This window comes from Marmota monax, unplaced genomic scaffold, assembly GCF_021218885.2.
Source record: "Marmota monax isolate L192 unplaced genomic scaffold, Marmota_monax_Labrador192_F-V1.1 WCK01_AAM20220418_F8-fsc00024, whole genome shotgun sequence".
NCBI classification, from domain to species: domain Eukaryota; kingdom Metazoa; phylum Chordata; class Mammalia; order Rodentia; family Sciuridae; genus Marmota; species Marmota monax.
In genome coordinates this window covers 23,439,238-23,571,241 of record NW_026695224.1, presented here as the reverse complement: position 1 = coordinate 23,571,241, position 132,004 = coordinate 23,439,238, and the positions used below count along the sequence as shown (strand labels likewise).

Below are 132,004 nucleotides of genomic sequence, written 5' to 3'. Positions count from 1 at the left end.
AAAAGACAGGCTATCACTACTAATCTTACTGATATTAAATAAATAATGTTGGGAAGTTTTATGCCACTAACTTTGACTTCTTAATTGAAATGGCAAATTTCTAGACAAACACCTGTCACTAGAAAAAAGAGAATATCTAAAGAATCCTTTAATTAAGAAATTGAATCTGAAAGCTAAAATCTTCTCACAAGATTAACTACATGACTTCAGTGGAAACTTCTTTCAAACAATTAGGAAATTAATAATATCAATCTTACACAAAGTCCTTCATGGAATTAGGGAATGCTGCTCGCTTGCATTAAGAGATCAATATAACCTTAACGTGAAATCCTGGTGTAGACATTACAAGAAAGGAAAGTCATCAGCCAATATTTCTTAGAAACTCAGATGGCAAAAGAAAACCCAGCAAATCAAACCCAGAAAACATAAAAATCACACTCCATCATGAGAAGCTGAGGTTTATTCCCAAAATGCACAGTTAGCGTAACATTAAAAAAAATCAGTGAATGTAATTCGCCACCATTAACAGAATAAATAGATGATCTTACTGAATAAAGACAAAGTATTCAACATCTCTCTTTTTAAAAATATCTTTTATTTATTTATTTATTGCTGAGGATCCAACCCAGTGCCTCATGCGTGTGAGGCAAGCGCTCAACCACTGAGTCACAACCCCAGCCCAACATCTCTTTTTGGTTAAAAAAAAAAAAAAATCAGTGAGCCAGGAATAGTAAGGAACTCACTTAATCTAATAAAGGATATCTATAAAAACAAAACACACAAATGATAACACAAAGACAATAACAAAACAAAACTTCAGTTAACATAATCTTTTTTTTTATATTTTTATTTTTTAGTTTTTCAGCGGACACAACATCTTTGTTTGTATGTGGTGCTGAGCATCGAACCCGGGCCACACGCATGCCAGGCGAGCGCGCTACCGCTTGAGCCACATTCCCAGCCCAACATAATCTTTAAGAGTGAGATTTTGACTGCTTTCTTGAAAGTCTGAGGGAAAACCAGGATGGAAACTCCTGACTGCTATGAAAATTCTAGTTAGTACAACGAGGTGAGAAAAGAAACAAAACATAATTATTATAAAAAAACTAGAAGAGGTAAAAGAGTTATTTCCAGAAGACATAACTGTGGCTAAGATTTTTAGAATATTAATCAAACTATTAGATTTAATTAGTGAAGGTTGGGCACACACACCTGTCACCCCAGTGACTCAGGTGGCTGAGGCAGGAGGATTGAAAATTCAAAGCCAGGCTCAGCAATTTAGTGAGACCCTGTCTCAAGATAAAAAGGATGTAGCTCAGTGGAAAGTGCCCCTGGATTAAATCCCTGGTTCCAAAACCAAAAATGCTGGGAACAATTATCCTCAGTACAAAAAAAATATAGTTCTTCTTATTAGTAGCTATATGTATCTACACAATATGTTGCATTTTTATTTTTTCCCTCAAATAAAAAGTTTATTTACTATTTATTTCTTGAAATTTTTTTCTTGTGATAAAATGTATATAATACAAAATTCGAAATTTTAACAATAAAAAGCCATTCTTTTTATTATAATTGTTAACACATATTGATTTGAACCATTCTTAAGTGTACGATTCAGCAGCGTTCATTACATTAGCAATGTTACACAACTATCACCACTGTTTCCAAAATTTTTTCATCATCTAAACAGAAACTCTGTACCTATTGAGCAATTAAAAAAAACCCCATTCCTCCCTCCCCCAGCTCCTGGCAGCTTCTACTTTCTGCCTCCATGAATTTGCCTATTTTAGACTTTAACATAAGTGGATCATATAATGTCTGTTCTTTTGTGTCTGGCTTGTTTCATGTAGCTTGTTTTCAAGGTTTATTCATGTTGTAGCATGTATCAACTTCATTTCTTTTTATAGGCGAATAATATTTTATTGCATGTATATACGACATTTTGTTTCTGCATTCTCCTGCTGTTTCCATCTTTTGGCTGTTGTGAAAGTGCTGCAGTGAATTCTGATATACGAGTCTCTGATTTCAGTTTCTTTGGGTATGCATCTGGAAGTGGAACTACTGCAATTCTATTAGATTTTTGAGTTGTTATCCACAGAGAATGCACCATTTTATATTCCCACTATCAAAATATGAGGGTTTTGGGTTGGGGCTGTGGCTCAGTGGTAGAGCTCTTGCCTTGCATGTGTGAGGCACTGGGTTCAATTCTCAGCACTGCATATAAATAAATGAATAAAATAAAGGTCCATCAACAACTAAAAAATATTTTTAAAAAATAGAGGGTTTCAGTTTCTCCACATCCTTGACAACACTTGCTACACTGTTGTTGTTTCTTACATGAGTTCCATTCTGGTAGATATGAAGTGGTTTCCCATTGTGACATTTCCCTACTGACATTTTTTAATCAGGCCGAACATTTTCATGTGATTTCTTTCCATTTATGTATCTTTTTTGGAGAAAGTCTACTCATATTATTTGCCCATATTTTAATGAGGTTGTCTTTTTTGTTGTTGTTGTAGGAGTTCTTTGAATATTCTGGATATTAAACCTTCATCAGATAGATGATTTGCCAGTATTTTCTCCTATTCTGTAGATTGCCTTTTCACTTAAAAATTTTTTTTTAGTTGTATATGGACTTAAGGGCTTTATTTGGTTTTATGTGATGCTAGGATCGAAGCCAGTGCTTCACATGTGTGAGGCAAGCGCTCTACTACTGAGCCATAACCCCAGCCCTGTCTTTTCACTTTCTTGATATTGTCTTTTGATGCACAAAAATTAATTCTGATGCACAGAAAGGATCAAAAAGGCGGGAGGTAGAATGACTATAAAAGGAAATATTTTCTTTACAGCCACCATCTATGCTAGAAGTATCTACACAGGGTTTGAAACAACACAAAGAAGGCCTTTTTAAGTGATGAAAATCCTCCAGAATAGAGACAGATTGGTGGTTCTGTGTCAATCAATACCATAGCTGAACTATCTTATGTGATTTCCTGCAAGAGCAATCAGAGAATAAGACAAAACAGTTTACAGATTTCAGGTTGGAAAGATTTTAGCAACAGGAAGATGTTCACACAGGATGGGGAAACTGATTGTGAAAAGGAAATGCTTTCTTTACTGTTCCAGCTAAGCTAGGTTGGAGGAGAGTCCGTCAGGGGTTTGAAATAACTCAAAGGTCTTTTTCTGTGTTGAAAATCCTCCAAAAATAGGCAGATTAGCAGGCCTCTCTTCCAGGCATTCTGCTCTGTTGCTGTTTTCTGGAAACACTTGGCAGGTACATGGGGACATAAAGTTGCCAGATTTCTTCAGGGTTGTAAAACAACACCACGGGAAAACCAAGCATGAAGCAAGAGCTCAACTCTTAACAGGGATATTGTTTGTGGTTTTGTTACTGGAAACTGCCGGTGACCTTAACAAGTCCTGTTATATAAACACAACTTTGGGTAAACACAGGAATTACAAATTAAGAAAGAGGTGGGGTGAGATTTTGAGGCATAAAAGGCTCAGCAGGTGCCCCACAGTACTGCACGTCCAGAGGCCAAGTCAAAGATGAGGTGAGTTTATAGCACCCGGCCCCCTTCTTTATTTTATCCTTCTTTATATGTATTAGTATAGAAGAAGCCTACAGGGGAGGTGCACAAATGTAACAAAGAAACAAGGCCAAGGGCTAAACTGTGGTGGATTAAAGGGCTTCCTGTATTGAGGCCTTTCCTTTTTTTTTTGTATCCACAAAAGGCGGTTTTGTCTTTCTCAGGAGCCAGGATCTACTCTAAGGAGGATCTCCCTGCTCCTCCTCCTTTTCCTCCTCTTCTTCCTTCTCCTTCTTTTTCTTTTGCAGTACTGAGGCTTGAACCCAGGGTTGCTCTACCACTGAGCTATATCCTCAGCCCAGATGGTTTTTCTTGAAGTTACAGTTTTCCTCTTCACAGGGATGCAGCAGCTTCTTGGCATTTTAACTATATTTACTAGCAATTTTTTTAAAAAAATTAGACCAATAGCAACACATTTGAGTGACACAATTAAGGATTTAGATTTTATCAAAATAAGACTTTTTGAAATGTTAAAATGACAAGAAACTTAATATCACCAAATAATACCTGGATGATTGACATCTGCCAGCAAGATGGTTATGTGGTTATGTGGTAAGTGTGGCCTGTGTGCTAATGTCCATGGCCACGGTCATGTCTTCAGGAAGCCAGTTCTCTTTCAGGTAACCTCCTGGCATTCTGGAGTTTGATACCATTTCTTTTTTAAGTTTTTTTTTTTTTTTTTAATGTGTGTGTGTGTGTGGTTGTGGTTGGTACTAGGAATAGAATTCAGGAGCACTTTACCACTGAGTTACATCCCCAGCCCTTTTTATTTTTTGAGACTAGGTCTTGCTAAATTGCCGAGGCTGGCCTTGAACTTATGATCCTCCTGCCTCAGTCTCCCAGTCACTGGGATTACAGATGTGCACTCGAGCTAATTATATACCATTTCTTAAAAGCAAATGATCATAAAAACAATTAATACAATCATATGTGGATTTTTAAATTGCATATTTGGGCTGGGTACAGTGATGAGGGCTTGTAGTCCTAGTTACTCAGGAGGCTGAGGCAGGGGAATTGCTTGAGCCCTGGAGTTTGAGACCAACCTGGATTGATCCCATCTCAGGAAAAAAGCAGTAATATTTAAAAAGTCTTTTATTATAGAAATTTTTAAGAAGTAGAGAGGTTAGCATAATAAGCCCCATGTTCCCTTTCTTTAAGTCCACATTGTATTGGGAGCATCTTTGTAGCCTAATTTAGGGGTACCCAGTGGAGGTTCCTCTTGGCTGGAGAGCTCATATATTATTGCCAATTTAGTGTTTCCTGAAGGTGGCCATAAATTGAGGCTCCCTTAACTCTGTGCCTTCATATCTTGGTGGTTACTCTCTGAAGTGGACGTATTATTCCTAGCAGCATAGAACTTGCTGGAATCTGGGTGTGTTCAGAAGAGCTACTAAAGCATATATGTGGGTGGAAGAGCAACTTCTTGGTCCCGGCACTTCTATATATCTATTTTCTTTCCTGGGTGCTTGAGGGAGGGGTGTGTGTGTGTACGCGCTCTGTAAAGCAGGGGATCATTTTTGCATTCCTTCCTTCATCTCTCTGCAGCACCCTGGGAGCTCTGGTTGCTCTCCTGCTCTGCGGACAGCTTTTTGCTGCAGATTTTGGCAATGATGTCACAGATTTTACAGGTAGGTCTTTGGGTTTGGGCAGCAGTTGTGCATCCCCACCTCTGCTGTGGCCCACTCTGACCCACTGGATCTGCATTCTTGGAGAAGACCCAGTGGTGCCTTCTCATCCTATTGTGTCCTAGCAATGAGGGTAGATGCCCTTTATTATCTTCCAAAGGTTGGAAGGAGGTTGATATGCACAGCAGCTTCCTCTCTGACTTTTTATAGGTCTCTGGGAGCAATAATTGAATATTAACTTCCTTTACTGGTTTCCTTTTGTTTGCAGATGACAGCTGCCCGAAGCCGCCTGAGATTGCAAATGGCCATGTGAATCACATGGTTCGCTACCAGTGTAACACCTATTACAGACTGCGCACTGAAGGAGATGGTAAGACCTGGACAAGAGTCTCTGCCCAGCAAACACCCTAGCCCTGACATCCCCATAATGGCCAAAAAGTTCATCTGCACTTCCTGGACCCAGGAGATTTAGATCCTGAGTTAGTTTTTGTCACCAGTAGGTGGTTCTGTGAGCAAACTTTTCTCAGCCCTAGATTCTCTTTTGTTAAGTGGAGTCCAAGCCATGGAGCCTACCTATCTCAGAGTAAGCTCTCCATCTATGAAAGGAGATATAGTAAAAGAACAAATGACAACGACAATGGGTAACCCTTCCCATTGTAGGCAGCACTATATTCCTGGCACTTTCTAAGTGCTTCCTATCTATTTGGAGCACTTAGTTCTCACAGCACTGCTCTGAAGAGATACTGTTATTCTTATTTATCTGATGAGGAAACTGAAGCACAGAGAAAATGAATATCTTGCTCAAGTTCAGGTGGCCTTTGAGAGGTGGAGTCAGCTCTCCAGCCCCATCTCTATTTGTCCTATATCTTGTCATGAGCACAGTCTGTCCTGCTGGGGATGCCTGGAGCTCCCAGTGCTTGACTCCTCTCCTCCCTCCTCCTCTCTTCTCCTTTTACAGTCTTCTCTTTAAATACCTTCTCACCCTGCCTGAGGTCCAGAATCGCTCTCTCTCTGGGCTCATTTCTTTCCTTTTGTTTCAGGAGTATATACCTTAAACAGCGAGAAGCAGTGGATCAACAAAGACATTGGAGAGAAACTTCCTGAATGTGAAGCAGGTGGGTGCTGGGGTTAGGTCATGGGTAGGCAGCTAGGCTGAAATGTTGCAAAGCCACATCCCTTTTCTGTGGCTTCCTCTGAGCATACAGGAGCCAAGGCGAGGGATCAGGGAGAACCATAGCCAGTGGGGTCAAGACCTCTAGAGGAGCTTACTGAGCATCTTGTTTCTTTTGGGCTTGAAGGGCATTGTCTTTACTGCCCCTGGATTAGGAGACCCTATGCATATAGACAGCCTACCTAGAGAGCCTAGTTCAAAGGTAAAACGAGAAAGAACAAGTCAGGGAAGGTTGAGCAAAAGCTTAACCCATGGAGGTACAAAACAGAAGGCTGAAGATGAGCTGGGACTCCTGATTCCTTGCTCTCCCCCTTTCTTCTGGGAACAGAGGGTCTTGTCCACTTTCTGCCATCAGGGCTGTGGAACTGCTAATCTGCCTTGGATCAACTGCAGTGTCTATAAAATTTGCATTCCTGCCAGTGCTAACACACAGCCCTCGCTAGTCAGGAAGAAGGAATTAGATAGCATCCAGCCCTTTTAAGAATTTCAGGGAATTGTGAAAATTCCTTTGTGGTGACAAAATTATTTAAATATTCAAATAGTTTATCAGCTGGGGTTTAAAAACCTTAGTTCTACTTACTTCTTTTTTGTTGGAAAAGCAGGGACTAAAACTCTACTTTGTGATGTACAGAATGAAAAAACATTATTTTAAACTGTGAACATTGGCAGTGAGATGAGCAGATGGTAATAGCAAAGCATTTGAGCATTTCTAATTTTGAAAAGGGTAGACAGTAAGAACATCAGTGCTTTTACTTGTCTTTCCTGGCCTGGGAGACTTTCACATGCCTGCTCTTGAGTTTCTTGCTCTCCTTGACAGTGTGTGGAAAGCCTAAGAATCCGGTGGATCAGGTGCAGCGCATCATTGGCGGATCTCTGGATGCCAAAGGCAGCTTTCCCTGGCAGGCTAAGATGATCTCGCGCCATGGTCTCACCACAGGGGCCACGCTGATCAATGAACAGTGGCTGTTGACCACTGCCAAAAATCTCTTCCTGAATCACACAGAGAATGCAACAGCAGAGGACATTGCTCCTACTTTAAAACTCTTTGTGGGGAGAAGGCAGATGGTGGAGATTGAGAAGGTGGTTCTCCACCCTAACTACTCCATGATAGATATTGGGCTCATCAAACTCAAACAGAAGGTGCCTGTGAATGAGAGAGTGATGCCCATTTGCCTACCTTCCAAGGATTATGCGGAAGTGGGGCGTGTGGGTTATGTGTCTGGCTGGGGGCGAAATGTCAACTTTAATTTTACGGAGCACCTCAAGTATGTCATGCTGCCCGTGGCTGACCAATTCAACTGTGTGCTGCACTATGAGGGCAGTACAGTGCCTGAAAAGAAGACCCCAAAGAGCCCTGTGGGGGTGCAGCCCATCCTGAATGAGCACACCTTCTGTGCTGGCATGTCCAAGTACCAGGAAGACACCTGTTATGGTGATGCTGGCAGCGCCTTTGTCATTCATGACCTGGAGGATGACACCTGGTATGCTGCTGGGATCCTGAGCTTTGATAAGAGCTGCACTGTGGCCGAGTACGGTGTCTACGTGAAGGTGCCTTCCATCCTGGACTGGGTTCGGAAAACCATAGCCGACGAATAATACAAGCTGGCTGAAGTCTACTCAGAGGGGTGGTCTGAAGCCCTTGCCTGACAGTGAGATTTCATCCTGAAAGAGGGAAAGGTAGATGGGACAGGACACCATCTGAAACTGATAGGCCCTAGCCCTGAACTGATGAGTCAATTAATAAAGAACTTGCTTATGATTAATTTTGGTGCTGTTTCTAGTCTGGGCCTTTTTTATTCTTTCATTTATGATACTGGGGAGACAAGTGGCATAGAGTTTACCGGAAGTATGTCAGAAAACACTCCAAGCTGCCTGGAAATTCCCAACATGATACAAATTGGTTCATTTTGGGGAACTGTGCATTGATTGAATGCCTACTGAATGCCCGATCTCAGAGAGATAACTCTTATCCTTGTTTTACAGATGAGGAAATACAGACTCACTTTGCTTAAGTTTCCACAGCTATTAAAAATGGAAGCTAAACCAGAACCTAGGTCTATTTAAATACAAACTGTGAGTTCTCTTTAACTGTATCCTGTTGCCTCTTTGAAGTGGATTAGGAGAAAGGGCACAGGAGTTATGGTTTAGATAATCGTCCCTCCAAAGCCTAGGACTTGTAAGGCATGGTCTCCAGCCTGTGGCACTACTGGGAGGTCGTGGAGCCTTTGAGAGGACTTATGGGAAGAAGTTAGGTCAATGGAGGTGTGCCTTTAAAGGGGACTATGGGACTCTGGTCTTCTGCTCTTCCTCTTTGCTTTCTGGATGTCATGAGGTGAGCTGTTTTTTGCTCTATCACGTGCTCCCCTTCACGATGTGCTGCCTCACCACAGGTCCCAAGCAACAGGGCCAACTCTGAAACTCTGACCCAGAACAAAACTTTCCTTTTCTAAAGCTGATTATCTCAGGTATTTTGTCACAGTGAGGGAAACTGATACAAGCTAAAGTGGGATGAAAAGAACGTGTTCTGACCCAGACAATACTTTTACTGTTGTGTTTCAACTTTCCAGGGCTCCAGAAAACAAAACAAGGAGATATAAAGGAGGATCTCTGATTTGCTGGGTCTAAATCACAGCTCGGGCATAAACCTGCTAAATGCTTTAAGCTCTCTGGCCATTATCAGATCCCTGGTCTCTTCCACAGGGACTTAACAGAGGATCTCCAAAGTCTCTACCAGCTGCAATGCTCTGGGACTCTGTAAAAAGTTAGGAGTCTCTTCCACAGTAGGAGGAGATGTTTGTCAACCTGAAACCCATCCTCTACCAGGAGTCAAATGCAAGCTGTGTGATCTTCCATTTCACAAAGATAAGGGGCTTGCTCCTAAGGGTCTCACAGGTGAAAGGTGAACAGGAGGCTTTTTTCTCTGAATCCTTTCTTGCTCTAAGCCTTTAGTACACTGACCCTTCACCAATTCACCTTCTAATCATCTTAACATATAGCCTCTCCTTCTCATGGTATGAAAGGTCACTGATGTCACTATTCGTTCACCAGGATCTGGCCTTCACTGTAAAGTTCTCTTTACATGCATCTCCCAGATCCATTAGTATATTTCGACAGGTGGACTAGTGGACTAATGAAAATGTGGAAGAAATAAGACAGAAACTGAAAATGACACAGTTAAATGCTTACAAAACGCTTCTCAGAATGCAGTCACTTATACCCTTTTCTTTCTTTTTTTATATTTATTTTTTAGTTGTAATTGGACATAATACCTTTATTTGTTTATTTTTATGTGGTACTGAGAATCAAACCCAGGGCCTCACATGTTCTAGGCAAGCACTTTACCACTGAGCCACAAGCCCAGCCCCTCTTTTTTTTTTTAACCTTTATTTATTTTTATGTGGTGCTGAGGATCAAACTCAGGGCCTCATATGCGCTAGGCAAGTACTCTACCGCTGAGCCACAACCCCCGCCCCTCATTTATACCTTTTTCTTTCCATAGTATCTTCAGCACTAAGTTTTCTGGGAGAAGAAACCATCCCAGTTCCCTAAAGAATTATCTGGTTGTATTAAATGGCTTCTGATCACTCCTCAGAGGAAAATAATGATGAGAAAGACAAGAAAATCACTTATGTTCTCTGCCTTCCTAACAGCACCTCCTGCTGTCTGGGCCTCGTTCTTGGTTCCAGAACAGAGTCTGAGCTCTCTCTGCTGCCTCCATCCTTGGTCCTTTTCCCTTGGGTCCCTCCCCTTTCTGCATAAGGTCTCTTACTCTCCCTCTTAAGACTCAGACATTGCCTCCTCTCAGAACTTATATTTATGCAGCAGCTAGTATCAGATGGGGCACCCAGAATGTACTCAAAAAGTACTTGTAGAATAGAAAGAATTAAGATAGGATAAAAAAATAAAAATCAGGACTTCAGAGAAGATTCCCTGAAGTGCTCAATGAGATGATATAATTTTAGCATGCAAGTTCTGAGTTTTGGGTGGTTATTTAAATACTTATCATGTACCAAATATTGTGTGATTGGGGCTGTGAAGAACAGAAAACTCGAACAACAGTGATTTAGGTAAAGAATTATTTTTTTTTCTTTCATAGAAGTCTGGAGAGAGGCACATATAGAATTCACTCGGGTACTCAATAATGTCACCGTGGATCAGACCCTTTCATTGTTCTTTTCAGCATATTATTTTCTCATATTGATGCTGGTTGCCTTCTGAGCCTAAGAATGGCTGCTATAGTTCCATGCATCATGATTTAAACTAAGTGGAAGTGGTAGGACAGAAGACAGGTGGTGGTGAAAGGATTTTCTTTTGCTTTATTCCTGGAGCAACTCTCTCCTTTTATCAGCAAAGGACACATAAACCCCCAGCAGTCTTTCTTCTGTGCCACATTAGCTTGAATGTCTCATGGAAAGAAAGTCTCATGGCCATCCCTCCTGTGAGACAATCTTGGACAGAAGCACCTAGCAAAGGGGTCAGTAGGTAGTGAGTACTGCCCTGAACAGAAATGGGCTTCTGCTGGTAAAGAAGGCAGTGGCTGCCAGGCAGATAACATGTTGCCTGATCCACTTTCTGTAGCTCAGTGTCCATTATCTCATTCTAGAAAGTCAGTATTCAGAGCTGCCATGAGGCTTAAGAGAAGCAGTACTTGCCCAAGGCTGTGCCAGGGGGACTCTGAAGAGCAAGGCTTCTTTGTAAAGTCATTAGGGTTGGCAACTCCTATAAAGGTGATATTTTTTTCTAGAACTTCTAACATTTTTTCAATCTTGAACCCTTGAATGCAATTTTCTGTCTCAGGAAGAGGTAGCAACTCAGACTTCTGGGAAAGCTTTGCTCTAAGGGTAGTTAAGTCTTTGTTTAGCTCAAACTGGGTACTGGATGATGTTCAAGTTCTTGCTTCTTGAGCAATAACACAAAATCTAGTTTATATTATCAAGAACAACCAAGACAGTTTTTCACCACTACCTGTCTTCTTGCTTTTTGAAATGAGGTCTCATTGTTGCCCAGGTTGGCCTTGAATTCCTGGGCTCAAGCAGTACTGCCTCAGCGCCTAAGCAGCTGGGACTACAGGTGTGCACCACTGTGCCTGGCTCAGGACGGCATTTTTGAAAGTCTCAGTTCAAAAGATTCCCCCCCCCCCCAAAAAAAAAAAAAAGCCTACTATTAGTAGACAATTACTATTCCAAGAGAGATTGGAGTAGAAAGGCCTGGAGCTGGGGGAGTAGGAGGGATATGAGTAGAGGAATGGGCAGGGGTTTGCATGTGTATACAGGATAGAGAAGAAGTACTTTTTCTCTTACAGGACTGATTTTCCATTTACTTGTGCATCAGATAACATGGATAAGTCAACTGTACTTGCAATGTCTAGAAGGATTCTGTATCATCTTGAGGGACAAAGAAGAGCAGTCTACAGGACAGTGAGAAAAACTACCCTGTGGAAAATGAACACTGTTCCCTTGATTGCTTAGAGGCCTGCAGAGAGAAAATGCTCAGCCCTTCAGACCGGGGAGTGCCGCCAGGTGGTCTTCTGCTCAGGGGCCAGACATCATACACACAAGTCACACCTCTTCTCTTCTGGGATACTGAACACATTTCTGAGGGAGTTCAGAAAACAGCACAGCTGGATTCAGGCACTGTTTCAATGCATGCCATTCTCTTCATTTCCAACAGTGGTTAATGTGCTAAATGTCTTGATAGAGAAGGTCATATTTGGGAATATTCTTGGGATCAATAGGACTTTGGACAATAAGCTTTCCTCTCATGGCTCCCCGATAGATTACTTCAATCAAATCTATGAAGTCTTGTTTGGTTTTGAAACTTCCCACAAACTTAGTGTGATCTGGAGACCTACATGGCACAGGAGAGAAATAACTGCTTTCATTACTTCCTTCTTATCAGAGAGACTTTAGACACACAGCCCAATACATGAATTTTCCCACTTGGTATATGATGCATGACTAACACCAGTGCTGTGGACCACACTGTGGTATGTGAAAGATTCTGCTTAATATATTTCAATCATTTTATAAGTCATCATCAAGTAGAATTCACTAGCATTAGAGTGGGCATGGTTAGTGTTTCTGTGCAAAGCACATTAATTAGTCATGGTCTCCTAAGTTCCACCAGTTATATTTTTGAGTTGTAGGTATTAACAGATTATTTAAAAAAGTTTTTTAAACATTAGGTATATTTTATTTATTTATTTTTAGTTTTATTGACTTTATTTTTTAAATACACGATAGCAGATGTATTGCAATTCTTATTACACATATAGAGTATAATTTTTCATATCTTTGTATATAGAGTATGTTCATGCCAACTCATGCCTTTATACATGAACTTTGTGGTTTTTTGCATTACAATTCTTTTTTTTTAATTTTAATTTTTTTTTATTGTTGGTTGTTCAAAACATTACATAGTTCTTTTTTTAAAATTCTTTTTTAATATTTATTTTTTAGTTTTCAGCGGACACAACATCTTTGTTTGTATGTGGTGCTGAGGATCGAACCCAGGCCGCACGCATGCCAGGTGAGCGCGCTACCGCTTGAGCCACATCCCCAGTCCCTACATAGTTCTTGATATATCATATTTCACACTTTGATTCAAGTGGGTTATGAACTCCCATTTTTACCCCGTATACAGATTGCAGAATCACATCGGTTACACATCCATTGATTTACATATTGCCATACTAGTGTCTGTTGTGTTCTGCTGCCTTTACATTAGGTATATTTTAAACATAGGTATATTTAAAACATTAGGTATATTTATTTTTTAAACATTTTAAACATTAGGTATATTTATTGTATAACTTTTTAGAGAGAAATAAAATCACCAGTGAGGACAGAAAACACCTTTTGGTGTTATATCCTTCCAAACTTATGTGTATGTGTGTATATGTCTATGTATAAGTGTATTTAATTGTTCATGATAATGAGAATCATATTCAAACTATTTAGTAACACATTTTTTCAACTAATATATATATATATATCTTTCAAAGTCATTAACTATATACCTACAACATCATATTAAATGTTTAAACACTTTTAAGATGTTTTGACACATGGTGTCATAAATTGTCCTTTAAAAAGTTTATTTAAAACTAATACTTACATCAAGTAAGTATTACTTTCCTGTGTTCCAGGAAAATAAATAGCTTTAAAACACTTTCAAACAGTATATAACTCACTTTCTAACATATAATACAAACCAAGTATACGTTTCAACCAGAGTAAGAAATGTTTAGAATGATGAATATAGTCAGTAACATTCAGTATTGGGATGCTAACTAGATGGAAAGGAAGATATTAAAAAACTAATGTTACATTTTTTTGAGGTGGAGGGTACTAGGGATTGAACTCAGGGGCACTTGGCCACTGAGCCACATTCCCAACCCTATTTTATATTTTATTTAGAGAAAGGGTCTCACTGAGTTGCTTCGTGCCTCACTTTTGCTGAGGCTGGCTTTGAGCTCACAATCCTCCTGCCTCAGCCTCCTGAGCCACTGGGATTATAGGTGTGTGCCACCGTGCCTGGCTCATTTACATGTTTTGACAGGCCTGGTTGAAGAATGACTTCAAATTCTCTGAGTAACAGAAGATACTTGGCAAGAGAGAAGTTTGCTGGCAGAAAGGCTTCTTTTATAAATATCATCTACCAATCCCAAAAATTTTAGAACAACTATATATTGTGTTTCAAATAAAATTCCTGGGAAACTTTTTATATTCTATACTTAGTTAATTTAACTATTTTGTATTTATCAACTTGAGGATGATTAGTGCTTCGTAAACTATTCTTTCATATTTAAGTTGGAAATTAAAAAATTTGCTAATCATTTATGAAATACTCTCATTTTGTACCTAATTTTCATATAAAAATTAAAGGATACATCAACTGAGGAAATAGTACTAACACAAGACTCAGAAAGCAAACATCACATGCAAATAGGTAAGTTGGAAATGGCTTAGATAAAGGACACTTTCAAGATTGCAATGACTTCAAAGTCAACTTACCCATAGTCCACCTTCATATGCTGCCCGTTGAAGAAAAATACAGTAGATGGAATATAACTGATGTCAAAATACTGTGTATAAACTGGAGTGTGGTCCACATCTACCAGGTATATAGCAGCCATTTTACTTAAGTCAGAAGAAGTTTTAGAGAGCTAAATGACAAGAGAGAGGGAGGTTATAATATGAGAAGTAGCCAATATTTCTTCTGAGAAACTTTTTACTACAACATATTGTTTAAAAAAATTCCTGGGCCAAGACTCTAGTCTATTTGGGTTTTACATTAGATAGAGTATAACTATTGTTCACAGGTTGAATCACTGTTGACAGGTTATGAGAGCTCCCTGGGAAAAATAAATTTATTTTTTAAACTTTTTTTTTTTTGTCCATGTTGGATTGCTCCTCTAAAAGTAATCCATACTCATTTTAAGTGGGTTGTTGTATAGAGCTCAGTGGCAAAGCACTTGTCTAGCCTGCACAGGGACCTGGGTTCTATCTCCAGTACCACAAAACAAACAAAAACCACATATTATACTCACTTAAAACAGAACAACTCAGAAACATGTAATATAGATACTGAAATTCCCCCAAGTCTCTTTCTTCCCAATATTCTAGAAACAATTATTATAATAGCAAATGTTTATACAACACTTCCTGCATGCTAACAGTCCTAAATGCTTTCATTTGCTGACTAATTTAATCCTTACACATTCCTTTGAGGTATGGATTGTTTGAGTCCCTATTTTATAGAGGAAGAAAGAGAAGCACAAGAAGTAAAATAACTTGTCCCAGTTCATACAGTTCCTAAGCAGCAGGGCTGGGATTTGAATTTTGGCAGCTTGGCTTCAGAAACTATATTTTTTCCCCCCAGCGCAGGATTGAACCCAGGGCCTCACACATGCTAAACAAAGTGCTCTGAGGACATACCGCAGCTCAGAATCTACCCTCTTGACTTCTGTACTATTTTTTCCTCCACACAGGTAAGGGTATAATTTTCTGGTCATTTGTCTTCCAGGTTAACACATCACACATCTGTTTTTAACCAAATGAGGATGCTTACACTTAATTTCCATGGTGGATGGCAGCAACTGAAGGGGGAAGAGGTCTTAGTACTTGGTTAAAACTCTCTATAATAGACAGAGACAAGAATACACTCACTCTGTCCCATAATTTTTCCCCTTACTAATCAGAATGTGAAGATGTGCTGTGAGACCAGAAACAATCATCAGGGACATTCTAGAGGCAGCACATAAGAAAAGGGATTGGCAGCTAGAGAAAACTGAATTTAAATCCCAGCTCTTCAATTAAGTGCATCTGTGCCAGTGGGAAACTCCTTGACTTCTCTGGTGTTTGTTTCTGCCACTGGGAAATGGGGCCACTGCTCTAGCATCAAAAAAAGATAACAGGGGCTGGGGTTGTGGCTCAGTGGTAGAGTGCCCACCTAGCACATGTGAGGCACAGGTTAAATACTAAGTATCATATAAAAATAATAGCAGATGGAGTTTAAAAAAAAGGTAATGTTCATAGACTCCTGGTAATGTTTTCTGCTCTTTCACTGCCTTATCTGTGAAAATGAGTTTTGAAATCTGCTAGTGGGGAAGGACACTGGAGCAGATTCAGCACAATAACAAATTTGGAGGTTCAGCTCAGAGCAAACACAGGATCAGCTCTTAGTGAAACTGTGTTAATGAACCAAGAGCTACATTTGAGCCTTGCCTACTTCCATTCATTTTTCAGACATGGAGGCATTTATTTGGGCTGGGGCTGTAGCTCAGTGGAAAAGCATTTGCCTAGCATGTGTGAGGCACTAGGTTCAATCCTTACCACAGCATAAAAATAAACAAACAAAATAAAGGCATTCTGTCCATATACAACTACAAAAAAAATAAAAAAATAAAAAACCCCATTTGTTTAAAAAATTCACTTACAATGTCATCTAGTTGCAGACAGACAGGATCCTCATCTCTCCCAAACCTGAGAACCAACACTTTCTCTGCAGTACTTTTTATGGCTTGGTCTACTTCTTTTTTGCTAGTCAGTTTGGGCAACAGGAAGCTCATCTTGAAATAATCCAAATGTTAATCCCCACCATCAATCCTGAAATGAAGTTGCAATGTTTAAAGGCAGTTTAAATTAAGTGCATGAGTTCTAATTTAAAAAAAATAAATTTTTAGAGTAGGTAATATAATTACATGGTTAAAAAAGAAACATTATAGAAAGGTACACATGTCCCTATCCCCATGGCCCTTCTTGGGCCTGGTTCCCACTGCCACACATGTCCCACATACCAGGAAACTGTTTTCATTAATTTCTAATGTATCTTCCACAGTTTTGTCATATATTCACAAAAAAATACCAATACGTGTTTCTTTCTTTAATTTTTTTTTTTTTTAGTTGTAGATGGACACAATGCCTTTATTTTATTTATTTATGTGTGGTGCTGAGGATTGAACCCAGGGCCTCACACATTCTAGGCAAGTGCTCTACCACTGAACTACAACCCCAGCCCAGGTGTTTCTTTTTTTAAAATATTATTTTTAGTTGTTAAAGGACCTTTATTTTATTTATTTATTTTTTAAATATTTATTTTTTAGTTGTAGTTGGACACAATACCTTTATTTTACTTATGTATTTTTATGTGGTGCTGAGGATTGAACCCAGGGTCCCTCCCGCAAGTGTGAGGCGAGCGCTCAACCGCTGAGCCACAACCCTAGCCCGGACCTTTATATTTTTAATTTACATTTATTTATTACATTTATTTTATTTATTTATATTACACTATTTTATTTATACCAAATTTCTAGTCTAGTGTTACTTTTAAAATCTGGGAGTGGTGGTGCATGCCTGTAATCCCAGAGGCTCAGGAGGCTGAGGCTGGAGAATTGCAAGTTCAAAGCCAGCCTAAGCAATTCAATGAGAAATTTCATATTTGAGAAGCTCATTGATCAAGGAGCATATTATTGCATCTACAGAAGACTTCACTGAGACACCTGACACTTTCAATTCAGTTTCAGAGTTGGCTAATGCTACAAAAAGGTAGTATTTCTTTTTCTATGTATATTTTTGGTCACATATCAACTTTTAGATATGAACTTAATAAAAATTCATACAGGAAATGAAAGTGTTCCAGCAATAGGTACACTTTAAATAGGGAAGCTGATTTCCAGGGGGGACTTTGTCATATTTGGCAGAAAAAATTCCTGATGAAAGAGAAATTCAAAGAGAATATAGATCTGTTCTATCACTGGAATTCAGAAAAAGAGTAAATCCTCAAGGTTACTAATAAAGAGGAGGAAATAAGGGAAGGGCAATGTCAACAGAGAGGCTAGGGATGGGCTTGGACAAATGCTGGAGACAGTATTGAGACCCACCTGAGAAGATGTCCATAGAAAAGGAAAATCAGAATAGAGAATTCACAAAATAAGAGGTACAGATGGGTAGTGAACACGTTTGGAAGGTTAAGCTTTATAAGCAAGCAGATAAAAGCAACCCCTCCCCCCCCCAAAAAAAAAACCGATTAAATTGACAAAGATTAAACAATATAGTAAAACACAATAAGGGCGACAGTGTGAATGCAGGGGCAGGCATTAGATAAAGCCAAAATTATTTCCATTTTACAGATATAGAAAAAGCAGAGGGACAAAACCTTTCTGGAAAGAAAACTGACAAACTCTTTGACAATTCAATGTTTGAGAACTATTTCTTAGTAAATCATCAGACAAATGCACAAAGGTTTATGTACATAGGCTATTCAACGCACTTAGGGCAAAAAGCTGAAAACAACGTAAATGGACATTGGTGAAATAAATGACAGCACAGTCCTGCAGCCATCGAAGAAAAGTTACAAAAAGTATATAAAGATTGATCCCACATTTTCTACGAAACTTAGCTTGTATATAATTCATATTTACAAAGAAAGGTGGAATATTTTAAAACATCATCAATTCAATGGACGTACCTGCATCTGAACAGACGGGTGATTTTTATTTACATGGGGCCTACGTCTCTACTTTCGAAAATACCCCATGTAAGTTTTTTTGAAGATGCTTGTGTTTGGGCTGCTCTTAACCCACAGCTGTGAGGGACGAGGATACTTGACATGTCCCAGTCACCTCCGCTCCAGGGCCGTCAGCAACCTGGATCCTTTCTCTGAGTACCCAGGCCCGGGACGGCGCACTTCTTCCGCCCCAAGCAGGCCCACAACCTCAAGCCAAAGTAACCCCGAGTTGTTGCCTAGCAACGCTCGTTAGCCCACTGCGTGAGAACTAAACGGAAATGGAAAACGCACAGGCGCTGGGAAAGAACTCGTAGTAGAGGATCCCACTCAACAGACCAATAAAAACAGAAGAGATTATTGCAGATACCGCCTACTCCCCCTGACCGGAAGTTTGTTGTCATTTCCGCCCTTAGCAAATATGGCCGTTCTACTCCCCCAGCCAACCCCGTCTCCCGCACACAGACTAGAGGCGGGTTTTCACCTCTCGAACTAAGCGTGATTGGAATCGCAATGTCTCGGAAATGTCTCTGATCAGAGCTGATCCCCAGAAGACACTCTAGCTTTGATAGCTGGTTCTCGTTCTGTCCCACACTTGGCCTAGGAGCCGACGTTTCCTGGACTGTTCTCGATGGTATCTTTGGATGATAGAGGGGGCCGCGCAAGGTATTATGGGAGGATAATGGCGGCTTTCAAGGAGTGGAATTTGTCTCTTTGAGGCCTTCTGACCGAGGGGTGGCAGCGCCAGAACCCCCAAATCCGGAACAGAAGGGTCCCAAGAGTCGCTCTTGGTGAGGTGAGTGTCCCTTCTTCCTTCCTGACCTGGCCTTCGCCAATCACAGCGGCTCCAGGAGACAGATACCGGCCTCCGGTTCAGGTTTCCCCACTTTGGAAAGTTCCTTCCTCCTTGTCACCTAACTTGCTTTACTAACCTCGACGATATTGTGCCCATCCTGTTTCCTGCGGCCTTTCTCCTTGCTCTGGTTAGATGCTGAGATCCAGAGGTGCTGTCCAGGGTCGCCCTGCGCCCTTACTTAGGACTTGGCCCTAGCCCACTCCTAGGCAGTCAGTGCGCCTGAGCGGGGCTCCTCCGTCTTTCTGTTCTACCTCACAGTGGTATCTCAACCCGGAGATTTAGTGGAAGACCTCCTATATTAGAATGTAAGCTCCAAGGGTGCCAGGGATTTTTATTTTTGTCTGTCCCTTTTGCTGAGAACAGGGATGGCTCAAGGAGGCATTCAGTGAATAATTATTGATCGAGTAAGTCCAGGTTTCTTCACTGACTTTCTGGTACCCTCTCGCCTCTTTGCTATTAATCTTTCTGCAGAGTCTGGCCTCTTAACTCTTTGTTCTTCTCAGCAGCCAGTTAAGTCCTCTCTCTGAGACTCCCTTGTGCTCTGTTGCTGCTAGCTTTTCATGCTGTTTCTAGAAACGTTTGACTTCCTGTTCTCCTTTAAGTTTAAATGTACTTATTCATTTATTCATCACATGTTTATATTGCTACACTGAGCCATTAGCAGTCAACAAAACAGACCAGGTTCCCTTGTTTGCATAGAATGGCCTTTAGGGGCATAATTCCTAGTTCAGATAACTGTTGATGACAGCATGTGTACCCCAGTCTTCCTGCCTGGATTTCCTTACATGCATACAAATGCTTGTGAGGAAACCAGCATGCAGGTTTCTCTTTTCTGTTGTTCCTGATGACGTTTTCAAAATGCAACTCTTGTTCTTGCGTCCACATTATGTTTGTAATACTCCTCTGTAGAGCTGTGCATGTTGATTAGAATCTGGCAGAAAATTTTGGATTCTGGAGGTATCTTACCCCTTGACAGTTCTTTGCTTCACTTACTTGTTTGAATGAGGGCATTTATCCAAGTGCCCAGCATAGATGTACATTTATAAGTGGATAGTGTGTAGTGAGAGACAAAGAGGAAAATGTTACAAGTTAAGCTCCAGGGAATCTGCCTAATTCAGTGTTTCCCATAAGTATTTTTGGTAAACATGGATTGTTATTAAACTGATTTTGACTTCTGTAAGGTAATTGTGTTTTTACAAAATACTACTGGTCCAGAAAAAGTCACTAAAGTGGGCAGAACATGAATGGTAACCTTCTGTCTTCACGTCTTTACTCTGCTGTACCTTTAATTGAAAGGGAGGGAGAGGTAGAAGAACTCATGTAAAAAAGTGGTAAGGAACCCAATTAATATATAGGAGTATAGCAAATAAAATATGAAATAGTGTAACCATTATGTCTATAAATCTGGCTACAGAATACTTTTTTTGATTCTTGTAATAATTCTGTGGATTAGATAAAGCCAAAATTATTTCCATTTTACAGATATAGAAATTATGGCTAATCCAAAGATGAAGTTGCTTACCATCATAGAAGTAGAAAATGCCAAAAGTCTGGTTTCTAATTGAGTTTCTGACTTCAAATCTAGTTTCCCCTGCACTCAGTTTATAGATGGTATCATGTTCCAGTAAGCAACCCTTAGTGAGGTCTTTTCTTGCCTGTATGATATCCTTTTGGATATTGATGTTTTTGTATCCACATTATGTTTGTAATACTCCTCTGTAGAGCTGTGCATGTTGATTAGAATCTGGCAGAAATTTTTGGGTTAATTGTAATTATTATTTTGTAATATTGTAATATTTGGTGAGTGTGTATGTATATCTGTATCTTTGGTGTGGGGGTGAGAATAGGAGGGTCTTTTCAGAATGTCATTGATTTGATGGAAAGGTCTTGACAAGAGGTAGCAAAAGAAGTTCTGGTCTTGGTAGTGGGTAGGTAGGCTTAACCACCTAAGTATACCTGTAACTATAGTTATTCTGGGCTATAGCGTAGCTGAGCTTTATTTCTTATGTTCTATACCAAATGATTCTCCTCCCTCCCAGAGAAATCCCAGAGCCTGCGATGGAGGACACCAATGAGGATGCCTCAATCCATCGGTTAGAAGGCACTGATCTGGACTCTCAGGTTGGTGGTCTTATTTGCAAGACCAAAAGTGCAGCCAGTGAGCAGCATGTCTTCAAAGCCCCTGCTCCCCGCCCTTCATTGCTGGGACTGGACTTGTTGGCTTCCCTGAAACGGAGGGAGCGAGAAGAGAAAGATGATGGGGAGGACAAGAAGAAGTCCAGAATCTCTTCTTACAAGGACTGGGAGGAGAGCAAGGATGACCAGAAGGATGCTGAAGAGGACGGTGATGAGCAGGCTGGCCGAAGTAGCCGGAAAGACAGGTAAAGGCCTTTGGGTAGGTTGGCCCAAAGGGGATAAAAGTGGAGGCCAGAAAACAATAGCCCATGATTAGTTTCCAGTTTTCCTATTGGACATTCAGAGCTTGTAATTTTTTTTTTGTGATTTTGTAATACTGATGCTATGTAGAATTAGCATTTTCTTTACATTTGTGGTAAGAATTCAAAGGCAGCTAAGGGGGAGATGATAGAGGTTAGAAGTGCCTTGGGTTGATGCCGTAAATAAGCCTGCAGCATCAAGGAGTAGAAAAGGACAGGTCACTTGTTTGGCATAGCCAGAGGTTTGGGGTAGGGTCTTCTCCTGTGGAGGGCTCTTTACCAGCTGCACTCCCTGTTTCAGACACTATCGGTCTGCTCATGTAGAGACTCCATCCCATCCTGGGGGTGTGAGTGAAGAGTTTTGGGAACGTAGTCGGCAAAGAGAGCGGGAGAGGCGGGAACATGGTGTCTATGCCTCATCCAAAGAAGAAAAGGATCGGAAGAAAGAGAAATCACGGGATCGAGGAGACCATGACCGCAAAAGGGACAGAGGTAAACTATGCAGCACGGTTCCTGTGCCTGTTAGCATGTGAATAGACACATGCCAGGCTTTTTCCTGTTGCACAAACTTGAATTGTGCCCATTAACTGGATATCCCTGTGTACATGATGTCAGCCTATGGGTTTTACCCTGCTGGGATTGGGGATAGCAGGCAGTTTAAGAACAGCTGTCAGTTGTAACACCTGGTTTGCTTGAGCATGTGGTCCTTGTTTTATTATGAAAACTCATGATAAAGGAAACAGTGGATAATTCATATAAGAAACCAGAGTATACAAGAGTGTCGGAGATACAGAAAGGACAGTGATATGGAATGAAGCTTGACATAAAAGCCAGTGCTGGTCCTGCTCAGTATTTTATGGCTTACAAGCTTTTAACTTTATAAAACTATTCACTATAGACTTGAAACTATTTTTTTTTTTTTTTGAAATCTTGCAGGAAAATAACTCTTATTTTGAGTTTGAAATTTTCTAGCCAGTAACTATATTTTTCCCTTTGAAAGAATGGGAATGTGTGAGTTCAGGAACCCATGGACCGCATTAGAGCAGTACAGGTTGCACCTGTGAGTGAGTGAGGCGGCCTGTCCTTTCTCTAGGGTGCAGCTGGGTATGTGTGAGGACAGGACACAGCTGCACTCTGTGTGGTGCTGAGCTCTGTGTGTGACTCTTCATAGATGAGCGGGATAGAAGTAGGCACAGCAGCAGATCGGAGCGAGATGGAGGCTTAGAGCGCAGCAGCAGAAGAAATGAACCGGAGAGCCCACGGCATCGACCTAAAGGTAGACTTAGCTCTTTTCTGTGGTAGTTGTGATGGTTTGTGATGGTTCAGGTGACTACAAGGCTGACTGACTTTCTTTCTAGGGGGTTGCTGAGGCAGTGAGACAGTGGGAATACTGAGCCTCTGGGAATACTGGGCCCTGAGCCAAGTGGGTGCATCCGTGCCCTTCTCTGTTAGGTTGCATGTTTCCTTTAGTTGATAGGCTGGATGGCCAGTTTTCCAAATGTCAGGAAAGGATAGAGAAATAGGGGCTTATGAAGGATTTATAAAAAAGAATTATTTGCATTTAAGATGGATATGTTTGCTGAGAGAAATTAAATATTCCTTAAAAAATTGTTATAAACAGAATGAAAACTGGACCACTAAATTCAGATATCTTGTCAGGAATGGTGTCATGTCCTTGTAATCCCAGTGGCTCAGGAGACTGAGGCAGGAGGATTGCAAGATTAAAGCTAGTCTCAGGAACTTAGCAAGGCCTTAATCAACTTGTTAAGACCCTGTCTCTAATTTAAAAGAAATAGAAAGGGCTGAGGATGCTGCTGCTCAGTGGTTAAGTGCTCCTGGGTTCAATCCCTGGTACCAAAAAAAAAAAAAAAAAAAAGAAAAGAAAATTCAGATATCTTTAAAAAACTCTCAGAACCATCTTATCCATTGCAAGTAGATGCAAAGGTTTATAAACAGTAAAATAAATAAATTGGGGGAGTTAACTTTTGGTTAGTTGTTTTGGAGCTGCATCTCTGGTGAAATTGGATGCTTCTGGTGATGTGTCTCTTGTGGCCTCAGACGCAGCCACTCCTTCAAGATCTACCTGGGAGGAGGAGGACAGTAGCTATGGCTCCTCAAGGCGCTCTCAGTGGGAGTCACCCTCTCCGACACCTTCATATCGGGATTCTGAGCGGAGCCATCGACCGTCCACTCGAGATCGAGACAGGTGATGCCTGGGTAGAGCTGCTCTGGGTCTTGGGGAGGCAGTAAAGGGACCTGGGCAGGGAGAGCTGGTGGCTGAGGACACAGCTCAACTCTGTGCCTGCTGGTCTTGCTGTCCCAGGTCTGTGAGGAGCAAGTACTCAGATGACACACCTCTGCCAACTCCCTCCTACAAATACAACGAGTGGGCTGATGACAGACGACACCTGGGTTCCACCCCTCGTCTGTCCAGGGGCCGAGGTAAGGCCTGGGGGACAGGAGGCAGAAGAGCACTTTGGCTTATCTTGGGGAGGCTGAGAAGAGGCTTTTGTTCTTGGAGGTTTGTGGCTTTTGGGGGCCTCTGGGATAAGCCAGGTTGGTGTGAACTGACCTACCATCTGCTGATTTTTAGGAAGACGTGAGGATGGTGAAGAAGGGATTTCATTTGACACAGAAGAGGAGCGGCAGCAGTGGGAGGATGACCAGAGGGTAAAGGCCACAGACATCTTTGAAGGATTCAGAGTGGGCTATGACTGACTGTAGGGGCATGGGTGAAAGGGGGTATCAGAGCCCAAGGGCCCTGAGGGAGTCTCCAGCAGTACTGGGCTTTGAGGAGGATAGTTGGTGCTGTGCAGTGGACTCTCCTTGGAAAAACCCAGGCTGCAGCAAGGCCTCTCCTAATGCAGCAGGTCATACATAACTCGTTATGTGGTGGTGCCACCATGTGGTGAATCTAAGAAGTGCCGTCGTGATGGGTGGCCAAGTCAAGTCAGCCCTGTGTTGTCCTCCACTAGGTAGACTTTCCTGCATCTCTCAGAAGGGTTGTTCCAGTGCCCACTTAACTTCCTACTAAATATCTGTTCTCCTCTACCTGTGTCTCATGCATAAACTTGATCTTCCCCTTGTTCTTGTTGCTTTGTCTTCCTGCAGCAAGCTGACCGGGACTGGTACATGATGGATGAGGGGTATGATGAGTTCCACAACCCCCTGGCCTACTCCTCCGAGGACTATGTGAGGCGGCGGGAGCAGCATCTGCATAAACAGAAGCAGAAGCGAATTTCTGCCCAGCGCAGGCAGATCAATGAGGTGAGGCCACTGGCAGTGGTTGGTGCAGATTCAGAGCTGGAGTCTGGATGTGGGAGAAGTAGCAGGTCTTACCAGGTGAAGAAAGCCTAGCTAGTCTTCTGTTGCTGAGAGGACAGGATCAGATATGCCTCTGGCCAGAGAGAAAGGGTGGATAGGGAAACTTGGGTCACTTAGGAATAGCTAGTTCATACTTCTGTCATCTGCAGTGCTGTGGGTGAGAACTGGTACTGTGGCACCTGCCTCTGTGGTCTGTGTTCTTTGTGTCTCAGAGTGGGGCTGTGGATGGTCACTGTTCGTATGTCTGGCTAGAGGTTCTGACTTAGATCAAAAGTGTTGCTTCTTGGAACAAAGTATTGCTGGTGATTTAAGGTCAATGACTCTTTTAATGAACTGCAGGGTAGAGAGATCTGTGATGCCTCTGTGGCCACCATGGCCCGCCCATCTGTTGAGGCAGGATATGGGAACTTGCTTGGAGACTTTTTAGGATGGCTTCTGGTTGCAGTCTGAGTGGGGCTCCTACTGTGTCCTCACAGGATAATGAGCGCTGGGAGACTAACCGCATGCTGACCAGTGGGGTGGTCCATCGGTTGGAGGTGGACGAGGACTTTGAAGAGGACAACGCAGCCAAAGTACACCTGATGGTTCACAACCTGGTGCCTCCCTTTCTGGATGGACGCATTGTCTTCACCAAGCAGGTGAGGCTCCTGTGGCCAGAAGCAGGAACATTCAGAAAGATTAGAGGAATAGAAGGAAGAAAGAAATAAAAGTGGGGAAACAGCCCTGTGTCATGATAGGGTAACCCCTCTGCCCTATTACTCCCGAGAACTGTTAGGACACAGGCCCTCTGGTTGGCCTTAGAGACTAGTGGGTGATTTCTCTTTTCTTCCACCTCCTGCAGCCAGAGCCCGTGATTCCAGTTAAGGATGCTACTTCTGACCTGGCCATCATTGCTCGGAAAGGCAGCCAAACAGTGCGGAAACACAGGGAGCAAAAGGAGCGCAAAAAGGTTGGCCTCTCGCCACCCTGGCTGGGAAGTCTGTGCATGTTTTTCTTTTCCTATTTAAAACACTCATTAGACTATTCAAGTGTGCTTCCTTGTAGAAATGGGGCACATGGAGCAAGACTCAGCTCTTGGAGAAGGGCATTGCTTTCCTCCACTGTCCTTAGTCAAGGCAGCCTCTGGCCTGGGGTTTGGGGATCTGGAGGCTTGAGTCTTGGAATGCGTTGCCTGGTACCCCCAGTGCCTTGTGGGATTTGCCACCTGCTAGATGAAACCTGATGTCAGCTGGGACTGAGTTTCCACTGCCACAGTTGCATCACAGGATGGAGTGGACTTTATTTTTCTTCTTCAGGCTCAGCACAAACACTGGGAACTGGCTGGGACCAAACTGGGAGACATAATGGGTGTCAAAAAAGAAGAAGAGCCAGATAAAGCTCTGACAGAAGATGGGAAGGTGGACTACAGGTGGGGAGTCTTCGCCAGCGGCAGACTTGCTCTGAAAACCAAGGATAGTCATGGCAGAACTGATAGACTTCATGACTTATGAACTGAAAAATGACAGGCTGTTACTCTGAATCTTGTTTTCCGTGATCTCTTCATCCTGATCTTTCTTCTATTATCTTTAGCTTTTCGTAGGTGTTAGGCTTACTACCACTACCACAGGGGCTTCCTCTTGGCCTGGCAGTGGTCTGAGTACTATGAGGCCCTGGAAGGTTAGGGAATTTGTTGAGGTCACTCAGCTAGTAAATAGTGGCATCAGGGTTGGTCCCAGACAGTCTGTCTTTGGAGCCCATGCATTTGGCCTTGCTACTGACCAGTAGCTTCTACGTAAAGCACTCAATGTCTGACATGTAGATACATCCAAGACTCAGAAGGACTGTGGCATCTTCCCAAGTCAGCACTCCCTGAGCTTTGGTGTATTTCAGGTGTTCGTGGGGAGAAGATGGGTTTTGTTTTTTCAGTCAAATTTTAATTCCATATGAGAAACAACTATTTTAATAGAGATTCCAAAATAGAAAGTGTTATCAGGTAGTGACTTATCTGTTTATAGATGTATTAAGTATATATTGCATACTCTTTGTTGGGATTACTGCCTTGAGTAGCTGAAAGACACAAATGTCCCTCATGATTCATTCTTTGAATTCTCTTACATCTTTGGTTGGGGGTGTGTACTGGGGATTGAACTCAAGGGCACTCAACCACTGAGCCACATCCCTAGCTCTATTTTGTATTTTATTTAGAGACCAGGTCTTACTGAGTTGCTTAGAGCCTCGCTATAGCTGAGGCTGAATTTGGACTCATAATCCTCCTGCCTCAGCTTCCCTACCCACTAGGATTACAGTTGTGTGCCACTACACCCAGCTGTTACATCCTTCTGAACTGTCATCTGAATTAATAATTCTCTGTACCCCTGTGTGAAATATCTTCAATGAGAAGTTGGCATTATTGGTTAGCTCTTGTTAGTTTCTGGGTAGTTTAATCTCTTAGATATCATTTGTTGGGTGAAATTAGAAAGAGGAAGCAGTTAATTGGTCTGAGGGACAAAGTATCTCTTGGAAGAAGTGACTGGAAGATGGTGTGGGCTCAGGGAGTGGAGTATTGATTTGGGAATATGCCACAGTGCTTCTAGTCTCGGGATGTATCCACATATCAGACATTGAGTGCTTTTGGTAGAAGCTACTGGTCAGTAGTAAGTGAGTTTTTCTCAGATGTTTTGAAAATGAGTCCTTATGGGCCATGCTGCCCTGTCATGAAGGGGGAAGATTGACCTACACTGTGTGCTGTGGCCATAACTCCTAGAAGACCCCAGATGGCTAAAATAGGTGGCTGTTTTGGCCCTTTAAGTATTGTGCAGAAATTGCCCAACGTGTTCTCTACAAGTTAGTGAGTGTGATTGACTTTAGCTCCTCTCCCGGTCACTTTCTATTTAGGGCACAGCATTTGCCCACTTGATAATCTGTACCTCCTTAGATCCTTGGTTAGCTCTGTTTGACCCTGTCGTGTTGAGAGTGTATCATAGATTCTCACTGCAGTTCCAGTCCTTAGTTCTGAAGAGAAATAATCTCAGACGACCTGGCTGCTTTCGTGTGTCAGATTTATTGCTTCTTGTTAAAGTCATTCGTATTCCTTGAGCAAGAAGAAGGGCAGGAGGTACCGTGGGGGACATTGTGCATGGTGCTTAGGCTGCTCTGTGTTCCCAGGACAGAGCAGAAGTTTGCAGACCACATGAAGAAAAAAAGTGAAGCCAGCAGTGAGTTTGCAAAGAAGAAGTCAATCCTGGAGCAGAGGCAGTATCTGCCAATCTTTGCTGTGCAGCAAGAGCTACTCACTATTATCAGGTAATGCCACCAGATCCAAGGATCCCAGTGTCAAGTCAGTGGCCCCTCTGTCTCCTGTGTTTGCTCAGGAGCTTTTTTGTTTTTGTGCATCGTCTGGTGGGAAGGGAACTCATTTGTTTTCCCAGGACTACGCTGCATAAAGTAACATGATGGCATTGTTCTTTTTTAGTGCACCTGTTTAAACCTCACTGTGTTCCAGGTATCTCAGGTGGTAGTTCTGTAGGAGGCTCTTTTCCCAAGGAAATCATCTTTCTGAGCAGGCATGCTCTCTGCTTAGCTAGCCATGGTGAAGACAGGTGGCAGAGGCTTCTTGGAGTTAGCCTTTAACTGAGGAAGCTGTTGAACCTTTTGAACTACTTTTCCTTGCAGGGACAACAGCATCGTGATTGTGGTTGGGGAGACAGGGAGCGGCAAGACCACTCAGCTGACCCAGTACTTGCATGAAGATGGTTACACAGACTATGGGATGATTGGGTGTACCCAGCCCCGGCGAGTGGCTGCCATGTCAGTGGCCAAAAGAGTCAGTGAAGAGATGGGGGGAAACCTTGGTGAGGAGGTGAGTGGACATGAGTCCTGAGCCAGAGGGTGTGATCTGCTAAGACCTGGACTCAAAGATGGGGTGTGCTCACGGAGCAGGTGGCTCCAGTTCTGAGTGAGCCATCTGTTTGACCTCCAGGTGGGTTACGCCATCCGCTTTGAAGATTGCACTTCAGAAAACACCCTGATCAAGTACATGACTGATGGAATCCTGCTCCGAGAGTCCCTCCGGGAAGCTGACCTGGATCACTATAGTGCCATCATCATGGATGAGGCCCATGAACGCTCCCTCAACACGGATGTGCTCTTTGGGCTGCTCCGGGAGGTAAGGACGTGGGTTCCAGTCCCTTTGTACTCGGGGCTTTGACCAGTGCACTGCCAGTAGCCAGTGATTGAGGTGCTTCAGGTGGGTTGGGACTATTCTGGGGACACTGAGAGGGTCTCTGGCAGGCCAGGGTTTTCCCTGAGGCTCTGTGTTGTCAAGTTCAAGTCTGGTCTTGTAATTTACTCTCTTCTCACTCAGCTGAGTGACTTGTGGTTTTCGTGGCTGTGGCCTGTTGCTCAAATCTCTAGGATTGTTAAATCTAATAAGCCAGTTTGCAAGCTTTGGCTTCTGCTTTATTCATGGGTAGTGCTGATGGGATTGGAGGGCAGAGCCAAGGGACCCAAACTCAATTTGCTGCGTGACTTTTTCTCTCAGGTTGTGGCTCGTCGCTCAGACCTCAAGCTCATCGTTACATCAGCCACTATGGATGCAGAGAAATTTGCTTCCTTTTTTGGGAATGTTCCCATCTTCCACATCCCTGGTCGAACCTTCCCTGTGGATATCCTCTTCAGCAAGGTACCGAGGGTCTGTTTTTTGAATTGACCTTCCATGCCATGTGCCTCTTTGGCACATGGAAGCCAGCTGGAGTGGATAGAATACTGAGTTGGAGGAGATTTGTGGGGTGTCACGGAGCAAAATGGGGCAGCCTGTAGCTCTAGGCTTAGAGGACTGTGCTCTGGGGGAGGATTTATTTCCTTGCTTCTTTGAAACTGAAACATGGGCCCAGGGAGGCACCAGGACTTCTTGTAGGGGCCTTGCAATCAGACCCCCAGGTGTGGCAGTCCTGAAAGTCCACTTATCAGCCCAGACCAGTGAGTGGCTGTGGGGCTCCCAGAGGGAGGCCTGGTCCTTGCTGCCCTCTGACTGTTCCTGGCTGCTGTTGCAGACCCCGCAGGAGGATTATGTGGAGGCTGCAGTGAAGCAGTCCTTGCAGGTGCACCTCTCAGGGGCCCCTGGGGACATCCTTATCTTCATGCCTGGCCAAGAAGATATTGAGGTGCGTGCCTTGGTCACCGCTGTGGTGAATGGGGGTGTCCTCCATATGAGAGTTTGGGGCTTCAGAGTCTTATGACTCCTCCTGGCACGTTTAGGTGACCTCAGACCAGATTGTGGAGCACCTGGAAGAACTGGAAAATGCACCTGCTTTGGCTGTACTGCCCATCTACTCCCAGCTGCCCTCTGACCTTCAGGCCAAAATCTTCCAGAAGGTATGACAACAACAATTTTTTTGGGTCCCCATCTTTGGGTATCTCCTCCTCCAACAGAGAGCAAAGGGGAGGAGATGTTCCTTCACTAGAAGGGGTGGGAGGGAGGTGGGCTGGGTCCTGCCTTGGGTAGTCTTTCTACCCTTGTATGTCCTGCTCGGCCCTAGGCTCCAGATGGCGTCCGGAAGTGTATTGTTGCCACCAACATTGCTGAGACATCTCTGACTGTTGATGGAATCATGTTCGTTATTGATTCTGGTTATTGCAAATTAAAGGTAAGGAGAGATGTAGGAAGTAGGGCCCCGGGTCTTCACCTGAAGCTGACTGAGCTTAGGGGGTGGGAGGTCAGGCCCTAGTCCTCCTGGAAGGTGACACCCAAGTAACTAGTGGTGCAAGGCCAATATTTAGTGAATGCTGGTTTTGTTGTGAGTTTGATTCATTTAATCTTTGTGATTATTTGAAGAGGTAGATCATTTAAATAATTTTGTAGAGATTATACAGCTGGTGTGTCTGGGGAAAATTCCTTCAGGTGTTTATGAGAACATTTCTGAAGGCTTCTGGCTCTAAAAGGATGGCTAATGGTATTGCTGAGACGCTTCCTCTGTGATGTGCAGCAGCCGGGATTTGGCTTTTCTGTATTTTAGAGCCACTCTTTCCCCGCCAACTTTATCCTTAATTAGCTTCTTTCTACCCCCTCCTAGGTCTTTAACCCCAGGATTGGCATGGATGCTTTGCAGATCTACCCCATCAGCCAGGCCAACGCCAACCAGAGGTCAGGGCGAGCTGGCAGGACGGGCCCAGGTCAGTGTTTCAGGTAGGAGCCCTGTGCTAGCCTGCTATCTGGGGCAGCGCTGGGATTGCTGAGAGTCTGCACCAGAGTGGGGGGGATGCTGGTCTCAGAGCTGATCCCCAAGACTAGGGCTCCTGTGGGCTGCCACATGGTGGTATTGCTGAGTGGAAGAAGAAACCTTTCCAGGGAGTGGTGAGGTGTGAGGCAGACTTAGAAGGAATGTCCACGCAGTGGAAGACCCGTACAGCAGGCTCTCCCATCAAAGATGGAGCTGAGCAAAGGATGTCATTTGTTGTTTTGTACTTTTTCAATTATTCTTTGTTGTGATTTTTTTAAAATAATGTATTCATTATAGAGATTCAGTGTATATAAAGATACTGAGAAAATAAAACCTTGCCATAGTTCTAGTCTCAGGCACTTTAGTTCGAGAAATGAAACAGGTATATAGAGGCAGAAAAGTTGAGTTGGCATGGTGGGTTTCTGAGTAGGTAGAAATGAATGAGTTAAAGGAGTGGAGGTGGGGAGAAGACATGGGTGTTTCCCTGTCTGTAGGATTTCCTGGCTATTATGGGGTACTCTTAGAAAAAGCTAGAATAGTGTTGATCTTCCACCATGGAGTCCTGTGGGCAGCCAGTGTAGTAAGAGGCCTTGTGGGCCAATGTGGTGCAGGTGCAGCAAAACCAGAGTCTTCTCCCTGCCAGGCTGTACACACAGAGTGCCTATAAGAATGAACTCCTGACCACCACGGTGCCTGAGATCCAGAGGACCAACTTGGCCAACGTGGTGCTGCTGCTCAAGTCCCTTGGGGTGCAGGACCTGCTGCAGTTCCACTTCATGGACCCACCCCCAGAAGACAACATGCTCAACTCCATGTATCAGCTCTGGATCCTTGGGGCCCTGGACAACACAGGTGTCGTGGCCCTGGGAGCCGGCAGGGCCTCAGGGGTGCTGGTGTGTGGCTTCTCTCTCTGTACTCCACTGTCCCATTGAATGTCTGGATTTGCTTCTCTCTCCTAGGTGGTCTTACATCCACAGGGCGGCTGATGGTGGAGTTCCCTTTGGACCCAGCCCTGTCCAAGATGCTCATTGTGTCCTGTGACATGGGCTGCAGCTCTGAGATCCTGCTCATTGTGTCCATGCTCTCAGTCCCAGCCATCTTCTACAGGCCCAAGGTGAGGAGTTGGTGGCTGGCTCTTCTCCCTTCTAGGAAGGCTTGGGGAGTATTTGAGAGGGGAAGAGCTCTCTGTATTTTGGAAGTGGAACATAAGGCTGGGAATTAGAGTTTTTGAAGCATGATTTTGCTGTCTTCTGTTAGGTGGTGTGGGGGAACAAGGTTGGGTTGGATCAGTGGTCCCCTCGGGGTGCTTTGGAAATTTGCAAGAGCATCCTTTGTCTTCTAGTATGGTTGTTTCTGAGCTTTTACATTTTGACATTTTATTATAAATTATTTTTATTCTATATCATTAGGCAATATATTGCTGTGTTTGAAGTTACGTGTGGGTAGGTGATAGTGTGAGAATCCTCGGATATGCTTGGTGGGCCTGATCCTCCTTGCCTAGGGTTAAGCTTCTTTTTCCCTCCCTAGGGCCGAGAGGAGGAGAGTGATCAAATCCGGGAGAAGTTTGCGGTCCCTGAGAGTGATCATTTGACCTACCTGAATGTTTACCTGCAGTGGAAAAACAATAATTACTCCACCATCTGGTGTAATGACCATTTCATCCATGCCAAGGCCATGCGGAAGGTGGGGCCACAGACGAGCAGGACTTCTGGATTGTGGGGTGGGAGAAGAGGGGAAGGAGGACTCCGTTCTGGTTTGCTTGTGTTCTGCTCTAGGTCCGGGAGGTGCGGGCCCAACTCAAGGACATCATGGTGCAGCAGCGGATGAGCCTGGCCTCATGTGGCACTGACTGGGACATCGTCAGGAAGTGTATCTGTGCTGCCTATTTCCACCAGGCAGCCAAGCTCAAGGTGAGCCTTGGGAGCCCTGTGGAGCTCTGGCCTCCTCCTCCTGTGGTACCTGAGGGCAGGTGCCAAGCCTGGGTCAAGATGATTTTAAGGGATGGAGTAGCTTCCCCAAGTAGGCAGTGTGTCTCTGATGTGCCTGCCTGTTGTGTCTTCCCTAGGGAATCGGGGAGTATGTGAATATCCGCACAGGGATGCCGTGTCATTTGCACCCCACCAGCTCCCTCTTTGGAATGGGCTACACCCCGGACTACATAGTGTACCATGAGTTGGTCATGACCACCAAGGTGAGTCTTTCCTGAGGTGCTTGTGTAATGTGGGCCCACCTTCCTGGCCACACTTTCATGACCTTCCCCTGCCTTCTACGATGAGCTTTTGCTCCGGCAGACTTGGGACCACACACATTGCTTTGCAGGGCTTTTGAGGCTGGTTTTCAACTGGGGGGCCTGGGGAAGCTTTATAGAAGTAACCTCTAGAACGCAGTGACCTCAACCCTGCCAGCAAGATGGTTTCCTACTTGCTGTTTGGGATTAATGACCCCTGTTGATGTCATTAGAAGGGCTTTCTGCAGTGCTGAACCTTTTCTCTGGTATATTTGGGAGTGTTTTTTCAAGCAAGGGAGAACTTGGATAGGAGAAGGGATGACAATCAGTATCTGGGGCTCTCCCCTGCCTTTTCCAGCCTAGATGGGCTGGGGACAGGGCCCTTCTCAAGTGACTCCTAATTGTGGAACCTGTGGGAGGGACTGGCCCACCCATGACCTCTGCCTCACTGCCCCTCTGCCCACAGGAGTACATGCAGTGTGTGACTGCTGTGGATGGAGAGTGGCTGGCGGAGCTGGGCCCCATGTTCTACAGCGTGAAGCAGGCAGGCAAGTCGCGGCAGGTGAGCATCCTACGTTTCCCATGGAGATGCTGTTTGCCCATGATTGAAGACTCTGTCATCTGATCCCTTCTTCCTTCAAATATAAAAGCTGGGATCAAGCCTTCCTGATGTGTCTTATTTCCCCATCATTCAGGTGGCTGGGTCACTGAGCTTTTTTTTTTTTTTTTTTTTAATTTTTTGAAATTTCCAAATATTCAGCAAAGTGGAGAAAACACTACCACTGTATCTAGCTTGAAAGGAGTCATTTTTTTTTTCTTTAATGGACACAATACCTTTATTTGACTTATTTATTTTGTATGTGGTGCTTAGGATCGAACCCAGTGCCTCTACCACTGAGCCATAACCCCAGCCCTTGAAAGGACTTATTTTTTTATTCTAATTTGTTATATATGACAGCAGAATGCATTTCAATTCATATTACACATATAGAGTACAATTTTTCATGTATCTGGTTGTATACAACATAGAGTCACACCGTTCATGTATTCATACATGTACCATCTCATTCCACCATCTTTCCTACCCCCATGTCCCCTTCTTTTCCCCTCCTTCCCCTTTGCCCTATCTAGAGTTTGTCTATTCCTCCCATGCTCTGCGCACCCCCTTCCCATGAATCAGCATCCTTATATGAGAGAAAACATTCAGAATTCGTTTTTTTGGGATTGGCTTACTTCCCTTAGCATTATATTCTCCAACTCCATCAGTTTACCTGCAGATGCCATGATTTTATTCTCTTTTAATGCTGAGTAATATTCCGTTGTGTTTATATACCACAGTTTCTTTATCCAATCATCTATTGAAGGGCATCTATATTGGTTCTACAGTTTAGCTATTGTGAATTGTGCTGCAGTAAACATTGATGTGGCTGTGTCCCTGTAGTATGCTGTTTTTAAGTCCTTTGGGTATAGATCAAGGAGTGGGACAGCTGGGTCAAATGGTGGTTCCATTCCCAGTTTTCCAAGGAATCTCCATACTTCTTTCCATATTGGCTGCACCGATTTTCAGTCCCACCAGCAATGTATGAGTGTGGAAGGGACTTACTTTTAAAATATAGCCTCTGTGTCATTATCACTTCTAACAGAATTAGTCCTTTATGTCGTCTAAGTTTCTAGTATTTATTCAGATTTCACCATTTATCTCAGAGAACTTCTCATGACTGATTTGCTTGAAATAGGATCCAAACTTTTCAACTGATTGTTCTATTCCAGAAAGGCCCCACCCTAACTTTGAAAAAAATTTTTAGATTTTATTTATTTTGGTCCTAGGGATTGAACTCAGGGGCGCTTAACTGCTGAGCTACTTCCCGAGCCCTTGTTATTTTGAGATGGAGTCTCACTGAGTTGCTTAGGTTCTTGCTTAGTTGCTGAGGTTGGTCTTGGACTTGTGATCCTCCTGCCTCAGACTCTTAAGCCATTGGGACTAGAGGTGTGCGCCACCACACGTGGCTGACTTTTTGATTTTTAATTTTTTTAAATGAAACTTATTTACTGGAGCAACTGGGTTGTTTATCGTAGACTATTCCATGTTATGTATTTGGCCTGTTGCCCCCTTGTAGTGGTGTTTAACTTGTGCCTCTATTTTGTGTACTTTCTGTAACCTAGTCATTAATCCAGACAGCTAGATAGCGTCCTGGTTCAGCTGTGTCAGGCAGGGATGCATGTGTATGTTGCTGTGAAATTCCTTTCAGATGCTCTTAGGAGGCACATGAAATCTGGTGGCCCCACTTTTGGTGATGCTAAGGTTGAGGAGTAGCCTGGTCTCTGTTCTAAATTCTCAGCTGCTATCCATCTCCTCAAGGATTTGATGTCCATTGATGACCGTCATTTATGTTCGTTATTTAGGGTTGCAAAATGTTGTTGGCTTTTATTTTCCCAATCAGCGTAGTTCTCTCCATATCTGACCAAGCACATCTTCCATCTGTCCTTTCCAGCCAGTTGACTTCCTTATTTTCCCATTCTCTCTGGCATAGGTGTGAACTTGATTTTAAAAATTTAAGTACTTAACTGATGTGACTGGATTGCTGAGGCATGACTGGCTTAGGACTGACCTGTCTAATGTCTATTGTGAATCAATGAAAAAACAGGCCTTAGCTACAGAAGAAGTGGCTGGTGTGGGGCGGGCAGCCCCACAGCCTCTGACCCTGACAGCTGGTCTTGTGTAACAAGCACCTGGGTTCAGACAGGGCCTCCTCACCTGATGTCCTCAGTGGGATCAGCCAGTGCCTCTACCCCTTCTCCAGGAGAATCGCCGTCGGGCCAAAGAGGAAGCCTCTGCCATGGAAGAAGAAATGGCGCTGGCCGAGGAGCAGCTGCGAGCCCGGCGGCAGGAGCAGGAGAAGCGTAGCCCCCTGGGCAGTGTCAGGTGAGCTTCTGCCTTGGGACCTGGCTGGGAGGCTGCCAGGGACTAGGCCCTGGTCATGATTTAAGAGAAGTTGACTATATAAAGGCAAATTGATGACAGAAGCTGCTTCCGTCCTGGTTGGTCACATGTGGAGATACAGGAGGAATTCCTAACTCCTTTAAAGGCATGGTCATTCATTTGCAGTCCTTGGTCATTGCCACGTTATATGCAGGGCTTGGGGTGGTGTGGAGTAGCACGGGAGGTCTAATGACTTTACTGACATAGTCATAGCCAAGTCACTCATGTACCAGGCACCCAGAGGAGAAGAGAGTCTTGGGTTTGTGCCTCTGTGCAGCACCTGGTGTTCGGTCAGGTTTTCACAAGGTAGGAGCACAGTCCTCCACAGGGCTGCCTTTACTTCAAACACCAGCTGCAAGCTTCGAGGTCACCCTTACTTTTGATAAACTTGCTACAAATTTGGGGATCTCCTTGAACTTTGCTGGAATGACTCAAAACGCAGGAAAGTGGTATACAGTTTTTTTTTTTTTTTTTTTTATTGGTTGTTCAAAACATTATAAAGCTCTTGACATATCATATTTCATACATTAGATTCAAGTTGGTTATGAACTCCCAATTTTACCCCAAATACAGATTGCAGAATCACATCGGTTACACATCCACATTTTTACATAATGCCCTATTAGTAACTGTTGTATTCTGCTACCTTTCCTATCCTCTACCATCCCCCCTCCCTCCCCTCCCATCTTCTCTCTCTACCCCATCCACTGTAATTCATATCTCTCCTTGTTTATTTTCCCATTCCCCTCACAACCTCTTATATGTAATTTTGTGTAACAATGAGGGTCTCCCTCCATTACCATGCAATTTCCCTTTTCTCTCCCTTTCCATCCCACCTCATGTATCTGTTTAATGTTAATCTTTTCTTCCTGCTCTTCCTCCCTGCTCTGTTCTTAGTTGCTCTCATTATATCAAAGAAGACATTTGGTATTTGTTTTTTAGGGATTGGCTAGCTTCACTAAGCATAATCTGCTCTAGTGCCATCCATTTCCCTGCAAATTCTATGATTTTGTCATTTTTTAGTGCTGCGTAATACTCCATGGTGTATAAATGCCACATTTTTTTTTATCCATTCATCTATTGAAGGGCATCTGGGTTGGTTCCACAGTCTAGCAATTGTGAATTGTGCTGCTATGAACATCGATGTAGCAGTATCCCTGTAGTACGCTCTTTTAAGGTCTCCAGGGAAAAGTCCAAGAAGGGCAATAGCTGGGTCAAATGGTGGTTCCATTCCCAGCTTTCCCAGGAATCTCCATACTGCTTTCCAGATTGGCCGCACCAGTTTGCAGTCCCACCAGCAATGTACAAGAGTACCCTTTCCCCACATCCTCGCCAGCACTTGTTGTTGTTTGACTTCATAATGGCTGCCAATCTTACTGGAGTGAGATGGTATCTTAGGGTGGTTTTGATTTGCATTTCTCTGACTGCTAGAGATGGTGAGCATTTTTTCATGTACTTGTTGATTGATTGTATTACAGAGCAATAGTAACAAAAACAGCATGGTACTGGTACCAAAACAGGAGGGTGGACCAATGGTACAGAATAGAGGACACAGAGACTAATCCACAAAGCTACAACTATCTTATATTTGATAAAGGAGCTAAAAGCATGCAATGGAGGGAGGATAGCATCTTCAACAAATGGTACTGGGAAAACTGGAAATCCATATGCAACAAAATGAAACTGAATCCCCTCCTCTCGCCATGCACAAAAGTTAACTCAAAGTGGATCAAGGAGCTAGATATCAAATCAGAGACTCTGCGTCTGATAGAAGAAAAAGTTGGCTCCGATCTACATATTGTAGGGTCGGGCTCCAAATTCCTTAATAGGACACCCATAGCACAAAAGTTGATAACAAAAATCAACAAATGGGACTTACTTAAACTGAAAAGTTTTCTCTCAGCAAGAGAAACAATAAAAGAGGTAAATAGGGAGCCTACATCATGGGAACAAATTTTTACTCCTCACACTTCAGATAGAGCCCTAATATCCAGAGTATACAAAGAACTCAAAAAATTAAACAATAAGAAAACAAATAACCCAATCAACAAATAGGCCAAAGACCTGAACAGACACTTCTCAGAGGAGGTATACAGTTTTATTATAGCAAAAAGAGTATAAATTAGAACAAGCCACAGTGAGAGATGCATAAAGAAGGTGTGAGAGGGTTCCAAAAGTGACAATTTTTGCCCTCAAGGGCTCAGTTACCTTCCTGGCACATCAGTGACAGTACACACAGGGTATTGCCAACCAGGGAGGCTCTTCTGAGCTTGTGTTCAGAGTTTCATGACTTTGGCCTGGATGATTGAATCCTTGCCCATGTGGCTGAACTCAGTCTCTGGCCTCCTTCCCCTCCTCAGCGATTAGGCTGATATCACATGACTCAGTCCTGATTCTGAGGCTCAAAGTCCCAATTATAATCACATAGTTGGTCTTTCTGGCCAGGCCAGCCCATCTTACTCCACCATCAGAGTGGTCTGCAGGGCCCACTATGAACAGCAGAAGCATTTTAGTCCTTTGGTAATTCCTCCTAGAAAGAGGCCATGGAGGCGAGTCCACTCTTTATTACACAGCTCTAGTGGTGGTCTGCTGGAGTGGATGGGAGCTATCACTGCAGCTCAGCCTGGGGGTGTGGTAGGAGTTATTTAAAATGGATATCATAATGAAGTGCTTGCTTTATTTTATTATACTCCTGATCAAAAATGGAGAGGCAAGGGAGTGAGTGTGTGCTGGGGATAAGATGCTTTAGCTCCAGAGCTGCTTCACACATAAGTTAGAAGCAGCAAGGGCTTAGGCTGTGTGTCCTGCTGGGGACCCTGCTGGGGTAAGGAGTAATGCCTCTCCTGTACCCTCTTTCTGTGTCTCCAGGTCCACGAAGATCTACACTCCAGGTCGGAAAGAGCAGGGGGAGCCTATGACACCTCGCCGCACACCAGCCCGCTTTGGGCTGTGAGCTAAGGCTGTCTGAGAAGACGGTGGCAGCAGGTGTTGGGTTCCGAGCCCTCTGGTGGGAGTGCCCCCAGGCTGTGGACAAAGCCTTCTCATCTGTGGACTTCATCTGTGTACATCAAGGCCCTGGGGCAGTTCCTGCTGGGCCAGGTTCTGCCACAGAGGAAGGAGGAGCTCCTGGGTGCAGGAGCCTGGCAGGATCTGGGCTGCAGAGCAGCTGAAGTGCTGCCAGAGCAGAGGGAGGTGGCTGGACCCATCTGTCCACAAAACCTGTCCCTGGGTGCCTGGTACATGAGTGACTCGGCTGTGACTATGTCTTTTTTAATCCTTGTGTAAAGCAGTAAGATAGACCCAGAGGCAATTGTAATTTGGTTATCATTCAGGATTTGAAAATACATTTATTATTTGTAAAATGTGATTGCGTTTTTTTTCCTTCCTTTTTCTCTTACTGCCTTAAATTCTACAATAGGAAAGGGAAAGCCTTGCTGACTCTGCTTGCCTGGCTCTTCCTAGAACCCTACCTCCACCATTACGTTCACTCTGCAGGCAGGGCAACTTAGAGGAGGGGTTGGCAGGCTGGACACAGCTTAGAGACTTAGGAATGGCCTGGGTCCTCAAAGCCAAACTCAGAGGATGCCTGGATGTTCCTAAGGCTGGTGGGCAATGGTGAGGCTGGCCTTGGTGGCCAGGACTGGAGGGAGGTAAGCAGGAACCTGCTGCTGCCCAGCCATGGATAGGCTGGCTGCTTTAAAGAGGCCTGTGCTATTGCTCAGAATGGTAGAGGTTTCTACCAAAGTAGTATAAAATGTCACTTATTGATTTTCATGTAAAAGTTGATCCTTATGATGGAATTGCTAGTCTTTTGTTGAACAGACTCTTAAATCTGTCGAGGTGGGTTTTTCAGTATTTGGCCCTTTGCACCAACCTCGGTCTTTGTGATTCCTTGGCCTTGGGCTTCTGCTAGATCTTTGGTTGGCAGGAGTGCTGGGGCTGAGTTGCTGATGTGGTTGAGGCTCAGAAGCACCTCTGCAGGCCAGTGCTCAGGGCGAGCCCCTTGGTGCCTGGCTACTGTGCTGTAGGTTCCAATCTCCCACTCCTTTCAAGATTTGAATTTCCTCAAGTTAAAATATAAGTCAATTTTGTGTACGAGTTTGGAAGCCCAGCTTTGCCAGCCAGCATAGGTACCACCCCTACTTTGTTCTCCATATCTCCAGTTGCCTTTATTGGTAATGACTTTTCAGGGCTCCGTGGTGAAGAGAGGCTTATAGCTGCTTGTCTGGGAAGGCTTCTGATCTCGGCCCTAGATTGAAGGGCTGGGAGAAGTGTGTCTGTTTATTCTGCAGGGAGAAGTTGGCTGGGATGAAATCTTTAAATATGGATTAAGGCTCAGGATGCAATGAAATAGGGAAAAGATTGGGGTTCCAGTTGGTAGTTTTATCACTAACAAGCTGTGACCTTTTTTTTTTTTTTTTGGTACCAGAGATTAAACCCAGGATGCTTAAGCTCTGGGCCACATCCCAGCCCCTCCCCTCCTTTATTTATTTATTTATTTTTTAAAATTTTGAGACAGGGTCTCACCAAGTTGCTTAGAGCCTTGCTAAGTTGCTGAGGCTGCTGTGAATTTGTGATCCTCCTGCCTCAGCCTCCTGAATCACTGGGATTACAGGCATGTGCCACTGTGCCCAGCCACTCAGCTTCTTATCTAAAGTCCCTTAAGAAAAATTAGGCCAGAGAGGTTATGAAAACTATATGTCCTATCCAACCTAGTTTAAAAGTAAGGAATCCCTGGCAAAGGACATTTGGTGTCCCCAGATGAGTGGGGGAGGTATCTGCTCCCCCAGCAGCTCTGTTTTAGTGTTGGAACTGCCCAAGACTCTGTCTGGACCTACATCTCTAAGGTTTTCTTATAATTTTAGGCCCTTTTCATTTCACCCATCCTTTCAGCTATACCCCTGGTTCTCACTGGCTTCCTCAGATGATAACGATGCTTTCTCTAGAGGACAGAGCATTTCTATGACAATGTCTGTTCTCTGAAGTGGGCTCCTGAATCTAGCTTCAGGCCTCAGACTTCCTGGAGTGAGGGAACCAAGAACCGTGGTCTGGACAGTTTTTACAAGAGACCCCGGCCCCGGGCTCAGTCATGTGCCAGACAAAGTCATCTACTAGACAAAGTAGATGGGTACTGTGGACACTAGAGGTGTCAGTCATTAAAAGTCTGAGGCTGAGATGAGGGCTCCTGGGACCCCAGAGCTGACTTGACAGGTCTTTTCTGCAGCAGATTCCCAACATGGTCCTCAGTTGGGCTGCATGGAAAAGGTTCAAAAGGCACGTTAATTTGTGGCAGATGGCAGTTCAGGCAGCTTCCCCTTCTCAGGGAGGAAGGTGGAACTTTAGTCAGGAAGGAGGTGGGCTGGGGGCTGATGTTTGCTCTGGGTTCCTTTAGCTAAGGAGACCCATACTCCCGTGGGGAGAGGAGATCTGCTTCTAGCAGGATTCTGTTGTCACTGGTTTTCAAAAATGGAGTGCTGTCTTCACCCTGGAGGCCTGCGGTGCTTATTTTATTTATAATCTCTTGGCTAAGTCCTAGCTTTGTCAGCATGTCTTTGCCACGACACACGACTAAATTGGTCAGGGTCACTCCCGGTGAATTGGGCTGGCCAACAAATCACACAGATACAGAAATACCTTTTTCTTGGGGTTCCCTGACAGCTCCTCTGCCTCAGCTCCCACAAGAGGCCAGCAAGAGAGAGAGAGAAAAAAAAATAAAGAGAGCATGTCCCCAAACCCTATTTTTTGGGGGGGAAGACACTCGAGAAAGTTCCACCCAAATGAGGCAAGGGATTGGGTTTCAGGGGTGCATAGCCTAGTCCCATTGAGTGACGCCCACTCCCAGAGCTGTAATTCCTGGCTGATGGAAGGTGAGGTCCACCTGCTTTCATGCTGCAGCACAGCCAGTTCCAACCTTAATTGCTCAAGGCTAAGGGTGTGAGCTCAGCTTCTATTCATGGTGGCCCTCGACATGTCTTTATTTTTTCCTTTCTAATTTTTATTGTAAAGTATACAAATCAAAATCTGCCATCTTTTTTTGTAAGTTTTTTTTTTTTTTTAAGAGAGAATTTCAATAGTTATTTTTCAGTTTTCGGCGGACACAACATCTTTGTTTGTATGTGGTGCTGAGGATCGAACCCGGGCTGCTACCACTTGAGCCACATCCCCAGCCCCAAAATTTGTCATCTTAACCTTTTTTTTTGTAGTGCTGGGGATTGAACCCAGGGCCTTGTGCATGTGAGGCAAGCACTCCACCAACTGAGCTGTACCCCAGCCCATCTTAACCATTTTTAAGTGTACAATTCGGTGACCTTAAATATATTCACAATGGTTTATAGCCATAGCCACTCATCCATCTTCAGAAGTTTTTTTTTTTTTTTTTTTCTTTTCCCTCTCTCTCTCCAAGTGTAAAAGAGTAGGATTTATTCAAGTGAGAAGAAAAGAAACTGAGTTCTTGCAGGGCGAGAGGGGACTCAATAGGGGTTGCCCAGGTCTTCTCATCTTGTAAAACTGAAACTCTGTACTCATTAAATGTTAACTCCTCGTTTTCTTCTCCCCGGCCCCTGGAAACCACAATTCTTTGTGTCTCTGACTGTGACTACTCTAAGTACCTCACAGAAGTGGACTCATACAGTATTTTTCCTTTCGTGACTTTCACTTACAAAATGTCCTCAAGGTCTGTCCATGTTACAGCATATGCCAGAATTTCCTTCCTTCTTAAGGTTGAATAACATCTACTACATGTATCTACCACATTTTGCTTCTCCATTCATCTGTCCACAGATGCCTGGGTTGCTTCCATGTTTTAGTGATTGTGGATAATGCTGCTGTGAACATGTTATTAGGTCATATGGTAATCTATTCTCAGTTTTTTTGGTGTGTGTGTGTGTGCGGTGTTGGGAATTAAACAAGGGCCTTATGCATGTACTACCACTGAGCCACATCCCAGTCCATCTTTTTTTAAAAATTTTATTTTATTTTAATCTTTTGTTGTTGTTGTTTACTTATTTATTTTTCTATGTGGTGATGGGGTTGAACCCAGGGCCACATACATGCTAGGCAAGTGCTTTACCACTGAGCTATCTCCCCAGCCTGAATTAATTTCTTTTTAATATTAGAAGTTCAAATTCCTTTTTGGGAACTCATTTCTTTGCTTTATTTCTTAAAGTGTTATAGGTAGGCAACACTCAGCTCCCCGGCCTTCCTTCTGTCTATAGAGAAACTGCATTTCTCTGAACCCATCCCCTCTACCCACTCAGGTCTTCTGCCCAGCTGGGCTTTCACAGCCTGATGGCTGGGTGACATATCAATATTCTTCTACCTCTGTGCTCCCCAAAACACACAGCGTGCTTTGTTTGGTATAGTTAACCCTCAAGAAGTGAGTCAACTTTGGGAATAAATGCAATATTTATAGAATGTAAAGATTGGAATTTTGGTCAATGTATCTGAAGCCTCGTGGAAAATTATAGAGATAAAATGCCTTTTTAGTAGACTAAATTTGGGATTTTAGTGACATTGAGCTTTTGTTTGAATAACTGGGCCATGCCTAGGACCAGGAAGCAATTTCATCAATACCATATTTTTCAGTCTTAGTTTTCTCTAGAAAATAAACCCTTATTCTAATCCAATTGGAGGGAAATAATCAAAAGAGCATAAACAGAGAACAACCAGAGCGGCTCATCCCTTACCTCACACGGCACTTCCAAGAACTTGCCCTTCCCACTGGCAGGAGCATCCATGAAACAAATCACTATTAGCAGTGGATTTTCTTGGCCTTTATTTGGCCAGGGAAGTGTGGGGTGCTAAGGAACCTAACTTGCAGGCTGCTACCCACTTCCTGGTCCGGGGGCCACATGTGGCTAAGATGACGCCTGGCGGTCAGCCAGAAGGCGGTGCTGTGGATTGTGATGAAAAATGGGACCACCTCTAGGATAGGCCCAGGACTCTTCTCGTGGACAGTTCATGCTTTCCCTTACAGCCCATGGAATGGGCGCACGTGAGCCCTTCCTGCCCCACCGCCCTTTGTTCTGGTTGGCTTCTGTACTCTATATTAGCTGTGTGTACTTCCTCAATAAACGAGATCCTGCCTTGACTGGTCTCCCTGAGGCTTCTGATTGTCCTGGGTGTGGGCGGTCAGTCGGCCCTTTCCTTTCTTGGCTCTTCCTGGCCGGGGCATGCTCTCCCTCTCTCTCTTGCAGGTCGGGTTGGAACGAGGACTAAAAACCCCGACAGGGAAGGAGTCAAGAATATTGAAAATCATCACCAACCAGTGGGTTTCTTTCTTCACTTTCCCTGACCCTCAGAAATGCAAGCTCTTTCATTTCTTTCTCTTACTTTATCCTAGTAGCTATTTGTCTGCGTTACCTCTAGACTAGAAATATACATTCTAGACACGTACTCAGTTTAACAAAATCCACAATAAAATACTTTAGCTGTCCTTGGAGTTTGTGATAATGGAATTTTACTTGTATTGAGGTGGCTAGGGAGAAAAATAAAATTGTTAAATGGAGGAATGTAATATGGTGGCTTCCAGGGAGGAAGCAGATGGCTTGCTCTTTCTCCCTGACTTGGAAAATTCATCACTTCTTTCTCTTTACTTTCTTTTGGGTCTCAGGATTACTTTCCTTTTTGGAAAAAAAGTCTTTTTTTTCTATATAAAATTCTAGACAGAGGGGCTGGGATTGTGGCTCAGAGGTAGAGTGCTTGCCTAGCATGTGTGAGGCACTGGGTTTGATCCTCAGCACCACATAAATATAAAAATAAAGACATTGTGTCCACCTGTAACTAAAAAATAAATATTTAAAGAAAGTAAAATTCCAGACAGAGAGAGAAAGAAAAAACAAGAGCTAATTCAGCTCTTGTTGACTTAAATATTAGTCCAGGCAATCTGAAAGCTTGCTTTGGGAATGGTAGCTCCCTTACATAAGTGAAAGAGACCAGTCTCCTTTAGGATCCAGAGAAAACAGGACGAGCATGTTGCCAAGACGCCAAGCACTCACCCAGGCTGCTGTGCACATGTCTTTATTTCAGAATTTGGTCCTGGAGGTGGAAGTATGGTTCCTAGGCTTACTCCACTGCAGGAAAGTGGACAAAACTCAACAAAATGTTAGCATCTTGCAAAATAAGCCAGGGCCTTAACATATTTCTGTAAGAGCTAATCCAGGCCAAAAGAGAGGGTTGGGAACTCACTATCTTCTGCAAACGTGCGTGGAAATGATGCTCAGGGCAAGGTGCTGATTTTAGCAATATGAGGAACCTGAGGAACAGGGAGGAAAAGGACAGTTTGATTTGAGAAGAAACCAATGAGGTGATTCCTCAAGGACTGACTGGCCTCAGGGTCCGGCAGCTCTGTTGGCGGTGCCTTCTTCCCTCTGGGGCCACATGGAGTTTTTGAGACGGTAGGGCTGAGTAGGGAACTGGGGCGCTCTGGGGGATTTCCATTTGCATGACTGGAGGAAGGCACCTATTCTCCCTTCCCCCACACTCCCCCAAAGGAACCGAGTCAGGAGAGGGGAGGGGTCTAGTATGTGATGTACTTGGATATCATCAAAATTCTTAGGTCAGAATGAGTCTTAATTTGCCTCTTCCATCATCAGAAGTGGAGACCGTTATCACCGGTTCAGGTTAACTAAGCAAATGAACCGAGGTCTTGAGGAACCTGTCTTCTTCTCCCTATGTGAATTCCCATCTGATGATCTTTGAAAAAATAACATCACACTGTTGTTGTTTTGGCACATGGGACTAAGAAAGAAGACCTAACACAGTAGCAAGAGACAAATGGCAGACGTACCTGGGCAGTGAGGCATCCCAATGATCTTGGTGATGTCCACTTTTGGGCCCATTAGGCCACACATTTTCCCTCTCTGTGTGGGCTCCAGTTTGCTGGGGCCTAGGGCTTTGGTGCACATCTTTGAGTTCCCGGCCAATATCTTCTCCTCTATCTCATTCTTCAGCTTCTTGTTTTCCTGATGCAGATGGACCATCACATTGTGCAGGTGGCTGTGAAAAGGAGAGGGAGGGGCACGTGGGTATTTGGTCTGCGTGACTTGCTTGGTTCCTTGCTGGAAAGAACCGATAAGGGTGTCACAGGAAGGAAGGCACTAAGGCACAGGGTCTCTCAGAGCTGGGTTCTAAGTACACACTCTGGAAATGGAGGCCTGTGTGTGTCCCTTGGAAGAAATCCAGGTCTGGGGTTGGGGAGGACCACCCTGAACTAGGACTCCTGACTCCCTTTCTTAGCTGTGGATCCTTTGCCGTTTCTGTTCAACGGGGAAAATCAACTCTGACCTGCCTATTGGGTTCATGGAAAGATCCAGTTGGACAAATGGTAGAAATCTGAAGAGCCAGAAGGCTCTGCTGAACAATTATGATCACATGTCCTTGGGTTCTCATGACTGTGCCTGGGCAACACTCACACAGTACAATGCCAAAGCCCCAGTTTTCTCAGCCTCCCTTTGCTTAAGAACAGGGAGCACAGGGACTTGCGGTCCTGTTGAGAATTTAGACAAATTCCTTACTTCCATTTCACAGTGGAGGAAGTGGAGGCTGTGAGGTAGGTGAAGGGAAAATAATTTAGCCTATTTCTCATGGATCAAAAAATGGCAGCTATTATCAATAGTTGCATTTCTCTGAATTAATGTTGAGGACAGTGGATCACAATGGGTTCTGAAACAGGACTTCTGGAGTTGGAATTCTGGTTCTGCCACTTGCTGGCAGAGGCAAGTGACTGAGCCTTTCAGTTCCTCTCTTTGCTCATCTGTAAATGGTGCAATTCCTACAGATAGTCCCTGACTTGTGATGGTTTGACTTACAATTTTCTTTTCTTCATAAAGGTGTCAAAACCGTACACATTCAAGTAGAAATCCTACTTAGAACTGGGCGTTTGGATCTTTTTCTGGGCTGGTGATATGCAATACAATGCTTCCTTCAGATGCTGGCCAAAGCCGCACATTACAGCTCCCAGGCAGCCACATGATCATGAGGGGAGGCAAATGAAGCTCTGCCGGGTACTGCGCTGTCGTGTCTGGTAGGTTGGGGGCACTGGATGCATTTTTGACTTATTAATATTTTAACTTCAAATGGGTTTATTCAGACATAACTCCATCTCAAGCTAGGAGCAGCTGCATGATGAATTCATGGGGTTGTAGGAAAATGAACACATGCAGCACTTAGAACAGTGCATTGAACGTGCAGAACAAGAAATATTAGTTGAGCTAGTAAAATTATTATTATTATTTTTTTTCAAATAGGATCAGGCAAATTCTTGACTCCTTCGTGAAATAAGACTTTGGCAACTTGACACTATCTAAGAAAAGCCTGAAGTTATTGGCTAGTTTTCAGATTCGGACAACTTTTGTAAAATCCCCTCAGGAATGTTTTTGTCCAGTAAAGAATGTCCTGGTCCTTTCTAGAGGAAACTGAATAGTGAATCCTCAGCCTCTTCTCTGGGCCTGTGTTCCACCCTCTTGCTCTCCACAAGTCTTAAGCCACCTCTTTCTGTTGCTCCCCACTCCCTGAGGCTGGATGACAAATGCCACTGCCTTTGTCCCCTGGCTCACTCCCACTCTCCCTGGTGCCCTATAGCCAGGCCAGCATCCCTGATGCCTTCAACATTCCATACAGCCAGTCCAAGTCCTGGCCTTTTGGGTCCTTGAATTATGTGGTCTTGTCCTTCAGCTCAACTCCCGCCCCTCGCCTAAAATCAAAGCCAAGGACAGAGCTTTGTGACTTGGAGCCATGAATGGGTTCCAGGAATGCTGCAGCCCAGTGCCCTCCAATCTTGGGGTAGGGTTTGGGGCAGCTGCTGCTCAGTCAACTTTGGGCAAAGCAGGCTCATCCCGGGCCCTCCCAGCATGCCTGGCAAAAGCTCAGGGAGCAATGTCTAGGGCTTGTCCTCGCCTGTCACTTTACCACTGCCCAAATCTCAGTTTTAGACGTTCACCCCTTTACCTCTCAGCTTGACTTCTTATACTCACTCTCAGCAGACCTACTTTGACCTGAAGGTGAAGCAAGACCACAGGGGAGAGTGGAGCCCCAGGTACAAGGGACCTACGTCCCCAGTGGCCAGGAGGAAGAGAGGATCCCCCAACTGGGGCCGTGCACCTCAGACCATCCCATGAAGATCTGTCTGTCTGGACTCCTCCAGGGGGATCTCTTTACATCAGCTCGGCCCCACCCTCACTAGTGCAGCCGCCTTTCAATTCCCATTCCCTTCTCAGCGTTCTCGCCTTGGAGAATCACAGAGGCCAGAGAGGAAGGAGCACGTAGATTATGAAACCTCTGGTGAGAGGATGAAGACCCGTGAGGCCCAGTGATGTGCCCAGTGTCACAGAGATGCAGGTTCCGGACTCAAGGGGCCTTCCAAAGTACCAGCCTTTCCTTATCCACATAAAATGATAAGGCCAGCCCTTCTCATAAGGTCCAGGGAGCAGCCAGGGTGGTGTGGGTGGCTTACTCCTTTTCACCAGTCAGCTTGGCGATGTATTTGACCTGCTCACGGAGCTTGTTTCCTAGTTTCTCGTTGGCGATCCTGTAATAAAATCCACAATGGGAAAGAGTGGCTGGTTCCCCAGCCTCCTGTGAGCAAGGGCACAGGCTGGCTGGGTGGGGCACTGGGTTCTCTCAGCAAGGCTTCTACTGGATCCCAGAGCCCCATGCATCAACCTGTCCCCAGAGCTAGAGTCTTCCTAGCACCTGGCAACTAAGAGGACTCTCTGTACTTAAGTGCTGTGCAGAGTCACTATGATCCCCAGGGGCGGTCAAAGGAGTGAGTTTAAGGGATCCAGGTGAAGCCAGATACCAAATGGGTAGAGAAAACTTGAGCATCAATCTTGACTCTGCCCTATCCCTAAATCAACAGGACTTTCCTAACTTTCTCTAAGAGCTGGGCCCCCTCCATCTTATTCCCAACCCTTGGGTGTGAGCTGAGACTCCATCAGTTTCCAGTGACAGTGGGGGGGTGTGTGTGACTAATTATTGGCACGTTAGGTGCTTCCTCAGCTCAGCCTCGGCCCTGGGACCTGCCTCACTTTTCTCTTTCTTACTTACTTCTGCTCTTTTGCCCACTGTTCCATGTTGCACATAATCTGGTCGTTCTCTCGGTGGAGCCTACATGGGTCTTTGGGCACAGACCGCTGGGACAGGCAGCAGGGCTTCCATACAAGAAGAAAATGAGACAGTAAGAGATGGGATCGGGACCCAAACACTTCCTTTTCCCCGAGCCAGGTCCCTTCTCTCTTCCTGGGAGAAGAAAAATCAACTCTGCTGTCTAACCAGAGACCAGAGTTGCCACACCAGGACATTCACCTCCAGCTGCATTCTGCACAGAGGTGACACCTCGGAGGAGGCACCATTTAGGGTGCTCATTTACAGCAGAGACCGAACATCTGTACACTTACAGTAATGGTTTTCAGGCCAAAGGCATTGAAGTGACCTGTTCTAAAAAAGCAGTATATTTTAACAGATAGGGAAAAACATCTGGAGGAAGAGATGGCTTCTTTCTAATTTTAACAAAGGCTTTGTAGCCACCTCAGAATGTCTTGAGGTCTCCTGCTGTGACCTTCACTGCTCAGGGAGTTGGGCACGGGGCATGTTTAGTTAGCCAATTCTACGGGTTGGGCCACGAGGCTGTCTAGGATGTACTCTGGAAGGGGACTTCCCAGGAGGTCGTCTGAGTCAGGGGATGACCTTTCTGATGTTCCTGAGTCGGGAATGGGGTCTTTGTTTTGGTCCATACCTTCCTAGCAATGGAGCCACCAACATAGGTGGTGGCCCTGGAGGACCCAGCCCTTGCTTCGGGCTGAATGGAGGTAAGTGGGGTTTTTTCTTTTCTCCCAGCACCCCCACCTCACCGAGGGCTGCCTTGTTGGGGTGGACTGAGAGGAAGTGGCAGAAGCCTGGAGTGCCCACCTCCTTATCATCTGCGAGGAGGTTCTCCTTCAGCGTGGTCATCTCCTCCTGGAACTCCCTGAGCTGCATCTCTTTAGCTGCCAGCATCTTGAGGTCGTTCTGGTGCTGTTTCTGCCACTGCAGCACCTGGTTGCTCATCTCCTCTAGCTTCTTGTCGAAGGCATGCACCTACTCAGGAATGCAAAGTGAGGAGGGGGACCCCAGAGGACCCAAAGACGGGCAGAGGGTGCCTTTCCAGCCTTGAAAGACTTGTTGGGGTATTTTATTTCCAGCGGCCAGCAGAGGGCACCCCTGCTCTGATCTTTGCCGCCTCTGCCTAGAGTTCCAGGAGCCAAGAAAATAAATAGAGGGAACCCATTAGCCAAAGGGCATGCTTAGCGCTAAAGAATTCTGGATGCCAACTGTGACCTTGTGGACTCCTAACGGGAGGCGGCTTGAGCGCCAGGCTTCTCCTCACCTCTAGCTCGCTCTGCTGGTGGAAGCCCTGCAGTTTTTTTAATTCCACATTGAGCTTTTTCATCCTGTCCTCATAAGCGACGATTTCATCCTCCAGGTGAGCTTTCTTGTCTTGGGCCTGTAACAAGCTTCGCTGCAGGTTCTTTGTCTCGGAGGTCACTTGATTGAGCTTCCGGTAAAGACAAAGGGATGAGAGTGGCCATCAGGACCCTCTGGCCCTCTCTGCTGAGTCCTGAATGGAAAAGGGTTCCAGTCCCTCCCTGTCCTCTGCCCAGGGTGGTGCAGATGGGTCCCTTACCTAGTGTTCCAGAGAGGGGTGGGAAGTGACTCTGGTTGGTGTTCTGAAGCCCTCTCCTCAGCCCTCCATCCCACCCCCCATTTCTTTATTTTTTTTTTGGGGGGGGTACCAGGGATTGAACTCAGGGGCCCTTGACCACTGAGCCACATCCCCAGCCCTATTTTGTATTTTATTTAGAGACAGGGTCTCACTGAGTTGCTTAGCGCCTCGCTAAATTGCTGAGGCTGCCTTTGCCTCATTTCTCCTCTTCCCAGTCTTTTGGCTGGATCTGTAGGCAAGCTTAGCACAGGGATGAGCACCCATTTCCCTGACAATCCTGGCTTTGGGAAAACCTTGCCCCAAGTCATCCCTGAGGAGAAAGACTTGTTAGACTTGGCCTCCATCTTTTCCTCTCCCCTCAAAATAAAAGACACACTGAGAGGAAGCAATCCTTCTCTGGACAGAGAGCCTGACCCAGGCCAGGGTTTGCGATGCCCTGAGGAGAGCCAGTTGTGCAGGAAACTGGGGATGGGAAGGTGTGGCCTCACCTTCTCCAGGGCTTGCGTCAGGTCATCCTGGCAGGTGGTTGACTTCCGGCATAAGTTATCGTAGATTTCTTTAGCCACCATGGTCTGCATGCAGTGCTTCTCCTTCTGCAACGCCTTGTCCAGCTGGGCTTGCAGATTCGCTATGGCATCCTTGTGCTGGGCCATCTGTAGGGAGTGAGAGCATCACGGTCAGGTTCCAGCTCCTAGAGGCGCCCTCTCTGACCATAGGAAAGGGACAGGGGCTGGGCTCTTCTCTCTGCAGTAACCTGCAGAACAGTCTGTGTTAAGGTTCAAAGGCAGAGGTGTCTCTCCAGGCTCTTCTGCACCCCTCCCCCCACATTTCCTCCTTTGAGTTAGTATGCCCTCCAAATACAAGAAGTGCCGGAAGTACCAGGGTGTGACATGCCAAATATGCAAAAAGTCCCTTTCCCAGATTCTGCAGCCTTTGATAAACACCTAGAATCCAATTCTAGGTTAGTCTTTTTTTTTTTTTTAATGATATTGGGGATTGAACCCAGGGGTACTTTTAACCAATACTTTTTTATATTTTAGAGATAGGGTCTTGCTGAATTAGTGCTCAGGGCCTCACTAAGTTGCTGAGGCTGGCTTTGAATTTGCAATCATCCTGCCTCAGCCTCTTGAGCTGCTGGAATGAAGTTTTTCAGATGGAATTTTGAGTATCATCAACTCTAGGAATCAGCGAGATGAAGAACATTATATTGGACTTCTAATTCTATGTTTTACATGTCCTGGTGGTGAAACTGTTCCTAAAGATAAAATAATTTGGTTTTCTAGAAACTGAAGCACATTTTTTTTTTCTGGAGTTTTCAAAAAAAATGTGGAGTCAGCTGGGTCTCCCCAGTAACCTAGAGAAGTCATTAGGGAAAGACAGTTCAGAGTGTTTGATAAGTGGTGGCTGAACTGAGAAATGTCACAATGAAGGTGAGATAGCAGAAAGAAGGGTGGTCAAAAAAATCATAGTGATGCTAGAAGCCACAATGGAAGCTTTGGTAACATGAGTGATTTAGCTTAGAAAAAGATGCTAAAAACTGACATGTAAATTATAGAATCAAGGAGTTCTAATGAAAGTTCTAATACAAGACCTACATTCTCTCCTGCCAAAGGCAGGCTATATATAGGTATAAATGGCTTTAGAGGTGCATTACTTTAAGTCATCCCCAAATCTTTGTTTTCTTAGTTATTCCATCAGCAAGTCTGGTCGGTCTTGCCACTAAGTTCCTCACGGACACCACTCTAGCCTGGACAGGAATAGCTCCCTAACTCTGGCCTCCTTTGTTCCATACCAACTCCTTTCCAATCCATGATTGTGTGCCTGACTTCTGTTCTTTGGTATTCTAGTACACCTGTATCCTAAGATGGTCACAAATACACAGAAACATACTCTTTCTTGCTTCATCTCCAGTAACTGTTCAATGTTTGAAGTTTGTACACACACACACACACACGCATATTTTTTGGGACATAAGACCTTCATTTATTTATTTTTATATGGTACTGAGAGTTAAACCCAGTGCCTCACACGTTCTAAGCAAGCACTATACCACTGAGCCACAACCCCAGGCCTAGAGTTATATTTTGAAAACTGAAATCAGATTGAATCATCTATCTTATCCCTTTGAGGAAATATTATCAGATTAAGACCTATATGAGGGGCTGGGGATGTGGCTCAAGTGGTAGCGTGCTTGCCTGGCACGCGTAGGGCGCTGGGTTCAATCCTCAGCACCACATAAAAATAAAATAAAGATGCTGTGTCCACCGAAAACTAAAAAATAAATATTAAAAACTCTCTCTCTCTCACTCTCTCTCTTAAAAAAGAAAAAAGACCTATATGAACATAAAACCCCAAATTTCTTAACAAAAGCTATAATATCTGCCCCTGTCTAATTTTCTCATCTGATCATATACCAGTATTTCCCTTGATCAATACACTTCAGTAATACTGGCCTTATTTCACCAAGAGTGTCCCAAGTGCCAAGTGTGTATTAAAGTGATACATGACACACATTCAGGATTTATACTAGAAATGCAAGGAGGGGACCAAATTAGGATCAGTTAATTAATTCACCAGACTTGAAAAGAAAGATATGATCATCTTTTTGGCTTTAAAAAAAGGACTTAAGAAAATTCTACATCTACTGCTAAAAACTTTTAGTAACTAAAGAATCAAAGAAACTTGATAAAGGATAGCAATAAGAAACCTACAAGGGTATTATACTAAAACAAGTGCATTCCTTTAAAGTTAAGAAAGAAAAAGATGCCTGCTAACAGGGTTGCTGTTGACCATCATACGGAAGGTTCTGTCCAGTGCAAGAAAAATCAATATACATATTAAAAGAAATATTTATAAAACTGTTGTTTGCAAATGACATCATTATCTACTTAGAAAAATTCATGAGAATCAAGTGAAAAACTATTACAAATTATAAGTGAGCTTAATAAGATGTCCAAATTCAGAATCAATGTATAAAAGTGAAAGGAAAAAAAAGCATATTTGGGCAAGAACTCAATTGTATTTTGCAAAATGGATCCATTTGTAGAAAAAGCTGGTGATGGTTGTTTTTGGCTTTCTTCTGAGATAAAAATGAATAATTGCCACTTCTGTCTACACTTGGTCCATGTCAAATTTATTTCTTATTTGTGTAGGTCTTTTGAAGAGATTACTACTGTCTCTAACTCTAATTTTTGGATTAATAATTTGGCCTGCAATTTTCATTCAGAAACTAGCATGCTTCCTTCTGTTGTACTCTAGGCTGGGCTTGGACTCCGTATTATGTACTTCTGGAAAAAGCTATGCTGTAACTATACCTTAAAAAAGGGATTTAACTTCTCTTCCTAAGTTATCTAATCAGAAATGCCTATGCATCTGCTGATTTCTGGCAAAGCTGGGTCTCCAACAAAGAAATCATCGTTTTAGAACTGCTTATGGCATTAAGTATAAATAGGTCATTCCAGTTTTTGATAAAATGAAATCCCCAAATTTTATTGTGTCACATAGAAAATTAGTGACAGTACTATAATTGAAGTAGATCCTAAGACAAGAATTTGAAAGCAGACAATTTATTTGAGAGGCAATACCACCAGTAGAGAAGTGGGTAGGCGATAAAGGAAAAAAAAAAAAGAAACTAAAAACTAAAAAAAAGGAAACTATACTATACAGTCTCTATTAGTTAACAGGTTTTTTTTTTTTAAAGAGAGAGAGTGTGTGTGTGGGGGAGAGAGAGAGAGAGAGAGAGAGAGAGAGAGAGAGAGAGAGAGAGAGAGAGAGAGAGAATTTTTTTAATATTTATTTTTTAGTTCTCGGTGGAAACATCTTTGGTTTTTTTTGTATGTGGTGCTGAGGATCGAACCTGGGCCGCACGCATGCCAGGTGAGTGCGCTACCGCTTGAGCCACATCCCCAGCCCAGTTAACAGGTTTTTGTTGTGCCAATTTTAGGGGAAATGTTGAGGCTGGGAAACTACTATATGTATAGCCACGTGACAGGATGAATCATCTATAGATTTCCAGAGGATAGTTTTCCTATATTAAAGTGACTTCACTTCTGGTCACATCAAAGTGGTTCAGTTTTATTTAGATGATGTGTAGGTAGACTATTTGGATACAAATCCAAAGACATGTTTTGTAATTCAGAGAAATAAATGTTGATTGTGTAAACTGTCCTACCAAGAAAAGGTGAATGAACTTTCCTATTAACAGTAATAAATTATATAATATAGTGGAAAAATACACTACGTCAAATACATTACAAGGATTCTATGATATATTGCCTTGTTTTCAGATGGGGAATTTTAATATCAATATATGGAATATTGATTAAAGGAAGTGCATTTTAGAAAGCAAAACGAATCCTATTTCTAATGGCTATTTCAATTGCTTCAATGAGTCTACCGTATGTCGGGTATGCCTTTAGAAAAGTTGAACATGCTTACAAATCACAAAAGAAAAATCTTCCTGTTCAAGGAATTCTGAAATGAGTGCTTTGGCTTCCAAATTTTTTGGCAAATGTGACAACGGGCCCATATAGTCAGTGTCCCTTTATGTTCAGAGATGTAGGTGGCTTGTGGTTATAGTGTAGCTCAGATGTACAACTTTTCCATAATTACAGAAAGGCAGAAACTTCTATTGTACAGTGCAATTCTTAGGATAGTCATACTATTTTAAGTTTTTAAACAGATTATGAAGGAGTAAGATCTGCTTGGTCCTTCATTTGTAACCCAAATGACTTATCTCCCAAGATACTGCATATTTTTTTCTTGCCCAGAATGATGGAATGAACTCAGTTGGGAAAGTAGTGCTGGTCGATGATGAAGAAGGTGGGTGTTGGAGCTGGGTGGCCCAGGTTCAAACTCAGGCTCATCCCACCACTCCCTGCTTGATGCCTTTGGGCCTCAGGCTTTTTTTCATTTGGAAATGGGGGATCACAGTAATGTATACCTTGCTGAGATGGAAGGTATATGAAGCGCTTATGCAGACATTAAATTAATGATGACTAAACTCAAAGCACAGTGCCTAGCATGTCAGATGCCACTTATTTTTACTCATGCAATGAAAAATCTGCAGTGGAATGTCTCTGCTTGCACCCCGTTTTTGTGCTTTGTGCTTTGCCACAATTTTGGAAGTGTTCCCTAGCAAATTGCCCTAAATGACTAACTCACCCAACTCTGGTCTAAATTGTGGTATTGGAAGACTTGATGCTGCAACCCAGCAAGTTTGGGGGCTCCACTTAGTAAGAAATAAAACCTTCCACAGAGGAAGAAACATGTCTTGGCTTCAGAAACCAGGTCCTGAAGCGTTAACCCACTTCAATCCTCAGGTGCCAGAGGTGCACAGTTGGCTGAGCCTGTTTGTGGCCTTGCTGTGGCAATGGAGAGAGGGGTACAGATTTCAAGGCAAGGGCCACGGGGCCCAAGTTCCTCACCCCTTTGGGGTTCCCATCTACTTGCCTCTAAGTTGAGCTCTTCGATGAGTTGCTGGGAGGCGTTGTACTTGCTGAGAGAAACTTCCAGCTGCGTAGCACATTGCTTCAGCTCTTCTTGGAGATTTCCTTTCTCCTCCTCCTGTTTCCTCAAATTTTCTCTCAACTGGTCACCCATTAAAGAGCAAAGCCCCAGAAAGATGTGTGAACCACTCTCAAAGCTCCCTCCTCCTTCCCTTCCCAAGGTTCCCTTCTCTGCCCTGTGCCTTTCCCACTCTCTCCTGAGCTCTGAGCACCCATGGCCTCTGCATCCATCCTGACCCAGCTCCACCCACATCCATCCTGGGATTCGGGACCCAACCCTATCTACATTCTCCTTCTCACCATCTTTTCCTTCTTTTTGTCTTCCTGTCGCAGAGCCTCAATTTCATCCTCCAAAAACTTCTCGTTTTCTTTGCTCTTTTTCAACTGCTCCCGTTTGTCCTTCAGTGTCTGTGTTAGCTCTGGTATCTCCTCTTCTAGCTTGTTTTTGGCACCTAATAGGTCCCTGTTCTGAGAACATAAAGACTGGGCTGGAAGACAGCCTTGCACTGTATCATATTTGGGAAAAGATACGCAGACAGTTGCACCCCGGACGGTCCCTTAGTTTGATAGCATATATAACAAAAAAGTCTGCTTCGGTGCTCGGCAACATTTCTTCTTTGTTTAATTAGATAGACCAATTAATTTTATTTATAGATCCAATTCCCACTGTGCCAGCCTTCTATCCCACTTACTCTCTAAATCTTTTCACATAAAAACCTCTTTGAATAAAGTTTTAAACAATCATAGAAAAGCATAAAAAGAATAATCCAGAGATCGAAGACTTTAAATTGGCTGACAAGGATAGCCTTTGGATCCTAGTAAGAACAACACTGTTCCTTGATTATTTTTGAGCCTAACCCTTGAAAACACTTATAACTGGTGATGGGAACTGGTGACTGAGAGCATTCTAACATAAATTCTGGATAATTAGTTTGCATGGGTTGATGGCAACATCTTCTTAAATAAGGACCAGTATGTTCAATCTTCAGCAGGGCAGACCTTGGTGTCGGCTGCCTGCTTGCTGCCTACCTGGTACTGAACAAGTGTGACCTGGTCCTGCATGTCATTTAATTTCTGGTCCTGCTCTTCTGCTGTCTTCTGCAACTGCTTCTTTTCCTTGTCTGAGTTTTCCAGCTTCCCCAGGGTATCAGAGAGGTTTGAGGTCAGTTCATCTATCTGTTTCCTAAAGCAAAGGGACAACAGGTGGATGGACTTCAGTGCCTGTGTTGTTGGACTATGGAGCTGGCCCCATGGGGAGTCTCTGATGTCCCAGCCCTGGTGGCCGCCCACAGGGACTGGCTCACAGGGACAGGGTTCTCTGGAGGTGAGCAGAAGGTACCTGTTGCTTGCCAGCTCCTCTCCAGCTGCTACGGATTCCGCCTGCAGCCTCTGAACCTCTCTCTGTAGATCCTGGATGGTGTCTGCTTTCTGCTGGTCTAGATAAATGCAGTCCTGCAGCTTCCTCTGGGTATCCTCCAGAGTGTTCCCCGCCTGCAAGGCCTCTTCCTTGTACTGGGCTGCTTGCTGAGCTGCAGAAACCAGGAGACAAGCTGAGGGCATGTCCACGGGAGGAGGAGTGTGTGTCAAGAGCAGACTCTCAAATAAGACTGGCTGGGAAGTCTGTTCTTTCATTTTGTGACCTACTTCAATTCCCAATCTGTCCTCACTTCTTTCCGTTTCATTATTGGTCCTAAAGAGCTCTGTTCAATTATCTGACTTCAACCACTCTCTAGCCGGGGCTCTTCGGGACGAAAATGAAATAAATTGGTCAGAAATGGCTCAGTATGTCCTGTGTGACTCATCTTATCCTAAGGGACAAATCCCAACCTGCATGGAGTTTAGTCTGGCGAGGGAGGCATAGCCAGCCCACCTGTCATAGAGAACAGTGAAATATTATTTATTTTTGGTGCTGGGCATTGAACCCAGGTCCCTGTGCACACTAAGCATGGGCTCTGCCCTTGAGTTACACCTCCAGCTACAGATCACAGGAAGGTAAGCTCACATTGGGAACTCAGGAAGAGGGATCCATGTGGGTTAGGATATTTATAGATGGACTTGTGGAGGGACAGAGTTGATTGGGCCTTAGAGAAAGGAGAGTGGCGCTCCAGGTGTGGGACTCTTAGAGTGAATGCACTGGATTGGGGGAGAATAGCAAGGACAGTTTGATTGGAAAAGAAAAATGGAGGAATGGGGCAATGGAGTTGAGTAACAGGGTGGATTACAGGGGGCTTGGGAGGACCATGAAAGCCTGAGAGAAATGTTTAAACTTGATTCATTGAGAAGGGACTTAACACAAGGGAAAGATGGGAATGCAATATTCCTTTGTCACACACCCTCACTCCACGGGGCAGGCACCCAAGTAGGTTCTCACTGCAGATCCTTTATGCTAAATATATTCTCTCGTCTGAACATTGTTCTCTCATCCCCTCTTCCAAGTTTCCTACCCTGGGATCCTGGAAGAAGGATGGCCTTACTTCCAAAATAAAGGCATGCCTTGGAAGAAGGAGGGAGGAGGATTTAAAAAGCATTGGAAAGAGCTGGGGATGTAGCTCAGTGGTAGAGTGATTGCCTAGTATGTGCGAGGCCCTGGGTTCCATCCCAGCGCTGGACCAAAAAAAGTGTTGGAGAGATAGGTTGTTTCGGAAATGCCTAGTGAGAGGAGGAGGTGGGTTGGCTCAGGGGAAGTTGTTCTCCAAAGACAAGAGTCACCACTGCTGCAAAGCCAGGATAGGGGTTCTAAGTTTTGGAGGCATCAGCAGGGAAACATGGCTCTGGAGGAAGAGGGGAGCTCACAAAGCATAAAGAAGGAGAGGAGGAAGGTGGAGCACAGGTAGAGTCTTAAGGAATGGACGACTGTAGTTAGAGCAGGGGAAAAAAAGAGAAAAAGTGGTGAGATTTGTGGAAGAACAAGAGAAAACCCCCTGAGAAACGCGGGTTCGGGTGCAGGCAGCTAACAGCCTCTGGAAATACAGAGTTAAAGGAAGTTAGGGAAGCAAGCAAGCTTTGGATCTTCTGTTGAATTAAAACGAATTCACATGACATGTGATTTACCATTTTAAATGTACGATTCAGTGGGTTTTAGCATACTCACAACTCTGCGTAACCATCACCAATATTTAATTCCAGAACATTTCATCACCTCCAAAGAAACCCTGTACCTAAGGCAAGAAGTTATTGGTGACCTGAGAAAGCAGTCTCCTCAGAGGGTCACTGACCCCAGTGCAAGCTGTGCAGAAGGCAGCGCGTTTGGAGGCAAAAGGGTGAGAGGGTGTTGAAAACCAGGGTGGTTGAGTGAAATGTGGGGTGAGGGGCCGGGGTCTTCTTCTGAGAGGGCTGAGAGAATGGTGGAAGTGTGAGTTCAGCAGCTGCTTTTCCAAGCTGTGGTGGCTTCCAAGAGGAGGTAAGCTTGGGGTTGAGTGAGGAATTCAAGGGGACCCTGAGACACCGGGGGCTGCTGTAGCCCCTCGGGGTGGAGGCGTGCTGGGGCGGTGCCTGTTGGGACCTCACCTGCCAGCCTGTGCTGCTGTTTGGTGTCCTCAAGAGTGTCGCTCAGCTTCTGGATCTCGCCTTGCAGGGCCGCGTACTCCATCCTGGCCTTCTCCTTGAAGGTAATTTCGAGTTCCCTCATCAGGCAATGCTGCTCCTCCATCTCCACCTCCTTCTTCAGGAGGCTGTTCTGCACCTGCGCCAGCTTCTTCTCCAGCTCGTTCAGCATTTCATCCTTTTCTTGGAGTAACTGAGGAGAGCAAAGTGGGGGTGCTGAGAAAGGCCAGGAGCCGCCGCAGGTGAAGTCAGCCGGAGATGGTCCTGAGCCCTTATCTGAGCCATGTTCTCGCTAGCCTAGATGCTGCAAGGTCCTCCCCACTGTGCTCCCAGCCACCACCACTGGTCCCCTTCAGGCTACTCTCAACGCAGATAAATATTCTGCTTCTGCTCAGAACCCTCCACTGCCTTCCATCTTACTTAGAGAATGGTGAGATGGGATGCGCATGATCTGGTCCTGCCTTGGCTACGTGTCTGGCCTCACCTCCTGCCATCTTATCCCTCGCTGCTTCAGGGACCTCTTGGAGTGCTCCCAGCAGATCCACCGTGGGGCCTTTGGATTTTGCTATGCTTTCTGCCTGGAAGATTCTTCCTCAAGACCTAGCCTGGGTAGTTCCCTCTTTTCATGCAAATCTCTGTCCAAATGTCACTATCAGAGAGGTACTTCCATTACCACCCTGGGTAAAACAGTTTCAGGAATTATCAGTCCCTAACTTCCATATATCAGCATGACACATTAATTTCATTATTTATCGTCTGTCTCCCCACACTGGAATGGGAGCTCCAGGGTGGCGGGGACACTGCATGCTTTGCTATATTCTCAGTGCCTACAACAGTGCTTGGCATATTGTAGTGCTCAAGAATATTTTTGAATGGATAAATGGATGACTCAGAGCTCTTCATCCAGGCTCTTGGTTTAGTGTGGCCATCTCTCCAGACACCTCCATTTTGACTAGTGGATTTCCTCCATGCCTGGAAATACAGAGTTTTAATGACTGGCCAGTCAATCAGCTGGATTATTTTTAAGAGCTTGGATAAAAGTTCAGAGTTGGAATAGTGCTGGCTATAAAAGCTTGCACCGGCTCCCCAACCTTTCTGTTTCTAGTTCCATTTCCAGGCTCTTCCAGGAACTTGATTTATGTTGGCAGTTACTGATCTTCGAGGGCAGAGCTCCATTAACATTTTCAAACTACCCCATCTGTGTATTCTTAGGATATTTTTAATTTTCAAAGGTGAAATTCACAGTAAGGCTACACATTATTTTATAGCATTTTCTTCTGCTATCAAGTGCTAAGGTAAGGGAGCCATGCAAGAAGGGAGTCTCACACTCTCTTGCGGCCTTGCAGTGCTGGGGAAGAACATTTTTCTTATAGCTCTTATAGAGTTGGTGTCTCTGTTATGACCCCTGCATGGCCATGACCTTTTCTTATGTGCATAAGAAATACCAAGGAAGCACTGGAACTGTGCCTGGGCCCAGGAGCCCTCAGTCTGTCTCTGCTGAAGGTTCTGAAGCAATCGCAGCAGGTGGAGACCCCAGAATGGGCAGATCCAAGGCCTGGCCTCACACCTGCCCCCGAGGGCTCCAGGGAAATGGGCCTCACCTTCTCTTTCACGATTGCCAGCTTCTGGGTCTCAGTGAACTGCAGCTGCAACTCCTGCAGCCGGTGCTGCAGGAGGGCAGACTCTTTGTCCTTCCTCTCCATGTGGGTGGACGTCTCCTCCCGCAGCCCATGCAGGTCCAGCTCCAGCTTCATCATGTCTACACGGGGCAGGATGGGGTGGCTTGCTCAGAGGAACCTCCACCTCCTTCCGGCTCCTGCTGCCCACCAGCCCTGGCTTTACCCTTCATGATGTTTTTCTTCTGTTCTGACACGGCCTCCAGTTCCGTGCTCAGGTCCTTCACGAGGCTCTGGTACTCCTCCACGTGCAGGCACTGGCTGTCTTTCTGTTCCTGCAAGTGCTTCAGTATCTGGCAGTAAAAAGAGCAGGGCAGGATGAGGACATGGGGGAAGAGTGCTTTCTAAAATGCCAGATGCCCAGAGCAACCAGGAGAGGCAGGAGGCTGGGGAGCAGGGTGGGAATGACTGCGGGTGGTATGTGTTTCTTTTGGGATGTTGAAAATGTTCTGAAATTAGAGAGTGGTGGTGATGGTCGCCCAACCTTGTAGATATACCCGCCCCCCAAAAAGGATGAATTTTATGGTTTGTCAATTATAACTCAATTTAAAAAGTTTTTGAAAAAGAATGATTTTAAAAAAGAAGATGGCAGACTTCTCATGCCCACACAGAATGTGCACAAAAGACTAGTGTGAGTCCCCTGCAGTGCCTGCACTGGGTCACTCCTACTCCTTCCTCCCTGCAACAAGCAGTCATTGATGGAGCATCTACTATGCACCGGGCACTGTCCTTGGTGCTGAGGACAGTGGCGTGAAGAACACAGATGCAAGTTCTTGCCTTCTGGTGGGGTGAGGCAAAGAAAAATGAAATATTGATAAGCACCACGGGAGACAGAGGAGGGCAAAGTGGGCGTGGAGGTGTGGGGGTGGGGCAGGGCATGTGTGTTGCAATTTTAGGAGATGGATTGGCTTCATGGAGAAGGTGGCCTCTGCGCAGGGACTTGCTGGAGGAGGGGGAGCGAGCCATGCTGTATTTAGGGGAAGGCCTTGCAGGCCAGTGGCAAGTTCTTGGAGGGAGGACACAGGGAAGCTTAGTGGGGTTAGAATGGGGCAAGGGATGGGGAGGATAGAGGAGAAGGGGAGGGAGTTCTGGGTGGTCACATGGTGCAGGGCTTGGAGTTCCTCTGCAAGAACTTTGGCTTCTCTGCTGGAGGTCGGGGAGAGCCTTCTTTCTAACCCAGAAGGGGCAGGAATATGTGGCTGAGGATCAGCAGCTGCTCTTCTGGGCATCAGAGGATGCTGGGGAGGGTTGTCTGTGTGGTTTCAGAGTTGACAGAAAGGAGAGCTACAGCATGGAGACAGAAGAGGCAGCAGGAGAACTACAAGGCCATCACCAAGTGACCCAGCGCAGGCACTGCAGGGACTCGAAGGCTCACACTACTCTGTGCCAACTGAGGGAAGAAAGAGAGCCACTGGAAGGATCCCATGTAGATCGTTTCATTCCTAATAGCACATCCAGGTAGTGTGAAGGCGTGGACAGGAAACGCAAAAAGGTGGGGGAAGGTATTTTACAGGGAAGTTTGAATCATTTCAAAAGATGGGATGTCATGAGGTCTTGCCGTAGGTCAGGATGTGAACAGCATGGAACTGATCTTTAAAATGAATATTGTCAGATATTTGTAGTTCCAAGGAAGAACTACAAAGTTGAATGCCCTCCCATCCCTTCATTCATCCAACTTTCTGGGATTAGGAAGTCCTGGGAAGGGAAAGAGCCTCTGCTTCTCCCACCAGGGGATCCCTTGGAGCACTTTACTCTCTCTGTCCCCTCTGCCCCATGGCAGCATCCTGCCTTGACCTAAGCAGGCATATCATTGCCTGCCACACAGCATGGTCGTGAGTAGCTGGCTTTGTCATCTACATTAAGTTCAGGCATGACCTCACCTAGGGACCTGACCAAGTTTTGACTATGAGTTCATTGGATCTTGCAATTTGTTTGCATGGTATAAATGCTTATCCATTATTAGAACCAACCGTTGGCACTGCTTTGAAGTTTACAGAATCTTCAAGAAAAGGTAATGAATTTGCATTAATAATCTTTTCTAAATTTGTAACTTTTGAACTCTGGCCAGACACTAAAAGCCTGGATGGTCCTTCTTCATCTGCCAAGCCAACAGGAGCGCTGTCTTTTTTAGAAGCTCTGTTTAGAAATAGGTAGAGAGATAGGTGCAATTCCAAAATCTAATGATGCCACAATCTTGGGGACTTGGCATAGTCCCAGTATCCTTGTGGCAGAATCCATAAATATAAAATAAAATATAAGTTATAATATAAACATAAAAAATAATCAGAAAAACCTGTTTATCCTTCTCCCACCAGGCACAAATCAACCAAAGTGCCCCACCTTTTTGATGTCCTCACAGTCTTCTGCGGTGCATGGAGGATGTCTGTGGGTAGCTGTGTAAGAAGCAAAGTCTGCTTGTAATTTTATCAAAGCCTCTTCACGCTCCAGAACCTGCAAACGAGAACAAGTCAGGGTGAATGATCGATGCCACTTCTTTTTTTTTTTAAAAAAAATTAATTTGTTTTAATTAGTTATACGTGACAGTAAAATTCATTTATGTACTTCTATATATCATATATAGATGGGATGTAATTTCTCATTTTTCTGAGTGTACATGTTGCAGAATCATATTGGTCATGCAGTCATATATATATATATATTACTGTATATATATGCATACAGTAATAATGTCTGTTTCATTCTATTATCTTTCCTATCCCCACATCCCCTCCCCTCCCCTCCCCTCCCCTCCTATCACTTCCCTCTATCTAATCTAAGGTAATGTTATTCTTCCTTAGTGACTCCCACCTTATTGTGAATTAGCATTCGCATATTAGAGAAAACATTTGGCTTTTGGTTTATGGGATTGGCTTATTTCACTTAGCATGATATTCTCCAAGTTCAACTATTTACTGGCAAATGCCATAATTTCACTCTTCTTTAAAGCTGAGTAACATTCCATTGAGTATATATGCCACATTTTGTTTATTCATTCATCTATTGAGGGACACCTAGGTTGGTTCCATAGTTTAGCTATTGTGAATTGAGCTGCTATAAACATTGATGTGGCTGCATTACTGTAGTATGCTGATTTTAAGTCCTTTGGGTATAAACAAGGAGTGGGATAGCTGAGTCAAATGGTGGCTCCATTCCCAGTTTTCAGAGGAATCTCCATACTGCTTTCCATAGTGTTTGCACCAATTTGCAGTCCTACCAGCAATGTATGAGTGTGCCTGTTTCACCACACCCTCACCAACATTTATTGTTGCCCATATTCTCGATGATTGCCATTCTGACAGGAGTGAGATGAAATCTTAGAATAGTTTTTATTTGCATTTCTCTAGTTGCTAGAGATGTTGAACACTTTTTATAGACTTATAGACCAATGGTATAGAATAGAGGACACAGAGACAAACTCACATCAATATGGTTATCTCATACTAGACAAGAGTACCAAAAACATTCACTGGAGAAAAGATAGCCTCTTCAACAAATGGTGCTGGAAAAACTGGAAATCCATATGTAGCAAAATGAAATTAAACCTCTATCTCTAACCCTGTACAAAAATCAACTCAAAGCGGATCAAAGACTTAGGCACTAGAACAGAGACCCTATGCCTAATAGAAGAAAAAGTAGGCCCAAATCTTCACTACGTCTTTTTTTAAAAAAATATTTAATTTTTACCTGGACACAATACCTTTATTTCACTTATTTATTTATTTTTTTATGTGGTGCTGAGGATCGAACCCAGGGTCTTGCATGTGCGAGGCGAGTGCTCTCCCGCTGAGCCCCAGCCCCAGCCCTCACCACGTTTTTTATCGTTGCTGTTTTTGCAGGGTGTTCCTTTCTGCAGCCTAAGTGTGTTGCATTGCTCTGTGATTTATGTGCACGTCCTGTGGGGTGGGCAGGGAGAAGAAATTATGCTCTCAATCTCTTATCAAGGTTATCTAGGCACAGAGAGCAATTTGCATCAAGTGCTTGGGCAGCCACATTCTGGAACTCCATCCTGAACTTCTTGTGGGGTCCACTTTATGAGACAGAAGACAAATCTTGGAGGCCACAGTGGAGACTTGTGTCTAGTTGATCAGAGGACAAGGTAGGTTCAGAGTTTGAGAATTAAGGAAGGAGGTTCCTTATGGGGTGGATGAAGGTCTATGTACTTTCTTTTAAAATTTTTTTTTAGTTATAGATGGACACAATATTTTTTATGTTTATTTATCTTTATGTGGTGCTGAGGATCGAACCCAGTGCCACACATGCACCAGGCAAGTGTTCTACCACTGAGCTACAACCCCAGCCCTGTTTTTTCTTTTTGAAAATAAAAAAAAAAACATGAAATTTTTGTCTCATTGCCGTGATTTTTTGAAGTCGTTGAAAAGAATTCAAACAAAACCCAAACCTTGAAAAAATGTAAAAATCTCCGCATTATTTTCTCTACCCTCTCTCAGTTCCACAAAGGGAGTATACTTTGCATTACGATAAGAGATTTAAAGAAACAGGATTCTGTAACTTATTCTCAACCATGTATCACAAAGATCTGCTTCATCCTTTTTACCACCTGCATAATAAGCATAACTCTTTCAGCATTTTTTCTTTTTTTTTTTTTTTTTGGTTCTGGGGATTGAATTTAGGGGCGCTTGACCACTGAGACACATTCCCAGCCCTATTTTGTATTTTATTTAGAGACAGGGTCTTGCTGAGTTCCTTAGTGCCTCATGTTTGCTTGGGCTGGCTTTGAACTCGCTATCTTCCTGCCTCAGCCTCCCAAGCCGCTGGGATTATAGGCATGTGCCATGTGCCTGGCATCTTTGAGCATTTCTCTTAATCTCGTCAACCATTTACCTACTGATGGGTACTTAGGTTGTTGTGTGAGAAATTTTGAGTCTCTTTAGAATCTCCAACTTAATACAAAAATAGCTCCCTAATAGCATGCCACAGAGAATATGAACAAAGGGTGTGGGCAAGTATATGTGACATTGTTGAAAAATATTTACTTTTTAGTTGTATTTGAACCAATACCTTTATTTAATTTATTTATATGTGGTGCTGAGGATCAAACCCAGGGCCTCCCTCATGCTAGGTAAGTGCTCTACCACTGAGCCACAACCCCAGCCCTTATCTGTGACGTTTGAGGATTCCGAATGAAAGAGATTAATTTAGGTGGCTCTTTCCCTCCTCTCTTTCCTCATGGTTTCAATATGGGTCTCTCAGAAAAATGTTCTAGAACGAGGAGCTTACCAAAGCATTGCTGCAGGCCAGTTTATTTCGAAGCTCCTGGATTAGATCATCCTGCTCACAGACCTTCTGCCAGACTTCAGACAGTCGCTTCATGGTCTCCTGGTGCTCTTGAATCATGCAGGGAGAAGGGTATAGACGCACCTTTGAGTGGTCACCCTTGTTCTCAGGCTCCTGGGATATTTGAAAACGATGAGTTAGTTTTGTTTGTAATTTGTGAGTTAACTTCCGAATTCCATGAGCATGGAAAGGCATGTGTTCATATATGGGAAGCATGGTTTCCCCAACAAAAGAAAAAAACAGTCACTAGTGCAGACACAGGGCCAAAAGTCCATCTAGTTAGAGGAAAATGTTAGCCCTCCGGGACTCAGGTCCTGTCCTTGGTGACTGTCTGTGTCACCACCAGGCTTCTGGGTGCCCTTCCAAGGATACTCTATGATATTTGTGCATACATAGGTGTGCATTTATGTAACCCCACTTGTTTCCTTACACAGAAGAGTTTTCTACATACTGTTCCAAACTTTGTGTTTTTCACATCAGTGTTTGTAGATCTATCTAATAATACTTTTAAAATCAATTCTAAATCAAACAAGTAACCATGTCTATGTTATCTTTCTGAAACACTCTACCGTGAAGACTAAATTTCTTTGACCATTACATCTTTCTCCTATCTCTCTTGACTTTCCAGAGATGACAAACTGTGCGTATCCATCCAGAATTTATTTATATATTTACCTACTATAAAAGAATCTATAGAATATGGATCATATTGGCTTTGTAAAGCACAAAGTGGATTTTTTAACTTTACAAGATTTCTTAGGGATTTATCCAAGTTGGCCCTAGTGCTTCTCTAATGTCTTTTAAAAAAAATGCTTTTTTTAAAAATATTTTTTTTTAGTTGTAGATGGACACAACGTCTTTAGTTAATTAATTAATTAAATTAATTTATTTATATGGTGCTGAGGATTGAACCCAGTGCCTCACCCATGCAAGGCAAACGCTTAACCACTGAGCCCAAACCCCAGGCCCTAAATTTTGTTTTTTAAAAAAAAAATTATTTATTTTTTTAGTTGTAGTTGGACACAACATCTTTATTTTATTTATTTATTTATTTTTAAGGGTCGAACCCAGGGCCTTCCTTGTACATGCTAGGTGAGCACTCTACTGCTGAGCCACAACTCCAGCCCCTTAAATTGCTTTTCTATGTATTTATCCAGTATCTTAACTGATGGCAATACAGGTTATTTCTAATATGAAACTGAAGTGATTACATTTGTCCATAAATCTTTGAGTACTTATTTTGGTAAATGTGTAGATTAAATCCATAGATGTAGGAGCTGCTAGTTCATATTTAAAACTTAGATGTTGAACGATTGTCCTTCAAAAGAAACTGTAATAGTAGATACCCGTTAATTTGTTCTCTTTCCAAGAGCTGTATTTTTTTGTTTTAAAAATATCTATCCTAGATCATCTGAAATCATGCATGAAGGTCACTACCTTCCCAGTTTTCTGCACTGATAATGGGGTGAACTAATGCACATAGGAAAAAAAAAAGAGCAAAGAGTTCTAGTTTGCATGGTAGGTTCGTTTCCCATTAAACCTGCCTCTACCTGAGCCTTTCAGGCCAAGTTAGAAATAGTTCATGTTCATTGAGCGTGAAAGCTGCACATGAGCAAGCTGCAGAAAGGCCAGTCAGAAATCTAAAATTAACCACAAATGACATTTGTGTAAATAATTTAGCGTCTAAGAGGGCAAAGGCATCAAAAACATAACAGGAAAGTTAAAGAACAGGAAGAAGATATCCATAGGTTTTAATATCTTTTTAATACTTTGGGAAGGAAAATGGAAATTGATTTTAAAAGTAATAGAAGAAAAATTCTCTGAATCAAAGAAAAGTGTAGATCTTCAGATTAAAAGAGAGTTAAGTATTTTGAGGGGCTTAATGAAAGATAAAACATCCTTCACCTAAAAACCTCTCGAGTTCAAAGAGATAAAACAGATGACCTACAGACAACAGAATGACATCCCCAAACTGATCTTCAGTACTGGGTGGTGGGAGACCATGCAGCACTGTCTTCAAAGACTTAGGGGAAGGTGCTTTTGAAAGTTTATCTATCCAGCCAAACTAGCATTCAAGAATGATGTCAAAACAAACCTCATCCAGACATGAAAGTATGGAGAAAAATTTCCACTCACAACTGTTTCTGAAAGAATTAAGAAGAAATTATTACAGCAAAAGGAAAAGTATACTGAAGGATAGTACACTGCTGGGCACAATAATGTGTAAAGTTTGGGTTTATTTGTGATCTTAAAGGAGTAGACATTTTGTATGTTATAGGAACAGGTGAAAATATAGGCGAAAAGCTTTTCAACTCATATTAGGATAGCAAAATTCAGACATCAGTATGAGACGAGAGCACAAAAATATAAGCCATAAAATAATCCTATTTCTGAAAATAAATGCAGAGAATAAAAATTTGACACTTTTTTTTTGAACTGGCTATTGATCTCAGGGGTACTTAACCACTGAGCCACATCCAGACACCACAGCAAGACACATCCAGTCTTGCTGAGTTGCTTAGGGCCTAGCTAAGTTGCTGAGGTCGGCTTTGAACTCATGATCCTCCTGCATCAGCTTCCCAAGCTGCTGGGATTACAGGTGTGCACCACCATGCCCAAACTTAAATAGTTAATTGTAAGTAAAGCAGTTTATTAAAATAACACATCATGAGTAGAATTTATTTCAGGGACGTAAATTATTTTGTATGTTTTGAAAATCTATTAATCTGATTTCCTTCATTACAGGATAGATGTTCATAAAACATCTGGTAAAATTCAACATTCATTTCTGATAAACATTCTTATAAGCCAGATATAGTCATACTTTTAATCTGAAAAAGGACATTAAACAAGAAGCCACAACAGGCATTATGCTTAACAGTGAAATACTAGGAACATTTCCTTTAAAGTAAGGAGCAAGGGCTGAGGCTGTGGCTCAGTGGTAAAGTGCTTGCCTAGGACGTGCGAGGCGCTGGTTTCGATCCTCAGCACCACCTAAAAATAAGTAAATAAATAAAAAAGTTAGGCATTGTGTCCAACTACAACTAAAAAAATTTAATAAAGTAAGGAGCAAAACAAAGATACTGTGTTCTACATTGTTCTGGAAGTTCTAGTTGGTGCAGTGAGATAGAAAATAAGTTGTATACACTTAGAAAGTAAAATCAACTTGGGAAAAATCCAAGATGTTCAACTAAAAACCCCATAAGAGAACTCAGTAGGGTGGCAGGCTGAGAGAGGTTTCCTACTCCTCAGTAGTAATTCTTAAGATTAAATATATAAAAGTTCTTACTCATAAAACTAATGGCAACTATAACATATCTAGGAATAAACTTAGCAAGAAGTATGTGAGATCTATAAAGAAAAGTATAAATCTTAGTGAAAGGGTAATCCGAAAATCAGAATAAAAGAACAAATATGTCACATTCCGAGGGCATGCTAATTTCCCCTAAATTAATATATAATGTGAAAATCAGTCAATGAAAGTCTAAATTTCATCCTGAAGAGATGTACAAAAAATGGCTAAGAAAAATTTGAAATATAGAATAATGAATGAGGACTGGCTCTAAAAGGAGCTATAAAACATGTTATTGGTTAAAGTCACTAAAAAAACTCTGACACCTGTAAGAATCGGAAAGTAAGAGCAAAAGAAGGGTACCCAGAAAGAGCTCTGTGTATGGAAGAATCAGTATTATGAATTGGTACCCAAACCAGTGGGGAAAAGTTGGGATGTTCAGCTAATGGTGTGGGGGCCATTAGAGATCCACTTAGATAAATAAAAATCAGAGACATCTAATTATATATAATGATACATATATATGATATATATATTCCAGATGGACTAAGGATAAAAAAACATAAAAATGCAAAACTTATAAAAAGTGCTAAAAGAAAATATGAGATAGACTTTCATAATCTTGGGAGTAGAGAAGAAAACCTAGGATCTATAAAGAAGGACTGACAGATTCAACTCTACAAAAATTATAAAACTTCTGTATGGTGAAAAGTTCTACTCATAAAGTCAAATGAAAAGTTACAGATCACGGAAAAAAATATTTGCAGCATCCGTGATAAAGCATTATTACCTGTAATATATTAAGAAGTCCCTATAAATCAACACAAAAAAGACTAACAATCCAGTAAAATATGGGTTAGGGATGAAAACAAATAATTTGTAAAGCAAAACTCCCTATGACCCATATGAACAGTGGTCAATTCACCCTCACATGTGGAGGTGACTGATGTGTCTCCCAGATTCCCTTTGGCAGTGAAGAACTTGCTGGCCCAGCAGCTGCCAAGGGCTGCTGCCAGGAATCAGCCCTTTCTGGGGATTGCCTGGGCTGAGGAAAACCGCTTGCCCAAGGTCACACCTCTCCCAGGGGCAGCCCACATCCAATAATTGATCAACATGGAGGTACAAAGGCCAGGTCCCGTTTGCTGAGCTTAAGACTGCTCTGGGGTTGCATCCAGTCCCACCCCACCATGGAGTCGGCTGAGCCTTTGTTGAGACAACACAGCCCGACTTCTCTGGCCATCTCTCGTCCTTCCCCCTTCCTCTAATGGGGGTTAATAACACCAGCTGTCCCTAAATGTCCTGCATGCTCATCTGTCTTGGAGTCTCCTTCCTGGGGAACCCAACCGGTGACTATTAGAACTAATGAAATGAAAATTATATAATAAATACTAAGAAAACTCCCCCCTCCACTGCCCCACTCCTCAGTTTAGCACAACTTCAAAAGACTAAAAACAGTGTGAGAAGGGGTGGAGGGGGAAAAACTCTATTAGTTATTGTTGACAAAAGCGTAAACTTGTGACATTTTTTTGTATATAATTTAGAAGTATTTTTAAACATTAAAAATAAGCATATCCCGTGACCTAGCAACCATGCTTTGGAAATTACCCTGCAGAAATAAGGATGTTTATTACAATTTGTTTGTAACAGAAAATAAAAAAAGTCAATAGATGGTACATCTAGAGGATACAAGTAGTAATGAATATTGTTAAGATATGCATTTTAAAAGCTAGTTATGCAATCACATTTATAATGCCCATTTATGTAAAAAGAGAGCCCTGGCCACTTATATATGTAACTACATCACGGAAGCCCTGGGGTTCCCAGCGCAGTGACAGAAGGGCAAGGCAGGCTGAGGGTTTGGATTTCTGGTGAAGGACCATTGAAGGGAACCATGTGGGGGCCGTTCTGCTTGCTGGGCTGAGGAGCCTGGTGTGCGTCCTACCTGACTGATGAGCCCGCTGAGCTCGCCTTCCAGCATCTTCACTTGGCACTCCAGCAACTCGATGTTGCTCAGAGAAGTCTGGTATTTATCCCTGTAGAGATTCAGGCTCCTTTCTAGGGAGATGATCTTGTCCCCGGCCAGGGCAAGCTGCTCCTGTGCCAAATGGAGCTTCTCCCCTGCGTTCTCATGATTTCCCATTTCCTCCTCATAGAGAATCACCTGTTGGTGGAGGAACAAAACCACACAGAACCCGTGAAGCATCTAACCAGTAAAGGGCATGGTTGTCAGACCCTAGGCAAAGCATTCCCAAGTCTAAACTGGAAACCCGGATGAAGGGAATAGGTGCACTGCAGATCTAAAAGCCATGTGTGACATCAGGATGGGAATGATTAGAAATAGAAAAGGCGGTCCTATTTAGAACCAGGGACCATGCCTATTGCCCCCTCTGGCTGGCATGTGGTAAGAACACAATAAATACTTGTTGATGAGCAGGAATGGATTTGTACTGCTCCATTTTTTTTTTAAAGAGCTTGAAATGCCAGTGTTTTTTTTTTTCCCCCTAGGAATTCTCTAGAGATCTAATTTGGAAAATGTAGAGTCCCTCATGTACACTGGACCACAACAGTAAAGTTCCCAAGAGATGATGGGGAAGCACAAACCAAAGATCCCCTGAGATTTTCATGATCCTGATTTAGATTCCTTTTCTTCCAAATCAATCAATTAATCATCCATCTGACAGATATTTATTGAATGCTCATAAGCTCTACTTAGGTGCAGAGGGGATATATGCAAATGAGAGAGTTAAAAACTCTCATAACCTTGGGGGGATAGAATTTAAAATTAGCAAACAACTGTATATAATTGAATGTGCTAAATTGTATGGTTGGAACTTCATGTCTTCAAGGAGTGAAGAGAAGAAGAATCATCATGGAAGACTTCATATTGGTTCCAATAGTCCAATGCTGATAGAACACATTCCATAAATATAAGCTTATTAAACTCATGGCCTTCCTGGACTTATTTAACTTGCCTCTCTATGTGCCTCCTGGAACTACCTCCTGAACTAACTATATACATGTATTTATATCCTGTCTTAGGGTTCAACTATTGGCCGAACCCAACCCTAGGCAGCAGTCTGATGCTTCTGTGTAACAAAGCACTGGGGGAACTTGGCAGAACACCTCAAATAAATTTTCAAATACTAAGCCAGGCGCGGTGGTGCATGCCTGTATAATCCCCATGGCTCCGGAGGCTGAGACAGGAGAATTGTGAGTTCAAAGCTAGCCTCAGCAATGGCGAGGCACTTTAGCAACTCAGTGAGACCTTGTTTCTAAATAACATACAAAATAGGGCTGGGGATGTGGCTCAGTGGTCGAGTGACCCACAGTTCAATCCTGGGTACCAAAAAAAAATTTTTTTCCCCAATACTTTCTCAGTGTGGGGTCTGCGGCAGTGTCCATTACTTGCCAAATCCCATATCTATCCTCTTCCTCCTCCTCTTTAGTAGCAGAACCTTGACTTCATTGGTGCAGCAATACCCCTCTAAAAGCTCCACTTTTCCCAGGCTTCCCAAGAACTAGCTATAGCCATGTGACTAATTCTGGCCAATGATACATGAATGGAAGTGTTGTGCAGGGTTTCTGGAAAGTGTCCTTAAAAAGGAGTGTGCCTTTCTTTCCATCCTCCCGTTCCTCTCGATTATGTGGAACAGGGATGTGATGGTTGGAACTCCACCAACCCCTGCAGGTGACCTAGACAACGGAAGCTATGAGCAGATGTGATGGCAAAACCTGGACTCTTTTGTGGAACCAGCCAATTTTAACACAGTTCCACTTTAGCTTTATGAAACCATGGTTTATGCTCACAGTCTTTGTCCCAAATTGCATGTTGTAGAATAACTCTCCTTTGTCCTTCCCTTCTCAATTCTTTTCAGCAAATTCTCACAGTAATCCCTTTAAAAAAATTCTGTATCTCCAAGGTCCCTCACAAACCCCTGGAGATGGCCCTTAAGCAACAGCACCATCTGAAACACTCACTGGGATTTTCTTTAGATCTGGAGGAAGAAAATGCCAAGGGGAAACCCCCGGATATAAATTTGCCTGTCCATTACACAGAACCACGATTCTATTGCTGTTAGTGCTACTGGCTTTAGTTTTGCTGCATCAAGTCTTTTGAATTGAGTCTTGGGATTCTACAGGGATGCTATTCTTTGGTTGGAAAGGTATTGCCCTGGAACATGAATATAAATGAATGTCCAGAATATACTTAAGCTAAATTTATAGGATCTAAAACGCCAGTCCCCCCAAAATGATCTGCACTCTCAATGATGGAATCAGACCCAGCGTCTGGTTATCTTATCAACTGTGTAGGCACCAGGAATTTATAATCATCAGAACCTGATTTTTTCTAAAAATAGTTGATGTAATGGGTCTCATATCTTTATTTTTCTCTAATAGCCCTTGGCGACCTAGACTCCTTTTGCATTTAAATTGTGATGGTCATGGAATGAAGAAGATGGGCTCACCCACGAATAGATGCGCTATACATGCTTGCTTCCCACAGACCCACATGTCTTAGCCCTGGAGCTCTCATGTACTTATGCCATCCTGTTTAGTTTCCTTCTGCTCAGCTTCAGAAAGATCAAGAATTAAAGAGGGAAAGTTTGTAAAACCTGCCTGAGATGTTGCAAAGTTCCCCCCTGTAAGCCCCGTGTTTGCTTTCTAGCAGGGGTGGCCTGATTTCTGCATCTCCATAGTTAAGCTCACTGTACCTCATCTTCTTTCAGCTTGCAGTGATGGTGCAGTATAACCAGGTCAGATGTCTGCTTCTCCAAGATGGACTGGTACTGCAGGAGGGAGGAGTAGGAAGTCTGTAATTCATCGGTGCGAAACTCTAGTTCTCGCTGAAGGGCCAGCAATTTTTTCTTCAGTTGCTGGAGTTGTCTCAGATGACACTCTTTCGCTGACCCAAACTCCATCAGGGAGTCCTCGAATGCTAACACCTGGGCTTGCTGCTTCTTCTGCCGTACAGAGAGAAAAGGCTTTAGCTTGTCACTAAGAATGCAGTTTTTCATCTGTTTAATTGTTCACATACACCTATCTACCCTCTTTCATCTTTTCATCCACAAAGAACTTACTAAACATTTCATTCTGTTCACAGGGAGATATGGCATTTCATATTCCCACTCTGTAAGAAGGATTCAAAAGAAAGAATAAAAAGATGGTTCTTACCTGTCAGAAAGCTTCTTGTGAGGTCAAGAAAAAACACAAATATGTAAAGGATCTAGAGAGAGATATGTAATAACATGCTAATGTTTTGACCTCACATATAAAGTCAAGGTAATTGATTTGGAAGGAAATGGATTTTTGGGTCATGGTTCTTGGACCAAATTTGGAATACCTGGGTAAAGGAATACTGAAAGGAGTCAAGGGTAAGTTCTTAGGGGTTCTGGAATATTAGAGAATGGGGGGTAGAGAGAGGGAGATACTGTCCACATGTAGGCACTGCCTCTGTCTCTACCTCCTGAAGGCAGGTGTGACCTTGGAGAAACTGAGTGTGCATATGTGTGGGATGATTTCCATCTGCCAATCCACAACCTACCTGAAATGCTATTAGACTCACCCTGTTACCATCACATAACGTCATTTTATGACAAGTTAATCATAATAGTCCCTCATTGTTAAGAAATACAGTTCAATGACTTGTAATCAATTTATAGAACTATGCAGCTATCATTACAATTCTAGTTTTAGAACATTTCCATCATCCCTAAAATTCTCTCCTGCCCATTTGTGGTCACTACTGTCTCTACCCCCACCTCTAGGCAGCCACTGATCTGCTTTCTGCATCTATGGATTTGCCTTTTCTAGGTGTTTCATACATGGAATTGTATAATACCTCATGTTTTGTATCTGGTTTCTTTCACTTGATATAAGTTTTTGAGGCTCATCCAGTTTTCAGCAAGAATCAGTATTTAGTTCCTTTTCATGGTGGATAAAAATATCCACCCATTGGTGGGTATCTGAATTGTTTCAGTTTTAGCTATTGCGAATAATGCCACTATGAACATAAACATACTAGCCTCTGTGGGATACAATGTTTTTATTTAATTAATTTTTAAAATTTAATTAAGCATATTGTGGTACATTTACTATATCAAGTACTGTACTAAGTAATGGAGATAAAGCAGTCTTTGAAATAGACAAGATACCTGCCTTCATGGAGTTTGTATATAATAGGAAGAGAAACAAGATAAACCAGTAAATTATGGAGTGTATTAGGAGGAAAAAGTGCCATAGAGAAGAGTAAAGCAGGGAGAAAGATGAGGACTGTCAGGAGGGAGGAGTTTGTACCATTTTTATGGAGGACTACATTGAGAAGGTGATATTTGAGCCAAAACTTGAAAGAGGCAGGAGATGGAGCCTGGTAGAAATCTGTTGCAGGAATACTCCAGAGAGAGAGAGAGAGAGAGAATAGCAAGTACAAAGACAAGAAAGTGGGAATGTGCCTGGTGGCATTTGAGGATCCCCAGGGGAGTGCTAGCCACTCTGTTCTACTTGGAGTAGAGAAAGTAAAGGGGACAAGGGGGACCAGATGAAGGGAGAAAGACAAAGGAGGTGAGGTCCTTCAGGGTCTTATGGACCATTAAAAAGACTCCAAAGACTCATATAGATGAAAGGCCACTGCAGGATAGTGAGCAGGGAGTGACCTGATCTCCCTCAGATTTTACAAAGGACACACTGGTTGTTCTATTGAAAATCAACTGAAGATGAACTCCATTTTCTCTGGCAAAGACAGAAGCAGGGATACTGGATATGAGGCTACTGAAGGCAAGACAAGATGGCGGTGCAGACCAATGTGGTTGTAGTAGGGGTTGGGAGAAATGACTAGATTCTAGATATTTTGAAAGTAGAGTTTGCAGAATTCACTGCTGAGGTAGATGTCAGAGGGTAGGTAATGCTGGGCATCCACAACAGGATGACTTCAAGATTTTGGACTGAGATAACTGGAGAGATGGAGTTTTAGTGGGAGTAAGCTGAGAATTGAGAGAGAAAAATCTTCTTTAGTGAGAGTGTGTGGTGGCAGCACAGATAAGGTAGAGAAGGCTCAGCCCAGCTCAGAACTAGAAAGACAATGGTTGGTTGTGTCAGTTCAATCTGAATTACTCTTTTCCACTTCCCCTGGAAGTTTATCTCATCTAAATGACTCAGAATTGATAGACAAAAATGGACCACTGTAGTCATCAGGCAAAAGAAATTCTAGGCAGAGACAAGCTGAACTCCTGGCCTGAAAACCTAGTGTATATGGCTAGAAGGAAGTTCATGAGAACGTTTTCCTAAGCTGAACAAAGTTGGATTTTGTATTTACTCGGTGTAGCTATAATTGTTAACATGTATGTTAGATATTATTAAGTGCTTTCCTTCTTTACAAGATAAGAATGCTGCTATTCTTATGGTATTGACACCAAAACAGACTGGTAGACCAATGGTACAGAATAGAGGACATAGAGACTAACCCACAAAATTACAATTATCTTATATTAGACAAAGGTGCCAAAAACATGCATTGGAGAAAAGATAGCCTCTTCAACAAATGGTGCTGGGAAAACTGGAAATCCATATGCAACAAAATGCACTTAAATCCCTATCTCTCACCATGCACAAAACTCAACTCAAAGTGGATCAAGGACCTAGGAATTAAACCAGAAATTCTGTGTCTAATAGAAGAAAAGGTAGGCCCTAATCGTCATCATGTGGGATTAGGCCCCAATTTCCTTAATAAGACTCCTATAGTGCAAGAATTAAAACCAAGAATCAATAAATGGTATGGATTCAAACTAAAAAGTTTCTTCTTAGAAAAAGAAACAATCTGTGAGGTGAATAGAGAGACTACATCCTGAGAACAAATTTTTACCCCTCACACATCAGATAGAGCACTAATCTCTAGGGTATATAAAGAACTCAAAAAGCTAAGCACCAAAAAAACCCCCCAAAAACCAAGTAATCCAATCAATAAGTGGGCCAAGGACCTGAACAGACATTTCTCAGAAGATGATATACAATCAATCAACAAATAAATGAAAAAATGTTCATCATCTCTAGCAATTAGAGAAATGCAAATCAAAACTACTCTAAGATATAATCTCACTCCAGTCAGAATGGCAGCTATTATGAAGACAAACAACAATAAGTGTTGGCGAGGATATGGGGAAAAAGGTACACTCATACATTGCTGGTGGGACTGCAAATTGGTGCAGCCAATATGGAAAGCAGTATGGAGATTCCTTGGAAATCTGGGAATGGAATCACAATTATATCCCTCTTCTCAGTCTACACCCAAAGGACTTAAAATGAGCATACCACAGGCACATTAATGTTTACAGCAGCACAATTCATAATAGCTAAATTGTGGAACCAACCTAGATGCCCTTCAGTAGATGAATGGGTAAAATAATGTAGCATATATACATAATGAAATATTGCTCAGCAATAAAAGAGAATACAATCATGGCATTTGCAGGTAAATGGATGGCATTGGAGAAGATAATACTAAGTGAAGTTAGCCAATCCCCCCAAAACAAATGCTGAATGTTTTCTCTGATATAAGGTGACTGACTCATAGTAGGGTAGGGAGGGGGAGCATGGGAGGAATAGATAAATTCTAGATAGGGCAGAGGGGTGGGAGGGGAAGGGAGAGTGCAGGGGGTTAGCAATGATGGTGGAATGTGATGGACATTATTATCCAAAGGTACATGCATGAAGACATGAATTGGGTGTCAACATACTTTATATACAACCAGAGATATGAAAAATTGTGCTGTATATGTGTAATAAGAATTATAATGCTGCTGTCATTTATTTATTTATTTATTTTTACAGAGAGAGAGAATTTTAATTTTTTTTTTTTTTTTTAGTTTTTTGGCGGACACAACATCTTTGTTTGTATGTGGTGCTGAGGATCGAACCCGGGCCGCATACATGCCAGGCGAGCACGCTAACGCTTGAGCCACATCCCCAGCCCATGTCATTTATTTTTTAAAAAAATCAATAAAAAAAGAAAAAGGAAAAAAAGAAAAGAAAGAAAATGCTGCTATTCTAACAACTCATTTCTGGTTGAGGTTTAGAGAGAAAGGACTTGGAAGTAGTAAGAGAAAGAGAGAGAGAGTGTGTGTGTGTGTGTGTGTGTGTGTGTAGGGAGGTCCTCAAGAGCCCAAATCTCCCTGTCTACACACAAGTAGCTATAGAACAACTGCCAGGGGCATGAGGAGCTACTTGGAAAAACACATGATCACAAGTAAGCACTCATTGTGGACGTAACTAAGCAAAGACGTAAACACCCTGGGATGGGGTTCATTCAGATCAGCTTGTCTTATTGAAGAAAATACTCAATAAAATCCTTATCATTGTTGGGAGCCTATAATCCCAGCAGCTCAGGAGGCTGAGGCAGGAGGATCACAAGCTGGAGCCCAGCCTGAGCAATTTAGTGAGACCCTGTTTCAAAATAAAAATTAAAAAGAGTTAGGGATGTAGCTCAGTGATGAAGTGCTTACTACTACTACTACTACTACTAGTACTATGGATTAATTTTTTGTGGGGGTTTTGGGGATTAAACCCAGGAGCATTTTACCACTGAGCTAGATTCCCAACCCTTTTTGTGTTTTATTTTGGGACAGAGTCTCATTTGCTTAGGGCCTCGTTAAGTTGCTGAGGCTGGCTTTGAACTTGAGATCCCCCTTCCTCAGCCTCCTGAACTGCTGGGATTACAGGCATGTGCTACCACACCTGGCAAAAATCCTTATTATTTTTGCCCAAATCTTCTTCTCTTGGCTTCACTTAACGTGAACTGGTCTCTGAGGGTTAAGAAACTGGATTCCTGGTGCTTCTAGTGCTCATGTGTAACCTCTGATCTGGAATTCCCTTGCCCCATGGGATGTACATGACCTAGATGAAACTCAACTGTGGTCTCCTCATGTACACATGAGAATACATTCTTTCTTTGCCTCTCCTTCTTTCCATGTGCCCACTTTCTCTTCATTGCCCAACAGAATGAGAGAAACACTATTTGTTTAAAAGAAGTCAAACTTTCTTCAGGGTTTCTGTTCCTAGTATCTGGTATGTCATCCATACTTAGATGTACTCAGAATTGCTTTAAAGGTTCCTGTGGGTAAAGAGTGTCTTTCCTGAATGGGGTGTAGAGAGCTCCCCAGTCTGGCAGTGATGCTGACGAACCACTAATAATTTCTCTTCCTAAAGGTTATGTGGAGCCTTCTGGATTTAATTTTGGTCTGGGGTAACATGATGGACCAGCCAGATGATGGGAGATCTCTCAACATTTCCAGTAGCAGAACTAATTATAAAGTTCCTCAAATTGCTTATATCTACAGAGAAATTGGAGTTTTGCTGGATGGAAATGTAAATATTCATGTACTCCACAAAACTATGGGTTTGGAGGAATGAAATTTGCAAGACTTGGAAAAAAATGCCTAAACTGACTTAAGACTTGCACTTTCCACTTATTTATCCTTACATATTCAAACGTTTATTTTTATTAATTCTAAGTGAACAGAAAATGATATGCTATGAATCCATGCCACATGCTATGAAATTGACATTTCACTCATATCTGTGCTAAATAACAGAACAGTTGCATAAAGGTACCGAAACCTTTCCTTTCTTTTGAAAAGTTTTTTTTTTTGTTTGTTTTTTACACTCTTCTTTGGCTTCTAAACTGAGATCTGGAGAAAAGGAACAAGTTTGAAATGATTTTATGGAAGTAAGATTAATTCTTAAGGTGACCGTCCAGAGGTAGATGATTCTGGGGGCCATCTGGTCTATCAGGTCTTTCAGCTAGATTTCTACCTGGCATCAGCTGTTTGAAAAGATGGAGCATGCAGGCCACTCAAGGAACTTGTTCCCATGTTTAATCAACCTTTCAGCCCTACTTGTGGTCAAAGAGATTATAGCTATTGCTCCTTCCTTGCCTATGTGGCCACTTGATCACAGAAGGAAATTAATTGGCCTGGCATGATTTGCCTTTTGAAAAGTCACGTTGGTTTCCACCCAATACTTTGTGCTTTTCAAGTTGATGCTAATTGATTGATGTTAAGTTCTATATTTTCCCTGATATTGAAGTTAAGCTGACAGGTCTATAATTACCAGGATTGTCCTTTTTCCCTTTTTTAAAAAGATGAGCACTTCATTTACCCTTTTTCAGTCTACAGGGACTTTCTTTATCCTCTTGAGTTCTCAAAAATAATCACTAGCAGCTATGTAATAACACCTGCCAATTCCTTAAGTACTCTTAGAAGAATGTCATCAGGCCCTGCTGATTTGCCTAAAGCCGGCTTTTCAAAATACTTTTTAACCCTTTTATTCCCTACTCTAGTTTGCGTTCTTTTCTGTCACAAGTTGTCATTGTTCTGATGACTGGGTCTCAGAACTGAATTTAAGAGCTGAATTCTCCTTATCCTTTTCCAGTCATTGTTATAAACTTATTTTCCTATCTTTGAGGCGTTAGGTGAGATATTTTCTTTGAATGTAGGTTAGTCTTAAATCACTGAAGAAGGTGGATCTCTTAGGTTTTTCTCTGAATTGCATTCCTTGTATTTTTTCGTGTGTTGGTAGCATATAGAACTGCATGCTTAACTGACCTGCATTTCTTTTGCATGCATCTGTGGCTTTGACATTCTTCTCACCAGTGATCTCCGAGATTCACTTTAAAAACATACACTATTTCAGAATGATTTTCAAGTTATGGACAAATCTCAAAAGTAGCAAAGAGAGTTCCTATAGAGTCTACATCCAGCTTCTCCTAATGTTAAGTTATTCTCACATAATGTGGTACATTTGTCCAAACTAAGAAATTAATGTTGTTACATGATTATGAATGAAACTAGAGAAATTTTGTCTGTTTTTTTCACTAATGTAATTTTTTTTTCTGTTCTAGGATCATTCAATCTAGGACCCCATATTACATTTAGCAGATTCACTTAAAAATTCTTTGTGTTTCATTATCAATGATTCAAAATGATATTGTGTAGACAAACTATGGAACCAGTCTAGGTGTCCTTCAATGAATGAATGGAAAAGGGAAAATGTGGTATGTATACACAGTGGAGTTTTATTTAGTCATAAAGAAGAATGGAATTATGTCATTTGCAGAAAAATGGATGGAAATTTGAGAACATTATGTTAAGTGAAATAAGCCAAACTCAGAAAGTCAAGTTTCCTCTTATATGTGGAAACTGGAGAGGAAAAAGGAAAAGAAAAAGTGTTGGGGGTGGAGATCCCATGAAAATTGAAGGGAGAGATCAGTAGAGGAGAGGAAAGGACCAGGGAATGGAGGAGGAAAGAGAGAAATAATGGGGAATGTGATTGGTCAAATTATATTATATTTTGTGTGCCAAATTATATTTTGTCACATACAAATATGTGGCAACAAATCCCATCATTATGTTCAACCGTCGTGCACCAAGAAAAATTATGGAAAAATTATCCAAAATGATACTGTGTGATAATGTCCATTAGGACTCTACTGATCTTTACATGTCCAACTAATTACTTTCATCTACAGGAATAGAATTTGCATTATGCAGTTTTTATCCTAAAAATAATGCCTTCCACATACCTCACAGCTTAGCCTGACAATCTGAGTTCAATTGAATATCAGGATACACTCCCCACATTTTTGCCAGGGAATGGGGCCTGGGAAAATTATTCAACAGGACCCTTCTATTCCTGATTTGATCTTTATTTTATTATGATTCCTCTCTTGTTCTTTTCTCCTTTTGTTTTGAGGCTTTCTTTTGGCTTCTGGACAGGGCCAGGACTGGAGTGAGGGAGGCAAGGTGCAGGTTTTTAAGGAGGCGCTCAGTCTCAGGGTCAAGCAAGAACAGGTTGCACCGAAGAGTCATTGCCCATAAATTCTGCACCAGGGGCACCTCGCTTGCTCTGTTCCGGGGTTTTAGAGCATAATGAATTATTCTTTATATATAAGGTCAGATCATTTTGTTTCCTTTCATCCACCTTCTCTCTTCCATTTCTTTTGTTACATGTAACATCCGATGTAATTTGCTTTTCTCCCATAACTGTGGTCCTGAACCATGACCTCCTGCTTCTCCCCACCCCCCCTTTCAGATATTAGCAAAATTCCAGAAAGTCTTAGGTTTCACTCTTAGATGCAGATGACCTTGAAAATAGCCAGAGTGAAAAGTCCCGAGGCAGGAGTGGTATTTTCATTGTTAGGGTGTGTGTGTGTTTATTTCTCTCACTGCTTGCTTGACAAGTACTCTTGAATGACTAGTGGATGAACTTTCTATTGTTCTAGGCCTGGGTAGTCAAGGGAACAGGGGTAGGTAGCAGCTGCCAAATTCCTTCTGTGGCTGCTGTTCATCATGCCTTCCTCCACACAGAGATGGTTCTCTTTCATATTATATTTCCTTGTGGAAAGAAGATTTTTTAAAGGGATTTTCTGAGTAGATGAGTATAGGTCTACATGTAATTGTGTATTTGTATGCATAGTCTGCAATTTAAATTTTGCACTAAGTGCTAGGAAAAAAAAAGAGCTTGTTTTAAAGCTTGTTTCAAGCTGTTAGACCTTCTTCTGGGCAATTAGAATAATAAAATGCAATTTAATACTTTTCTCCTTTCAAGTTGCCAGGTATATTTATAAGCCACATGGCTTTCCCTGACTGGGGGAATAAGTAAATCCATGAAAGCCCAGGACAGTGAAAACATCCTAGAACGTTAATATTTAGAAAGAAGTAAATTATGATCATCTTCTTCCTGAGATCCATTTAGGGAAACTAAAGATTTTTCTATATTCATGACTGAGAAAAGGATGCAGTGCTTGGTAGGATTGCTTTGCTGGTAGCATTTTTTGGGCATTGCAGAGAACAATTTTTGGTTTTCATAGCGAGGTGATAAGTCCTGGGGGAACTCTAACAGACATCACGACAGAGACCAGATCCTTGACGACAAGGAACACCGTGGTTGCTTACACAGCACCTGGGGTTCAGCAAAGACCTGTGCAACCAGTACTTGCTTTATGTTTGTGTAGAATTCAAGTCACTAAATGGAAATAAAGACCGCAAGTAAGAAATTCTTGGAAATCAGTTTTTAGAAAACGTATCCCAGCGGGCTCCCCAGTTTGTGTGGATAAGCTTAGAGTGTGGTTTAAAGACCTTAGGTTTAGAGTTTCCAAAGAGAAAGAACCTCAGGCTGAAATAAAAACCACTTCAGCTGGTGGATTCCCTAGATCAGTATTAGTTCAAAATCACTCCAGAAAGATGGTATGCCGGGGGGCCTAACTATTCACACGCAGGCAGGATAAGTGGTACTGAGTGTTTCAGCTTGGGGTACCTCTGAAAGAAAGCAGACTCTGAAACAAGGAACTGAGTAACTGTCAACTAGTAGTTTATGTAGGAGAAGACTGTAGGAAACGCTGGTAGAGGAGCCAGGGAGGGTATGTCATCAAGCCAGTTACCGCTGTGGGCAAACGGGGCTGGGTCCCATTGAGGAATTCTGGGAGAGAGCTAGGAGCATGTCTTGAGTTAACTCTGACACAGGTGAAGGGAGCTAGGTTATTTAATCAACCGTCTCCCGATTTGCCATTACTTGGGTTCTGCTCCTAGGGGCATTCCTCTTCAACGCTTCAGCTTGTCCTGTGACTGGGTTCTGGCCTCCGGAAGGACATCTCAAAGGCAGTGAAGAGGCAAGCACGTCTGTAACAAGCACCCATGGCACTGATGAAGAGTGACACCCCGGAGTGGGTGCAATGGCTTTTACTTTCATGGTTGATTAGAAGTGTGTCTAAGATCCATCAGGAGATATACTCTCCTTAGATCACTGTGATCTGGCATTTTCAGGGAAATGGGCTACCAAGTCAGGTGTGAAAGGCCAGAAAAGGGAAAGACAGCACATCTGAGAGGCAGATGATCTTGGAAACAGCTACAGTGAAAAATCCCGAGGGCAGGAGTAGCCTTTTCTGTGTGTGAGTCATGGTCCCTCATGGCTTGCTCAGTAAGTAGCCTTAAATGACCCAGGAAAGAACTTTCTACTGTTCTTGCTCAAGGGAGCAGTGGCAGGTAGCTGCTGCCCAATTCCTTACGTGGCTGCTGTTCATCATGGCCTCCTCCACGCAGAGCTGGTTCTCTTGCAAGGTCTTCCTGTGTCTCTTGCAGACATCGTGAAGGTTCTTGATGTCGAGTTGCAGGCTCAGGAGCTTGCTGCTAAGGTTGCTCACTTCTCTGTCTCTCTCCCCCGCCTAGGCCACAGGAAAAACAAAAGCATCCATTATAAACCATCAAGAAAATGCTTACTTTCAGTCACTTATCAGGTTGACAGAGACTTTAAATTTACTGGAAATTTGTCCATCAAGCCTTTACTATTATTACTCATCCCGTGTAACATTTACACAGCATCCATTTGCGAGGTGTCTGAGTGCCCTGCATTATTCAGGCAATTACTTATTTATATTAATTAATCTTCACCACACTGCTGTGGCTGCATCAGACAATTCCCCTGTTTTTCAAGAGGAAGTCAGCACCTAGAATAATTCCAGGCATCCAGTGAACTGTCTATAAATATTAATGGCTCTGCCACCGATGAAATGAACATATTGAGATGTCAAGTGAGCTAGTCAAGACTTGAGTGACTCAGTGATGGAGTTGATGTGATATTCTGAAGTCCCACAGAAGGATAATGGATAAACTTTCTCTTTATCCATTATTCCAAATCTCCCTCACCTATAAACCTCGTGCTTTTCTTTACAGGGGTTCCCCAATGGGAACAAGAGTGAAATCCTTGGGCTGATTGGGTAAGATCCCTGTCTTTGTGTAAAGGATTAGCTAATTGTTGCTGGGTCAGAATGGAAAATAGTGAAGGAGGTCAAAATAGAGGCTGTGGAGTGCAGCAACTTAGGTAACGTAGGGTGGGGATGCAGAGCAGTGACAGATGGGTGGGCCCTCTGTCATATCATGATGTCCCTTTCCACTCTGTCACGGGTGGCAGCAGTATGAAAAGGAATTTGGAAGAAGCCCTTCATGAACCTATGTACACTCATCCCTGCCTTCTCTCTTAAAAAAACTCCCATGAGACTATTGAAGTCGATTTGCCTGGAGGATCCCATCACTTTGCCTATAGTATCACTGCTGGCTTATCGTCATTAATAAGGGCAGGTGTTGCCATCTCCGACTTTTAGATTTTGGAACTGAGACTGGCGCAAAGTATGGGAAGTGCTCATCTCTTAGGTTAGACTCCCCAGAAGCAGCTTCTTACATGCAGATTTGTAGCGTCTATTAAAGAAAAGCTCCAAGAGGAGGATGCAGGATGGGGAAGGGGAAGAAGCCACCCAAGGGGACAGTTTCAGACAATGACCTTGTGAATCATTTTAGCCTGAGCTCAGGGAACTCTGGAGTGTAAGTTGTGTCTCAGAGTCTGCCCTGAGTTGTGACAATGAATGCTGGGCTGTCGAGCTCAGCATCAGCCAGTTGATGGCTGAGGGTTGCCCCAGGGGAGGTAAGTTCCCAAGGCCTTCCAGCTCTTGATCCTATAAGGCAAAGTGACTTTAATCGTCTCAGGGCCATTCTTCTAAGAGAGAAGGCAGGGATGGTGTACATAAATGGGTGCGGAGATCTGAGCCACAATGTCTCAGGTACCCCATACCTGGTTAGCAGTAGAGCCAGGAAAGTGCATACTTCCCATCCTATCCAGTGCTCTGTGGCCATATCTTACACACCGGTCTGGCTTCTGAAATATATGAACTACATAACACGCATTCCCAGGGGAACTGGAGCCCTGATATGGACGTCGTAAATCAAGTCCTACTGGACAGGTCAGTTTAAGAGACCTCTGTACAAGGCCAAAGGGGGCCAGAGTACAACGTGAGACTCGGACACTGCAATGTCACAGTGTTCGGAATTCAGAAGGTTTCCCAGAAGCGCTGCTGTCTCAGCTGATTTATTTCTTCATTTCCATTTAGTACCTGGATTTTTTTTTTTTACCACTTTACAGTTTAATTAGGTTAACGGCATGGCTCTGTCATTAAAAGGATTTCATTATCTCAAAACTCTCCCTCCTCCTCTCTTGCTCCTGTCCCTTGTTCCTCACTTTCAGAAAAATAACAGTGGATGACAACTGCCCCAAGCATGTAATTACCATTAAGACAATTACCAGGGACTCTCTTTTTTTTTTTTTTTTTTTTTTTTTTTTTTTTTTAAATATTTATTTATTTATTTTTCGGTGGACATAACATCTTTGTTTGTATGTGGTGCTGAGGATCGAACCCGGGCTGCACGCATGCCAGGCGAGCGTGCTACCACTTGAGCCACATCCCCAGCCCCACCAGGGACTCTCTTAAGAGAATATGTGTAGAGTGGTTAAAAGAAATAGTGTGCAGACTCTGTTTTCTAACTTGAAAACAAAATCCTTGACCCAATAACAAGTAGCAGTTTGATTCAAGTGTTTGGGAATAGGTTATGGAGCCTCACTTGGGAGGGAGTGGGGACCTACAGATTTCCTCTGCACTTGCCACTGAGCCATTTTTCTTTGACATCAATGAGTAGATTAGGTGATGACATGATGCTCGCCCCTCTGGAGAACTTAATCCCCTGTGCTCTCACCTCAGTGCTGAATGTATGTGTCTTAAGGAGAGGAGCATGTCACCAGGTTGCTCCACATGGAGCCTAGTACACTGAGGTCTCACTAGCAAAATACCAAATAATATACAACTTGAACCTCTAAGTCAACAATTGGATATTCTCTCTCGGGTTAATAAAAATGTCCTGTCTCTCTAGTTTTGGATGTCCTCTGAGTAAAAGGCCTGCTAGCCGTATTCTTTTATGCCATGAGGACTTCAGAATTGGATCTTTAATGGAGATGATCTCATCTAATTTGGATATTTAGCACCGGCTCAGAGTCTCTGAGGATATTTCTTCATTCATAAAACAAGAGGTTTGGAATAAATCATCTTTCTTTGAAGATTCCCTAAGACAGTTGAATAACAAATGACTCTTGCTGAATGTCACATGAAATCTGCATTTGAAATCGAAATCTAACCATTCATTCCTAAAAACCAAACCATCAAGGAGTTCTGAAGCCCCAGAACAGGAGTAGAAATACTTGAGGAGCAGTAGACTATGTCCATGAACCATGTTCCCTTTGTAACTACAGGTAGTTGTTAGAAGAAGCTGTGCTGACCTCGGAACTCCGGAAGGAATGTTTTCCTGGAGTCCCAGGAAATTTAATTTCCTGCTAATATCTTGCACAGATTTTAGCTGTGAACTATTTATAATCCTATCTACTTCATGAAGGCTAAATTCCAGGAGGATGCCTTTTGAGTATCAATATGCAGTAGGAATGGATTTAATCTGACATTTCATCAATCATAGCTCTGCAACCAGCACTGGGGCTGGAGACGAACTGAGAGTCATAACACTGACCCCTCAGGCAACCATCTGATCCTATCCTGGATCTGAAGTCATTAGTGATGGCTGAAATCACACGTCCTTGCTGCCAGGTGGGTTTTCATTCAGACAAGCCATATATTTAGATGCCCAGTTCTGCTTATATAATGGTGGAACCTGGTCACTCTGTTTAGAAGCATGTGACACCAACAGAGCTAACAGCCCACAGGCAAAATGATGAATACTGATACCGAAGTTGCTACCATATGCATGATAATTAAAACAGGTTATTTACGGAGATACATTTTTGTATTGATTAATTGTTTTTTTTTTTTTGCCAAATAGCATGCCTTCTCAAACATATTTCAAAAAAGTAAATATGTATTTAGTCTTCAAAGGATAGTTTCATATTTCTTCTTGTGGGGAAATTGGGGTTAAATTAAAGCTTGGAACTCAGTATCAATTTTAGAGCTCAAAAGCACTATGTAGATTCAAAATGGCAGCATTCCCAGGGGTTTGGCACTTGAACAAGAAAGCTTGGTGCAACATGGGTGGCAGTTTTTAGGGTAATTTTAAAGTCAACCAACAACACTATCAACGCTATCATTTTTGAGAAATTATTTGAGATAAGGGCAAAACTTCAATAAACAATGGAAAGCTATTTTTTTTTTTAAAACGATCACTAATACCACAACTATTCAACAGATTCCAATTCATAGTGATGGCCATGCTTTACTGAACAGGAAAGCTTGAAAACTAATTGTGCTTCAGGAATCTTGTACCTGTCGTGATAGAGTTTACAGTTATCTACAGCAATTTCCATCACTAATTTTGATATCACTTGATTTCCAAGTTACATTCACATTGATAGAAACATTGCAGATTTCACGTTACATATGATGGAGATTAATGGATACTTACGCAAGGTTTTGCCTGTGAACAAGAATTTTGGAACAAATTAATTAAAATGAAGGAATGGACTTCTAGAAAATCCATACCAGATAGCAGTTTCCTGCAAAACGGGCAGCAAATTCCTTATGGCTCCTAATCCAGCAGGCAAGGGGCAGAAATGCCTGTTTCAGAAATTGCTCACCTCTTGGTAGGAGGGTTGTTAAAAAGCATAGGTCATCTGGGATACCGCTCTATTAACTAAAACAGCCCCCTTCCATCCTTTCTGGAAAAAGTCAGGAAATACATGTACAGTTTGATCAAAATGTTAGACAAATCAGAGGACTCCGTTTCCATCTCATTCCAGATAAAAAAGCACGTTGGCAACCGTAAGAAACATTTATTAAGTGCTGTTTTCCTGTCGTATCTCATGACCCTGCTAGCAAGCCTGTGTCACTGATATTTTCTGGGTGAAGCCAAGAAAGCTCAGAGAAAGTCCCATTCAACGTCTTGCTGCTATGAGATGCGGACCCAGATCCAATCTAGCTCAGGTCTGAGCTCTTGAACTCTACGCTCCACTGTCTACTTCTATCTGTGATATTTTGTGATGCTTATCCCTGGAATTTGAGCCATGAGACTTGGAAAGAAAGGAAGTCCCCCCTAAGTCAGTTTCAACTCCATGTGTGCGGCCGAGTTAGGAGCCTTACCTGATCTTTCAGCTCCTTGGCAGTGCTCAATTCTCCATTAAGCTTTAGCATTTTCTGAGCTTTGTTTTAAACCTGGAAAAGTCCAAGTGTTTAAGATGGAAAAAGTATAAATGAGTCTAACCCTTTAACAGTTTTCTCTGCTGGATCTATGTCCTCAGCAGGGGGTTTGGAAAAATTTTCCTAACCGGTTAGCAGTACTTAACTTTCCTATCCATCTGTTTGTATTTTTAAAAGTGTGTTAAAACCTTCACCAGGGAGACAGGACCACTTTTTAAAAAAATATCTTTCCCAGAATTATCACTACTCGGTGGACTAAACAGTTTCCGAATTCACCCTTCTTGAGAAGCAGAAACATTGTATGTAACTTGTTTTCTAGATTTCTAAGTATTCTAAGGCTCGGATATAGTTGACATCAAACACACAGGATGTGCGTGACCCAACTTCATTCTCGCAAGAATTCTGGAGTCAAGTACTTTGACTCTCCTTAATTTACAGACGTGGAAGCTAAGGCCCAGAAAGGCTAAGTGATTTACTCAAGGTCACACAGTCTCTCCTACTACTCCGCAAAGATCTCCCATTTATTTTATAATTGTTAATCTGAAATGTTTGATGATGGGAGGCTTTTGAAGCACCGACTTGTCATAATGCTGGTGCTTATAAAGTCAGGAAACTTTGTAAAGTATTGAGAATTATCTAGATAAAAAGTCTCCAATGAAACCAAAGATTTTTGCACATGTATGTGTAAGTACAAGGTGATGCATTTGAGGTCATAATACACTAAACTTATTAAAATAATCGATTCACTATTTTAAACTCTAGAACTACAGGAAATTTCCACCCGGCACTTACCTGCAGAATAGTTCCAAGAATGAGAAGCTATCAAAATACTCATTCTTTATAATGAACCACATCCCCCCCTCCTAATATAAGCCAAGAGAAAGAAAGAATGCTGGCGATCCATGGAATTTAGAATGTATTATGGAGTTGTATTCTGATTTTCTGCATTGTGGACCCTCCTAAGCCTTCAGCACAGAGATGCATTATGGGAATAATGATGTAGATCAGGCTTACCTGATAGGGATAGGCTAGGTGATGTCGCAGTAACAAACAACCCCCAAATCCCAGTGGCTTAAAGCCATGAAGGTTGATTTTTCCCTCATGACACGTCCTTTATGAGTCATCTAGGGCTCTGCTCCACATTCTCCCTCTCTGCTCCTCATTGTCCTCAGCTGGTGGAACTTCTATTATCTAATATGTTGCCTGTTGCCATGGCAACAGTGAATTACATACTGGTTCTTAAAGTGGAGGTGAAACACTTTCCTTCTGCTCACATTTCACTGGCCAAAAGAAATCACAAGGCCGTGCCTAACTTCCTTTGTCCTTCAAGAAAATATTGATGAATGTCAAACTAATTTCACACTAGGCAAGTGAAAAGACTGAAAATAGTGTGGCATAAGGGGATAATCAACAGGGCTCTAGCAAAGCATGGACACCTCTGGTACCCAATAGGAAGAGTGTCCTTTAGGAAGGCCCTCATGTCTCTGAGCCTTTTTTTTTCCCCTGCCTCTGGAAACTGATCTTTAAGGTCTTTCCTAGCTCTAAAGCTTTATCAATTCAGTGTTCTAACATGATGGACATCTTTCTTCTGTAGGAACTTTAAACTCAGCCTGAGTATTATAGGAAAATTGTGATGAAACAAATGTATCCTTGAGGAGATAATTCTCTACAGGCCGACTCACTGGATAGTCAGCGGATGATTCCTAAGTCAAATCTATCCAAACACACACACACACACACACATACACACACGCATGCACACACACACTCACAGAGGATTTTCTAGATTGTAATGGCTTCATCCACTATACACAGCTACCAATGCAAGAGTCAAGAGCATTTCAAAGGAAAAGTGGAAGACACAGGTTCTTGTTGAGAGCCACAGCCAAAGGGGCCCCAGCAAACTTCCAGCTGCCAGCAAACTTCCAGCTGCTGGCTGATGATTGGCTCACAGCGGCCCCAGCAACATCTAGCTGATTGGCTCCTCGGCCCCAGCAACATCTAGCTGATTGGCTCCTCTGCGGTGATGATCATTGGGCTGTTTCCCTGCCCTTTCAGACCACGGAGCTGCTCATTGGGGGACTTTTTTGGCTCCGCCCACGTGACCCAGCCAATCGGCCTCAAGAGCAGGAGGATTGTGGGAGGTGGAGAGAAGCTTGTGTGAGAGAGAGAGGCTTGTGGAAAGCCGGTGGTGGCAGTTGAGGCTCTGAGGGTTTTTCCTGAGAGGCTGTTTTGTTTGGCGTGTGTGGTTCTAAAAATAAAGTTAGTTACTTTTGACAAGTGGCTCCTGATTGTGCCCAGCCAGACTGCGGCATTTGGTGGCTCGCACGGGGAGCGACTGAGGGTAAGTGAAACTGCTCGCCCCTGAGGGCAGGGCGAGAGGATGGGTAGCCATTTTAAGATTCCTCTTTTATTTTGCTTCACTTTTGTTTTAAGTTGCCTGTCCCTGGAGATAAGTGAGACGGAAGAAAAACCGCTCACATCTGAGGAAAAACTATTTACGTCTGAGGAACAGATAGGGAGAAAGGACGGATGCCCATGTCAGGAGGATAGAAAGGCTATAATGACTTTTTGTTGTTCCCTTTTTATTTCATTCTGTCTCGGTTTTGTTTGGCGTCATCTTGTTGGGTTGTATTATAGTAGAAATATGGGATCAGAAATTAGTAAAAAACAAACTGAAAGAGTGTTAAGTAAATTGTTAGAGGAAGGAGGCATCCCAGTAAAATCAAGAGCAGTCAGGGCATACGTTGATACAATACAGAAAAGTAGCCCATGGCTTTTTAAGGAGGAGTTGTTAAATATATCACAATGGAACCATCATGGTGAAGATTTAAAAAGAATAGAAAAGAAAAGCCCAGGGACTCTGCCAGTTGGCACATTGCCATTGTGGACGTTTATATCTTGTTTGCTTAGTCCAAAGCCTTCAGTTCAGACAATGGTAGAGGAAGAAGAAGACATAATGATTCAAGTAAAAGAGAAGGTCTCTGAAGTTAGTCAGACAGAGGAAAAGATTCAAGTAAAAGAGAAGGCCTCTCAAGCTAGTCAGACAGAGAAAGAAAGTGTAAAACAGAAAAAGCCATCAGGGGGAAAGTTACAACAGGAGACTGCTACTAACACCTTTCTATCACCAGAGGGTGTAAGTGTCCAACCAACAGCACCACCTCTACAGGAGACTGCTACTAACACCTTTCTATCACCAGAGGACGTAAGTGTCCAACTAACAGCACCACCTCTACAGGAGACTGCTACTAACACCTTTCTATCACCAGAGGACGTAAGTGTCCAACTAACAAGGCCACCTCCATATGCTGGGAGGTCCCCAACTCCCGCAGTTGATAGTTGGGATCCTGAGACAAGATCTCAAATATTAACATGCCCTGTATTTGAGGCAGGAGGGCAGCGATTTTACCAAGTTTTAAATTTCAAAACAGTGAAGCAGCTAAAAGAGGCTGTAACAACCTATGGTCCTCAAGCACCCTTCACTGTAAGCATGGTCAAATCCATTAACAACTTGAACATGATGCCAGCAGATTGGGCTAATATGTGTAAAGCTGTGCTAAATGGAGGACAATACCTGTTATGGAAGGTTGCCAATGAGGAATTTTGCAAGGAGATGGCTAGGCGAAATGCAGCAGCTGGTTATCCTCAGAGAAATCTAGATATGTTGTTAGGAAAGGGACCTTATGAGGATCAGCAGCAACAAATTGCATATGATCCTGGTGTATATGCACAAATTGCTGTAGATGCAATTAAGGCATGGAAGACTTTACAAGGACATGGAGGTTTACAAGGTCAGTTATCTAAGGTAATACAAGGAGCTAATGAACCTTATGCTGAATTTGTAGATAGGCTTATTAAAACAGCTACCAGAGTTTTTGGGAATACAGAACAAGCAATGCCATTACTAAAACACCTGGCTTATGAGCAAGCGAATCGTTGGTGCAGAGATATCATTAGACCATGGAAACATGAAGATTTAAACACATATATTAAATTATGTAGAGACATTAATGAACAAGAGCAAGTCGTGGCAGCTGCAGTAAAACAGGCTTTAGATGCCAGAGACATTAATGAACAAGGGCAAATTGTGGCAGCTGCAGTAAAACAGGCTTTAGATGCCAGGCCAAGAACATGCTACAATTGTGAACAAACAGGACATTTTAAAAGGAATTGCCCCATTGGAGGAGGGTTTAACAAAACTAGGTATCAACGGAGTAGAATACCAGGTATTTGCCCACGATGCTGTAGAGGGAGACATTGGGCTAATGAATGCATTTCTCAAACCACCATAGAGGGCACTCCATTATCAAAAAATGAACAAGGACCAGGTGTTTATCCACGATATCGTGGAGAAAGGCATCGGGCTCCATTGCCAAAAAATGGACAGGGGGGCCCAATGCTCCGGGGCCCCAAACCACAAATATACGGAGCACTGGAGGAACCCAGCAACCCCATCAGGGTAGTGCCCAGGACACATTGTCCATCAGATCCCTCATCAGACAAACCAGAGGGAGCGCAGGGTTGGACATCTGCACCTCCGCCAGAGCAGTACTAACTCCAGAGATGGGAGTTCAAATCATTCCCACAGGGGTGAAAGGACCTCTTCCCAAAGGAACAGTAGGCTTATTATTGGGACGCAGCTCTTCTACTCTAAAAGGACTTATGATAAGTCCTGGGGTAATTGATCCCAATTATGAAGGTGAAATAAAAATTATAGCCAGTTCTCCAAAGGGTATATCAGTAATTTCACCAGGAGATAGAATAGCACAGTTACTAATAATACCCAGCCTACATGATAAATTTTCCAGTTGTACTGTAGAAAGAGGTTCCAAGGGATTAGGCTCCACAGGTGTAGATTGGGCTAAGCTTTCTTTGAATTTAGATTCTCGCCCCATGCTAAAACTAAATATTCAAGGACATGAATTTAATGGGCTACTGGATACAGGTGCAGACCTTAGCATCATCTCTCGTCAAGAATGGCCAAAACATTGGCCATTACAACAAGCCACTCAAACGCTTCGAGGCCTAGGAGTGGCGACTAATCCCCATAGAAGTGCAATGGTATTAGATTGGAAGGATCCTGAAGGATGTGAAGGAACTATACAGCCATATGTATTGGATCATCTTCCTATAAATTTATGGGGACGAGATGTCCTAGATCAATTAGGTTTGACATTAACAAATAACATCAACCAAAATGCACCCACTATTATGACTAGACAAGGTTTTAGGAAAGGAAAAAGATTAGAAAAACAAGAACAAGGTATAGCAGCACCAATACAAATAGATCAAGGAACAGACAGACATGGGTTGGATTTTCAGAAAGGGCCACTGAGACAATAAAAATTACTTGGAAATCAGAAAGACCAGTATGGGTTCCTCAGTGGCCCCTGACTAAAGAAAAGATACAAGCAGCCCATGACCTGGTCAAACAACAATTAGCAGAAGGACATATACAACCTTCTGTATCTCCCCATAATACTCCCATTTTTGTCATCAAAAAGAAATCTGGTAAATGGAGATTATTGCAAGATTTAAGAGCCATTAATAATGAGATGGTTATTATGGGACCTGCTCAGTCAGGGATTCCTCAGTTGTCTGCTTTGCCAAAAACCTGGTATGTTTTAGTTATAGATATTAAAGATTGTTTTTTTTCAATTCCAATTCATCCTGAGGATAGTCCACGTTTTGCATTTACTATCCCTGCACTGAATCATGAAGGTCCTGATCAGAGATATGAATGGAAAGTACTCCCTCAAGGGATGGCTAACAGCCCAACTATGTGTCAAATTTATGTTAACAAAGTAATCCAGCCACTTAGAAATCAAAATCCTGAACTACAAATATTTCACTATATGGATGATGTATTATTAGCACACAAAGATAAAAACACATTGCTAGAATGTTATGCCACACTTACAAACTTATTAAAAAATTATAATCTAGAGATAGCAATAGATAAAGTACAATTAAATTTTCCAATTAATTATTTAGGAGTTCTATTATCCTCAACCATGGTCCGTCCACCAAAAATTCAAATACGAGTAGATCAACTCAAATCACTTAATGACTTTCAAAAGTTATTAGGAGACATAAATTGGATAAGGCCTTATTTAGGTATACCAACAGGAGAGTTGGGACCTTTATTTGATATCCTAAAAGGTCCATCAGATCCAAATTCACCCCGAATGTTAACGCCTGAAGCAAGAAAGGCATTAAAAATCATTGAAACATATATGGAAATATGCATTTGGATAGAATTGATATAAGTTTGCCTTTATTATTTATTGTACTACCAACAAAAAATATTCCTACAGGAGTATTTTGGCAAGAAGGTCCATTATTATGGATACATTTATCTTATTCTCCTAACACTATTCTTACTAGGTATCTTGAGGCTGTAGGACAATTAATACTCAAAGGAATAAAAGCAGCGAAGGGAGTGTTTGGAATTTCTCCCAATAAAATTATTACTCCATATACTATGCATCAAATTGATGAGTTAGCTAATGAGTTAAATACTTGGGCAATAATCATGTGCAAATCTAATGTTTCATTTGATAACCACTTACCATCTAATCCTTTATTGTCTTTTTGGTCATTGCATCCTGTAATTTTTCCAAAAATGACAAGAAAAACACCTATCATGAATGCTCCAAATATATTCACTGATGGGTCAAATAATGGTACAGCAGCAGTAGTTACCCCTGATCAAACTTTTACATTTTTAGTACCCAAACAATCAGCTCAAAAGGTAGAGCTTAATGCAGTTTTACAAGCTTTTGTGATGTTTAAAGATTCTGTATTTAATTTATTTTCTGATAGTCAGTATGTAGTTAATGCTATAGTATCTCTTGAAGATGCTGGTAGGATTTCCCCTTCTTCTACTGTTTTCTCTTTGCTTTCCACTATACAAAGTCTAATCTGGGACAGAAAAGATCCATTCTTTATAGGACATATCAGGGCACATACAGGATTGCCTGGAGCCCTTAGTTTGGGCAATGATTTAGCAGATAAAACTACACATGACATACATATTTTCTCTACACTAGAAGAAGCTATAAATTTTCATAAAAAGTTCCATGTCAATGCTAATACTTTACAAAAGCGTTTTAAAATAACTAAGGAACAAGCTAGACAAATAATAAAACAATGTCAAAATTGTGTGACCTTTTTACCACAAGTTAATCTTGGAGTCAATCCTAGAGGATTGATACCTAACCATATTTGGCAGATGGACGTCACACACTTGCCAGAATTTGGAAAATTAAAATATTTGCATGTTACAGTTGATACTTCTTCTGGATTTTTGATGGGCTCCCTTCATGCCGGAGAAAAAACTAAAGATGTTATAGCTCATTGCTTACAAAATTTTGCCACTGTGGGTGTTCCAAAACAGTTAAAAACAGATAATGCCCCTGGTTATACTTCTACCTCTTTTAAACAATTTTGCTCAACATTTGGCATTACTCATATAACAGGAATCCCATACAATCCACAGGGACAAGGCATAGTTGAAAGAGCTCATCAAACTATTAAAATGTACTTATTAAAGCAAAAAGAAGGAATTGGGAAGGGGTATATATTCCCCAAAGATAAACTTAAAATAACCCTTTTTACTCTAAACTTTTAAAATTTGGATTCATCAGGACTTAGTGCTGCGGAAAGGCATATGTGTCCAAAAAATGTACATAAGCCCAAGGTACTTTGGAAGGATATTCTAACAGGACAATGGAAAGGTCCTGACCCAGTAATTGTCTGGAGTCGGGGGTCTGTTTGTGTGTTTCCACAGGGAGAACAGCAGCCGATTTGGATTCCAGAGAGATTAACCAAGGTCCTGACCCAGTGATTGTCTGGAGTCGGGGGTCTGTTTATGTGTTTCCACAGGGAGAACAGCAGCCGATTTGGATTCCAGAAAGATTAACTAAAGCGATTTCTACAGACCAAAAAGAAGATGATTTGGCTCAAATCCATAACAACTGATATCCAAAACTCCAGTTTGGCTATTCTTACATCTGCAACAGAACCAGGATGCTTTTTTCAATATCTATTTTATTATTGCCCTTTGCCATATCATGAAGTTCTATTTTGTTTTTTGAGCTCATACAGACCTAGGTTAATGTTTTGCTGATCAGTTCTATTTTTTGACTATAGAGTTTTTAAACATTGCAATGGAGATTTCACCTGTAAAAAGTTATAAGGCCTTTACTATAATGTTATGTGTTGTATGTATTATATTATGTGTGCACACTTGTGTTTTGTGTTATATGTTTGAATGTACGTATGTCCATATATCATATATGATGAGCGCTCATGATAAAACGGATCCAAATATTTTTTTTTTCACGTGATTTATATGGTTTAATTTAAATTGGGTAAACAACTGTTGAAGATTGTTTTAATATGTAAACAAAAAAGAAGGTTAACAGATCTGTTTGTTTACTTTCACCTTTCCTTTTCATTATATTTAATAATTCTCTTAAAGACAATGTAAATTGTTAAGAAAATTGTTTTCTTTTAGTGCCTTCTGTAGTGTTACATAATTTTTTCTTTAGCCATTATTGCCAGAATTCCTATCTTCATCCCAGTGCCGGTGAAGACAATGTAAATTGTTAAGAAAATTGTTTTCTTTTAGTGCCTTCTGGAATGTTACATAATTTTTTCTTTAGCCATTATTGCCAGAATTCCTATCTTCATCCCAGTGCTGGTGAAGTCAAAGATAAAACCAATCTACAGCTTCTACAATAGCCATCACTGAACTGCTTGCAGAACTTGCCTGGACACATTGTGAGCTCACCTGTATGCATTGTGAACTATCTGTTGGTGCAGCAACTTGTGGTAGTGTTGGGGTATTTTTGCTGATGATGTCACCGGTGGTACAATTTTTCAAAGGAGCCCTCAATTGGCTTAATGTCATGGCATTTTGCATTTTGCATCCTCCTCTACTAGTGATGGTCTAAAATTTGGGGGCCAACAGAGGTGAGGCAAAGAACCTCACCCCCCCACAGGTGCAAAGGCCTATCCACAAGTATGGCTGTATGCTGGACCGGTAGTCAGTGACGGGTATTATCCAATTGCAGTGGTACCAACCTAAGACAGGAGGCTGACGCCTAGAGGTCAGTTCATCCGATGACGGGTAAGGACCATATGTTGAATTGGACTGCCTAACAGGCACGGTCCCTAAGCCACATGCTTGTTGTTTAAACAGAGAGGGGGAGATGTTGAGAGCCACAGCCAAAGGGGCCCCAGAAAACTTCCAGCTGCCAGCAAACTTCCAGCTGCTGGCTGATGATTGGCTCACAGCGGCCCCAGCAACATCTAGCTGATTGGCTCCTCGGCCCCAGCAACATCTAGCTGATTGGCTCCTCTGCGGTGATGCTCATTGGGCTGTTTCCCTGCCCTTTCAGACCACGGAGCTGCTCATTGGGGGACTTTTTTGGCTCCGCCCACGTGACCCAGCCAATCGGCCTCAAGAGCAGGAGGATTGTGGGAGGTGGAGAGAAGCTTGTGTGGGAGAGAGAGGCTTGTGGAAAGCCGGTGGTGGCAGTTGAGGCTCTGAGGGTTTTTCCTGAGAGGCTGTTTTGTTTGGCGTGTGTGGTTCTAAAAATAAAGTTAGTTACTTTTGACAAGTGGCTCCTGATTGTGCCCAGCCAGACTGCGGCAGGTTCTGATGTTTGAATGAAAATATTCTAGATTTTACTAAAGTAAAATAAGTCAGAGGAAAAACAGCTGAATTTTGTTCCAGGAGGGAATATTCCCTTCCCCACCCGCCCCCCTCCTACATGAGCCTTGGTCCGTGGCCCTCTCTCAATCTAGGAAGACATTCCTCCAAGACCTTGGTGTGCTTGAGTATTACACGCACTGTCTCAGGATCTCTGTCTCAGGACCTCTCACACTCGTCTTACCAAAATTCTAGGCTTTGCCTTGGAAAGGAGACAGGTTGCGAGAATCTTGCTCACTCTTTTGGTGTTGATCAAAGTGCCTCTGCCCCTGGATTGCTAAAGCTATGTGGGATCTATCATTTTCCTCCACTTTTACTGAGTCTTATAGATCTTACCAGGGTCTAAATCTCTTGCTTATATTTCAATTCCCCATCCCTTCTTTTTCCCAGCTCGGAGGATCATTGTATAGTTTTGGGGAGAGGAAGGATAAAGGCGCAATTGAGCCAGGTCAGTGAAACACAAGCTGAGCAGGTCAGGATGGGCAAGCACAGAGGGTTTCACAAAGGCCACAATCCTGGATGGCCGACATTGCCTCTCTCCCCAAGGAACAGTAACTGCCTGGGTGTACAGTGGACTGCTGGTCTTCAAACAACATGGTCTATTCCTTTTCCTTTTTGATTTGGATAGAAGAATATCAAGCATCTGTTTTTCGTCATTTAAAACATGTTTCAGGGTTTTCAGGGAAAGAGATGCTGTTTATTTAAAGTTGAAACTATCCCCAGAGGTTAATCAAAACTAACTTAGATTTACCTATGGCAGTTTTCAGAGTTTTCTTCAATGTTCTACTTCCTCCCAATAAAAAGTGTGATAATCCCAGAGCTTATTTATTTATTTATTCTACTTGTACATGAGAGAAGAATGCATTTCAATTCATTGTGTACAAATGGAGTGCAACGTTTCAATTCTCTGTACAGGGTGTAGAGACGCACCATTCATGCAATCATACATGTACCTAGTGTAATGACATCCATCTCATTCCACCACCTTTCCTACCCTTATAACCCTTCCCACCCTCCCCTTTGCCCTTTCCAAATTTCCTCCATTCTTCCCATCACTGCTTCCCACCCCATATATCAGCATCCACTAATCAGAGAAAACATTCAGCCTTTAGTTTATTGGGATTGGCTTACTTCATTTAGCGTAATATTCTCCAAATACATCCATTTACTTGCAAATGCCATAACTTTATTCTCTTTTAAAGCTGAGTAATCTTCTATTGTGTATATTATATACCACAGTTTCTTTATCCATTCATCTATTCATGGGCATCTAGGTTGGTTCCACAGTTTAGCTATTGTGAATTGAGCTGCTATAGACACTGATGTGGCTGTGTCACTGTAGTAGGCTGGTTTTAACTTCTTTGGGTATAAACTGAGGAGTGGGATAACTGGGTCAAGTGGTGGTTCCATTCCAAGTTTTCTGAGGAATCTCCATACTGCTTTCCAAAGTGGTTGCACCGATTTGCAGTCCCACCAGCAATGTATGAGTGTGCCTTTCCCCCCATGTCCTCACCAACACTTATTATTGCTTGTATTTTTGATAACTGCCATTCTGACTGGGGTGAGATGAAATCTTAGAGTAGTTTTGATTTGCATTTCTCTGATTTACTGAAGATGTTGGACGCTTTTTCACACACTAGTCAATCACCTGTATATCTTCTCCAGAGCTCTTAATTATTCACATGATGAAAGATCGCCAACATTTCCTTTATTTTTAAAGATATGTGAGCACCATGGATGGATCAAGATGCTCCTGGTATGATACCTTTTCTTTTCTACTTGGGACGTATGGATGGAGCTATGGCATGTGGAGCCTGGCAGGAAGAAAATCCACCTATGTGGATCACAACCAATCTCTGAAAGAGAAATTCCCTGTTCTTGTGGGGAGTGCCTGATGGGGGAGGTGGTAGGAGGGTCTGGGGTCCTGCATAGTAACAGAGGATAGGAACTTGATACTCAGGTCACCAACTGGGTCATAGTCCAAACCCAGGACTGAGGTGCTTCTGGAAAGAAAGAAGGGCTGGTTGAGTCTCCCCAGAAAAAGACTTTGGGATGACAGAAGAAATGAGGGGCCTGGAGGAGCACAAAAGAGGTTCCAGGGTTGGTCAGACTCTCCGTCCTAAGTGAAAATGTTTTCCTGGGCTCTCTCGCTTGGTACCTTTCACAGAAGCTGCTAATGGCCTGTTTTAATATCCATTCTCTTACCTTCCTTAGTAACAGACCCCTAAACACATTGGAGGGTCCATGTACTCATCTAGACTACACCACCAGCCCCTTTTGCAGCTAGGTACGGTGATATGTTTAAGTTTTGGTCAGGGAGATATAAGGAATTTTGTGATGCACAGATTTTTGTTCCTTTCCCCCTTCCTAAGCCTGCAGTGCTCATTTTATGCCTGGTGCTTCAGAAGCCATTTGGAACACAAGTTGATGCTCAAAGACATGGAAGGAGCCCAGGCCCCTAATAATGTAGAACTACTGTGTTCACCTGGAGCAGTTTCTATCTCGTTAAGTCACTGTTATTTCAGTTTCATGCAGATGAATTACATGCAAATGAACAAAGTACCCTCAAAGAGACCTCTTTACCATTCACTCCCCATTCCTAGCACCTCCACTAGCTGCAAAATGCACAATAGACTGTACATTTTGGAAATCTGATTTTGGCATGGACCAATGCTTTGTTTTTACTATGGATGTAGGTGATTTGCTTTTCTCTCCAGAAGTGGTCTATTCAGGTGAAATAACAGGAATATACAGAATTTTGGAAATAATTTTAGATTTCCAGAAAAGTTGCCAAGATAGTACAGAGAGTTATTACATATCCCTTTCCTTGTTTCCCCAAATGTTAGCGTCTTTCATAAAAAGGACAAGGAACAGAAGAAGTTAACTTGGATCCAAAACTATTAAAAAAAAAACTACAGACTTTGTTAGAATGCCACCAGTTTTACTATTGATGTCTTTTTCTTTTTTTTCCTGATCTAGGATCCAACTCAGAATCCCACAATGCACTCAGTCGGGGTCGGTCTCCATCTCTTTAGACTCCTCTAATCTGTGATGGTTCTTCATGTTTTCCTTGTCTTCCATGACCTGGACAGTTTTGAAGAATACCAGCCAGTTATCTTAAAAGTACGACTTTGAATTTGCACGAGCCCTCTGTGTTCTTATGCTATCCATTTGGGGCAGGTGTATCATCTGCCCCCTTAGTGAATCATAGTAGGGGATACCTGATGTCAATATATCATTGTCATTGGTGACATTAACCTTGGGTCATGGGTTATTTGGTTTCCACTGGGTTAATCTACTACAAAGTTACTATTTTCCTCATTATAATTAATAAATACTTTGGGGGAAGATACTTTAAGAATATATAAATATCCTGTTATTCCTTGAATTTTAGCAAGGTGGATTTTGCCTGCAAAAATTATGACTATGACATTCCAATGATGATTTCCTAGTTCTCTTATTCTTTCTACATTTGTTCACGGAATTCTTCTGGAAGGAAGAGTTGCTTCCTTTCCTCATTTAATTATTTGTTCATATCAGCAAGACCTCATGGATATCCATTTTAATGTTTGGGCTACATTGTAACAAGACTCTTTCTGTGGTTGCCCAGTTGTCCTAACTTTGGCTTTTGGGAGCTCTGTCATGTTGGTTCCTGGGTCCTTTCTACAAGCCCCCACCCTTTTGGGGGCATTTCTGCACAATGTCCTCCAGACTCATCTTACATTGTCCTGTCCCAGCCATTTCTTCATGGAGCCAGGGAATCAGGTTTTGATTCAAATCTTGTGACAGTGGACAGGTTAACTTTTGGAGTCTCAGTATCCTCACTTAGAAACAATTGCAATAAAAATACTTACTTGACAGGGTTATAATGAGAATTAAATAAATAACACATGCATAACATGGGTCATATTTTAACATTTTTAGTGGGCTTTTTAATTCTTTGCCTTCTTGCGGGTGGATTTTGCTTCTTGAGCTGCTCTCAGCTGCCTTCTGTCTACTGTGCAACAAAACTCTGGTCTTGAGAAAGAATTTTCCAGTTTTCAAAAATCTTCTCTCCTCCTCTTTGACTCCTTCTCCTTGGCTTCAAAGAGTTCAATAAAAAGCCAAGAGCTTTTGGAGGCGGTATTACAAACTGGCATTCTCCTTGGTGCCTGCTCTCCAGCAGCACAAGGGTTAAATACTTTGTGATAACTTCAGCACTGAACTGCCAAGTCTCCTGCGTTCAGCTCAGCAATCAAACTGCATAACCTAATAGAGCCCCTGGTGCTACGGGAAACACAAGACACTGATTTATATTTTAATATCAGTAATTTCCACAAGAGCAACATTTCTGAGTGTCATTTTACAATTTCTGTCAAATGCCAGCTCAGTTTTTCTTAATTCTGTTTATTGTGTCTGAATTTGCAGCCTCATCGGCAATGCAGATTCTTGGCTCCCAGGAGGGAACATTTCCATCTCTCTCTGCAATGGGATGGATGGGGCAGAAATGGGCCTATAAAAGAATTGGAAATGTAAATGAAGTACTGTTTATTAAGAACAGTTATCGAGTACTTTTAGTTAAAAGAAAAAAAGAAAAGAATGATCCTGAACAAACTTTGAAAAAAAAAAAGAGAGAGAGAGACAAACAAAAGGAGTATTTAGGATCTGAACTGAAATTTTCCCTCGCAGAAGGAAGAACTGTGTACACTGCAAAAAATTGAGAAGAGGGACTGGTTTGGGGGGCTATGCGGCCACGTTTGCTGTAAGATTGCTGCTGTGGCCATTAACACTGCAGTGGGTTGTAAAGTGCTTTGGGATCTTTCAGGATCAAAGGTGCACAGCTACATAAATGCCAGATGTTGCCATTAAGAAGGAGCCTGGTTCTCTCCTGTATTCTTTGAACATCTAATAAAAGAACAAAGCTGGTGTTGCTGGCACCAAACCACCTCTCGCGTGCTTAAGGGCTTGGAGTGCTTCCCCAGGCTTCGGGCTGCAGATGCAGACCCTCCTAGGCCTGGGGACTTCCTCTAGTTCCCTATCAACCTGCAGCTCCAGTTTCTGCATTGGTCCTTTCCCAGAGGGCTCCTGAGCAACTTCCTGTAAAAGCTCAACATGATGCTCTTCTTCACGGCCTAAAACTTAGCTCTGGTTAGAGACCATCTCTTCCTTGGTTGTTACAGAAAGCCAGGCCCTGGCCACATTCAGGGCCCTTCCCAAATGGGAGTGTTGTTATTCTCCATGATCATTTTTTTCTCCAAAGCCACTGCTCCTGTAGGTCATCTGGAACCCAAAGCCACTTGTTTTGCCTCTGGTTGGTGTGAAGACCTCCTGCATCTCACCGGTGTCCTTCAGTTTCATACACTCTAAATCCAACATCATGTCTCATTGCCCAACCTCGGGCAGAAGCCGTGTTGAGTTTCTCAGTGGAGCTATCGACCACATTGACTGCAGCCGCGGCAACGTGTTTCTCCCCATCCAAAAGGGTAAAAATAACAGGAACAAGTTGTCGGAAATGAAATTTCAATTCATCCACGCCCTTTCTACACTTCTGCTGCGACTCCCAAGCAGGGATCGATAGTGTTTAGACAGCCAAGGAGATTTTTTCCCCTCTTAAAGCACCAGATCAATAGTGAAAAAAAAAAAAATCCTCCTTCCCTCTGTATGTGTTGTAGTAAATGTGAACAAATCAGAGGCCTTCGGCTAAACGGATTGACTGAAGACGGCAGCCGTCCGGAGCTTTGTAACTAAGAGCGCATCAACTGCACAGGTGGTGACCAGGGAGGACGTCCTGGTGCTCCCACGGTTCCGGTAACAAGGAGACTTCAAAGGGAATTTCTGTCCCTAAAATGAATGGAAGAAACAAAAAAAAAAATTCCTGTGCATTGCAGCATCCGGGCGTGACTTTTTAAAAGAAGAATTATAAAATGCTCGACAAGGATTGCTGACCATCACGGAAGTGTTTTATTGGAAGACAGCTCTGACTGTGGGAACTCTTCTCTTCCTGCCCACTCTGTGGATTGCTTTTTTATGTGTGTACATATGTAAAATTCTTAACCATCTCATTTTCTAATTGTTTCACAAGTTTTCCTCCCAGAATACTGTCCACCTTCCAAATATCTCCTCTTAGGAAGATTCGGAATCCTGCATCTTTGGATTACCCGTTATTTGTCTGACTTACATGTTTTCCTCCTTTGCCACCCTGGATGTTCTGTGAAGCCTATTTTTGCTCCTCTCCTTAATCCTATTATTCATGTGAGAGAGGAATTAGGTCAAAACTCAATTCTGATTTTCTTCAAATGATTTGCCCATGAACAGCCTTCTTCTTCCACTATGAAAAAATTCTTATATTTTATTGTGCCTTTTTTTTTCCCTACTGGAGATATATAAAAAAATACAGTGTGCAGATAGTCACATGGATTAGACCGATTTCCAAATTTGAGCTTTTTGTTATGAGAACTGGAGAACTATTAGATGATAGCCCCGACTATGGAATGAGAAACTCAAGACCTTTAAAGTGGGCTGCTATAAAGCAGATCCTCAATGTTATTTAGAAAAACTAATCTGGGGATTCAAAAGACTGTTGCGTAGCTGGTCCTCCTTTATGGGGTTAAAAAATTCTCCAAGTTGCAAAACCCAAAGGTGAAGTGGCAGGAACATATGAATGCCAACCTTCACCATAAAAGACCTGTTATTCTTACCAATGATTGTCCTGCTAACTTCTAAAATGAATTGCGATTATATTTGAAACAAAGCACTAGCTAAATCTGGTGTAGAAGTATATTAAAAAGCTAGCATATTAACATGTGTTAGCTTTATTAATACATGGTATTCAGCATACTACAGGGACACAGCCACATCAATGTTTATAGCAGCTGAATTCACAATAGCTAAACTGTGGAACCAACCTAGGCCCTTCAATAGATGAATGGGTAGAGAAACTGTGATATATATATATATATATATATATATATATATATATATATCACAGTGGAATATTACTCAGCATTCAAAGAGAATAAAATTATGGCATTTTCAAGTGAATGGATGGAATGGAAGAACATCATGCTAAGTGAAGTAAGCCAATCCCTAAAAATCAAAGGCCAAATGTTTTTTTCTCTGATAAGTGGATGCTGATCCATAATCGAGGGGCATGTGATGAATGGAGGAACTTTGGAAAGGGTAAAGGGGGGGGAAGGGAAGGGAGGTGGACATGGGGGTAGGAAAGATGGTGGAATAAGATGGACATTGTTATCCTAGGTACATGTGTGATTGCACAAATGGTGGGACTCTACTTTGTGTACAACCAGAGAAGTGAAAAATTGTGCTCCATTTGTGTACTATGAATTGAAGTGTATTCTGCTGTTATGTATAACTAATTAGAACACATGAATTAATTAATTTACAAAAAGAGAGAAAAAATATATGGTCTCTAATATAGGTTTACTTAAATACAGGTGTGTAATTATAGACAACAGAAGTGATTCTCACAGATTGCACTGTGGACGGAAGCTTGTCTTGGAGCAGCTTCCTGCCATATATGAGCCCTTAGTTCAAACTAGACCTGTCCTCACCTCATGGTCACTGGCATATCTCCAGCATAGGAGAAAGGGAGATGCCTTTCAGGCTCTTCCCAAGTCAAGAGATTAGGTGATAGCAGGAAATGTCCCTCTCAATGGCTATTTCCAACCATGGAAAAAGAGAAACTGAGACTAAAACTATTAATTTATTCAGAAACTCATAAATACTGAGAACCCAGTGTACACTAGCCAGGGCAGAAGTGTACAATGACAGATATAACTAGGAGAATATTGGCACCATGTATAAAATAGCCCACTTTCCTCCTGTAGGCAGCCTTGGGCCAAGGGCTGCTTGGTGACTGGTAGCCCCTCCCTCGCTGATGGTTCTTATTATCATTTTTAAAGCTTAAACAGTTGAATATTTAATGCACTCATGAGTCCCAAATGTGAAAAGGCATTGGCTGGGTTTGCAATTGCTCCTCTCATCCACGGTTTCCTCCTCTGCCCTTGGCTCGGTACCCCTGAGGTGGATGTTATGCTGTAGCCCCCTGCTGTCTTGTCCTCTGGTCTCTGTTGTTTTGGCCAATCAGAGCACCAGCAGGTGGTGGTAGTGGGGGGAGAACTGCACGCTGTTTGCCTGTGTGCCCTCAGCTCCTGCCCTGGCAGTCCCCAGCAGTGACTGAGACTGCCTCTCTCAGGGTCCTCTCTGTGCAGTTTCTCCATTAGGCATTTTAAGTCTGTTCTCCTCTGGCCCCTGAGGCCTGGAAGTCATCAAGGCTGCCCCTGGGCACTATGTGACACCCTGTAGCTTCCCTCTAGCATGCGCACACCTTTGTGAGATATTCCACAAATCACTCAGCTTGAGCATGCCATCTACTTCCCATCCAGATCCTGATTAATAAGGTAAATGGTGGAGAGTCTCATTAGCAACTGTATTCACTTCCTAGGGATGCTGCAACAAAACAGGTGGCTAAAAACAACAGAAATGTATTGTCTCAGAGCTCTATGGTCTCAGAGGTTGTGATCAAGGTGTCAGCAGGAGTGGTTCCTTTGGGCTGTGACAGAGTCTGATCCAGTGGTGTAGTGTGTTGTCCCCCTCCCACCCCCACTTGTGGTGGTTTGCTAAAACTGTTGGGCCTTACTTGGCGCCTCCGCCCATCACTCCTGTCTTTGCCTTCATATTTACATGGCGTTCTCCCTCTGTGCATGCCTGTCTCCAAATTATGCCTGGTATAAGGACATCAGTCAGAGAATGGGGGCCCATCCTACTCCAGTATGATCGCATCTTAATTAATTATGGTTGCAACGGCCCGCTTCCAGATAAGGTCATTCTCAGGTACTGAGGTTAAGACTTTGATAGGTGAATTTTCAGGGAGACACAATTCAATTAATAATAGCAGTGAAACAGGCTCATAGGAGGAATATCTTCTTTTATGCATTAAGAATCTTTCCTGATCTCTACTTGCTATTTGCTCGTATCTCCCCTCTTCTACCCTCCTGTTTTACTCAGCCTTTTCACTGTTGTGACTAAAAGACCCGACCAGAACAATTGTAGAGGAGGAACAATTTATTTGGGGCTCACGGTTTCAGTGGTCTCCGTCCATAGACAGCAAATTCATTCCTCAGGGCTCCAGGGGAGGCCGAACTCAGAGGAGTGTGCAGAGGGAAGCAGCTCACATGGTCAGGAAGCAGAGAGAGAGACTCTACTCTCTAGATACAAAATATATACCCATAGCCAAGATCCCAATGACCCACTTCCTCCAGCCACACCTTACCTGCTTCTAGTTATCACTGAATTAATCTTATCAGGGATCAATTCACTGATTAGGGTAAGGCTATCGTGTAATCATTTCTCTTTCAAACCTTGCAGCGTCTCACATGTGAGCTCTTGGGGGACACCTTACATCCAAACCATAACACCTCCACTCCGCTCGCCACTTGTGTTCACGAATGGCTTATTTACATTTGCTGTTTTTTGATAGTTTCTCTCCCAACTTCTTCCCACTTTACCTGGAAACCTGTACCCCAGAGACATCAACTCTGATAGGTCAAGATCAAACTTATGTTGTCAGATCCAATGGGCTTTTTTTTTTTTTTTTTTGTATTTAACAAATTTGACACCAGTGGCTACTTCTAGAATTATTTTCTAAAAACACTTCCTCCTCCTAGAAACACTGTCCTTGGTTCCTGGGACCCTCTCCCTGTTTTCCTCTTATTAGGAGTTCCTGATCTGTAGATACCTCTGCCTTCTAGGAGGCTATATTAGATTGTTCCACAGATTTCTGCAATTCAACTTCTAAAACTAAATCCATAATCCTCTTCTCTAAGCTTGTTTCTCCTCCTGTGTCACTTATTTATTTAATAAACACATAACATTTAATTTGTATCAGATATATTCTGAACACATCAGTATTAACTATAATATGTGTGACACATCTATGACACAGCTACTCTGGTTATATTCATCATTGATAAGAAACTCACACACGGGGAGGTTAAGTAACTTGTCCAGGACTTTATAGTAGTATGTGATAAAAGAGGGATTGAAACCAGGCAGCCCAACTCGGGAGTGGTACCCATAACCACCACTGCATGCTGCCTCACTGAAAGGCACCCACACCCATACCATTTGTTCAAGCCCATAAATCTGAGCGCCATCTTGATTTCTCTCTCCAACCCCCAGTACCTTTATTCCATCACTCACCAAGTCCTATCAATTGTATCTCCTAAATAAATCTTTTATTAACTTGCCTCATCCTCAGTGCCATATTTATTCTTCTAGCAACCAGAGAAATGATCAAATCATTCCCTTGATCACAACTTTTCAGTAATAAAGTTCTGATGAAGGTAGGTAAGATGGCGCAGGAGGCCTTCCTTTATCTACATGCTCTTTTCTGGCCTTCCTCCTTGACCTTCTTCACCCTCCCCACCCTTCTCTACTGAATAGAGTTTGGTGTTTAAGACACACCCCAGTCTTTGGTGGTGCTGCTTCAGCTGCTGAGAGTCACCCCTGCCCCATCTCCCCGGTCTCTAGGCTAATTCCAGCTGCTCCCTCAAGGACTCAGAGGAAATATAATTTCCTCTACAAAGTCACCTCTGGCTCCCCAGGCCTGGGTTCTTCTTCCAAGCACTTGGTCCCATCCTGCTCCCTGAACCGCCATCTCACGGCAGCCATTGCGCTATATTAGAACTGTGGGCATCCTTGTCTGTGTTTCTCTCTAGACTACAGACTCCACAGATCAAGGGCTTCTATTTTTCTTGTTTACCATTTTATCTCAAATGAATAGATAAGTGTCTGGCATGTAGTAGATAGGCACCCACTCATATTGGTCGAAAGAATGAAGAACCATTGAACCAATTCATAGAAGAAATCGACTTAGAAACTGGAAAGCTCATAGTCTATATGGCCAGCATGCTTTTTCTTCAAAGCTAGATCAACATGAGAAATCAACTGGAGCTATAAGGGTAGGAGAGGCAGGGTTAGGAAGAGCCTCAGATACTGGGATTTGGAGTGTGGAATTTTTCTAGAGGTAATAGGGAGCCCTGGAAGGTTTCTGAACTTGGGAAGATCACAAATTTGAGGCCAGCTTTAGCAATTTAGTGAGGCCCTAAGCAATTTAGTGAGACCCTGGTTCAAAATTAAAAATAAAAAAGGTCTGGGGATGTAGCTCAATGGTAAAGTGACCCTGGTTTCAACCCCCAGTACCAAAAAAAAAAAAAAATGCCGCAGTCTGGCTGGGCACAAATCACGAGCCACTGAAGCAGGAACAAACTTTATTTCTGAACTCCACCAGCACACTCCACACGCTCCCCGGGAACTCTCCCGAACGCCACGCGGCTCCTCCAGGAACTACCCACCGGAAATCCCTCCTCTGGCACTTCCCCAACCAATGGGAACTCTCCGGGAATCCCCGCGAGAACTCCAAAGTAGCAGGCTGAGGCGGACAGCAGGGGTCTAATATACACAGCCTAACATAACCATTATCATCTCAATGGCTTGCTGGCGTCACCTCTCAACCACTCCGTTCTGGCAAAAATGCCATGCGTCGTTCGGACTCAGCTATGGCTCTCAGCAAAAAAAGAAAGAAAGAAAATGTTGCTTCAGTCAGTTGGGTGAGGTGGCACTTGCTTGTAATCCCAGTGACTCTGCAGGCTGAGGCAGGAGGATTGCAAATTCGAGGCCACCCTGGACAATTTAGCAACTTAATGAAACCCTGTCTCAAAAATTAAAAAAATTAAAAGAGCTGGGGATGTGACTTAGTGGTAAAGTGCACCTGGGTTCAATCCCCAGCACCAATAAATAAATAAATAAACAAAAAAGAAACAAGTAAATAAGTAAATAGCCAATTGATCAACGTAACAGGTAATAAATCAATTTCTTTAATTGGTCACTATAATAGTACACTATTATATCCAAATAGATAAACACATCCAGTGGAAGTTCATTAGGCACTGAATAAAAGCAAGCAAACAAGGAAACAAACAAAGGAACTTAATTTTTGAAGAAATATTTCCTAAATGAAGAATGGAGGGGAGTGAGATTTAAAATCATCTTTGGGACAATACTGTCCTTCTAAATGGCTCCTTTTCTTTAATCACTGAGTGGGTTTCCATATGAGGTCTGCTACATTGGGGTCCAAGAACCGTCTGTTTTCACTTGGTTGGGTTGAAGTAGTCGGAAGTACTAGTCCAGCAGTCAGGACTTGCAAACCTTTTTGGTCTGAGCAATTGCTATTGTACTAGGATTCACCCTGTGCCCTATAGGATTTCTTTTGCCAAAAGTCCCCTGTAACCTTGAAGGTCAAGATGAGATGAAGGTAGGGCTGATTTTGGAGTAGAGAACTCTTATGGACCTCTTGATGTCTGGAAGTCTTTCTCCTTGTGGCCGTTCCTCAGCAATCAGGTTGTGGAAGGGAAGGAGAGTGAGGTGGTTACATATGGGGGCCGCTATTGTTATGTTGGAAAATACTTTTTGATGAACAGTCATTTCCTTCCACTGCCGGAGGGTGTTGATAATGAGCAAATTACCTTTTACTCCCTCTGGTGTGGATGTGAAATTGGCTGTTAATAGAGTTGCTAATGCTACCGGGTTAGCATGTGATTGTTCTATTTTAAGCCAATTTAAGTTATATTTGGGGAGTAGCCAATCAGACACCTTGCTGAGAATATGGGTCCGACTGCAGCATCTACCACCGAGAAACCTGCCTAACCCACAGATGCGGCTGGGAGCAGAAAGTGCTGAGCATGCTGTCATTAACTCGAAATGTTTTAATACAATGTCTTTTTTTCCTTCTTAGGTACAAGATTGGTCTCATTAGGCAAATACCAATGTTTTCATCATAGGATGGGACCCATTTCAAACCCCAATAACAGAGAATCCACCATCAGCCAATGATGTAGTCTGTTTAATCTAACAATGGGTTAATATTGGTCGTTTCATTACTGCTCGTTAGGCAGTGAGAGCTTACCAGAGAAAATGAAGTGTTCAGAGATTAGTTGAAAGGAGCAAAAGAGGTGAGAGATTTTAGCGAGGTCTCTGCTCAATTGGACTAATTAAAGGTACAGATGCATTAATGGGTTATGGGAACGTCTTTGGTTTCTGAAGATGCTTGCTGAGGAGGGGGACCATATATTCTGATCATATATGGCATCATGAGTCCCCCAAGGACCGAAAACATACTTTCCTCTGTGCCATGCTCCCTAGCCATACCCTCCTTTAAAGCACCCACAGCCACCTGGCACCTGATAAATTGAGTGTGTTGCTTGGGAAAGTTTTTTTTTGATTCAATAGGATATTCTTGAACAAAGCACTGTTGATTTGTGGTTTTTATGTTTTATTGGCTTTTCATGTTTTAAATATAAAGCTTATTAACACACAGGGAAAAGGAAACAGGTAGGAAGGATGGAAAATAAAACTCCATAGATGTGATACAGAGGTATGCCATTCTGGTTTGGATTAATTGGGGTTGGCACTGTTAGGGCTCCTGTCACCCGATCAGTTTACTGGGAATGGAAAGTGCTGGTGACTAACAGTACCCCCACCTCATCCCCTGCCAAAATACCTCCTGAGGAAATTCTAGACCCATGATCTCTAATTTGTCATGGAAAACCCAGCCCTTGTGATCTCCCACTCACTCAACAAACATTTGCTGAGAGCTGCCTTCTGCCAGGCTGGAATACAGTGGGGACTGGAATGGGGTCCCTGAGCCACGGAGTTGAAAGTGTGCCAGGGAGACACTCATGAAAAAAGTATGATGCATGGTGATAAATGGGCTAGTAAGAGGTGATTAGAAACTTGGGCACTTTTAGAGTTGACTTTTTTTTTTTTCTTAAACATATGAAGTATTTATAATAAGCTAGGTACCACTTCATGGGCTTTACAAATATTGACTCATTAATTCTGAAAATCTCCAGAAACCGATACTATTATCATCTTCATTTGGTGGTTGAAGAAACTAAGGCACAGAAAGGTTCAGTAACTTGCCCAAGGCCACACAGTTCATCAATGCAGAGTCAGGGTTTGAACTCACACCATCTGTCTCTAGAGTCTATGTCCTCAGTCACTGTTCCCTTTTAGCCAGGCCCTGAAAGATGAGTGGAATTCCAGGAAGATGGAGAGAAGGAAAATGAGTGAGATGAAGACCACAGGGACAGCATCCCAGGCACAGGGCTGAGCTCATCCGAGGGCCCTGACAAGTGGCTAAGGGTAGCCGATGAGGAGAACAGAGCAGGGGGACCAAAGCGGGTGGCTTTGGAGTGTGAGTGCCAATCCTGGAGGGATGGCAGAGGAAGGGGAGCTGGCAAAGAGGGTGGACACCCTTGGGACACCAGAAGAGGGGCCTCTGCAAGGGGGAGAAAGGAGGCAGGACCAGTGTCAGCTGCTGCTGAAGAGGAGCCCGAGGGTCAGAGGCCACTCCTGACCCTCGTGGACGCAGGGTGATGGGCCCCAGGACTGAAGAGCTGCTGGAGGAGGGAGTGGCGTGGTTGTGTTCCTAGAAGCCGCCCAGTAAAGGCTGAGGAGAGAGGGGAAGGAAGGGGAATCCAAGGAGGCGGGGAGCCTAGCCAGGGTCCCCAGGTGGAACTGGGGAGTGAGGTGCTGAGAGGTGGCGTGGGGGGGAAGCCCTCCGGGGGGTGGGTAATGGAACTTCCCCCTGCAGACCCCTGCCCTTAGCATCTCTGGAGCACAATAATAACAATGCAGTTATTCTTTCTTTCCGGCAGCAGAGCCTCCCTTTCAAAGGTTTCCACGCAGATTCAACACAGGGCCTTCCTGAGACACCCTAGGCTTTGAGGTCTTTGAGGGCGCTTTAGTGCACCCCCAACAGATTACCAGGCAAGCGCGGGTTCTGAGCCTGTTGGTTGAATAAATGGGTCTTATTTACATTTTTATTGTGAATATTATAAAACAAGAATATGGCACGGATTTTAAAGCACTTGGAAACACAGTCAAAAAAAAAGAATTAAATTTTATAGCCTCGCAAGTCATTTTAGGAAATGTTGCAAATACACATATCCATCCCGCCCGAGGCTATGAGTAATAGGACCATTACAGGATTTCTCACTGGGTCATCAGAAAAGTTTCTGCCCTCACAGTCTGCTACTTTACAGATTCTGTATTTTATTAAAGGTAGGGAAAAAAAACCCCACACAAATGGTTTCTGAGGCATAGGAGATTGTTAAAGGTGTTAAGAAAACGTAAAACAATTTTACTAGTGTCTTGACTGCTAATTTGGATAAATGTTTATCCTCCAAATGTTCCAGAATTATCTTTCTTCTTCCTGAAAGGTCAGGCACATGCCACTAAAAATACATTTAATACATTGGAGAATATTTTTTCAAGTGATTTATTGGGGTAATGTATGGACTATTTATTTAAATATATCTCTTATTTCCAGTAATGCTACAACCTCATTAGAAGCGACTTGGCTCATTGCTTAAGCAAAATGATTTAGCTATTTAGGATCTCTCCTTTAAAAATAGACTATTTTCCTCTAATAGTTTACCAGAATTGGGGATCTATTTTTAGAAGAGGAGCCGAGAATGGCAAGGTCACATCTATGAGCCTTAGGGAGATTCTCTAGAAGTTGTGTCTGTTGTATGTTCTGATTCATTTCTCTCCCTCCTGATTCTCCAGAGGGGAGGAATTCTCCACTTGAGGTGTGAGGACACAGCCACTTCTCTGGGGGCCTGTGGAACCCTCTAGAGAGGCTCTGTACTGTTTTCTCAGTGGTAGGCACCCAGCCAGTAAGGTATCAGGCCTGGTTTTAGCAGCAAAAAACCGCTTACGCTCTTTGGGGACATGGGAGCACTCTTTGATGTGCTAGGAAGTGAAATTTGCTAAGTACTCAGTGTACAATTCATAATCCCCTCTAAGAAGCTGATACATGCTGATGCTTATGACATATGCAAGTTATGGAGCAGAACAATAACATGAAGTTGTGATCTTCTAAGAACTAAAACATTGCTGGTACTGTGGCACCCAAGTGTCAAACCACCCTATTTCTCTGACCCGTGCTCTCCCCTCAGATGTTAACCACCATTCTGAATTTCATATTTATTATTTATCCAATGAACAAATCCTTTTATTGCATATACATGTCTACCCTCCAGGGGAGGAGACACACACACACACATACACATACACACTTTCATTGACAAGTTTAAGGCCAGTAGAGAAAATACACACCTTTTCTCACTGTAGGATATTTAAAATGTTCCTGTATTGAAAGATTAAAAAATGTATTAAATCCAGTTGATGTGCATATGAGGAAGCTAGAGTTTCACCTATTTGTTTGCGGAGTGTTAATGGCTTTCTTTCTTGAAAGTAATTTAGCAATATGGAACAAAATTCTCCAAAAAAGTACAATTGGCTCAGCAATTCCCTGTACAGGATTTTATTCTAAGGGAAGACTAGGAAAGTAAACAAAGATGTTTGTTTAAGGGTGTTACCTGCAGAGTTATTGAAAATAGCAAGAAGGAAAAAGGAGAAATAATTGAAATGTCTAAAAGTTGTTGGTGAAATAACTCTGCAGCGATTTAAAATGAAAGGATGTGCATGTCATAGTCAGTAGGAAAGAACCGGTTATATAATATGCAGATGAACCACACTATTTTAGGACCATCTGATTTGTATAAAAATAACCTCTACATTTATATTCATGGGAAAAGTTATGGATGCAAATACACCAAATTTTATAAGCAGCGGATGGATTTTAGATGACTGTGATTATCATTGCCTGTGTGCATATTTTTGTTTTTCTACAAGAATAGTGTGTAACTTATTCTAATAAAGAATAACTTGTTGGACTGGGGATGTGGCTCAAGCGGTAGCACGCTCGCCTGGCATGCGTGGGGCGCTGGGTTCAATCCTCAGCACCACATAAAAATGAAATAAAGATGTTGTGTACACCAAAAACTAACTAAAATAAATAAATAAATTAATTAAAAATTCTCTCTCTCTCTAAAAAAAAGAATAACTTGTCTATTAAAGAGGAAGCTTGGAGACTTCTGAGACTGCCGACACCCCACTATCCTTCTGTGGGTCATCCTCGGAAAATACAATGTTATGGATTGATACCTACTCTGAAGACTTTTCCTCTCTTGCTGTGTTCTCTGGGGATGTACATTGATTTTATATCAGCCTAAAATCCAGAAATATAATAATGCAACACCAATCACATTCTACTGAACACCAAATCAAACATCCATATCATCTGCCTCAGCCCCAGTCCCTCTGCAGGCAGCCTGTGTACCATGGCCAACTAACTGCCCACTTGTGTGCTTTCCTCCAGTTTTTCTTTTTTTAAATATTTTTTAGTTGTCAATGGACCTTTATTTTATTTATTTTATGTGGTGCTGAGAATTGAACCCAGTGCTTCACACATGCTAGGCAGGTGCTCTACCACAGAGCCACAACCCCAGCCCCCACCTCCAGGTGTTTTAATATTTCTAATTCCATTTGTTATTACAACATCCCAGTGAGGGCATGGATGGGAAGGAGAGTGCATAGTGGCAGGTATAATAATTACCAAATCTACTTTTTTGTTTTTTGGCTCCGGGGATTGAACTCTGGGGTACTCAACCACTGAGCCACATCCCCATCCCTATTTTGTATTTTATTTAGAGTCAGGATCTCACTGAGTTGTTTAGCGCCTTGCTTTTTGCAGAGGCTGTTTTTGAACTTGCGATCCTCCTGCCTCAGCCTCCTGAGCCCCTGGGATTACAGGTGTGTGCCACTGTGCCCGGCTACTTTTTTTATTAGGTAGAATGCTAGTCCAATATTTTCATTTTATACTCCCTGGTGTTGTGGAGCTTTTGAAAATAATGGTTCACCAAGTTCATTAACCAATTCCCTTAAGGTTGGGGAATATGCATTACTTGGACCTGCCGCTTTACATAATATACCATGTTTTCAAGGATTCCCTTTCCTGGCTTATTTCAACTTCTACATTTAAAGATTTTTGTTACCTCCTAATTATCTATGCTCCCTTTCTTTATTCTTCTTGTTAAAGACCAATTTAAAAGAGCAGTCGGTATCTCAGCCATTCAGAAGCATCGTTAATATCACTCCTCTCCTTATTGCTCACACCTTCTTCCCTCTGCCTTGCCTCTCACCTTCCGGGTGGTGCTCACTTATTCTTTCTCTTCTTCTCTTTCTTTCCTTGACGAGCCTCAGAAAGACTTGGTACATTCGTTGTTTTTTTTTTTTCTCTCTCTTCCTCATTCTTTCTCTATTTCCGCAGTGGGCTTTCTTCCACCCTTAGATCTTTGCAAGGTTCTTTGTCAGGCGGCTCCTTGCATTTTTCATTCAAGGCATCGTGGGCCTTTGTGGCTTACCTGTGATTTGAAAACTTTGTGCCCTTGCCTGTAGTGCTATCTGGGTTTCTTAATTCACCTAAATTGGATTTCTGAAAATCCTTGAACTTGAGCAAATACAGAGATCAGGTCATCTCACCTGGGCAGCGGCGTCTTGTGGTCAATAGTATCAAAGACCATTTATGGGCGGGAGAGAATCGGTAGAGATGTGAGGTCACTGCTCATGCCTTGGGCAGGATATAGACATTTTCAGGCCCAAATGTATCCTCCACAAAGAGGCTTAAGTGCCGTTGGTGTTCCTGGTTGCTGACATTGAGCTTGGTTTCCTGGGAAGAGAACACACTGTGGAAGGCAGAGAGCTTGCTGTTTAGAAAGGTGAGATGAGTAAATGCTGCTTGGTGGTTCCTCTTTCCAGCTCCCATTAGTTAATGAAATCGGAGAATGAAGGCTGGATTTACACCTGTCAACATAGATGCACCAATCCAGGGCTCCTTTTCCTAGCAGGCACTAGTGGGGGATCTGCAGGTAAACACGTGATCTTAGGACAGCTGCCCTTCAAGCCCTCAGCATCCCTGGGAGTGTGCTCTTCAGGTTTTCCTGGAGAGAGACCTGCCACAAGGGGTGCTATTAGCCTCCAGCTGCCGAGTGTCTCAGGACAGATTCTGGCCTACCATCAGGCACAGCAGGACTCATCAATAGGTGATCTTTGCACAGGATTGCCCTGTTGGGCTGGCCGGGCTGCTCTCTGAGCCACGCTGCAGTCTGAGGCTCTTCCCACCTCATCTTCCTTCCTCCCCCCTCTCTTTTTGACAGATGTCAGACCTGCATGGCAGAATGAAGGCTCTCCCTGCCTACCCTGATCCCTCTCTGCTTGATCTCTCACTGAATCTCTGGCACTTCTCATGCTGCCTCAGCATCTGCTTCTTGGAGGACCTGAACTGACATAGAACCCAGCCTCCTTTTAACCTTGCTGACCTCTCCTGCCTCCCCATCCATCCTGCCTGGTGTAAGCTCAGCCACACATGCTTTCATGTGGCTTTATGGAAACCCCAAATGTGATATGGTCACAGAGTGCATTCCAGGCTAAATGAAATGGAATTGGGGGTCACCTCCGGTTGGGGATTATAGAACTCCTCCTCCTCCTCTCATTCATTAATATGGATAATTGATCTGATTACAGTTTGATCAAATTGGATGGTTCCTAGGAAAAGAGCTTGTACTTAAAGCACTGCATCACTAGGTGATGCTGCTGCCCCACACAAAGGCAGCAGCCTCAGCTGGGCTTGGCCAGAGCCATCCGGGCTTGGGGTCCTGCCTTTCCCTGGCAGAATAGGGCCTGGAGGTCTATAATCTACTCCAGAATCTGAAGAAGTAATTTCCAGATCGAGGATTCTGGACTCTTTGGACTCTAGAAGAGTATGTTAAATCAATCTCCTATTCTCTCTCTGAGCTTATGGTGTCGTGTGTGTGTGTGTGTGTGTGTGTGTGAAGAAATGATATTCAGTGGTTTCTCTAATTTCTCTAAGTGCCCCTACTTCACCTAACATGGCTGCTCTTACCTTTGCATCAATAGAACAGTTGAAAGTCCAGTAATCCCCACCTCATGCCCCCAGGCATGGGAGAAAGACCAGTTTGAAGGATTCTGACATGAAAGGCTTTATCTAGAATTCCTCAAAAGAGCTGCATGTCCAAGCACCATGCACTTGTGTTAGCAGCATAGGGAGATAGAGCACAGGGTACCGGGCTTCTTCTCTGACTGGTATTTTTCCTTGCTGAGCACAGAACAGATATGTCTCCGCCCGGGCGCCTGGCTTTCATGCTGCCATCTTTGATGCTGCCTCTCTGACGCTTCTTGCATGCGCAGCCAGCAATCTGTAAACATAACACCTGTCTTGTAAATCCTCATGGACAAAGATGCCGAGTGGGACTAAAAATTTAACCCTGAAATTCAATCCCACATCGAATCAATCATATCCTTTCTAGATGCACAATCCTGACGTCTTGGAGAAGGCTGGATGGGCACATTGGTGGCTCTGAGTTTTAAGAAGTTATTTTTTTATGCAGGAGATAATTATTTGGCGGTACAGATAATGCATCGGTATTAACAGGACTGAATTCATTCATGCCTTCAATATAGGAATCTCTAGAACCAGAGTCAGCAACACATCCTTTTTTCCTCCCATCAATCTATTATTCACACTTAAAAAAATAGTGTCCCATCATTTTTGTCTCATTTTATTCCAACAATAGTTAGAAATTTTCCAGAAGTCTTCTGGCTCAGTTCCTTGTAAAGAGACATGAGTAAATCAGCAGAATAATTTTTGGAAAAATAGCTCTAATATTGCTGGTAAGCTCCACAACCCAAGTGCAGTGCTAGTCAAATTTGCTTGATCGTAAGAATACAAATTACTGGGCTTCCCATCTGGAGGTTCCGACTCAGTAGGACTGAGGTCCACTTTGGAATGGATATTTTAAACCATCAGCCCAGTGGCTCTTATGGTTAGGAAAGTTCAGAAAACACTGTCCCCTGTACGAAGTGGGTTCTACCTATGAGCTAGCATATGATTCCAATCAGACTCAGCAGAAGCCACAGTGCAAAAAGAGACCCCGGAGATTTTAATAGTTAGAGAACCATCTGTGAGTCGTGGGATGCCCTTACCAGGTAATTGGGTACCTAGGGTAACTATAGCCACCTGGAAGCGTCTGATAGAGGAAGCATTGGGGAATCTTTTATTAACATATTTAATATGCTTGACTAAGGGGAAGAAGTATATGAAGGCCTTGTTAGCAACCTATCCCTGTGTAGTGCATGGCCAAGAAATAATGATTTCTTTCTCAGGAATAGTTTATTTTAACCCTTGGCTGTCTTTCTCCAGGGAGAAGCCGGTGGGCATGTATAAATCTTCCTCAAAGAGCTGGATGTCTCAGGGGCCCCCTGGCAGCACCTGGAAGAAGTATATAAAAAGCCATGTGGAACTCTGTCATGCAGCAAGGTTTTGCCTTCCGTGACAGCAGTCTGCATGCTGACCCAGTCTGCTCTCCTCCTTTACTGGAGTCAGCCTTGAGACTCTTTAGGGACCCCAGAATATTGACCCACCCCATGAAAGATCCCCTTACCCTTTCCTCATAGATGAGAGGGGAGGGCAGCTCTTTTTCAGTCGAGGGCTGACGAAGACAGAGTGGTGCAGAACCTTACGGGGAAGCTCAAATGGGAACCATGTGCCTCGGCGAGTCAAATGGAAACTCTGATCTGCAGCTTTTCTAGGCCACTTCTGTCACTTGGCATTCAGTCGGCCATCACACCTGCACACCAAACCACAGTCGGTAAGATTTCAACTTGCCCCCTCCCCAGCAAAGTTGACCACCCCATGGGAATTTTTTTTTGTTGTTGTTGGGTTGCAATAGCTAAGAGAAAATGCAACATTCTCTTCTTGTCTGCAGATAAATCATTCTGCATCAGCGGCATCTTTTTTGTTTTCTATCCCTGAAAGAGTCTGGGGGTGGCTTTTCCTTCCTTCCTTTTTTTTTTGCCTTTTTTCATAAATAAATATTTTAACTGGAAATTTCCAAGCGTATGACAGGCCTAGAATGTGAACTTGAATGTACTGTAATAGAAATCATCAGTTGCCATGGCGACATGTTCCAAGAGCAGATCGCACCGTGTCACGTGAGCAGAGAGTGCTCAGTAATACTAACACATCAGAGAGCGAGGCCACTTAACCTCGATCGCTTCCAGCTATTGTGCAGAATGCAATTGAATTTATTCCTAATTTCTGCCAGTGCTAAGGAACAAAATTTCCCTGCAGATTTTAATCTTACTCAGGCAGCCCCAGCCGGTGCTCAGACACTGTTCACACCAATATTCGGTCCGGCTACTCACCCACTTCACAGCTCTATTTTCTTATTCTTATTTTTAATAATAGCTTCCCTCTCTCTGCTGGGTCCCGCACACCCCCCTGCCCTGGGGAGAGCTCCCCTCCTCCTTTCCGAATGGCTGCACGGATTCTCTGGCTTCATCCGTCCACTAATGCAAGGGACACAGACTTCATGATAATACCAATAAAAACACGACAGGTCTCCACTTTCAGCAATAGTTGTTTTTTTTTTTTTTCTCCTCCCTTTTCCCAAACCCTTCTGCAATATAATTCCTGCCAGCTTCCGGCTACCCCTTCGAATGCCACAACGAACAGCCCAATCATAATAAGGCAAACCCCATGCACCAGTGAATAATGAAATCAAAGTATGTATTTTCAGTCCTCATCACGGTCACCTCTCCCCACCCCCCAACCAGGAGAGCAACATAGACGACCAGGAGGTACAGCTGCCGATCACAGAACACTCATTTCGAGAGCTTATCAGCTCCTATGAAGGCTGATAAATTAGAGTCTCTCATACGGACAGTCTCAAGTTAGCAGCGTCATCGATCTCCCCTGCCCCTTTTAAGTTATTTGTCTTATTCACTTCCAAAGATGATATCAGAGATGCCAAATGAGCCTTTGTTTTCTGCTCTCTTGCGCTGCCCAGGGTGAGTTGTGATGTTGTTGCAGGGAACTGGGAAGCATGCTTCCAGGGCTTAGCTCTTTGTTTCCAGCCCAAGGTCACCTCTGCCCATCAGTTCAGGTGTTGTCAGCAGTCTGCCTGTGTTCCAAGGCAGGAGGCAGTGTCCTCCCTGGCTCACAGTCTTTGCATGGCCCTAGCCCTCCAATGACCTCCCCACTTTATGAATGTCACTTTTAAAAAGATGTAAAACCTGCTTGAATAGCTAAATGGAGACAAGGCAGAGTCTAGCTCTCAGAAAGTCCATGTTGAAGGTCAAGCAAAAAGAACCTTCAAAACATAGGGAGTTTATTGGAAAGGTCTGGCTCGTTAAATAGGTAGGTTCCTCCAATAGTAGGGAGGGGATGGGGTTGAGAGTCACCAAGCCATTGTTCTAACACTGTCCTGGAAATGTGGAGAGAGGCCCAAGGAAGGGGGGCTGAATGGAATTAGGACAGGCTGCTGCTGGGTGGTTGGAGCTGACTCTACACAGAGAGCGTGGAAACTATGGAAATCTTCACGGAGCCTGAGAGAGAAAAGCAGCCAGAGAGGAAATGAAGAGAATCCTTGCAATGAATTTTGTATCAGCAATGTGACATTTGGATCTGGAGAAAGAAAACCACACACCAAGCTGTTGGTAGTGCACATTGCGTCATGCCCACCCTGCTGTGACCGAGTTCTGGAAGGGTTTGTCAAGCAGCCTTGCCCCACAGTTGCCCATCTCCCAAGTGGGGTTACAGGGTGCCCCCAGGGAGAGCCATCCTGCTAGCTCCTATCAGGGACTTTAAACCAGTGCAAGCTCCCTCTGGCTAGGGTAAGGAAGTGCTGTCCTCTAACTGGCAAATTGTCCTACTGTTCAATTTTCTAACCAAAATTGGCTTGATTTATACTAGAGCATCATTTCTAGGCTTACTAGTCTGCAATACCTGCTGGCCCTCTTACTAGAACTGTGTAGTCAGCTAGTGCCTTGGAGGGCTCCTGAAGGTGGCTAATCTGCACTTAAGCAATGTCTTTTTAGGCAGAGTAGCCTTCTAGAAATTTACTCATTCAGAAGTAACGGCCAGGAGACACTGAGACTCATGACATCCTATTCAAGAGAGATGGTGAGAGAATGTCAGGGAAGAATCAGAGCATTTTATCCCTGATGAATTTCATTAAGGGGAAGGACAATCTGGGCTATTATGCTAATACTGGCAATAGCAATTTTATTATGTTCGTTAATCTATAGTCAAGGAATAACATTATTACAATTCTTACAGCTTTTCAAAGTACTTTCATAACTATTATCATATTTGAATGGTACAGCCGCCCTATGATGTAGGTGGTATGGATGAGAAAATCAAGATCTAAAAAAGTTGGGGCTACAATAAACTCTTACAGAGTAAGGATAAGATCTAGATTTCAAGACACCTGGTGCGCTGCTTCCTCCACCACCCATGACATATTAGTTTGGCTGAGGGTGAGGGTGCCTGCCCTCTACATGGCTCCTTCTGAGGGAAAAGGCCCAAAGAGGCTCTCTCCTGCACTATTTGCTATGGTCCTGTTTTGGAAAGATGCAGCCCACAGGTGAATGGAAGAATTTGGGTGCTAATCAGAGGCTAGTCATCTGTGGAATGAGCATGAAGGGACACATTGCCTATGAACAAGTTTGGCGTGGATTCTGCTTAATAGAGTTTTCCAGATTTAATGGAGTTAACCCAACTCAATTTCATCTTCTCTTTTGGGAAGTATGAATCCTGGTGGCCAATGAGATGGCAGGTCTCATTGTCCTCTACCAGAGGGCTGTTGTGCAAGCCTGCCTTAGAAGCCATGAGACCAGAGTGAAGGTGGCATCTCAGGTTTTGATGTAGCCCAAAATACAAGCCATTGTGTTTTCAGCTGCCAAGTAATGGAAGAAACAGACATCTTTACCTCCTGGTGTCCCTTCCTCCATTCCAGAGCCTCTCCCTACTCTATCCTTGGTGATTCAGGGATGGGGTCAGGGTGGGCTGAGAATGAGGGGTGTCTGGTAGACACATTATCTAGCAATAAAAAAGAGTTTTAACACTGACTGGTGGAATGAGGATACATCAAAAGGACTTTGGGGGAATGGCCTCATAAAAACATCTGGCTTGATAATTATTTGGCTAATAGAAAAGAAAAATCCCAATGCTGCTCCAGGTTCCCATGGATCCTGGATACTACTGAGATAGATTGATCTATTTTTTTTTCTTTCTCTATTTTGTCTTTTCCTTCTCTCCTGACAAGAAATTGGTTTGAACGGTCATGGAGTCTGGGGAGGTATGTGGCAGGGCACAGCCAGTCTCTCTGGCTTTCACATTATTAAAGCTCAAGTTCTTGGGACAGTGGTTCCAAAGGGGTACTATCAGCCCCAAAGAGGAGATTTGGAAATGTGTGCCATGGGTTTTATTGGTAGTTCAAATGAATAGGAGGTACTATTGGCATTTTATTCTCTAGGGGCTGGTGATGCTAAGCACGTAGCAAAGAATCGACAGTCCCACACCATGTGCTGTCCTGCCCCCAACAGCTATGGTACCCTCAATTTGGGAGAGGTAATTCATGGGTATAGACTTATTGTCTTAAAGAAAGATGAAGACAGAGGAATTCCCCAGGGTCTAAAGGAGAGTCCCCAAAGTTGGGAAGAGTTGAGTGAGAAGGAAGGAGAGGGCAAAGAAGAGCAGAAAGAAAAAGTGTGGCGGACTGGACTGCAGAGGGGACCTGTACGCTGAGACCTGGCGAGGTGTCGAGGTGAATGACAAGACCCCAGGGTGAAAAGCATACCTGGGAGCGGCTGGGCCAATGTGTCACAGCCTTGGCATAGTTGGCACAGTTCTTTGCCCTGGAGGCTGTCCTGTGCATTATAAAACATTTAGCAGCATTCCAGACCTCTGCCTGCTAGATGCCAATAGCACCCTGCACCTACCACACATTCCCACAGCCACGGAGACTGTCTTCAACACTGCAGCACCAAATGTCTCCTGGGGGTGCAAACTGTCCAGTTGAGAGCATCTGTTACAAACTCAACTACCTACAGGAAACAGATGAGGATGACAGCAGCAATAGTAGTAATTGTAGCAGTCATAATAGTTAATTTTTCTATGATGCTTTCTAGGTGCCAAACACCATGATAATCACATTATAAATTTTTATGTATTTTTAATTAATTTGATCCTCTGTTATCCTGTAAAGTAGGCATGAACTCACTTTTCAGATGGGGCTCAGTTGAGGAACAGAGAGACTAAGAAGCTCATGTGAGTTACACACTAGCAAGTGGCGGAGCTACCACCGGAGCTCAGGCCATCTGTGCCCAGAGCCTGTGTTTTTCTCTGCTATGAGGCTTCACCATTGCACCATTTTCCTTATTTAAGCCAATTTGTCTGTCTTACCTATCAACTCAGGGAGAAAACTCCCCAAAGCTTATATTTTAGGGCTTAAGGAGATTTATAGTTTCCTATGATACAAACGTTCCTGTATTTGACAAGCATTGCTCAAATAAAAAGACTTGTTGAATCGACAAAAATAGGAAGACATTTTAAAGGAAGCAGTTAACATGTCTCCAGTAGTGTGTGGGACCCTCCTCTGAGCTTGACTGTCTTGTATTTCCACAGCATAAGGCTTGGCTTCCGTGGAACACCTATAAAGATTGGGTGCACACCCAGAGCTTGCTGTGGTATTGGTGCTCTCCTCCCCACCTGCTCTGTACCGAGACACAAGGCAACACTCAGGTGAAACGTCACGTCTCCTTGAGCATCCTCTACTAGGTATTGGGGATAGCAGGGTACCCTGGGGGAAAGGGAGTTACTGGGGGCCCTGATTCTGCAAGCTGCTGGTGATATACAGAGAGGCTGTCCTCAGTGAGAGCTTTAGTCATATTATGGCCCTCTGTCCATTTATTTTTCTTTCACTTATTGTTTTATAGCCTGAATAACTTCTTGTCCTTACCCCTCCTCTGGGACAGATTTGCAGAGCTCTTGAGACTCCTAGAAACATAATTTGTGACTTTATCATTGTTTTTCCAGCAATACTTTCAGATTGACCTGGAGATGTCTGATGGGAAAGTTAGTCCTCAGTTTTTAGGCATTTCCTTGGAGGAGGAGGATATGATGCTAATTTGAGTTCGTAATTTTATGCTGAACAGTTATCCTTAGAACAATGCATTTTGGATTTAAGTTTAAATTGGAGTTTGAGAGGTGCAAGAATTATAGGAAGTGTGTTCACATTTTCATGATAGATTCTCTTCATTGCCCATAGTTAGAAAGATCTTCAACACTTCCCACATTGTATCTGGTTTTAAATTCCATTAAAATCACACTTCCTCTGAATATCATAGTTAGAAACAGGGATTTTTCAGACCAATTTCTTCAAACATGATAATGAGCCCTTTCTCAGGATACAGAAGGGCCTGGCTCTAAAACAAATAATGAGAAATCCACGCGAAGCTTCCCATCCTGATTCTTTAAGATTGATGTTGGTCAAGGGATCGCATTGCATTTCTAGCTTCTATTCACAACACTTACCTTTCCCTGTAGATCAATTTCTGTCTCAGAAAAGGATTCATATTCTTAAGTACCCATTAAATGGCATAATACCCTTCTTTATATACATTATCTCAATTCAATATTTCTAATTTCAATACTTACAATTTTAAGTCAGAGATAAGTGAGACGATACACTGAAAAAAAAAACCTGACTCTGCAAGGTGGCATATATGTAGGTGCTGCCCACATGGAAAACTACCCAGGTCATTCAGAGGGACTAAGTACCCAGGGTGCTGATGGAGACCCACCGGGATCACTTCCTCCTCCTGGGAGGTCTCTCAGATTCTTCCCTTCATTTCTCTCTGCCAAACTGAAGAAGCTTTCTCATCATGAAATTTGCACATTACTTTATTTCACCTGCTACCTTTAACTTGATTATTTATTCGCTTCTTATCTCCAGATTAGAAAGAAAGCACTTTAGAGAAGATTGTGTCTTTCTTTCATCTCTCTGGGTGGTCACCATGACTGGCGTGGTTCACTGTACATCTTATACGCAGAAGGTGCTGAGCAGATGGATACCTTGAATGAATGAGTTGACTTGGGACTATGGCTACTTCTTGAAGGACGGATGGGTTCACATGTTCTTCAATAATAAATTAGACACTATAAACCATAAACTATTCTGGCTGGCATTCTTCATGGACCCCTTGCTGATGTCTTTCTCTAACCATGCTAAGGACCAAGCAATCCCCACAAGGTCCCACTCTGGTGCTGGTTAGAGTCATTGGCTGGTAGTGTGGTCTTTAGCAACATCAAGACATTTTATTGGGATACGGAGTTAGCACTTTGTTGCAGCGATCCCATTATTGCCCCGTAGGAGGCTGTCACTTTCCCAAAGTGCAGCACCTCTGGTGCCAATCTCTCGCTCACGCATTCTCCTCCTGACTGCTGGGAGCACATAGGCATGCTGCATGTCACCTGCTCCTCCGGCTTTTGACAATCTCCTTCCTTTGTTTCCAAATCCTAAGCAAATTGCTCGGTTGACAATCAAAGCCTGCTGACATCAAACAGCTGCTATAGACAGGTGTGTTCTACAGTTACCTGCTGTTTGCTTTCCTCAGCAGGGACTGATATGACAAACAAAACCTGGAGCTGGGTGCCAACTTTCAGAGTCACTCCTGAAAGCTCAATTTAGCGTTTGTTTCTTTTGCTTTCCTGGCATTTTTTTGGACTTGGAAACTCACCCTAAAAACAGCCTCCCTCGGTCTTTCTGGGTGTATGGTTGGGCAGATATTGTCCGAGCCCACCTATTGCTACGGTTCTTTACAAACTGGAATTGCAATGGTGCATCGAAGCAAAGAGGAATGCTTGGTTTATAAAGAACAAATATTTCAAGACTCCTTAAAATATTTTCTAGACTTTTCATTCTTGTTTATGTTGTTTATATGAATGTCGTCTCCTGCTTTCTGTTTTTAGCAGAAAAGCTCTCAGGTGCTGGACTTTGACAGGTGCTCTTATCACCGTGTAGTATGACTGGCCACCTTATCTCCACCACGCCCCCAGTCCCAGGGAGTTTCCGGGTATGGCATTTAGGAGCTAGAATAGATTCTCCCTTCTTCTTCCATTCCTTCCTATACGTAGGAGCACCAGTCTATGCTCACCAGCACACTAATGAGATGTACCCAATAGAAATGGGGAAGGCGGGAGCCAGTTGGAGTCCATGTTTTCTGGGTCCACGGTTTCTCCAGAAGTACCATCAAGGCGGTGTTGGCATTTTCTGTGGCAACTGTGGATGGTGGCCACTGCCTGGCTGGACTGCTTTCTGATTGTGGTGGCCTCCCAATCACAAATGAGGCAGCAGTTTCCTAGGTACCCTGGAGCTCAGAGTCACTCCTGAAAGTTCAACCTCATGTCCGTTTCTTGAGCTTTCTCGGGTAATTTTGCAAGTCATTTAATTCCCTGCTCTAACTTGCTGGAGTGAATTCTCTTCCCTAGGACCCACTCTTCATCAAAACAGGGGGCAACTGGGCTAGGATCTCAATGCCCTGGTGCTCAGCAGGGTGCACTGGGGCAATCAGTCAATTGGCAGGGGTCCTACACATAGAGCCTTTGGCTGACTGTTCAGAGGAAGTGGGACCCCGTCTGCTTCTGTGTCTTCCTCATGCCCTGGGGCTCCTTGGGTGGTCTATGCTCCACCCCAACCTTCTCCTTGAGGGCTACTCCTCCTGTCGCTCAGCTGGGAGCAGCTTTTCTTCTCTGAATTCTCTGAGTACTGAGCATATTTCTCTAATGAAAGGATCATTTTCTACTTGTTATTGTTCTTATGTACATTTCTTATCTCCAGGATCAAACTGTCAGTCCTGTAGGAGAGAAGGTCCCAAGATCCCCACCCTGAGTGTGCCTTGTGTACACAGACCCACCATGGCATTCATGATATGAACGGATGAACACAGGAATGGGGGGAAATGTAGGTTTGCTCTTTGGCTCAGCCTTGATGTGTCATTTTTCATCATTTGCCTTCATATAGATTTGGGGGTCCTTTTGAAGACTCTCATACCAATTTAAACAATGGCATCCGAGCAGCAAGTTTGGCTAACAGAACTTTCTGTCAGTGAAGATGTTCTGTCTTCCACTGAGGTAGCCTCAAGCCACGGGTGACTATTGAGCACTTATGAGGTGACTTATGAGGCTGAAGACTAGCATTTTAAATTTTGTTCAACTTTAATTAATTTGAATCTGGGTAGCCACAGTGGCTAGCAGGCGCCATATTGGAAAGCACAACATCAAAACACACACTAGCTGGACAGACCTACAGACCCTCTGCAGGCACTACTCACATCATCGTGGCAGCTGGGATCCTCTAGACTCCATTCTTAGTGTTTCTGGGCTGGGATTTTGCCATTTTTTGGCCCAGGATCAGGGCCTTACAACTCAGGTGAAAGATAGAGAAGTGCTTTCATGGGGGAACTTTAAAAACAGAGGACTCACTTTAAAACACTCTTACCTCTAATTTCTGAAAATGATCTACTCTTTTTAAAAAAAAATTTTTTAGTTGTTGATAGACCTTTATTTACTTATATGCGGTGCTGAGAACCAAACCCAGTGCCTCACATATGCCACGAAAGTGTGCTACTGCTGAGCCACAGACCCAGCCCCTGGAAATGATCTACTCTTTAGATATGAATGACATTCCCCCTACTTCTTGCCCTCCCAAGAGGCTGGTGCAGGCTGTGGTAGCACAAAGGCAAATGCCACTGGGAGGATTGCTGGCCATAGGTTGATCAGACCCTGCCATGGCTCTACACTGAATGTCAACTCCTTTTAGAAAGAATCAATTTCTCATAAAGACCTCTCCCCCATCTGTGAGGTCTTCTACAGCAACCACATGTGTGTCCAGCTGGATGTCAAGGATGCAAGCCACCCCTGAGGCATCTGGATTGCTGTGGGTGGGTTGACTCTGGACACATGCAAGTCCTGGCTACTTTGCTGGCTCTTGCTACATACACAAAGGGTCATTCAAGGATTGAATTGGGATCAATGGTGTCAATGCAGAATACAGAACACACACTCTGTACACATGTGGCCACCTGGCTGTACAGTGGCCTCCTTTCTTGAAGTTCTGAGAGTGCATTTTAGCGGCCTTTTAAAAATTCTTAGAGATCAGCATTTCAGATCCTAAGAGGAGACAGTCCTTGGATTTCTGCGATGAACTTGCTGGGGGAGGGCATGATCACGAATCACACTTTGGTTTCCTCTGCTAAGTGCTCGTATTCTTACCTATAGAATTCAGTCCTGTCCATCACCCTTGATGCCCTGTGGCATACCATAAGCAGGTGAGCTTTAGAAGTATCGGGTGCCCCAGGGTCTCAGTATTTTCCTTTTCTATTGCTCCAGGGTGACTGTTTATAAAGGTGGAAGCTCCAAAGATAATGACTGGAAAGTCAGAAAAGAAATCTCACTGTTTTGCTTTGCCTCAGTCCAAATCCACTGAAAATGAATTTCCTGACTAGTTTCTTGTTACTAGGAAATGGGCCGCGGGCGGGGGGTGAGGGGGTGTCTAAGGAAGTTGGTAAGTGACTTTAGGAAGGTCTGGCAGAGACAGGAGAGAGGCAGAAGGAAAAAAAAAAGTTATAGGGCTGTTTCAGTCCCACAGCTGGTAGATTCTAACCCAAGAAGTGTCAATGTTTCAGTCCAAGTTCAAAGACTAAAAAAGACCTATGTTCCAGCTGAACTAGGAAGGCAGGAGGATTTCCCTCTTACTCAGCCCTTTTGATATATGTAGGCCTTCAACTGATTGGGCAAGGCCCATCCACATTGGGAAGGACAATCAGCTTTCCTCAGTTTATCCATTCAAATGTTAATCTAATCCAGAAAAACCCTCAGAGGTACACCCAGAATACTGTTTGGCCAAATGCCTGGCACCTTTCTGTCCATCAAGTTGACACATAAAATTAACTACCATTAGTACCATGGAGTCAGCCTTGTTGGGAGCTAAAGAATAAATGTGTCTTGGGGGAAAAGGATGTAGGAGGGAGAAAAA

At 43.1% G+C, this 132,004-nt stretch overlaps 4 protein-coding genes across 4 annotated transcripts; 2 read left to right on the top strand and 2 right to left on the bottom strand.

The window, feature by feature from the left end:
• The first annotated feature begins 3,419 nt into the window (after window positions 1–3,419).
• On the top strand, window positions 3,420–8,149 carry LOC124086314 (haptoglobin). The gene is made up of 5 exons (XM_046434409.2): window positions 3,420–3,554; window positions 5,136–5,218; window positions 5,484–5,585; window positions 6,256–6,330; window positions 7,204–8,149. The coding sequence occupies exons 1-5, from the start codon at window positions 3,550–3,552 to the stop codon at window positions 7,980–7,982; spliced, it is 1,044 nt and encodes a 347-aa protein (XP_046290365.1). The 5' UTR covers window positions 3,420–3,549; the 3' UTR covers window positions 7,983–8,149.
• Window positions 8,150–10,448: 2,299 nt separating this feature from the next.
• Txnl4b (thioredoxin like 4B) lies at window positions 10,449–18,773 on the bottom strand. The gene is made up of 4 exons (XM_046434844.2): window positions 18,357–18,773; window positions 16,327–16,495; window positions 14,402–14,553; window positions 10,449–12,233 (listed from the first exon to the last, which is right to left on the bottom strand). Exons 2-4 carry the CDS (start codon window positions 16,456–16,458, stop codon window positions 12,068–12,070), a joined length of 450 nt encoding a protein of 149 aa, XP_046290800.1. The 5' UTR covers window positions 16,459–16,495; window positions 18,357–18,773; the 3' UTR covers window positions 10,449–12,067.
• Window positions 18,774–18,802: 29 nt separating this feature from the next.
• Dhx38 (DEAH-box helicase 38) lies at window positions 18,803–39,778 on the top strand. Its single transcript, XM_046434843.2, has 27 exons — window positions 18,803–19,188; window positions 21,288–21,629; window positions 21,985–22,175; window positions 22,855–22,959; window positions 23,742–23,889; window positions 24,007–24,125; window positions 24,277–24,353; window positions 24,795–24,950; window positions 25,484–25,645; window positions 25,849–25,956; window positions 26,303–26,415; window positions 28,152–28,289; window positions 28,659–28,845; window positions 28,966–29,151; window positions 29,527–29,667; window positions 30,038–30,148; window positions 30,243–30,359; window positions 30,524–30,631; window positions 31,058–31,170; window positions 31,848–32,056; window positions 32,164–32,318; window positions 32,732–32,887; window positions 32,980–33,114; window positions 33,270–33,395; window positions 33,898–33,993; window positions 36,233–36,354; window positions 39,280–39,778. The coding sequence occupies exons 2-27, from the start codon at window positions 21,307–21,309 to the stop codon at window positions 39,362–39,364; spliced, it is 3,687 nt and encodes a 1,228-aa protein (XP_046290799.1). The 5' UTR covers window positions 18,803–19,188; window positions 21,288–21,306; the 3' UTR covers window positions 39,365–39,778.
• Window positions 39,779–45,474: 5,696 nt separating this feature from the next.
• Window positions 45,475–72,577, bottom strand: Pmfbp1 (polyamine modulated factor 1 binding protein 1). The gene is made up of 17 exons (XM_046434565.1): window positions 72,365–72,577; window positions 67,074–67,244; window positions 64,176–64,286; window positions 62,002–62,128; window positions 61,761–61,918; window positions 60,124–60,352; window positions 57,956–58,145; window positions 57,646–57,799; window positions 56,917–57,084; window positions 56,561–56,698; window positions 51,598–51,762; window positions 50,774–50,941; window positions 50,317–50,484; window positions 49,456–49,559; window positions 48,863–48,937; window positions 46,199–46,407; window positions 45,475–45,482 (listed from the first exon to the last, which is right to left on the bottom strand). Exons 1-17 carry the CDS (start codon window positions 72,560–72,562, stop codon window positions 45,475–45,477), a joined length of 2,541 nt encoding a protein of 846 aa, XP_046290521.1. The 5' UTR covers window positions 72,563–72,577.
• Window positions 72,578–132,004: the final 59,427 nt, after the last annotated feature.

Coding starts and splice junctions, on each gene's coding strand:
- Dhx38 (XM_046434843.2), top strand. CDS start 21,307: ATGGAGGACACCAATGAGGATGCCTCAATCCATCGGTTAGAAGGCACT. Junction 24,354..24,794: donor AGTGGGAGGATGACCAGAGG/GTAAAGGCCACA, acceptor GTCTTCCTGCAG/CAAGCTGACCGGGACTGGTA. Junction 30,149..30,242: donor CTGGCCAAGAAGATATTGAG/GTGCGTGCCTTG, acceptor TGGCACGTTTAG/GTGACCTCAGACCAGATTGT.
- LOC124086314 (XM_046434409.2), top strand. Junction 5,586..6,255: donor ACTGCGCACTGAAGGAGATG/GTAAGACCTGGA, acceptor CTTTTGTTTCAG/GAGTATATACCTTAAACAGC. Junction 6,331..7,203: donor ACTTCCTGAATGTGAAGCAG/GTGGGTGCTGGG, acceptor TCTCCTTGACAG/TGTGTGGAAAGCCTAAGAAT.
- Pmfbp1 (XM_046434565.1), bottom strand. CDS start 72,562: ATGGGAAATCATGAGAACGCAGGGGAGAAGCTCCATTTGGCACAGGAG. Junction 64,287..67,073: donor TGGCCTGCAGCAATGCTTTG/GTAAGCTCCTCG, acceptor TCTCGTTTGCAG/GTTCTGGAGCGTGAAGAGGC. Junction 60,353..61,760: donor TGGCAATCGTGAAAGAGAAG/GTGAGGCCCATT, acceptor TGCTCTCCTCAG/TTACTCCAAGAAAAGGATGA.
- Txnl4b (XM_046434844.2), bottom strand. CDS start 16,458: ATGAGCTTCCTGTTGCCCAAACTGACTAGCAAAAAAGAAGTAGACCAA. Junction 14,554..16,326: donor GTCTGCAACTAGATGACATT/GTAAGTGAATTT, acceptor CTTGTCATTTAG/CTCTCTAAAACTTCTTCTGA. Junction 12,234..14,401: donor CATATGAAGGTGGACTATGG/GTAAGTTGACTT, acceptor TGTGCCATGTAG/GTCTCCAGATCACACTAAGT.